The sequence below is a fragment of the Megachile rotundata genome, chromosome 11 (assembly GCF_050947335.1).
Source record: "Megachile rotundata isolate GNS110a chromosome 11, iyMegRotu1, whole genome shotgun sequence".
In the NCBI taxonomy this organism is placed as follows: domain Eukaryota; kingdom Metazoa; phylum Arthropoda; class Insecta; order Hymenoptera; family Megachilidae; genus Megachile; species Megachile rotundata.
The window spans coordinates 6,775,732-6,919,910 of NC_134993.1; the positions used below are offsets into that span (position 1 = coordinate 6,775,732).

At 31.4% G+C, this 144,179-nt stretch overlaps 1 protein-coding gene across 1 annotated transcript; it reads right to left on the reverse strand.

Moving 5' to 3' along the window:
• Positions 1-16,780: 16,780 nt before the first annotated feature.
• Positions 16,781-69,287, reverse strand: LOC143265438 (uncharacterized). The gene is made up of 2 exons (XM_076537571.1): positions 69,222-69,287; positions 16,781-26,205 (listed from the first exon to the last, which is right to left on the reverse strand). The coding sequence occupies exon 2, from the start codon at positions 26,159-26,161 to the stop codon at positions 25,481-25,483; it is 681 nt and encodes a 226-aa protein (XP_076393686.1). The 5' UTR covers positions 26,162-26,205; positions 69,222-69,287; the 3' UTR covers positions 16,781-25,480.
• Between the last annotated feature and the right edge of the window lie 74,892 nt (positions 69,288-144,179).

The following is a 144,179-nucleotide window of genomic DNA, read 5'->3' on the forward strand; positions in this document are numbered from 1 at the left end:
AAAGCGCACTAAAATCGAGAAAACTTTATTTCAAAAGTTGCCGGTTTTTTTGCAATAACAATACTTTGCAATTAAAAAATGAAAAATTTTTTGATAATGGTACCAATGGGGAGTCAGAACCTACCAGATGCAAAAGGTTTCGTTCCGATCGGTCCATCCAGCTAGGCGCAATCGGCGGGCACACATAGAAAAAAAAAAAAAAAAAAAAAATATACTGATCGAATTGAGTAACCTCCTCCTTTTTCGAAGTCGGTTAAAAAACGAGCTTCTTTTCTATGCTGCGCAAATTTTCTGATATTACACGAGGAAAGTCAAAAAGTAAAGGCACGTTTGAGAAAAAGGGCATTTACTCTAATGATAGAAATGTGAAACATACCTTATTTTTAACCGACTTCGAAAAAGGAGGAGGTTACTCAATTCGATCAGTATATTTTTTTTTTTTTTTTATTATTATTTTCTATGTGTGCCCGCCGATTACGCCTAACTGGATGGACCGATCGGAACGAAACCTTTTGCATCTGGTAGGTTCTGACTCCCCATTGGTACCATTATCAAAAAATTTTTCATTTTTTAATTGCAAAGTATTGTTATTGCAAAAAAACCGGCAACTTTTGAAGTAAACTTTTCTCGATTTTAGTGCGCTTTTAATATCTTATCACAGACATGATTCTGAACAATTTTGTTCATATACAAATTTCGCGGAAAGCTTTAGTTTTCGAGATATTAGCGAAAAATTGTTGAAAAGTTTTGAAATCAACTTTGGACGATTTTAATGTCCTTTTAATATGTTATCAGGGGCACGATTCTGAACAACTTTTTCCTTATCCGCAATTAAGGGGAAGCTTTAGTTTTCGAGTTATTAGCGAAAAACTATTGTTACTAATACAGTATTCACTCCGTAAATGTTACTTTTGCCGGTCTCGATTGTACATTTACGGTAGAGGTCCTACATTCTTTGTAGTGTGCCGAACGTAGAAAGAGACAGCCATACAAAAGACAAAGAGGGATAGAGTTTCGAGCGTTCTGCAAACATGAAAGACTCGTGCGTGTGTGTCTTTTAAATTTAAAAATTAAAATTCTTTATTTTTGGTTTTTCGTAAATGGAACTTTTACCATCGTATTTGTCTCGTTTTTGTGATTAAAATGACACCAAACACGATATGATTACGATCGTAATTACTTATGTAACAAGCCATAAAAGTTTGGGATGTAACATTTACGGTAGAGGTGCGAATTCCTTCTAAAGGCTTGCTATACAAGTGTTTGGTACCATTTTAATCAGAAAAACGAGACGAATACGATAATCAAAGCTTCATTGATGAAACCCCAAAAATAAAGAATTTTGATTTTTGAATTTAAAAGACAGAAGACGCACGAGTGTTTCATGTTTGCCGAACGCGTCAACCTTCTGCTTCTCTTTCTTTTCTATTCGCCGTCCTCTTTTATGTTAAAAACTTTAATCACTCGTTACACACACAATTGTTAACGTAATTATATCATGTTTGGTGTCATTTTAATCAGGAAATCTAGACAAATACAACAGTAAAAGTTTCATGAAAAAATAGTAAGAAATAAGAAAGTTACAATCTTTTCCTTTGCTTGCATTAGTTGTGTCTCACCGATATTCGACCTCGTCGTTTCAGCGACCGATCGTGTTTCATTCTTGACTGATTTCGAGGGGGATCCCCCAGTAGTGGGGATACAATTTTAACATTTACGGTAGAGATCTTTTTAACATTTACGGAGTGAATACTGTATATTGAATTCTACGTATGCCTCCGTGCCTCTGGTGGTGTATGAGTCAACATGCAATCGCCGATTTTATTTACCAATTTTACAACAATTAATAAAAAAAAAAAATTGAAAAACGAATATCCATGTTGTCTTTTACTTAATTATGTTCATGGCATTTACGCGCACAAAAAAAAAGCCCGGAAGAACTGTCTCACAGTATCCTATAAAATTCTCCCCATTCCACTAGAAAGCGTGAAATAAAATAATTTTAAGAAAAAAAATACACCGACTTCGAAATGCACTAAAAAGTATAAAATAATTTCTATTTCATTCAATCATACAATTACGTCACAGATATGAATGAAACCTATTTACTCGTTAGGTAGTGTATTAAATACATTTCAACCTTTTCGGAGGCGGCGCAAAATTAAAAATACCTCAGTAAACGTTGCTGCCAATAATCAGTTGATTGTGGTATGGCGTATTGGAAATTAATAAATCCTGAGAAAGAATACGAACCATTATAGATATATCTGGGACTATACGTAAATGTAACGACTGCATCTTCATTTCGCAACGTTTTTGATATAAATAAAATTGAATCGACTTCGTTCGCATGTGGAAGCCATGGATCTAAGAACCTATAAACGGAGCCCACGACGCGGGAATTACCAAATTTGCGGCAGATCGGCTCTATCTTTATAGAATATGCGGCGATCGAGTCTTTCCGTCGCATACTCTATGAATCTAGATAGACCATAGTTCCATTCTATACGCACTAACACCTACTTCGCGGCGTGCTGTCGAGTTACATGTATAGAAAAAAAAATAGCTATACAAGCTTTGCCTATGTTCGGCTGTCCAAAGGTTGACATGTTCAAGAAAATCTTTGAATTTTGCGCCGCCTCCGAAAAGGTTGAAATGTATTTAATACACTACCTAACGAGTAAATAGGTTTCATTCATATCTGTGACGTAATTGTATGATTGAATGAAATAGAAATTATTTTATACTTTTTAGTGCATTTCGAAGTCGGTGTATTTTTTTTCTTAAAATTATTTTATTCTACATAATCTCCCTGGACTTCAATGCATTTTTTACGTTTCACAAAAATTTTTTATTTCGCCGGAAAAAAGGTTTCCTGTTGCATCTACAATCAATTAAATCCCTTTACTTTTTGACTTCCCCTCATATTAAAACCATTGCTTTCCATAATTGTCATCTTGGGGTTGATTGCTACAATCATTCAAACGTAAGCAGCATTAAAAACATACATATCGATAAAAGAACACAGTTTTTCATTTCAAAGATATTAAACTTGATCATGTTACATCATTCAGTTCCCCTGATATTTGGGAAAGTAGCTTTTACAACCGCAACTTCAAGGGTTATTTTCACCACTTCAAAATGGATATTTGCCGATAAGAAGAAATACGTGACAAATGTTTATTCGAGTTCTATAACATATAAATATTTTTAAAATCGGTGTGTAGCAATTGGATGATGTCCCTTGTTAGATTTTTCAAACGCGGGTATATATATATATGTACATATACTTTACAAGAGCTTAATAAGGAATTAACAATTCTTGTTAATACCGTTTTTGTAATTGTTTATAACATAGTACTACAATTGCAAGATGTCATCTTACGTATGTTTAGGTATTAGTTTGGCTCCTACGCGATAAATTTTAGTGTTTGCTGTGTAATGTATAACGAGTAGTGATATTAGAAACATGAGTCGTATTAGGTATATTCACCCTATCTAAACGTTAGCTATTTTATACCATGTACGTTATCTGATTTGACTATTTGATACGATTATGTTCTTCTACCAGCAAAGGTTACTGTATGCAAACTAGTACTATATGTTTGCGTGAATATCGATTATCGATTCGCGTGATCGATTGACCATAATCTCAAAAATATTGTTCATTTTGTGTCTCTCATTTATTTAAATATACGTTTGCTGTTTATATTCGACGATCGGTGATATATATGGACCCACATGAACCATGTGTTTATTACAAAATTGTATCGGTTTTACTACAAACTTGATGATAATTGTATTAAGTATGATATGGGTTACGCACATCTCCATTTGCGTGCAGGAACGACCGTTGCCACCTGTGACTTTTTTCGCGAGACTCTTGAGAACTTAATGAAGATAAGTCATCACTTTCTCGATTACAAAGTCGAGGACAGATAACTACAGTCACAAAAAATGTACCGACGAAAGTTGTGTGATATAAAGGGCGACATTGTGCAATGTAAATAATTTTCGTATCGGTGGAGCTATGAGGGGAAGTTCAAAGCTTAATCTTTTTTAATGGATCCCAGTATTTTTCTATGCACAGCGTGAGAGCAGGTGATGATTTACTAGGGGCAAGTTTCCTATTATCACGATAATATAAAGTTTGTAAATTATTAACTACAGACATTTTTTAAAATGAAATGCCTAATATTATTTTTAGATGCAGATGAAGCATAAAATTTTGCACTCGAAAGTACTAGGAAAGATAGTGTCTAAAATTAATGCATGCTTTTGAGAGATGTTATCAAAAGAAGTTTTAGTTCAAGTGACGCTCGAACTATCATTTATTACTACCTGTGTATATACTATATACACTTTCTTAATTTGATTATTATTAAACAATGAACTACTTTAAGTATTTCTGCATATCTTTAACTGTCATCGATGGTTTGCGAGGAACCTTATTTCTTAGAATTCTCCAAAGGAAATAATTAAATAGTGTTAAATATAGCAAGTGGATTGACTAAGATATCTTACTGTCATGCTCGATATATTGATTGGAAAATATTCTGTTTAGCAGCTATCCTGATTATCAAGCATTGTGTGCGAAAAAGTCGATATGTTGATACTACATTCGTAAACTCTGTCTGATACTACAATCATATTATAGCCAGTAGATTTTCTAACAGACTTAGTAATGTTTCGAATGCGTGGAGTTTGTTTAGCACCTTACTGACGCATTAATAAAATGTGCTTCAATGATCTGTACATAAATTATGCTGTACTAAACATTGACATATCACCGGATTTGATGGTTGATTTCACAAAGGAAATACGGCTTTTTTCGGCCAATATCGCATATTTTATAAATTTGCTCTTTCGATATTTGTAAATATTGATTTATAAGACAGAATGGTACATTATCATTCAGGTATAAGCAACTTACAGAAAATGGTTGAAGTGTTACATACCGTTAGAAAGAGGACAAAGAAGTTTTTACACACATTTTAATTTGATAGGAACTAACACTTTTTGAAAAAGAAGCGATTAAAACTTACTTCAATTACAAGACACAGTATACAGGCAGTTTCATTGGCTTATCAAATATTGAGAATCATATTCAGAAAAATTTTATTGTGTGATTTAGATAAAATACGTTCTGAAGATAAGGAGATATACAAATTGGAGTTTATACTAATCATAATAAACTTTCTACAATTGTTTACTTCGGAAATGTATAGTAATATGCAAAATTAACAAAATGACTTTAGTATACAGGGTGGCTCACCACATTTTGCCATCTAGATTTGCGTCATTATTATTACACGTAGCAAACAATGTTTCAGATGAAGTTGAATTGTTTTGAGAGGGGCATATGCTGGTGGTATATTTTTTTTGTAGGTGTAAAGGACATATGAAGGTCATTAATGTTTTTTTAAATGGAATCATATATTTTTTATTGCATCAGCTGATACTCCATATTCTTTACAAAAAAGTATTAATCTATTTATGTGAAAAAATCATTAGTTCAGGAAGTATTTTAATTTTAATGTCTATTTACAGAAAAGGTTCAATGTGGCGACCATTTGCATCATAACACTTTCTGAATCGAGGAATTAATGACTTACTAACATTCCGCAGTGTGTAATCTTCCTGCACGTGTAGCACTTTTCCCAGCTTCAAAATAAACTGATAACATGTTTATAATTGGACAGCTAAACTCCACATAATTCTGTTACCAACTCGAACCAGACTGATTTTTTTACTGCTGATACACTTTTAATCAAATGTTCTTAATATGAATATGACGTCGCAGCATATTGTTGCAAATAATCAAGAATAATTAACACACAAACAAAATGTTTCTTACCGCTATTCGACTTACATTAATAGAAATTCATTAACAACTTTTTTACATTGTTTATTATTCAATACGTCCACAGTCAACAAGAATACATCTTTCGATACTTCATAATCTGCTTTTCATTATTCTTCTGCATACAGCTGTAATTCTTCATAAATAAAAGAAAAGCTAGTACTCGCAACCAATATTTTGAGAAATATCTTTTCTAGGCAACCCGCAAGAAAGAGTTATATTGTTCGTAGTCTATAGCCTAATCGGTCACATTCAATGCCATTTGACATGCAATCATGTAGGGTTCAGTTCACGGTTTGCTTTGAATTAACTTCTTAGTATATTACTAATTTATCACTTCCTATTACAGGGAACATATCATTCATTTCGTCTGTACTCCCGCTCTCACTATGAATAATACAGGGTGCGGCGCCAAAATCCGGACAAATGAAGGATTACTTTCAAACGATTTTTGTTGAGAAAATGGAAATATTTACAACTTCTTTTTTACTACATTGTTAATAACGGTATAAAGAACCCTTTTATTCAATATATCCTCCTTCCGCTTGAATGACTGCTTCCAATTTTGGTCTGAAGCGCTTGTAGGCCCGTTTTAGTGCCTCACGGTCCATATCGGCGAATATTGCCTTGATAACGGCTTTCAATGATTCTATGTTTGGATGTCTAGATTTGTTGGTGACCCCTTCAACAACGCTGCATACATAATAATCTAAAGGATTTAAATCTGGGCTATTAGAAGATCAGAATTCCTGAGCACGTTGAACGATGTCGGGTATACTGATAATACGCTTCTTTGAGTAAGTCTTCCTGGATGGTGTTGCAACACCTTCGTTTCATTTTTCCGACTCATATTTCTTGATCACATCGTATACAGTCGATTTCGGGTACCCGAAGTAATGAATGATTACTGTTGCTGTGCGGTCAGCGCGAATGCTTTCGACACCTGCGGCCCTTCGGTTATATTCTGCGCTTGATTTGGACATTGCGACTATTATGAGGGTTAGACTGTTTAATACATATTTCAAGTTATTTGGATGCCAATCGCGAACTTTGGAATAAGTATATGACGGCGAGAAATTTAAATTAAATTTTGTCCGGATTTTGGCGCCGCACCCTGTAGAATATAGGATTCCATTTGCAAAAATTAACTTCACTTTGAGATCTCTTCTACTGCCCTATTCATTTATAGCTCCAATTTCTCGTGAGATATTCCACTCTTTTATTTAACTCTTTGAAACATAGAGCACAAATTTTTTCAAGATTTTAATACGTTGGACTCGTTTTATCGGAAAATAACTAAAGAACATGTTTAACCCTTTTAGTACCAATCCAAAGCAGGAAAAATGAAAAGGTCAGTTTTCTTTTATAAACGGTATTTACAAATAAGATGAATCATCGTTTAAAAAACATAAAATTATTTCAATTATTTATGATAAAAATATTAATGTTGAAATATAAATTAAGTCGCCATCGAATATTGTCGATCAAAATAAAAAAGAATTAAAACATTAACCCTTTCGCTTCGGCAGTCCGGTCCGCCGAAGTGTCGTCACCGTACGGAAGCACGCGCCAGAAATGTGCAGAGTGCGCGTAGTTTTTGTATATACATTTTTTAAGTCTTAAATATAATTACTATGCTTAATAAAACAATTGTTGCTTTAATATAGCATGTATTCCTCACATTTTAATATGAAAACAGTTAAACAAAATTATATTAGTTACTTTAAAGACATTAGACTAATTACAGTTGATAAATTCTTAGCTATTTACATATTTACAAGACTTTAAAATTGAACGTTTAATATTATTAATAATATAACATAAATTAGTTAGTATACTAATATTTAGAAATTAGTAGTGTTCTGCCGATAACAAAGAATTTGTCATTGACCACAGATGGTACTTGTATACACATCATGTGGATGCCGGATATATCCGGCGCTCGTACGCACAGGTCGCCGTGTGGATGCCGGATATATCCGGCGCTCGTACGCACAAGTCGCCGCGCGGATGCCGGATATATCCGGTGCTCGAAGCGAAAGGGTTAAACGACACAAAGGACGATACCACTGTGGAATATTTCTGTATTCAGTTGATAATATATTTTTTTCTTGTAATCATGCTTTAAACATGTGAATACATCTTACACATTGTATATAAGAAGCAACAATAATAAGTATAATATAAAACAATAAAGTTACTCAGTGATCTGCTTAATAATCCGAAACAAAATTCTATTTAAATATTCCACAGATAAAAAATATTGACTGTTGAATTATACGTGCATACGCCTTCCTTTTGCGTATTCTATTCTAATACAATCCGATAAAACAGCTAGTACGAAAATTTGGTTGTGGATATTATAAAAGAATCCTTGCTATTGAATCGTGGATGACTCAGTATTATACGATATACGCTGTTCGTGCGACTAACGCACCATTCGCTATCCGAGGGTTATAAGGTATAAGGGAAATTCCATGAAGGGATATTTTCTCTTCATATAAGGTGGGGTAGGTGCATGCAATATGGAACAGTCTGTAATATGGAATGCCGCAAAACCTTGATAGATAAATAACTAACTCGGTTGGCAACCATAAATTACTTTCCTACAGACAAAAACAGGAAAGAGAAACATCATTGTTTCTGAAGATACATCAAAGCTTATAACATCCTATTCAAATGACTCATATTTTTATAAACACAGATTCAAAAATTGTTTATATTTATCAGAAAATAAGTATGGTTTTAGGTAAATATGCAGACTACACCACTATCTGGTACCACCTTTGTACCTCCTTCGGATATATCGATTTTGATATATGTTCCCAAAAGAATCATTCTACCTTACATTTTTGTATACAATACCGGTAGTTGATGTTAGTTTCAGATTTTTGTAAAAATATTTTTAGTGTAATTATTTTTAAAATGATACACTTCACTGATTTTTATGATGTTGAAAATGGGTCAATGTCTTTAATAATTTTACTCATATACGGCGTGTTTTACGTTATGTTATTATGTTATGGTATGCTATTGGTTATTTTTGTTATGAAAATAAAAAAAAAAACGAATAGGAGCTTGTATGGTTTTAGGACGTACATTTGGTAACGATAAAGAAATGCTGAAATCATATGAGTCTTCTCATTTATTTCTATCTACGTTAACTGATAGTAATTTAATGTTCAATTTAAGTAAGATATTTTGTATAATCCCCTCCTAGTTTGCAAGATATACAAATTAACCAGTTGACGGTGGAATTTACTTTCAAAAGGCCACCACAGGGCGCGGAATTAAAAACAAGGAACGACGTGTATACAAGTCGAACGCAGGGCAAATGGTACTATTATATATTTTACGAAAAACCAGGAAGGATTACATTTTTATTCGTCAAAAAAACTAACAATTCGTCTCTGAATATGTTATTCTTACTAACGGCTTGAAAATTGTCAAAAAACAATAAAATACATAAACAAGAAAAATTGAAAATAACAAGAATAAACAAGAAAAATAAGAAAATAGTTTACAAAATTTCAAGCTATGTATGTGCGATATGTTCCAAAGCACGATACCACACAAAGTGTGACTTGTTTCCAAAATCTTGTTTCCTTACGTTTTCCATTTTTTGAGCAAACGGCACATCTTCAGAGAGGATTTGGTTTTGATGGAGCCCCCCTCCATATGAAATACATAGCGGTCGTATTGGTAATATAAAGGGAACATACCATCAAATAATATTCTTATTACATTTTATTGAGATTTCGAGTTTTTATAGCGAATGGTAATTTTTTATTTTACACGATGAGTATACACGTCAAACGCACCGCAGTAGAGATTTGGTCCGACCTGTATACACGTCGAACGTACTCAACTGGTTAAGTATATTTAAGCATACATAGCTGCATATTAAACATTAGACTTACAGCGACAAATTACCCAAAACCGACGACAATAACATGATGTAGTAACTTGAAATGATTTGAAATTCACGAGACCGTAAGAAATCGCCGGGACAAAAGTATTCGTACATTATCATTTATGTTGATAAATACAACAATTGCGATGGCATTAGGACATTCTGATCAATGCAACCATTACATTAGATGATGTTCTGTTAGTATAATCAGTAGTAATCGTGGCAAGTATACTTTAGCACTAATATTTACAATATGAAGAGAGAACGCAATGAAACATTAGAAGAAAGAAAAATTGTTATACGGTTATATGAAGAAGGTAAATCATATAGAAATATATCAGAAATACTAAAAAGAAGTTAATTGACTGTACAAAGTATTATAAATAAGTATAAAAAAAGGAATATTGCGAAATAAAAAAAAACGGTAGACCCGTACAATTTGGTAAATTGTTGTTTTATAATCGATAATGAGTCTTGAACATCTGAGTCACAAGAACTGCTTGATACCCATAATTATTATCAAAATGTATTTAAAGAACAATGTAAATCAGATAATTATACCGCGTGTTTTCGATCTGGTGGCACAAACGAAAAGGAGGTGAAACCACGTAAAAAATAAGTCAAAAATATTTAATAAAATTTGTTCTTGTTCTGCTTCATTTTCGAGAAAATTGAATTTGGACATTTTTCCAGCACATTTGTTCTATGATTTTCAAGATACTTTACTTGCACAGTTTTGCATATACACAGCGTTTAAAATAACGAATTTAAAAAATCAAATGAGTGAAAGCGAATTTTTTCACATTATCAGTGCAAGGATACTTTTGTGATCAATGTAATGAAACTTTTACAAATGGATTTTTTACATTTTTCTGATTAAAATGAGATCAAACACAATTTAATTTTGACTATATTTACTGATTTAAGAAACAATAATTACGATTTACACGATTTTTGGAGAGTTTATCTTTAATGTTAATTAAGCAATAGGTATATTTGTACAAAAGTTTATTTACATTGTAGAAAATGATGAAATTAACAAATTGTTTGTGAATTCTACAGTCAGTACATAAATTGGTAAATGTAATTTTAATATAAAGGAAAAATGCTTACCTTCATTATAGTACATGTGTAGCGTCCCTGGGGAAACCTTTTTCCTTTCTACCGGCATCATCACGGCAATCTTCTATCCATCGGTTAGAATAATCAATTATCGACCGTAGTTGCCAATTATCAACAGTACATTAGGTATCTACTACCATATCTATCAAATTCGACAGTCGGTAATCAATATATATATATATATATATATTTTCATTTATATTAATTAACTTATGATTTTGATTTAGAGTAGGTAATATCTTCCATAAAAGTAATTGAATATTGAGTTAGAATAATTAAAACAAGATAATATATTATTTTATTTTATTTTTCTAATAAATAGTTTTGTATACGAAATTTCCGTTACGCTATGATGTGCCTACGTGCCGCGATACTCGCCCGAAATCCTTGAGATCAGCGCTAATTCTAGAAAAGGATAGAGTTACTATTTCTATTTACGGCATTTTCAGACATTAATTTAATTAATTAACTAAATCAATTTATATACGTAAAATCAGTCAGTACTAAACTATTCATGGCCGGAACTACAATTATTTTCTTCAATTAAAAAACTGTAAATCGGAATAGATTCGGCTCTCGTAGAATTCGTGCGCAATTAATTAGAAAAGGATAGAAAATATATTTTTCGCTAAAACATCGTTACACTATTATTTTAATACCGAACTGTTAGTCAGAAATTAAAGAGCGACATTTAAAATATAATTAAACCGTTCGATTTTATAATTAATGTATAATAACGAAATTATATAAAAATTTAAATATTCTGACGTCACAGAAATTCCAGGAATTCGGCGAACCTGCGAGTATAAAAGGGCGAGCGAAACCCATCTAAGCAGCAGAACAATTTTCGAAGTCGAGCTATTCACAAGTCTCATTAATAAGTATACTCGGAACAATTTTCGCTGTACGAACCAAATAGATTCTAAGTTCTCGATTGGCAAGCGGGCATATGCCATTTGGATACTTGATCGCTGAGTTGTTTTAGCAGCTAGCGAACAGCGGGCTCCCCGTTCAAGCGGTCTTGTATCCGAAACTCCGTCAGGAGAGTGCTATGCTTAGCCCCAAGAAAGGCTAAGACATCTGAGTGTTCTCAGTTACTCATACTTAATTTTCTGTCGAATTACTAACTTGCCTTCAGATTCTCGGAGCTCGCTCTGGGTAGTATCGTAGCTAGCTAACGCAGGCTCCCCATTTGAGCGGTTTGGTCTCTGAAGCCCGTGTTTTTTGGGTGGCAGTTAAGTAATCACGACTTACAAGTAGAGTCATTTTGATTTGCTACCCTGTTGGACGTATATTGTTATCTGACTCTGGATCGTTGGGTTGTTTAGCAGCTAGTGAACAACGGGCTCCCCAATTAAGCGATCTGGTTTTGGGTGTCAGTGTGCGCTCTGACAAAAAAGGTCATGAACAATTAGTTGTCGAGTCAAATCATAAAAGTAATTGTTCCGAAGAAGTAATTCATTAGATACAAATAAATTTTGGTGAATGATTGGTCATTCGCGAATGATTGGTCATTCGAGTTAATAAAGAATACTGTTCTTGCTTTAGCGTAATTTACGTAGTCGACTACACCGCGTTAGATAGTAGAATAAATCTGTCTAATTTTTGCGAAAGCGTATTTAGGTGCGTTTAGAGAATCTCACTTAGGTCGAATTCCTCGCGGCGGTAGATTACAAAGCGCTAACATTATAAATTTTGTAAAATCTCATTTATATAAATCTAGAAATCGAATTACACTTAGGTAGGATTCATTATAACTTATAAATGTGTTAATCAAGTAAAATCTTGTCATTGCGATAGCGTCGAACCCAAAAATCGAATATCAAATTTAGTTATTATTACGAATGCAAAGTTTGCTTTATCAGAGACCCGATTCAGATACGGTCCAATATAAAGTATTAAATAGCGAGTTTCATATCGTTAAAGTCACAATTATCAATCACATATTGTTTAATTTATCAAATTCTATTATTATCATTATATCAAGATCTATTTAGTTTCTCTATTCTAATTAATCATTTATAATCTATATACCTTTCTTTATTTTGTTGTTACTGTTTGTTAGTTTCATTTTTATCGTTTTGTTGAATAAATCTAATTGTTGAAAGATATTGACCTGTGGATTTCACTCCTTAACCACACACCACACGAATCCCACAATCTCTACTTGCGAAATCGAGTCGTTTAGGGGTAAAAGCCGCTCTTTACCTTTTAGCGCTTGTAACCATCTGAACTTAGGTTCCAGGGACGTTACACATGTTTTTACTTATATGTGTTTTCAATATTTCATTATTAGTACTTACATCAATAATGTTATGAAACATGACTGATAACAGACTATAGTGATATTAATGTCTAAATTTATTTATTTAATTTCATTACTTCTTAAAATTAATGAAAACATTTTTACATTTGCCATTTTTTGTACTATGTGCAAATTTTATTATAAACTTTGAAAAACTATGAAAATTCAGTCAGTTTTTCGAAAGTGAAGATGGATATGAAAAAACTATATCGTATATTTTCGGCTTATTCTTTCCTATAGAGACACCCCTTCTTCGATTGTATTACAACATCGGAAACACCTTGTATACAAACTACAGTGCGCAATGTACACGCAACTAACTAAATATAATGAATATTTCATTTAATAAAAGCTTATGATTTATGATTTATGAATTTAGTAAATATTCAAATTTATTTTACATTTTGTTAATATACTGCCGTGTTATATACATTTTGTTAATGTAACCTTGGCGTTAAACAAATGTATAGGTAATTTCAAGGATATAAAAATTTTATTACAAATTTTAAAACTGATAATGTGTTAATCGGTGTAAAATTTATTAAATAATAAGCATCTACCTGGATTTATTATTATGACAAATGAAGAAATGCAAATGGATATCCGGCTACCCAAATATTGACGTTAGCATGAAAGCAGGACATAATTATTAATTGCTAATCAATGGAAAAAGAATAAAGTAGAAAGCAATATTTTGATTAATATGTGTAGATTCAACATTGGGTACAATAAGGTAAGGTGAAGTAGAGTAAGTGCAGACTGGTTTTTGTAAAGTTGGTATTTAACGTATTTTCAGTCTGCTATGTAAATACTTGACGCTGTCCATATCGAACGCTTTGCCCAATTACTACTATTTAATTAATATTAACTAGGACCTTAATTTTCCTTGTACATTTTGATTTTGATAGGAAATTGTTTAAAATGTCAACTACTCTGCACTTTTCCCGAAAATGGGGTAAGAGCGTAACTTGAAGTTAAATACTTTGAAACTTTATTTCATGTGCAATGGGGCAAGAGCAAAGTTATTAATAAATCTGCTATAAAATACTTTTCACTGCATTATGCAAGTACTCCGTACTACAAACAAGTACTCTTAGCTGAAATAGAAAAGGGGATATAGTGAAACAAAACAAGGAAACAAACATACTAAATGGAGAAATTCCGCTCATATTGTAATAAAAATAGCCTGTATATGCACCCTTTACGAACTTACCCCACTTCACCTTATTAAAGAATTGTCATTGTCCATAATAATATTAACAATACAGATACAATAAGTTTAATTTACTATAAAAATGCCGAAAATAATAATAAGGTAGATGATATTGTAACTGATGTAATGTACTCATTGTTAATGTCAAATACCAAATTATTTTCATACCAAAAAATACTTTATTAAGAAATGAATGAAAGATATAAAAAAGAGTAATTCAGAGTATTGTTTATTTGCAGATAAATAGCTTATATTCTATGATAACAAAATTATTAAGCAGAACAATAAAGACCAGTGAAATTGATGATATTATTATTTTCAAGAAAGTGAGGGTTATATCATCTCATTTTTTAGAGTTGCAGACAAGTAAAGCAATTATTATAAAAAAATTAGTTATTGCAAGCTTTTATCAGGCTTTTAAAAATGATCATAAAATTTCATAAACTTCGTACATGTTTACGCATTAGCACCGGATTTTATAAGCTGGCATACACATCGCTGTGTACGAATGAATATTAATTATTTATTCCAATAAATACTTAGAATAATGACAATCTTTTATCGGCAACATGTCTGTGGTTAATTAATGAGATTTTATTATATCTGTAAGATGGAGAAAATTGGCAAAAAAAATTGTATTCAATGGTCAGTTGTTTTTGTATAAAGCGAAATGTTAATTATAGATATGGTAACAATCGTTAATAATATTATAATAATCCGCAAGCGTATAAAATATACCACCTGTAAATCATGGACGTGTGAGCAACATTTTCATATAAGCTGTTATTAATACGCATGCCGCAGGTTTGCAAACATTCATGTAAAACAAAAAATAAAAAAAATAAAAATTTAAATGTTTATATGAAGTTTTCTTCATTGTACAATTTTTATGTGTATTTTTATTATTATTTTTTTTTTTAATAATTTTAGTTTTCGACATAAGATCCGTAAATGGATAATATTTAAAATTATTTTCTTTATTTGCATTAAATTTTCAGCGTGTTAATATGTTTATGGATTACTGTAGTTCATTTAATATTCGAAAAATGTGGATACTTCAGCTGGTTTATTTAAATGTCCAATATATTTAAAACAAAGAAAATGTGAGTTAAAAAAAAATGAAAGATAAATGATTTTTTCGTTTTATTTGAATATATATTTCCTTTACTTGCCTTATTTTCATTAACAAGAGAAAAATAATTTTTATCAAAGCGAATTTATAAAAAAAAGTAAGTATATTTTAAATTATAAGAATAATATATTTTAATAATCTATTTGGTAATTCCTTTCAAATTACTACTACTTATTATAATAAACAAAAATTTTGACTTACCTTATCTGTATCATGACGACGCAGCTCACACGTATTTATGTATCGTTTCGAAGATGATAAATAACTAATAGCGAATATTACGTGTGAAAATAGAAACACGTTTTTAAAAGAAATTTCAAAAAATATAACGAAGATACGAAACTTTCCAATAACCTATCATTTATTGACTAGGATTTAGAACGCATCAAATGGAGATATAGTTAAATGTCTCTTGTTGATACCTTATAGGACTGTATTAAACGATGTTTAAATTTATCAAAAAAATTGAAGTATACAATAGAAACAGAAATTAGAAATAAGATGGAAAATTGAAAAAATTTTACAAAACCATTTTAAAATTTGGTAAACAACTTTTATCTGATTTTAGTACAAAATGAAAAATAAAAATGAAATTCATAATTACTAAGCAATAACTATAAGCGCTATAAATAGTTGTGTCTATTATTTAGAATTAATTGCTATGTCTTTAGTACCTTTTAACTGAAAGTGTCCGACATTAAGTATCTTTATGTTAACATTTACATTTGATGACATAACTATATCTGACTAATTCATGTTTCACCATTCTATACAAACAAATAAATTATTACTGAATTTTAAAAATTGCAAGATTTCATGGTTCAAAAATTAAACAACATTGGCATAATAATGACGCAATTTTATAGGTATTTATATATATATATATATATATATATATATATATATATATATATATTTAACAGTCAATGCAAAACCAATTACGAAATATAGAAAGGACTTACTAGAGTATGTTTATTTTCCTACAAGAACTTTAACAAAATTCTAAACGATTTTTCTAAAAATATATTCAGATGTAGATAAACATTTACAAGAAACATTGGTTATAATTTTATTTTAATTTTTACATATTGCTTAGTAGATTTTTTCCATTAAATAAATAAAAAACGTATTCAGTAAAAATAAATAAAAAATGTTAAGAAAACCATTTAATTAAAAAAAAATAGTAACAAGTCTATAAAGAATTGAATTCAAAATAATTTGTATCAACATAAATTTTAAGTTAAAAATTGAACATCTTATGCAAAATGTAGAAAATATATTTGATCTTTTTAACAACTGTGCCTATTTCGTTCTCTTTTTAAATTTTAATATTGTATACCTTTAATGATTAATTAAATAATGATTGAAGTTTTGATCTAAAAAATTGTAGATCAATTTTTCTGACACATTTCGTATAGATCGATTCAGTCACAAGATCGTCAAACTTTTTGTACAGAAAAAAGTTCATGATAACGAAATTGAATCACGAAGTAGAATATGTCTTCAAAGAATAAGTGATAAATTATTTTTCTTACCGAAGGAAAGTTTTATTTGTTCTCAAACATTTTCCATACCGTGTTTAGTAAAAATTCCTTATCAAAGTCACTGTTGTCTTAAAAGTAGAAGAAACTGGATTAAAGTAACTCGCAGGTAGGACGAATGTTCACCGACGTAAAAAGGCATCGAACGCGTTCATCGAACTCCTTCGAGAAGCGTATTTCACCAATCAAAGGGGAGAATCGTAATTGAAATGTCGATAGATTGCCGCGCAAACCTTGGAAAAATAAAACGGCAGGTAAAACAGATTAAAGTGAAAAAAGAGAACTATACTCTCTGTTCTTCAGCTTCTATTTTTTTTTGGCAGAATTCTCTAGAGCAACGTGAACACAGTAACATTAACAGGCATCATCCTTGGACGATGCATTAGGAACCTAACATTTTTCTCTTTTTAGTCTCATTTTTCCCTTATTTCTTATTTTTCCTAGATTTCTTACTTTTTCTTCTCCCCTTTTCGCCTTATCACGTCGTCCCACTTTTTAAGCTTTGCTCTTTTCCAATCGTTATGATTTTTTTGACGAAGAACGAAAGATTAACGCATGCTTCGGCGGTTTACAACATCGACAGCTTAGTAAAACACCAGAAGCTTGAGCCTCGTTTTCAATTAATACGTCCCGTGAAAAGAAGATATCCTGAATATCAAATAGAAATCCTGAAAATTGTACGAGCTGCTACAAAGCACGATGCAACGCAGATTCAGCTCATAAAAATATGCCGATCAAGACAATTCACGTGTGAATTTTTGTTCGTGAGCGCGCAAGCTTCTCAGAATGTATTTACGCGAGAGCAAAAGATCGATGTGTATGGGAAAATATGTTGCATTTTTATCTCTTTGAGGAAGGAATCGGAGGAAAGGGAATTTTTTTCAATTTCATAGACTAAATCTATATAATCGTATCGTATGTATGTATGTATATATGTATATATGTATACATATATATTTATATATACATATACATATATTCAATAATATATATATATAATATCATTATATCCTTCTTCATCATTTATATTTAATAGTATAATTAGTTACTCGCTTAGATATGAAACCTAATAGGAACATGATTGCACCGCACCCGTTTAGCCGTACGATATTGGTGCCCAATCGCAGCTCCCTCGCCATTCTTACATTCCTATTTCCACTTTTTTTTCATTATTCTTTATAGGAATAGCGCACGTAAATATGTGCATCACTGTTGTGTTTGCGTATATTTATATACGTATACAGGTACAGCCATCTTGCATGGCACATGTGTGTATGTATATGTATGTACGTATGCTTTGTAAGTATTGTTACAATTACATGTGTGTATGTGTATCGATAGGTTCTTCACGTTTCCACGTTGTTTCTCTCGCTCTCTTTCGACTTTTGTGTTTCTCTTTTTTTTGTTTCTATTATAAAATCTAGATGCGAGCGTGAACACGAAAACCTGTTCACGCGTACATACTAATACATATGGCACCATAAATATATATTTGTACACAAGGGCGAGCGTAAGTGGACAAGATGGTAAAGAAAACACGTACGCGGTGTACCTCAAATTTTACTTTTCATTTCTTTGTTCTTTCTGACTTAATGTGTGTACTTGATAAAAACATCGGTATCGAAGAAATCAAGTAGCAGAGAAATGCGATTCATGGGCTCGTAAATAAATAAAAAATTAAACGCGACACGTCTTTCTTATCCATCTTTCTGGGTGAATACAATATACGCCGTTCGGCACACGTGGTCGCGCGCCCTTTCTTTTTTTTCTGTTCGGTGTTTTCCTTTTGTTTATTAATTTATCAGAGCCGTCTGTATCGTTTCGTTTCTCGTCGAAGTCTCCCCGAGCCTCCGCGTTTTACAAAAAAGGGCGAAGCGTGAGACACGAGGAGATGCAAACGTAATGTATCGAGTACCTACGACACGACGATCCTCCAATTGCTCTTGCATGCGGGTCAATATGCGGCACCAACATCGTCGGAGTTCTTGAGCCGGCATTTTGGGTACCACGTGTCACGGCGGCTTTTTAATCCTACCGATGGATCACGGGATCCCGTTAGTGAGTACATATAAGATATACACATGGCAATCTCTCACAAGAATTATTCACTATCGTTATCAATTAGTATCCATTATTAATTAATAATTAATGACAAGTATCTGGAACGAATTTACAATTCAAATGGCAATAATGTGAACCATATCGACAATAATAATAATGACGATGATAATGACAATAATAATGATTAGGATGATGATAAAATAGCAGTATGTATTAGGAATGGTAATGATCGATTATAACGAAGGTGATGATAATAATAATATTAATAATGTAATAATAATAATAATGATGATGACGACTATGGTGATGATTACAATAATAGCAATGATAATATAAAAAAACAATGGGATTAATAATAAATAGTTGCGATCACTACATTTCGTACAAACTTAACGAGATTAGAAAATTGAAAAACTTCCTGGCCGCTCGTCGCTTTTTCTCTCTTTGAATGTCAATTAAAACTTCCTTTTATTATCTAACGAACAGAAAAGTATCGTTCTTTCATAGTTCACGATGTACTTTGCTATTATTGTGAGGACCTATTGTCCCTTGAACGTTCACATTTTCAACGTCAATTTCTTTCCGCTATCAGCATCATTTATTCCCTTATAACACCCTGCAAAAATCTGCTTCCTCGATCCCCTCATTTTCCCTTCTCGTTTCATTTCTTATACACAAAAACTTCTTTTAGTTCATTAGCGTGACACTTAGCGATGGAAAGTAAAAGACATCGATGTGTCGTCGTAAATTTCTGGTGTGTTCTCGGCAAAATTAATAACGCAATTGACGTTTGAAAAAATCGAGAGAAATATAGCGCCGAGTCGGCGCCAGACGCTCAAGTCCCGTAACGCAATAATAGTTTCACATATTCATTGCATTTATCTCCTTAGTCACTCCTTAAATTATTCGCGCACGCTTATCACTCATTCATTATTGATTTTAGGAACAGCTAGTAGCGAGGTTTGGTTACTCTATCACGCAATCTCCCGTACTCGAAATTCAAAATGCCAAAACCGACCCAGTTTTGCGTACACGCGCACGTACGTTACCTCGTTTTTCAGAATCGCTCGCGTATGCGATATACCGTACATATCGACTCGAGATTATTCCCGGAATTCAGTTCGTGATATAATCATGTGCATGTGTATGTGTACAGGTTTACATGCATGTATCGTGTACATGGTGTTGCGCGTATGTTAACTTTTCACGTATATCTTCCTGTAGCAACATTATTGCAAATCGATTAGGAATATTAAATATTTCACGTATATACGCGCGCATATTCGTATATACCTGTGATGTTTATTTTTTGTGCGCGTAATACATATCTTTTCTTAAAATGTACATGCAATGAAAAACGCGCTACGATTAACACTTTACTTACCGAAAGCATAATCGGCTTTTTTTAACAACGCGCATATGCCCCAGTATATTAATTTCCTGGCAGAAATAAAACCATCCGTTTGTAGTTAGGCATATGGCTTTTTATCTAGCAACAACAGTTTGTAATAGATGACATTTTGCTAAAAATTATTGAAACGTTCTCGAATTACTTTTTGGTCAAATTCAGTACCGTAAAATAAATCTTGATATTATAAGCAAACAATTTCTTTTTTGATTATTCATCAGAATGTTATAGATGTAGTAATAAAAATAACAGTGTACAAGAATTGTGATTCTGTATTGCAATGAAGTATAGCAATTCAGAAAATGATGCTGACATTATTACTATAAAATACGTGTAATCATTAGAATACGCATATTTAATAGTTCTTATTTTACTTAGACTGTCAATATCCTCAAATTGCTGCTTCGTGTTTCTATTTTTAGAAGTTCTGGAGTTTTTATTTGTGACAGTAATGCACGAAGCAGGTATTCATCAATAATGTAAGGGGCACTGATGAGCATAATGAACTTGTCAGTAATAAAGGGTTAGACATCTACTGGTATTTTTATTTTTAAATTACAAATTTATTTTTAGATTTGAAAAATTGTGAATTGTAAATCTGGGCTTCCTGGAATTTTTAAGGAAAGTTGGGAATTTAAAAATTGGTAAATATGGAATTTTGAAAGTTTAGAAATATCACGCTTTAAAAACTTAATATTTCAGGATTTTGAGTATTTGTAAATACAGCATTTGAGAATTTGGGAAATTAAGAAATTGAAAAATTGGAAATTTGAAGATTTAGAAATTTAGATATTTGAAGATTTGAAAGCTTACATTTGGATGATTGGAAATTTGAAAATGGAATTAGGGGATTTGAGAATACAGAAAATGATTTTTGAAAATTTGACAATTTGACAATTCGGAAATTTAGGTTACAAGAAATTTACGAATTTGGAAAGTTGATAATTTTAAATTATGAAAATTTGGAAATTTGCTAATTCAGAATTTAAAAATTTTTATTCGCAAACTTACTGGTTTAAAAGTTTAGAAGTTTAAGAAATAACATGATTAAATATGCCCTTAAGTTCAATGAAGTTTGCGATAGGTGATTCGAATTTAAGGACTTGGAAATTAAAAAATTTAAGAATTTGAAAGAATTTATAAATTTAACAATTTATAAACCTTAATATGAGTGTTTTGAAATTTAGAGTATTCAAAATTTGGGAATCTTGGACAATTAAATTATTTGAAAATTTTTTAATATGGAAACTTGGGTATTCTGAAATTTGGACATTTGATAAATTTTGACGTTAAAAGTACAGATATTTCAAATTTTCAAATTGAGAAACTCGCTATGCATCAGTGTTGGTGAGAGCGCGCCACTTGCACGTTCTATGCGTTGTCTTCATGCGCATAATTATTCAATCATGGTTGAGAGCTTGAAATATTATTAGTACAAATCAATACACTATTACTTGCACGAGCCTATATGTATGTTCATCCTGTATATTTTACCAGAACGGTAAGTAAAGTGTTAAAAAGTGAAGTACCGTGCTAAACTTAATAACATCGTTCGATTACGTCTTTAATTCAGTTCCGACGAATAAGTATAATTAACAGTTTTAAAAGGATAAGGGGGATCACTACTATCTATAATTCAATTAGTCTACATAATTTATTTAACTTGTGATCGTCGGATAGCAACAATTGTCCTATTTTGCGAGGTATCGTTTATACGTTTAATTCGATGTCGATTCAGAAACAGATTGTTAGAGTAATGGTGGTGAATTGTAAACTCCGATCTGTATATTATGAAATCGAATGTTAATACGTAATATGTTCGTAAAATATACGTATTAACACGTGCCGATGCATTCGTGTACTTCAGCAGCTCAAAACTATAACATTATAACGAACATGTATATGTAAACATAATATTGTAAAGTATAATAATAACAATGACGATGATAGCGATAATGATGGTGATGATAATATTAATACTAATAGTAATAATAATAATAATAATATTAATAATGATAATGATAGTAATAAGAACAACAATAATAATAATAATAATAATCAAATATAATATTAGTACTCGCCATTATTAACATTATATTTTAAAAAGCATCTTTTACAGACAGGAACCTCAAGTTACTTTGTTATCTTACAAATAGTTACTACGTTGTTTCTCGTTCGACGTAAATGATTAATTTATATTTGCGCCCGTTTTTTACCTACCCCTAGTCTCATGCCCCCCTGACCCCCACTTTCTTTCAATCTAACTTCTACGACTGAGTATACTCAATTTGTTTGCTGCTCGTAGCCCTTGTTGGTTTTACTTTTATCAAACCTTCTGGCTGTTTTGTTAATTGTGTAGATGATTCTTAGTGTCTCGCGTACACGATGATTCAAATATTTACTTTTACACATAATTCCCTTGTTTTTTACGCTATTCTTTGTTTAGGTATGCGTGTATATTGTGTGTTGGTGTCCGTGTAAAATCTCACCGCCGGCGTACGTACGCGTGTATACATGTCACCGTCCCGGATAGTTCCCGCGAAAATTCTAGTACGTTACATCATATACATATACACATATATATGTATATATATTCACATATACATATACATATAAATATGCATGTATGTATTTATCTACTTAAATATATATATATTTTTTTTGTTCATTTTATTCGTCATGTATGTATGTGTGTATACATATATGTATATGTATATATACACACACGAGCGCATGAGTACATTTGTACATCTACCGATGCACGTCTTTCCCTTCCCTCAAATCTACATCTAGATGTAATTAACCGATAACTTACGAGCTAATAGTGAAGTTTTGTCGTCCTCGAGCAGACCTTTACAAAATTCCCGTATCTATTGATCGAGATGTGACTTTCCACCATCTTCGCGATATTAGTTCAGTTCGTCTTCTCGTTTACGAGCATCATTTTGCGCGTACATGAATTACCGCACTTGTTTCTTTTTTTGTCTTTTTCGAAAGAACCATTCGCATCACGTAATTCTATCACTTTCGAAAACAAGAACAAAAGGTTCTCGCCTGTTCGATTTTATCATTGCGCTCGATCGTGTAATTACATCTGATTGATTGATTAATTGTCGATCGTTAGTTAACGATAATATAGTTACAGCTATCGATAGCTATATCTAATTACTTTATTACTATCATTATTATTACTATGCGTGTTATTATCATTAATGTTATTATTAATAATTTTTTTTCTTACTTCGCGTTATTAAATATAATTTATTAAGTATAGGAACCATGTTGCTGGGTCTTGCCTGTCATGAATGCGAATTGTGTCGCGATGGACAACTTGCCCCTTCGCATTTCTTCTCGTTCATCTTTTCTCTCTCGTCGCTGTTATTTTCGATAATTGCTGTTCAGTGTCGTTTCATTACGTCGTTACGTCGTTTTCGCGGCCAAAACAGAACGGAATATGTTAAAATTCACACGTCAATAACGATATATCGTACCTAAACCCCTCCCAGCCGCGGGGTTTATGCCCTGTATGTGTTTAAAAGTATGTATGCATATATATAATATGTTTGTATATATGTACATATCGATATATGCGCATATGTATATGTGTGTACGTGTTGAGTGATTTGGGTGTTGATGTGAACGCGTACGCGTGAACTCTCTCGTTCTGCCACCCATTTTCAAAAGTCGTAGGTCGGTTTCCTTACTTGTAATAGGCTTTTATCGTTTTTTCGCGCGTTTCTTTCACTTTTTTTCTTGCAAATTAAAAAGAGGAACATAGTGACGTGACTTCGATTCTGTGTTTTTTTTCTTCTAGCAAAGGCGCTCTGTGGTCATCGTCAGTAACGACACGTTTTTTTGCATTCTTCTAATACACACTTCCCAGTATCACTCATACACACGCACGCAACAAGAGAAAGAAAGAGATAGGAAGATAGAGAGCGAACATTTTTTTAGATGAACAAGTACGTACGTATCCGTAACAAATGCTTCCACTTAGCTTCGTGAACGTTGCACCATGTATCCTACTTCGTCGCGCTTTAATGTCTGTTCGCTTTTAGTAATCCATTAGTTTCATTTTCTTCTTCTTCTTCGTTAAATCTTTATTATTACTTTACATAGGAACGTTTAAATTAGCCCACCTCAACGCGTATTCAACGTCGTCGACTACTAATCTTCTCCTCCCACTTTCCGTCCATAGCGCTTTGCTATTACGCGTTTTGAGCTTCTTTTCTCATCTAACGGTAAGAATGGCATAAGCTCACGGATAGGTACGGTATCGATATATTGGTAATTCGGCAAAGAAATCCACTTGGTACCAAGCTACGCCTTTGCGAATAGTATCGACCATTTTGTTCGTTCGTTCGTTAATCTAACGCGTTATCATTCCGAACCTCTTCGTTCTTTCTAATGAAGGAACTTTAGTGAGCGTGCTTCGTACCGGCACGCTTGTATATTCGTCGTAACAAAAATATTAGTTAAATCGGTGAATACACGACGGTAGCCGTGAACAACTAAAATAGAATGAGATAAGAGAGAGATCCATATGCGCTTTTAGTCGTGATTGGTCCATCGTCTACACGCAAGTACCTGGAATCGGTGCTGGATTGCCTGGTGCCCGCAGCAGAAGAAAAAGTCCCCCACGAATAACTCCAGCCTGGATTTAGAACCTCCTCCCCTTTATCTAGTCTGTTAGGAACGTTGTTTGCTTTCGTTATCGAGTACCTCTCTCGAAGAACATATATCCAACACTTTTCCGATCCCTTTTCTTTTTCCTTACTCTCCTTTTCTGGTCCGAAGAAGTCGCATTAGAAGGTGATTAAATACCTACACCAACTATCGCGTATCCCTAAAGTTTGTTACATTTTTAAAGTTCTTCGAGCACAATTCTGTCTTATTCACCTTCGCGGCATATCGCTCGTTATTTAACGTGCTCCAGCCAAAGCAGCAACCTCTTGGACTAATTTCTGTCTCTTTACATCAGGACCATTGTTGTTGTCTTGGTTCCCTCTCTCGTTACCTTGCGATTGGCCGGTCGTGCTTTCGGCGGCAGCACGAGCTGCCAGTAACGTGATTTGGTTAACGACATCCTCCATTTCATCCGTGAGTGGATGCACTTCCTCGCCGCAGTGCGCACCAGATTCCCCGCCGATGTTGCAAAACTGTTGCTGCTGTTGTTGCTGTTGGCGTTCTTGGTTGGCTTCGAGACGAGTTCGATGTTGCGGTGTTTCAGCGTGACGCCGCCATTCGCTCACGGTTGTGTATGTTCGTGCAGGGTTGTTTCCATCGCACAGGGAACAGGCATAACGAGATTGAACAAGACGTAGCGCGCCGCGACGTTGTTGATTGCCTAGATAGCAGGATCTTTGGTGCGCGAGAAGCGTTGATTCTTGCGGATAAGCTCGACCGCATCGGCGGCACACAAGACACAATTCGATTTCCACTTCGCGACAGTGTTGCGGCGGTCCGTTTTCATCGGAACCGCACGGAGGCGTTGGCAATCGTACCGTCTCCAATCCCGGATGATTCGGATCTTGCTGCAAAAAGGCCTGCATCAAAGAGCGCGGCACTTGGACTTGCGTACCTCCTTCCACGTGCAAAGACATCAGACCACTCCCGTGCGTGCTGCCGCTTAAACCTGAAGCCGCTACTGAAAACAAACGATAAATCGATGTTGTTAACAAACGATTTATTAGAAGTTCTTCACTTAAATCAACAAATTCGCTACCTGTACTCAGTTAGAAATACGTCGTGAATCATTTCCTTTGTTATAAAAGAACATAACTTTTTACCGTTATAAAATTTGATTATCATGTTTTCTTGCCAAGGAATTTAATCTTAAGGGAGTGCTGCACTAGGTAGTTAGTTATTGTGTGAGGAGTACTTAAGTTAGGAAGAAAATCATTCTCGTTAGAACGAACACGTGCATAGAATTAATAAAAGTAAAATTATTGAAATTCATAAAAACTACTCTTGTATTTAAATTGATTAGTGTGCTATAATATGTTGTTATTATTTTATATTTAATATTTTTTTTAAGATATAAAATCGTCGTACCATCCGATTATCCGAATAATTTTAATAGTATACAATAAATGGTCTGTAGATGTTTATGCATCCATATTTATACATTATCGAATATATTTATACATTCTACCTATAGAATGTCTCTCTTTATTCGACTATTTGTTACTGACATATTGTATAATATAAAATTGAGTTCCATAAAGTTAAACAATAAACATAAATTTATTACGAAGTTGTAAATAAAAGAATGTAATACGTCACAAAGAGATATATTGAAATTGTATATAAAAAATAGATAGTTTTTTAATAATTCCACAAATATGTTCCAGACGGTATAATTTTCTTTTATACAAAATAAAACATTCAGGAGCGATTACTGAAAAAATCAGTAAACCCATATATAAACTGGAAACATTGCAAGTAATTCTTTTACTTCTTACCAGCCAATAAATTCTTATCAACTATATCATATGCTGTCGTCATCTAAAAAGCATATAATGTAAATCATACAGTCTGCGGACGAAGTCACGGTACAGCTAGTTTATGATGTATTGAAGTCTGTGAAGCAAACATAAATCATGTAATCCATAGACTGTAGATTGTAGAGATTATATGATTTATTTATGCTTTGAAGATCTTGATATATCATGACTGTATTAACATTGGCAATGTAAGTTTCAGAAATGAAACAAAATTCTGTAAGTGGATAACTGCACTGATTTAAAATGTTTGGTTCATTAAAAATGGAGTTGGCCGAAAATTCGCCTAAAACTTTTCGTATTCTTAAATTTCAATCCGATGGAAAGTATTCTTGCATGAAATATTTAGGGAGAGTACCATGCAATATTGGAAGTAGAGAGTAACATAGATCACTGAATTTCAAATATGATGCCATGAGATTATACTACTATTAATAAATTTGGAATTCTATGAAATATTTAAAATTATTATATCGGGTATAATTGAGAAGTAGAAGTGGACTCTTCGATATTCATCTTGTCGAGGCACACGATATAAATAAGTTTATAAAAGTGAAATTTATATAAAATATTTGACGATTAAATATTAGATGCTGTTAATTATTTCAATAATTCGTATCGTTACATATTTGCATTCTTCACAATACATTTTGTTAAACAAAGGACGATAAGATTCATACTAATGAGAAGATGATCAAAAATAGAGTAAATACACTTTGATATGCACGTTCTCTAAATAATGTGCAGGAAAGCCTCTTTTCCGCTCTCCAAATTTTTGTCGGCTTAAAAAGTAAACTGAATTTAGATTATTAAGTTCAGACTAACTATTCATGCGTACAATATATTTTACAAGTAAAAATAAAATAGAGAATTAAGCAAACGAACGATGAAACATAACTGAATATACTCATTATACATACATCCATAAAAATTAAAGTAGATTTCAAGAAAAGCGTCTTAACAAATTTTGTAATTTAAAATAAGAAATGTGTAAATCGATCATTTAACTAATAGTATACCATATTATAGTTAACAAATCATGTTTATAAATCAATTGGTAAATTCAATTTAATATTAAATGCATATAATATCATACGAGTAATATACATATTTTATTAAAATGCAAAATATTCAAGTTATAAATTAAATTTTTTAATTTTTTGATATGAATTAGGATCCGGTAAATATACCAGATAAATTCATTAGGAATGATACTTTTTACTTTGAATAGTTTCTAAGTTTCTATAATATGATTATAAATAAGGTGAAGTGGAGTAAATGCAGACTGGTTTTTGTAAAGTTAGTATTTAAACGTAAGTATTTTCAGTCTGCTATGTAAATACTTAACGCTGTCGATATCGAACGCTTTGCACAATTACTATTATTTAATTAATATTAGCTAGGACCTTAATTTTCCTTGTACATTGTGATTTTGATAGGAAATTGTTTAAAATCTCAACTACTCTGCACTTTCTCCGAAAATGGGGTAAGAGCGTAACTTGAAGTTAAATACTTTGAAACTTTATTTCATGTGCAATGGGGCAAGAGCAGAATTATTAACAAATCTGCTATAAAATGCTTTTTACTGCATAATGCAAGTACTCTATACTGCAAACAAGTACTCTTAGCTGAAATATAAAAGGGATATAGTGAAACAAAACAAGGAAACAAACATACTAAATGGAGAAATTTCGCTCATATTGTAATAAAAATTGCGTGTATACGCACTTGCCTCGTATACGAACTTACCTCACTTTATCTTAAGTATAATAAACACTATTTATGCTTTCTTTTCAGATATCAACATGAAAAACTATATCCCAAATCAATAGCAAATAGCATTATACGAATTTCAAATTCTTCTTTCTGTCTACTTTCTTTCTTTCTTCCTTTTTGGGTAGAATGTTTTATTTTAATACCGAAGTCTTTAATAATGACAAATATTTTTCAACGGAGCATACAGAAATGATTCGTGTGGGTAATAATTCATATTCATACTGTTGTGTTTTTCCTATAAATATTAATAAGATGAATATGTACAGATAAGATATTTTGCATAAATCAACGTGAATGATAATACAGAAACATATGTAATATGCTAAAATTATAGGATCACAGTATATTATTACATCTTCATTAGTCTAATTGACGCCAATACTACAATACCTTATTAATTCCGTGAAACAAAGAAACAGGATAATTAGTCTAATTAGAGGATAACGTGCGCTGTTGAGTTAATTTTAGGGTAAAATATCATATACCCGCAATTAATTTCAATTCAAAAGTGTGCAGTGTTTATTAATATTTCGAAGTTATTTTTATATCAATGTAGACAAGAACAATAACATTGTTTGCAAAGAAATATTGCATATGTTATGTAATGTTGTATAAACGTTCTCATTGTATCAATTAAAATTCTGTAAGGTTTGTCGATAAGTTCGATAAAAAAGAAAACATGTTAATTTCTGTCAAATTAATAGTTAAATGGGATTATGTAGTGTAAGTATCTATTGTATAGCAGATAAGCAACTTTTGATGAATATAATGGTTTCTAGTTATATTGCCAGGAACGGAACTTTAGGAGTAAAAAAATCTTTGGAATTGACAAAATTCACTTTTATAGCGTTCAAAAGTTTGCTGATTTAAAAATTCCTAAACTCATTTCAAAAATTTGAAAATTATAGAATTTGAGAATTTGAGAATTTGGGAATTTGAGAATTTGAAAATATGAATTGTTGTAACTATGAAAATTTATATGGAATCATATGGAAACTTATAAATCTCGTACAATGAAAAAGACAGAAATATTATAGATAAATTAGTTGAATGACAGGCCTTCCTGTCCTCCACAATAAATCTGCAAGTATATCATTTAATTCGTAGTTTGTCAAATAGTTAGATAAAATGAAATCCTATTACAAATCAGAAAAATTCAAAAACGATTATCAATTATTAGTTAATAAATTACACCTGAAGAAATGCTATTCTATTATTTTTATTCCTACAAATTGACATTTATATCATATCATTTATATTTGTGCAAATTTTTACAAGAAGCTGTTACTCGTATTAGCGAAAGCAGGTTTACTCGTAAGTTCATTAAAAGTACTTAAAAATTGACAGCAAAATCAGAACATTAATAGACTCAGTTTATAGAAAGTGATATTGTGAACCCAAAGGGTTTTTTTACCATTCCTGGCACTAAAAATGTTAACAACAATTTTCTGTAACAGTTGTACTTCAAACTGATTACTATGGTTGAAATTTATTTGTTAAAGTAAACCTTATAAAAAAAGGATTTTGAATCGTGTAAGGTTCGTCTGACATTCATACGTTTGTAGGGATGTTAGAACATCAGGCTTCTTTTTTACCACCAAGGTCAGCAGCGGAGCCCGACGCTACCCCGAATCAAATAATATAATAAAGAAGATCGTTAAGTAACACGCAGTAGATCGCAGCTGTCCTGTGCGACACCCTTGAAACAATCCCGGCTGAGAGAGCAGAGGGTTTTATTACTCTTAATGAGCACTGGTTATTTCTTTGAATGGCTTTGATTTGCCCTCCCCTTCTGCGCTCCTCAACCTTTTACTCATCCACGCGTGTACATATGTGAACGATCAACTTCGTGATACACGTATTGGTACATGCGTGTTTAATTTACATCCACCAAACGTGCGTATTCACATGTGTCCACGCGGAGGCACTTTACACGCGCATCGCTCTTGCTTCGTCTCCTTAGAGGGCAGGGAAGCTCATTTGCGTACGGATTGAGATAGTAGTACTTCGGCACCACCACCTAAATGTGTGTTTTTGTTTACATGTGTGACTACATACGAGATTCTGATTGCCGGCCGCTCCCAAGTCCCGGCGGTTCTCAAACCCGTTATGCCGCATCGAAGTGCTAAATATAATATTTGTGTCCGAATTAAATTATATATTTAGAAAAATGATACATGTTAAACTACTTCGGATAATTATTTTTTCGGTACCTATATTATGGTTTTGTTTTAGCGCACGTAAATTTTATTTGTAGAGGGTAGTATATCTTTTTGGACGTTCATAACGAAACTAAAGGTACATAGATATTATACAATTTTTGTAAAATAGCTTTTTACGGCGTATATATGTTATCAGGGAAATCAAAGGTGTGGTTGTTTCGGAATTAAAAAATGCTTTAATAAATTAGTAGCTGAGAATCACTGAACCTAAGATAGCCGCGACGCATGCTGGAAATTTGTTCGGCAGGAATTTACGAGCGAGTTTCCGTATCAAACACAGTACCGTCGATTCAAGTGAAATAAAATATCGAATAAAATAATCGGGAATGTCGTTAGTTAGCGCCTCCAGGAATTTTAATAGATATCCTGGAACGATGTAATAACAGGGTGCAAATTTGTCATGTTGAATCTTGTTCGTTCAACTACGCAAACAGCCTTACAATTGCGTGCTGATAAGAAATTTGTTAACTAATAAGTAAATGTAACTTGTTCCTAATGTTCATAAATATTCGCAAAACATGATCGTTGTAGAGGGACATTTTCTAAAATGACATAAAAGCAGAAATGAAGAACTCTGCTGAATAAAATAGAATGATCGGAATGGTAGTTCGATTCTTTATCAATACTGAATTGTTCAATAGAATTATTATTCGTTTGTTACTTTATAGAGATTAATATATATATTAAAAGAATGTTAGTATAGCATTGGTGAATATTTATCACTCGTTTTCTATTTTAAAATTTATATTAATTTAAAATTTAATTTATTTTGTAATTGATGCTAGTGATGACAATAAGTTAAGATGCTTCTTGTTACTTTATCTGCTTTTATCTACTTTTTTAATTACTTTTGATGTAGATGAAACAGGTATATATGATAAAAATAATATTAATAAATTTATTAGAGAATGTGTAGTGCAATTTGCTATTAAGAAAGAAGCAAATATCACGAAATTGCAAAATTATTATAAATAGAGAGAAGTATTGCTGGAAGTAATATTTTTGTGCATCCTCGGATATTGTTCACTGTATTTTAAAACCAGAACTGAAAATCCTGATAAAAGAAAAATAAATGTGAAAGAAGAATAGAGCTCCACCGACATGTTAATCACTATGAGGTCAGTAATGACCATCACATACTTAACATAATTGAACTGAAAGAAAAACAACTAGAGAAAATTTTAAATAATATTAATTCGGTAATGTGAAAAGTAATAACTTAAAAAATGAAACAGTCGTATTTAAAATACGTAATTATGGATCGAAAATCCATAAACGTCCATGAAAAATATATTCTTTTCTCAAGTTTTCAACCTACCAACTGTTAAAATTTTCAAATTCTCAAATTCTCAAATACTCAAATTCTCAAATTCTCAAATTCTCAAATTCTCAAATTCTCAAATGCTCCAATACTCAAATTCTCAAATTCTCAAATTCTCTAATTCTCTAATGCTCCAATACTCAAATTTTCAAATGCTCCAATACTCAAATTCTCAAATTCTCAAATGCTCCAATACTCAAATTCTAAAATGCTCAAATGCTCAAATACTCCAATACTCAAATTCTCACATACCTAAATTCCCAAATATCTATATCAAATTATATCCATACCCATATACAAATTTCCATTTTCTCAAACCTCAAGGTTTGTAAGCATACAAATTCTCGAACTTCCAAATCTTCAAAGTCTCAAATTTTCAAACATTCACAGATATTTTGAAATTCATACTATCAAAGTACCGAATCCAGGAGATTCCAATTTTCTGCCTGATTCGTTTTTTAAAAGCAAGTTTTACTTTTCGAAACTAGTTTCACTTATCTAAGAAAGTTCCCATATACCAACATACTTTTATCTGTTACCGAATATCATAAAGAGTATGTCTTCTCTGAAAGACTGCACCTTAGTATGTAAAGGGTCAATATAACCATATTCCCTTGACTTTCGTTGTAGTCAATCATTCATCGAGCATCTTGCGAAAGATGTCGATTCGAACAGAAGTGAATTGAGCGATCGGGATCAATGCATTCGCAGGTCCATAACTACGCTGCGCGAAGTATGCGACAATGGCGCATTCCACGTATTCTTGCTAGCGCGTTCTCGCATGGTGTGACCAGTACACCGACACACGAAAACACGTTGTGAACGTGGGCGTGCATTCCTGTCTTCGCATTCTCCTTTTCATTCCCTTTCGTTTTTTCTCTCATTTTGTCCCGCAGCCTCGGTAAGTGTTCTTCTTTCCTTCTTATTCACCTTCCTACGGCAAAAACCCCTCCTTTCTCTTTTTATTTCACATCGAGGCCCGCTCTCATGGATACCACGGTCCAGAACGGCTGTTTCACACCTCCGCTTGCGCGAGAATTAGGAAATAAATTAGCGGCCCGGCTAATTTCGTTATCTCGCCCGACGCGAGACCCTCCCGCTTGAGATGTCAAAGGACCGATGTCCCAGCCTTCGAACCGTTGCCCAGACACGATTTCAGTCGAGTCCCAATGCCAGGATCAATGACTGTTCCTTCTTTTTACGGCTGTCTCTTTTCTTCCATGGACCTTTCGTGCGATGTATCTCCGGATCGACAAATGGGACTTCGTTAGAAAACGGTTCGATTCCGATTGATTTGATAGCTTCATACAAATCCTATTTTACAAGAAAAATTAACGTACACTCTGATCATTTACTCGCAAGAATCTCTTATATATGACAATTTTTATGCGGACATCAATTTTCAGAATTGTAATTATAGATGCTAAATTGTTGTAAATTCAGATCAGTGTCATATGTCTTTTTATAATATCATTACTGTGCTGTATATCAACACATTAATTGTTTAATTCTTCGATACAGTATATTTGACATTAAAGAATAAAAGAGAATATACATATTCTCAATCATATTAATGAAAGAATATGAAATTAATTAATAACAAATAATTTACCATTTCAATTTATATTGTTTGATACAATTTATAATTATCTTTTTTGTTTTGCATAAACAAGTGATTTTTTGATAAAGAAATTAAATAGATTAGTTAATATTAGAAATCTTAATTAATGGATGTCTAAAAATTTGATCTAACTGAGCCTTTGTCTTTCAGAAAAGTTATAACATTCTGATAAAATTTGAAAAAATTAGAACAATTTAATTTAATTCTAAAATGTAACACAACTTCAACCACGGAAGGCCATTTTCTGCATGAACTAAGTCATTATGATTATGCGCTATAAGTAAAAATTACTAAAAAATTATTCACAGTGAAACACAGTTCTATAAATAAATAACAACGGGATAATTTAATTATCAATATTAAGCCATCTCAAAGAAATTTTAAAAAATTTGTGAAGACTAGGTGACATAGCAAAATAACTAGTTGATCCACTTACATTATAAGCAATGCAAGAATGAATAAATTTTTACAATTATTAGTACACTTATTAACTAAAAATTAACTTATGGAATGTTTAGCAATGAAAGAGTATTGTATATGTGCAGGGCTATCATTCAAAGTGAGAATAGTTTTTATACCGCTAAACACGTGACGTTCATATCGGAGGAATTAAATTTGGGTTGGACCATTCTGGAATCACCTGCCCACCCATTTAACGTCGATACGGGGGACGACATTCGTTGTAGAGGTTCTCTGTGCCTTCTTTAGGAAACGTTGGATGTCGAGGATCACGAGGAAGTCGTAATTTCTACGGAAACGAGACAGCCGAGTGAATTGACGACGGCTTATCTTCTTGTACGGCCACAAAATCGTTTCGTACGCGTATCGGACAAGATAACGGCAGTGACGTATCGATAAATTCTGTTAATTAATTATTGACGTATTTTGGAGCTGTTTCTGTATTCGCCACACGTGAAGGTAAGCGGATTCTTTTTCTGTTTACTTTCAAATTTCGTTTATCTCTGCGCTAAATAACTGAACTGTTTGTTAAATTTTATTTTCTATACTTTATTGTGAACTATAATTATACACGCTGTTTAGTGCGATTTATATATCTAATAATTTGTTTGATTAATTATTAATTAGATCTTGTTTAGAATTATATTACACATTCAAATAAAATTAGATATTAGAATTGTAATGCTAATTGCATAGTGCTTAATGCAATTTACGTCTGTAAAAACTAGTTTAATTTTTACTCATTGTTAGAAATGTATTTGTACATGTATATTTACATTTACAAATGTTTTGAATGTAAACTTATGGTTAACTATCTGTTATATGCAAAATTTATAAAATTTTATAAGAAATGATGCAGAATTTTTTCAACATATTATTGCACTGTGTTTTATTTACAAATGCAAGAAAATGTTAAAAATTAGTTCATTATTATTTAAAACGTAATGGAAATATATAACTATGACGGATTTATTCCTTTAAGCTATTCTCATTTAGGAATTGTTCAAAATTATTAATACATAATGTAATTATGTATGACACCATATAGATATCATAAGTTTAGAGTTCTTTTAACGACGTGACATTCGAGGCAATTATCGACTACAAAATACCAATATACATTTTGTTTATGTGCATATACTACATATTTATATTTTTCATATTATACTTATATATTTTGACATAATTCTGTATAAATATTTGCAGTTTAGTAATTAAACTCTTAAAGATAAATAGCTTAAATAAACGGAATTTTATTTCAAAAAATCGTAAAGCTCTAAACATTATTTTCATCTCTATTATTATTTAAACATATTTAGGTGCTTATAATCAAATAGTAACTTACATTATCCGTGGGTTTATAGAATATTTTTATTAAAAGTAATTAAACATCTGATTTTTAATTAAGCAGTTAAAAAACTTTACTTTAGAATAACAATTTTTCAAACATAGAACTGCAAATTATAACCAGGTTATAATTTCATATTCGGTATACAGAAAGCTACAAAAAATGACAATTGAATTTTAGCGATCGAAAAAAATAAAAATTTATCGAACATTATATTTACGTATTTATATTATCAGAATATTAACTTAAACATAATTAATTATTTTATGATCAGAATCGGGTTTAATCTACACAAGCTTTTCTGATGGAATGATGTCATGAAAACTAGATATTACTTTTTGATGTGATTAAATTCGTTGTAGTTGACAAATTGTAATTATATAGAAGCTCGCAAGATTGTTGATGAAATTCAAAAGAAAAAATATTAGAGAATGTACCGGAATTTTGAGAAAGCATATTTTATTCTTTATTTCGATAAATGTCATTTCCTTATTATACAATTGTTTATGTTTTTCTTCTATTTTATTTAACTATGTCAGTTAGTTCTTATCATTACAATCAGATATAGTAAAATTTGATATTAGATATGATATCAAAAATATTAAAAATTATTAATAATAAATATTTTATAATATTTTTAATATTATTTAATATTATATTTTATAATATGCATTATTGAAATTATGTTGTCAAAACTTTCACTACGTTTGTAATATTTGTTAATAATTTCTAATTGTTGTTTAATATTATTATATGGTTAGTTTCTAAAATTAGAGTAGGTATCGTACTTATATGAAGTTTCAGATATTCTTTACTTTTTATACTTTTTTTTAAGAGAACAATTGGTTTTTGTCTCCATTTTTAATGTGTACCTTTTTCCTTATCGTTTTGTATGTATTTTTATGTGCCGTGTTCATAAATATAAGTTGCACAAAAATTAACAATTAAACTCAAAAAGTTTATTAATAATTGCTCAAATGGCTTTATCGTTTATAAGAATTATTATTATAAACTTTGATTTTTATATTTAATGATTTACGTGTATTTGAGACAAATATCATTATGGCAAACATATTTAATTGTATACATATATCTAAATTACCTACAGTACGGTATCTCAATATTTTTTAAATCAAACTTCATGATCTTATTTATTAACTCTTATTACATGAGTTCGTCATTTCTAAAAATGAATGTAGTTTTGAACTATCACACATAACAAACAAATTTAAGGTAATAGCAGCAAATTGGATATTTTCTAAAATTTAAGAAAAATGGTACAATTCTGCGAATTTAGAGCATGTTGGAAAAACAAAGGACTATAATTATAATATAAGAAACGTTTTCAATAATTTAATTAATTATAGAATTTGATATGCATTAACATAACAAAATACGAGAATCTGATAATACATTATTTTGTGTGACACACATGCAATGGAATGCACGAAGGGTTAAGTCTGACCATACCACAAATACCGAAAAACAAATAGATGTCACATGCGCATAAGTAAGTAAATAATAATGAAGGAATGATTCAAACACGATATGCTAAATGAAATTGAATCTCGGATATCGCTGTATGTAAATTTTGGAGTCAAGAGCGATCTTACAAAGCAGGTGTTTTTTTAACACCTGTGCGAATGTCAGATCAAGTGACGGGGTGGGATTAAGCAAACACTTTTTACGAGCAACGAACGAGATACAAGTGTTCAACGCTTTATCATTGAATTACGATCCTTGAGTAGTACTGCTATAAAAAAAAACAAGCTGACAAGAGCACACCCTCATGGTTGAAAAATTTAAAGCCACCACACCACCTGTACTTCATTATTCATTATTGAATTTCCGGTTAACTACTGATTGATATCTATACAGTCGTCGGTGCCCGAGTGATTTAATTTGTCGTGAACCGGAAATAATGGATGTATAGTGAATAAACTGAGGAAATTATACTTATTAAATCAATAAGCTATTTTTTGTGCGTTGGATCTGGTTTAAGTAACTTACACAGTTTCAAATCACTAAGTATTTTTTTTATTCTTATGAAAGTATACTTTGAATGCAAAAGAAACTCTCCAAACAATAAAATCATAGAAATAAAGATAATCAAAATTTTAATTATTAGGGGTATCGAAAAGTATTCAAAATTTCTTCAATGACTTCAAAATTTTTCTATGAAAAATCAAAGGACATTTTTAAGAAGGGAATCGAAAAATTGTCTTTACGCTGTCAAAAAGCGGTAGAAAAAGATGGAAATTATTTTGTTAATTAACATTTAAGATGTCTTTAATAAATAAATATTTTTCGTCATCAAACAAAGTTTTTATTACTTTTCGATCCTTCTAATATAATTGTAAAACATGTTAATTTAATTAACAGTTTTCTGTTATTCTATAAATTACAATAACCGTAATAGAAAATAAAGGAAACGATGCATTAAAAGTTATAAGAATATTAACACTTTTTAAGAATATTCATATTAAATTTTTTATTAAAGTTTATGGAATAGATGTTTGCCATCAGTACCGAGAAATAGATTTGTCAATGACCCTCATTTACTGCTTATTATATAACTGCATATTATAACAATAGTTATTATTTATATTTTATGGAAATCTATTCGAGAATTTAAATAATTTAATTGTAACAATCAATTTTTGTGTACGTATTTTTTTAAAGTCGTGACACTGTTTAAGACTTATTGATACATGGTAGTAACAATAATAGTAATATTCGAATGATTTATTCTCCGGTATTTAAAAATTTATTACTGAATGATTTTGTTAATTTATTATAAACATTAATTTTTTCTTTCTGCTCACTCGTCTGAATGTTTATGTTGAAATTAAGAAATAAATTCAATACATTAAAGATATATGTATTCCATTCACTACTTTACCGATTGTACCCTTATCAACTGCTTTTTAATAAGTAAAAATATAAATTTTAATAAGATAATTGAATTCTCGTGATAGTTTGTTCAATTTAACAATATGAATGCGATTAACAATATGATAACAAGAAAATATTAATTTTCATTTATAAAATTATAAAATAGTATATTGATCAGTAGATCAAATGATCAAATTTTTAATTATTTTTTGGTAAATATTCAATAATGCATTTGTAAATTTGTTTAGAAATTTAAGAGGATTAACACTGAATAATCAATATTTTATGCAAAAATTTGTGTATGTTAGTGAAAAACGATTATTTTTAAACGGTAACTTCCTTATTTATCTTACTTCACAGTAACTCACACGTAGTTTATCAAAAACATGAAAACGAAACACCATAGAACAAATAACAGTCATATGATGACAATTTCAACAATTATATTCGTAAATATTTCAATTCGATTTTTATTGATGTAATTTTGTCTCGACTTTATATTATAACTTTTTGACCGCTTTATAAATTTCGAGTTTATTACGTCTAAATGTTAAAATGGTGTCAGTTTCTTCACTTGCGCCATCTAATAATTCTTAAGTTGAGCCGGCTCATATAATGTTTTTCTCTTTGAAGGATAAAAATATTGCGTGAAAAATACGAGAAATAAAACGAAGAAAGTGTAGGGAGGGCCATATACATATTAGAAGAAAAGAAATATATTCATTAAATAGTGCAATTTCATTACTCAAAAAGTGGATTTAACATTTTTTTTTAAACGAGATAGATCTGTTTGAGGTGTATTAAACGAATTATTAATTATTATGAATAAACTGTTAGTTTGACAGTGATTATTATGTTAAGTGCACATTTCTTTTCAGTATGCTACAAAATACTATTTTTCACTTTTTTGTAGTGTGTAAGTATACTTTCGAATAACAGTTCTTATTTAAAATAACGAGAAGTAGATATAATTTAATTTATTGATATTTTTAAAATATTTTTTTAATATAGTATTTCAATCTGTTTTATGAGATTTATGTATTAATTATAATACTAAAATTGCTCTCAAAACTGTAACTACGTCCCCGATTTATGACGGTGCTTTCTTAAATAGTTCAATATAGGCATTTTCACTATTTTATAAATCCTATGTGTTCGTTTTCAACGATTTTTCTTTATGTATCTTCATTGAAATTTATAACGTGAATTTTTTAAAAAAACTTCATGATTCATATTTCATCACTTTGACTGCCGCATCATCGACATACGGGTGACAATTAAATTCCCATACGAATCTATTACCTATATTACTAAAAATTTGTTTACTTATCTAACTGGAAATACTTGTTCATTACTTATAGTTACGAACAGTATCAAAATATTTGGAAAGATTTGCTGAAACTAAAAATACAACATAAACGTTAACATATTAAATAGAATCTATGAATTCTCGATCCCTTCGAAATCTCTCGTTACATTATCTTTAGCCTGATTCTTCACCGAAAGCTAGAGGCTGTACCGAGACTGGAAGCCAGAAGGAGCCGTCTACTGTCAGATACCTGATTCCTCGACCTATGACGAAGAGGTAAAGAGAGGTCTTCGACCGGTAGCCTAAGCCGCGAAGCAGTCCCTAAAGAGGCACCAGGGTCATTAGCGAACGGAACATTTATCCTTGTCCCTCGTTTCTTCTCTTTCACTTGGTTGGGTGTCCGTACTTGATTCGCCATTGGTATCAACGGGTGCCAGGCAGGAAGACCCGTATTATCGAGTCAATTGTCTCTCACCCTCCTTCCCCGGCCAGTTCAGCTGACTATAAAATCATTATCACTCGTCCACCACCACCGTCATCAACCACCAACCTTCCCCCTCCCCCACCCCTGGCCACTTCTTGTTCGATGTTGAACGCTCGATTATCCCATTAATACGGCCAGTCCGTGCGTCCATCCATCCCGTCGGATCTTTAATTATTTAAATGCAGAGCAACGCTGGAGATCCGACGTGAAGGGTACACGAAGCCTTCAAAGTCAACGGCGAATTTCATCCACTCGAATTCACCTTGTTATCTCACCTTTGATCTTCTTTTGCGTTCGTCATACGACGGATTAACATTTATCGTCATAATGGTGATGATACTTTGCAATTTTTGGTATTTTCGATTGGATACGATATGACGCGTTAAGAGCACAGCAGAATGTTTAAGGATAGTATATTTGTGGAACTGTATGTGGCTATTGACGTTTGTACATGTGCTGTTCTGATGATCATGAGTGAAATAGGATGAACATATCTAGTAACAATATTTGTCTCTATAACTACGCAGACGTCGACAACATTGACCCTGACACGATAGGAGCAATACCTCTTGAAGATTTGCCTTAATGATTCTTAAATTGTCCACACGAGAATCAAAGCGTTCTCATAGTCATCCATTCAAGAAACGACAAGCAATGTTTCGTACATTATTGTCGAGCAATTTGCAAACGCAATCGTGAATGATCGCGGAGATTCACGACTGGTTCTTGAAAAATATAATATGTCTATTTCTATTTCGTTTATCTTTTTCGTTAATATTTCTTTTATTTATAACGCTGGGTTATATTGAAAAAGTAAGTATTCTATTGTAATTTATGTTACGATAAATTATGAGTTTTCAATTATAACGAAACAGTTACTAGATTTATAAATAATAAAAGTCCTGTGGGCAGAAGATATATAATTTCAGAATTAAATTATTATTAACATCAGACTGATAACAAAATTCATAGTTAATGAGAGTAAGCAGTCAGTGGATAGTACATGAAATGTACTAATTGATACAATTATTATAATTACACGTCTTGAATATATTTATATTATGCATAGCACAATAAATTGCAGATATAAAACACATGATATAACGAGAAAAGTAGACAGGAACGCATATCTTCCAGGGGAAGTTGTTTATCGTGTGGTGTCATGTTATACTTGAGATTAAAGATAGAAGACATCCTCGGATACTTCTAATTTAGCTACTTTCTTCTTCCTTTAGTTGGCAGAGACACAATTCTTCTACGCATTTTTGGCAATGTCTAACTTCGTTTAAAATTGTCATGAGTAATTACGCGGGAGCACAGAATACGGTCTGCTATAATGGGTTGTCAAATGCTTTTCACTGAAAATTTGAAGCTTTTAAATTTTCCAGTTTTCAAATTATTGAATTTTTAAACTTATTAATAATCAAATTTTCAAATTTACTTATTATTAAAATTTCAAATTTCTAGTTTTATACATTTTTAAATTTTCAAATTATTACTATTTTCCAAATTTTCGAATTATTACTATATTTCCAAATTTTCAAATTTCTAACCGTATAAATTTAAAAATTTTTTAATTCTCAAACACAAATTTCCAGACGACCATATTCTCATCTGTACAAATTTCTAAATTTCCAAATTCGGAATATCTTGAAATATTTGAATCCCCAAACATACACATTGAAAAATTTCAAAATTTTTTAATTGCAAATTCCAAATTCTGCGTAACTATGATAGTTTCAAATTTAAAAAATTGCCACGTTCTCGAATTTCTCAAACTTCCAAAGTTTGAAATATCTAAACACAATTCCCTACTTGTGTAGGAAAAAAAATTTTCACATTCCATATTTCAAAATTTGTTGAACGTAAACAAATGTGAGTTTCATCACAATATGGCGACACATAATGTTGCCATAAAAATATGTACATCCATTTATTAAACTTGAGAAGACATAAAAGATGTACAAAATTTAAGAAAGCGAAAGGGATATGTAAAATATAAAGAGACAAGAGTAGTATATAGAATTAAAAAAAACTAAAAAAGCATGTAATATGTAAAAGAACAAAAATATTTTTGAAGTGACTGAATGTAAAACATGGGTAGTCGTTAACGATAAATAATAATTATGGGCAATAAGGTTATTGCAATGCATTTTAGTGTGCTTGTTGTAACTTTAATACGCATGTTTATTACTCTCTGTTATCGACCGCGCATGTGTTTAATATCCAAGGTTACATTCGAGATCATTAATAAATTCTTATACTTCAAGAAATACTTCACTAACCTAAAGAGTTATTATGAATAATTTTTGAACAAATTATAATATTTTATAACATGGTATGCAGTTTAAGGTCGCTAACTAAAATTTTAATTTGCCTCATGTGTATAGAACGCAGTTTTTAATTATTATAAATGTTACAATTAACGAAATTAATAAGATTTAAGTAAAAATTATAAGTATCGTTATTCTCTGTACTCAATTATATTCAATCTGAAAAGAATAGATAATGAGAAGAAATAAAGCAAGAACGATAAGACTCTTTCTTCGAAGAGCCACGGTAAGGGAGCACTCTTCGGCGACATCCAACTTACTATTCCATCAAGGCCTTTCCTTTAACAAACGTCACGTCAGCAGATTCGATCTCGTTAGGATATCGCAGAGTCGTTAAAAATAATTGACAGCTGGATAATTAAGGGGTGGAAGCTACCCCTTCAAAAACGGAACAAGCAATACCTTTCTCGCTGAAGACGAACGATTTCCATGATCTGTTTCTTAAGACCTAACCTTCTCAACCTCTTATATTTGTTTTCTCTGCTTTTTCTTCTTTCCATTATGCCTTGGCATATAGTAGCATCTTCGTCAATCTGCTTACGTCCCTCCTCGAGTAACTCTTTATCTGCGGCCCAGGTTTTATTAGCACATCGTTAGGAAGCACAGAAAGGGGTGCATGATTCCTTTGGACGAGAGGGTGAATACAGATTCTCGAGGCTTGACTAACAGGCATCCACCGCTTGTTACGAAGATCGATCGAAATTAAATTTTTTAATAAAGGAAGGGTTTGATTATTTATAATTTACGTATACGAAGATAAATCGGAAAAAGCACCACTCACTGGGCGAAACTTTGACTATTCATAATTTTTTACTTTTCGATGTTTTTTGGACTATTAATAATTTGCATATTATTATCCCAATTTAATATTTTATTATTCTATTTCCTACTATTTGTTTAAATTTTTATTTTAAGTTTCTTCTGTTATGTTTTTATTATTTTTGACATTTGCATTGTTCTTACTATTTGACTATAGTATTATACTGTTTTACTTTATTATTTCTGATGTAGATACTGATATTATGTTAGTTTACTATAACATTATTTTATTATTCTCTTGTACTGCTGTAGTATTTCAATAGCATTTTTTTTTATTTATTATTGAATACCTTGCTAGCCCTCAAATTTACTATTCTATCCAAGCTAATGGGTCTTTATGTAACATATATAACACACCAATATATTATGCATGTCTGCACAGAATAAAATGTTTAAAATTGTGAGTGTCCCCAATTTTTGAACCGAAAATTATAATATAACCTTTATCCTTCATTATCTTTCACCAATTTTGCATAAGTTTGAATCTGTTTAAGGTGAAGTGGGGTAAGTTCGTAAACGGGGCAAGTGTGTATACAGGCTATTTTTATTACAATATGAGTGAAACTTCTCCATTTAGTATGTTTGTTTCCTTGTCTTGTTTCACTATATCCCTTTTATATTTCAGCTAAGAGTACTTTTTTGCAGTATAGAGTACTTGCATTATGCAGTAAAAAGCATTTTATAGCAGATTTGTTAATAATTCTGCTCTTGCCCCATTGCACATGAAATAAAGTTTCAAAGTATTTAACTTCAAGTTACGCTCTTACCCCATTTTCGGAGAAAGTGCAGAGTAGTTGAGATTTTAAACAATTTCCTATCAAAATCACAATGTACAAGGAAAATTAAGGTCCTAGCTAATATTAATTAAATAATAGTAATTGTGCAAAGCGTTCGATATCGACAGCGTTAAGTATTTACATAGCAGACTGAAAATACTTACGTTTAAATACTAACTTTACAAAAACCAATCTGCATTTACTCCACTTCATCTTAATTGTATTTAATCTTTCATTGCATTATGTTTCAAATACGCTATATAAAACTATAATTCTTTTACTTGGGTAATCATAAATAAGCTACGATTTTCTAATTAATGAAATTACATGAAATTTCTCAGGACGTTGTGAAGTAATAATATACTTTTTTTTGAATACATTTTTTAATCCGAAATCTATGATATATTATATTATTGTTGTTACTTGAAAGCGTTTAAACTTGTATTTCTATTTCTGAACAAATCATGCGATAAAGGGTTACTTGAGTAAATTAACCAGGAATGTTAATAATATTAAAATTCGGATTTAAAAAAATGTTTGGTCTACAAAAATGCTTAAAGAAACAGTAAACATTAAATTAAACTTTTTCAGTCCACATTCATCTTCTGGAAGTCGAATTATTCGAATGAGTAATAATGCAAAAGAATGTTTATGTATCATACCTGCAACACAAAGCAACGAGAAGTTAATGATAATACTTCTACTTAAATTTCATAAAGTACAATAATTTCTTTATAACTTGTATAAAATACCATAATTTTGCTGTTGCATTATAAATAAACAATACTTAATTTACTGAAAAGATAATTTGTCGTTCATAATTTTATCAAAAGTTCTAAAAATAATTGAAGTATTTGAAATGATAAAAAAACTGTACGTAATTTCTATATCTTGGTTGTTGGTGTAAAATTCGTGTAAGGCAAATGAGCGGAAGGTACCGTAAATATTACGGCAGCTGGGTTCGAATAAAGAAAAATACTTGAATAATAATTATCGAAGCCCCCTTAACTCTTATTACGTGGTTGTATAATGAGAAGATTCAGCAGAAGGAGAAAAACACTGGCAAAGACGAGAATTTTCTAATTAGGAGGATTCGAATGAAGCCCCCAATTGCAAGCAATTCTAAAAGTACCACTTTCACGAGGAAACACTTGAAGCTCGCCGGAAAGAAAGATTTTAATATCGAAGACTACCAGTTATTTATTATCACTCCCTTATTACAGTTACAAAGAATATCGCAAAACTTTAGTCTTGCTAAAGTTTCTCTCCGTAATTTACAGTTAAATTGGAATAAGAAAACGATCTTCAATTAAGGATACTTCAAGATTCCTCTTGGTTGGTTTATCATTTGTGATCGATGAGATGCGTTGCAATTTATGTGCTAATAAAGAAGTCCTCGCGAAACTTGCTAAACAGGTAATTGATACCAGAACTTTCATCAATGATATTCGCGTAAAATAAAAGAAGTTTTTGTGAACGTCATTAAGAATTTTATTCAGTCGCAATTAAATTTATCTAACGTTCAATAATGAGTCACTATCGAGATATCGAGGTACTCCAAAAATTCGATAATTTTTGTGTTTGGAATAAAAAAATAATTCAGCAGTCTTCTTTCTCTTTCTTTTTTTAATTCGTACTGACATAATTTAAATTTCACCATTGTATATTTACTGTTAAATACATTTACAACTATCTATTTTAAAATTTTTACTTATTATCGAAAGCACTATAATTTTAGTCAACTTCACTCTTCGGTATCAGAAATAAAGAATTACTTCTAAACAATTTATTATACGAGAACTGATAGTTCTTTACACAATATTAAATCATTTCGATATAACCTCGTTAAAAATATAACCTTCTTAGTTTTATCAATGAACAGAAAGACTGTAATTAAAATGTTTTGTCGTTGAATAAATAGTTTTATTATTAAATTGTTTTATACTTATTGCTTTCTTAATTTTTAAATTGTAAACTAAGGTATAAATAAACATGTTTATCAATTGATTGATTCTCGTCATACGGCATTGACACATGGTTACAGTAAATAAGCCGGCGCTATACAGCGAGTGTAAAGTAGAGCATTTCTGTTTACCAGTGAATAATAAGAAACCCTATCGACTAGTTCCCGTATAATTTAAATTCGTACATGTCTAGCGTGTTCTCAGCGATAAAAATAAGTTTGCGAGTGTGTTCATGATTTTCACAGATATTGCAATTAGATTAACATAACTGATTCAATTATTCTCCGACTCATATTTAAGATCCTCATCAATTAAATTGGTAAATATATTCCACATTAAATCGTGTTTAATCAGAAAAATATTACGGAAAAAATCTGTTAATAAAAGCTTTTTATTATTTTAATCGGAAAAATATGAACAATCTATCGGTAAAACTTCACAGCAACAAAATTATTAATATAAAAATTATTCTAGCATTAGTATTGTCAAACTGTTCATTTTTGCTAATTTGTGATTTTGAAAAGTGTGTAAGAGCAAAATCATGTTAATCATGTAAATTTTAATTCACATATTTAACTAACTTTTAGAATAACTTTGCATCGACAAAATGTAAGATATTAATACATTTCTTATTTGCGTTGCGCGTATCCCTTATTAATTGTACAAGTACAATTTTAATATATACATTATATCATAATATACAACCTTGACAAATACCTAGTACCTGAGTAAATAAAGAGATAAAAAACTGCTAACATTTAAAAATTAATATAGAGCACGTTATGTATTGTACATTACATTTCTGAGCCACAGTAATTAAGAGTTAATATCAGTAGGCAAACAAAAATATTAGAATAGTAGACGTTAAAGTAATAATTCATTTAACTAATTTTAAAGGACAATCGTAACTAACGTAAATCAAAATTACAAATAATCGACTATTCTAAATTTCTTGAGTTTGACGTACTACAGAACAATAAAGCGTAGAAGACGTATGGTAAGAAACTAGGACGTCAGATTTGTCTTGAAAGATTAAGAAGCCCTATCGTGATCAAGGCTTGGACATGTAACTATTAGATAGCTTGAAGCCGTAATGAGAAATGAAGATTTCTAGGGTAAAGTGTAGAGTAGAGCGTTGTTCGGTCGATTATACGATGTTGCTTTAATGGCTATTTAATTGGAAATACCAAATGAGAATCAGAAGAATGAGGATACCGTAACCGTATCGGCAAAGAAGAAACGCCGCGAAGATCGAAATGAGAAGTCCACAGAATATGTAAACGTTGTTAGCGAGTTCAAAGGCGCTACTCGGAATAAATCAAGCAAGAGGGTTCACGGTACGTGGTTTCCTTCTTTCCAGCTGCTTTCCTGACAGTCATTAGGATAATCAACGAATTAGCGTTTCCACGCTAAGGAGTGGATAAGGTATAAGGAATTAGGGGGACAAAGTGCGTCTCAACACGCGATATACCAACATCGTACAACATCCACACTCGTTCCAATGAGACTCGATTGCATTGATTTCGTATCGATACATTTCAACTTCAAGATATTCTATAAAATTTTTAACATTAAATATCTGTTTACTTCAACTTTATTATTCGAAATTCATAATATTAATTTTAAATATACATATATACAAATTTTACTTACAAGAGTAAACTACTATTCAATATTATGAATTTCAAATATAATATATTTTAATATTAAATAGACGTACATGTATATGTAAATTATAAATATTTTTTGTTGAAATACCGTTTCAAAATATCAATTTAAAATTAATAATTTCAATAATAAATATTAATAATAAATAAATTCTAGTAATGAATATTCACAGCTTAACAGAAAATGAGGCACTTAATAAATAATCTTCGCACTTAAAATAGTATGTAACAGTTCATGGTAAAGAGTTTAATTGAAGCATCTAATATAAGAGAATTATTTATTCAATTTTATTTTAAATTTGTTATTAAAGAATTGTTTTTGAAAACTAATTGGAATACGTTTTTAATATTTGATATAATCGAGTATCCATGTTTTCAAATAGCTTTCAGAAAGTGTCGAAATTCTGCGATAAAATATGTCTAAAATAATAGTACTTTGTATTGTATTAATATTTTTTATTGCTGCTTTGCAACTCTTTCTACCGTATTAAATGGTTTGTCGAATCGCGCAAAATATATTTATGATGTGACTGAATGTATTTATAAATGTAATAAATTAATATATTCAAATAAACGAAACTTTAGGAGAGTATTAAGGGGTAACACCACTCTAGAAGTCAGAAGAAAATGCGATTTTCGGGAATTTTTAAAGTAACAACCGTACAAGTTATAAGGTCAGAATAAAAAAGGCTTTATTACATGTGTTTTGAAGATGGTTGGTAAATTTTTATAAACAATTTGCACTAAAAATGGCGGCCGTAGGTGCTAGCAAGCGACAACACTATTTCTTTGAAAAGGCTTCATGGTCGGACTGTTTTTTCATTAACGCATGGTCCTAAGTCAAAAAATCAAAAAGTTTCTCATATTATATACCAAAATCTATGGAACATCGTACGGAAATTAAAAAATATTAATAATTGTTAATTTAGTGTAGATATGAACAAAAAGTTTCGAAAAACGGCAGAAAATTCAGCATTAAATTGTTAATAAAAAATTAAGTAGTTAATTAATCAAAAAATCCGTACGATGTTCACTGCGTTATATTATTTTGCACCTCTCCACGAAATTTCAAGTCGATTAGTTAAAAACTTTTCGAGTTATTTGTCCGGCCAGTTCAAATAAAGTGATTTCGAGAAAAACGCGTTTAAAGTTTTTATTGCCATTCAGCGTAAGAAATTTGTTATATAACTTTAATCAGCGATGCCTGCACCATACATTTGGCCTTCTATTTTAACATCCTCCACGTCCTTTTCTTTCTTATTGGATCTAAGATTCAATCTCGATATTTTTGAAGCTTCATTCAAAGATCGTTCTGAAAACTCTATGCACCGGGCGTCGACTTGTAGGCAAAAATTGTAACAATTTTCTCCGACAGACATATCCAAGGTTTTTATTAGTTTCATTATAGTGAATAGTCCATCTTTGAATATGCAAACAGATATTTTTTCGGCGGATTCATAGAATCTTTGAGAAACTTTGTCTATTTTTTCACATTGGGGGTCATTGTTTATTAACCTAGCTGAATCAGGCCTTTTGCCTTTACCCAGGTACCGTTCTCTACGCTGATTATTGTGCGTGTATCCGCAAATTACGCTGAGCCAACCAAAGAGTGGTTGCTTTCCACTTAAAAAAATTCATGTTTCTGACCTGCCCCCCACTTAAAACTTTTTTTCTCATATTCTATACATATTAAAGCATCATTTAAGCAAAAAAAAAAATCGATTTTTTTCAAAATTCTAAAGTGGCGTTACCCCTTAAGAGACACAACTTGTCTGATAAATTCATATGAGTGCACATATTTTGTTCTTATCACCGTTTAATATTAATAATATTAATGTATTGATGTTATTAATAGTGATTACGCTTATTATTTATTAATAATAATAATGTTCTGCTTATATTGTTCCTACTGTATTAATTAGCAAATTCCAATATAACAGTGTTGGAAGAAAGTAAATAAGAATTGACACCCAGCCACAATATGTGACTTTATTTATAAGGTGAAGTGGGGTAAGTGCAGACAAATTTTTGTAAAGTTGGTATTTAAACGTAAGTATTTCCAGTCTGCTATGTAAATACTTAGCGCTGTCGATATCAAACGCTTTGCATAATTACTAGTATTTAATTGATATTAATTAGGACCTTAATTTTCCCTGTACATTTTAATTTTGATAGGAAATTGTTTAAAATGTCAACTATTCTGCACTTACCCTGAAAATGGAGTATTAGCGTAACTTGAAGTTAAATACTTTGACACTTTATTTCATGTGCAATGGGGCAAGAGCAGAATTATTAACAAATCTGCTATAAAATGCTTTCTACTGCATTATGCAAGTGCTCTATACTGCAAACAAGTACTCTTAGCTGAAATATAAAAGGGGATATAGTGAAACAAAACAAGGGAACAAACATACTAAATGGAGAAATTTCGCTCATATTGTAATAAAAATAGCCTATATACGCACTTGCCCCACTTACGAACTTACCCCACTTCACCTTATGTATTTCTATTAATGTTATAATTATTGATATAATTATTAACTGCGTAATACTCTTTCACGTCTTCTTCTAGCCATTACCATTTTGTACTATCAAAAACTTGCCTTGTTATCGAACAAATATAATGAAGTTGTTATTAACATACTTGTTTCTGTTTTGCTGATATTAAGTCCCTGGCCATCGAATTAGTTCCACGTATAAAAATTCCACTTTTATGTTTATAACATTATCCCATATATGGAAAATTGACTTAGACTATGTAAAATTATTATTAAATACGTTGATAACAATATATATATAGCAGTTTGTTACTATCGTGATAATAAATTGTGTGGGCGATGAGCGATTAAGGGCCATGCGAGCTATCAGTATCGATAGCGCGTAAGGTGAAATTTGAATGAAACAGAAAATGTCTGCCTATTCAAGAGACTAGATTACAACTTTCCAATCGCATTATCTGAGTTGAAAAGACTTACGGATACTTGAGAAAGTAATGAAGATATAAAGCGTATAATCAATATATACGGAGCATACAAGCTGTGACCAAATCAAAGGGTAGAAATACAAGATATTAACATGTATTAATATTATATACAGTAGTATTGTATTATGGTAGCTTATAAATTATATAATTACAATTTAAATACGGTTTTTAATTATACGGAAAACGTAAAAAATGTTGGAAATTTGTAGTGGTAATTCGGTGCCCAGGGACTGTACCTAATAGGCAGTGAAAAGAGGTTATGTTAAAGAATATATAATTTAAAATGGCTGCCCTCAAACATTGATATTGACTAGTATTTTTGCTATTATTTATGTGTATGATATTAATATGTGTTAATAATGTTATGTACAGTAGTAATGTATTATGTTAGCAACTAAGAAATTATATTATTTCAATCAGAACAGGCCTTTTAATTTTATGTAAAACGTGAATATGTTGAAAGTTTATAGTGACCCGAATTCGATTCGACTCTATATTAGAAATTTCTCAGTTGTCAATTAGTCTTAATATCAGCGTCAACTGAAACGACTACAGTACTAATATTAATATTTTCTATTCAGGTAATATACAACAGAAAGTCGAAAATTTAGAAATATAAATATTTAACAATATTATGGAATATATAAATGTGGGGAATAAAACGGCACAAAAACATTGCCCGAAATAATTAATACTTTGATTAATAATGAACGTAGCATGTTTTAAAAGTAAAATATCCAGAAGACAATATAATATATGATTCTGATACATACATATGGTCTTAAATTACGAGCTGTACTGCTAAATAGTATGAGACAAAAATATTATAAATTTTTAAAACATACGTAAATATATTGTATTATATACGTAAATAACATATTGAAAACTGTATCACAGTTAATCATTATAAAATTAACCATAAAATTAAGTATAATGGTATATATTAGTTTGTAACCACACTATAACATATTTTATGTATTTTGTTAAATGCATGATTTACAAACATTTAATTTTTGCTGAAATATTTTGTAAAAATTGATACATCAAATTTATCATGTTTATAAACATCGAGGTGACTTTTACCGGATTCTTTTCCTCCGTTTAAGAACCCTCGAAGGAAGAAAGTCAAGCTATGTTCAGAGATCTTCATCGAAGATAAAACCAACCCATGTGGTCAAAGAGCTGAACTATCTCATCGTGTTTTTCACGCCCCAAGACAGAATCGTTCGTTTCGCGCCCTTAAGGGGTACATAAATGTTAGCGTGTGAAATTGAGCAGGACAAGAGGCAACTGTGTTAACCTGCACTAATTAAATGCTTTTTAACTTCAACAGGAAATGGTTTTATTGTACCTATGTCCCCCTCTGCAAATACACCTTGGGTGTTTATGTACACGAATAAATTACTCGAAACGTTAATCTTATTTCTCACACCATAAACGAATAAATTCTTTTTTAATTAATTTACCTACAAAATGCTTGGTCCCTGATTTCAAGGAGTTAACATGATTATAAGAATTAACGAGTTGATTACCGTCAAATGTGTAATTGATACCATGAATTATATTCGAATAACTAAAAGAAAATTTTATCAGTTATATCTAGTAGAGTTGAAACAACGAAACAAATTAATTACAAATAACAGAAGTTGAATGATTTCAAGAATATAATACTTTGACAGAAGTAGTTTTCCGTTCGTGTACATGTGAAGAACGTAATGAAGGTAACTACTTTTTTAAATAAAATCATTGCTTTTATTATTTTAATACATTTTCTTCGTAGCTTTGCATAAAAAGTGTTAACTTATTCATACTAAAAAAGTTACGAATTTAGGACATATTTTAACTCTAATTATTACAAATAACATAACTGGAGCGCCTACATAATTTTCAAATTAACTAGGATAACAGTATAGACGAAATCTACATAGTTTGGACAAAACTTTCCCAATTTGTTATTACATTTATATTTTGAAAAATTGCAAGCTTATCTTCAATCTTTCAAATTGTTTTCATAGAAAAAAAAGCTTATAAATAATTAAATAATCAAACTTACTAATAATAAATAAAATGCAATGACCTTCATATATCCTTTACACGTCCACCTAAAAAAAAAATATACCACCAGCATATGCCCCTCTCAAAATCATTCAACTTTATCTAAAACATTGTTTGCTATAAATAATAATATACATTACTGAAGAATGTTGGCAATATCATAAAAAAATATCGTCGCTCTATAAATGTACTTTATTCTAGATTTCAAACCAGTGCTAAAATTATATCAATAATTTCATATTTTATATTTAATAATAAAAAATTTATGTTCACAAGATTGTCCTTGTAGTATAGTTAAACTTGTAAAACACCAATTTTGATTTAATTTTAATATTAACGTATTTAATTTGGTGCTTGAATCGTTCATTCTTTTGATTTTTACAACTTGACCATTCCCTTTTTGAACTCTTTTCCTGTTCAAAATACCATCCCCCGCCACAAAGAATTGCCTTTTAATATTTTTTAGTATATACGTAATTATTTATATAAGTAATGCACGAAGAAAGCATTTTATTAGAGCTTCATTTGTAATTGGTATAATTTATGGTATTCTATCCCGACCAATTGGCTTTAAGTATTCGTTCGCTTTAATCCTTTAAGCATTTGACCATAAAGTGACTGTAATTATCCTGGTAAATCCGAGCGGCTCACCCTCATCAACAGGCATGCAAATAACTCGGGGTTAGTTAGCTAAGGGGTTGTCGTGGGTCGGTGTCCGTGAACAGAGTTTATTCATTAAGGGTTGATGGCTTAATTGCCAGCTCGCAGCATCACTGCCACCCCCATCAGTCACCACAGCCATCATCCTACCCCATCCTTCTGCTCTTCTTCTTCCGTTGCTATACAGCCACGTTAGAGAGCAACAGGTTGCAACAGGAGACGTTTTGTACAGAGTGCTCTCGGCTAAGTTGGGATCCAACTCATTTACACCCCAAATGAAACGGTTGAACCACCATTAATTAATTGCCTTGGACCGTTCGTCTCGATTTCAAGACCTGCTTAACTTGTCGGCAGGGAACAGTGTTAAGTATATTATCAATGGAATCTTCACAGATTTTTCAGGTGTCCAAGAAAATATATACACAGCGAATAATATGCGACAAATGGTATTGTTATAAGAAATCTTTTTGAGAATTATTTATTTTTTATTTTTTTTTTTATTTTTTACTGCTTATGCACTTTATTTTATGGAGTACAACTTTATTCTGATTAAATCAATATGGTAAACTATATTAATCTTGGCACCGCACTAGTTATTGGCATCTCCAATTTTAGTAGAAAATAGGAATAATGTATTTATGTATGTATGCTGTTTTACTCGGTATACATATCACGTAAAATATTTAGTTAATCCTTTTCAAGTGACAAAACTAACGAAAATTATTTACGGATTTTAATTACTAAACCTTAATGGTTTATACATAAGAATAAAATTTGTTAAAAATATATAAAAACCTATGGTATGTAAAAAAAAAAACAAAATAAATCGTAAAATTAAAATACAGAATATGCGAAATATATGATTTGAGATAACGTTTTAAATCACGTAGAAAGAGGAGATATAAATATATTAAATTCTGCATAAACACTCAAAGTTTAATTACTTTTTAAAATTAATACAATTTTCCTATCTTTACTGTTGTAATAATTAAATGTCGATCCAGAATATATTGCCTTGCTATTATATTGTCCTTACTACCTGAAAACTAGTTTTCAATACACGAATTGTGTAAAAGAATAGTTACATCGAAAATGTTACCATTAACTGAAAAGTTAACAGTCAACGAACTTGAAAACTGAATTTCATTCATTTCTCTTTTCCCTAATTTGATTTTTATTGTGTTTCTCACATAAGCCTTCCTTTATTTTACGCAGAGGTAATAGTCGTAGGAATTGGAGCCATTTGTATGTGATGCGGCAATATGGTAAACATGTGCTGACGTGAATTACCGCGAATGTCAAGCCTTCCAACCCATTCGTACATATGAACGGTTCAATTTAAGGTCGTTGGTTTAATTTCTTGTAGAAAGTGTGCTTTCGAACAATAACTGGAATACATTGAACGAGATAAATGGAAAGAATGTTTTTCATTCGAATGTTTCGTCACTTTCTTCTCATTCATTTGCTATGCACGTATCATTTTATTACACTTTATCACAATACTGTCTGACTGGAAAATCACTAAGCAAATAGCGGAGTTATACTCTCTTTCATTAATGCAAATTGTTCGTGGAATAAGCAGCTAATAGTTTCCTTATAATTAGAAAGTAAACGAGAAAAATGAAGTATTTTTAATGTACTTCTATTGTTGACACGTAACAAAATCTTTAACACTAAACCTATCGACATATAATGTGTACTAATTTGAAATTGAGAATGAAGATAAAAAATAAATAAACAAACGACAAAACTTAAATTGGTACATACCTACATTTATTCTTTATCTTGATGAAAATCAATGCTGATTTCAAGGAATGTACTTTAACAAAATGGGTACCTTATAATAAGAAACTTGTGGAGCGGTCATTTGACTGGTTTTGTAGTTTTAGTTAAAGTTGAAAAATTCGATGAATTTTTTCAAAGTTGTTTTTTTAATATTAATTGCCATTATTGGCCGTTTTATCGTATTTATAAATCACACATATAATATTACAAATTTAATTAAAAAATATCTACTATTTGAAATCGTATCAAACAGAATGATAAATGTGAGTTACTTTTCAAATGCAATGCGCTAAACTTGTGTAACATGTGTATGTAATTTGGTTATAGTACTATTCTTTGAAAAGGTAAGGCTGCTTTTTTCAATTGTTCTAATGTTCTAATTTCTATTTTTGTTTTTATACTGTTAATAAAATAATTTTCAGAAAAAAAATACACCGACTTCGAAATGCACTAAAAAGTATAAAATAATTTCTATTTCCTAATGAAGTAATTTCTATTTCATTCAATCATCCAATTACGTAACAGATATGAATGAAACCTATTTACTCGTTAGGTAGTATATTAAATACATTCCAACCTTTTCGGTGGCGGCGCAAAATTAAAAGATTTTCTTGAACATGTCAACCTTTAGACAGCCGAACATAGGCAAAGCTTGTATAGCTATTTTTTTTTTATACATATAACTCAACAGCACGCCGCGAAGTAGGTGTTAGTGCGTATAGAATGTAACTATGGTCTACTTAGCCCTTTGCGAACGGGACGGTTCGAAGTGAACCGTGGGGCCGAGCTCCTGCCGCGATAGTCATTAAAAATTGCCGGCGTATATTTCTGCCTAAACGCGGTTTTCGTTCATAGCGTTCCAAGTCAAATTCTGGACATATTATATGTACATGCACAGATGTACGTGCATGCACACATGTACGCGTTTCTCGGCTCTATAAGTTGTTTTCGCGGAAGGCATAGTTAAGTTTCTCGGCCATAGCCACGCATTTACGTGGGACACATTATATGCGTTTCTCGGCTCGATCAACTGTTTTTGCCAAACGCATATATGAGTTCTTCGGCCAATTTGATGATTTACGCTGAACGCATATATGCGGCGGTAGTCCGCAAAGGGCTAGATTCATAGAGTATGCGACGGAAAGACTCGATCGCCGCATATACTATAAAGATAGAGCCCATCTGCCGCAAATTTGGTAATTCCCGCGTCGTGGGCTCCGTTTATAGGTTCTTAGATCCATGGCTTCCACATGCGAACGAAGTCGACTCAATTCCATTTATATCAAAAATGAAGATGCAGTCGTTACATTTACGTATATTACCAGATATATCTATAATGGTTCGTATTCTTTCTCAGGATTTATATAATATTATATAATTTCCAATACGCCAAACCACAATCAACTAGTTAATTATTGGCAGCAACGTTTACTGAGGTATTTTTAATTTTGCGCCGCCTCCGAAAAGGTTGAAATGTATTTAATATACTACCTAACGAGTAAATAGGTTTCATTCATATCAGTTACGTAATTGTATGATTGAATGAAATAGAAATTACTTCATTAGGAAATAGAAATTATTTTATACTTTTTAGAGTATTTCGAAGTCGGCGTACTTTTTTTCTTAAAATTATTTTATTTCACGCTTTTTAGTGGAATGGGGAGAATTGTATAGGGTACTGTGAGACAGTTCTTCCGGGCTTTTTTTTGTCTACGTAAATGCCATGAACATAATTAAGTAAAAGACAACATGGATATTCGTTTTTCAATTTTTGCAACAATAATCCTTTGCAACTAAAAAATGAAAAAATTTGTGGTAATGGTACCAATGGGGAGTCAGACTCTACAAGATGCGAAAGGCTTTGTTCCGATCGGACCATCCACCTAGGAAAAAACCGGTGAACATGCATAGAAAAAAAAATAAGGGACACTCTTTCAGGGACAAGTACAAACTAATTACATCATGATTGAGGGTGCTTCATCCATTTGTTCTTTTGTTAACTTTCTTTGCAAAAATTTAATGCGCATGTGTATCTCTTACAGTTTAGAACTGCGCAAGGGTCAAAGTATCCGTAAAATAATAGCAGATCCTGCGCAACAAATTTTCTAACAAATCAAATTGATGCATTTTTAGAACGATACGGAGACTGTACCAAGCAATGGGAATAATACACCAACGTCAACGGGAATTCATCTTGCTACATAAGTCACGTGTCAGAGCGGTGAAGCTTAGTTAGTGTTTTGGTACAGCGCATTGTAATTGCCCTTTCTTGTCTTTCCCGTGCATAGCACGGGGCGTTCCACTAATATTAATAATAGTTTTTCGCTAATATCACGAAAACTAAAGTTTTCCGTTAGTTATGCATAAGGAAAAACTCGTTCAGAATCATGTCACTAATAATGTATTGGAAGGACATAAAAATCGTTCGAAGTTGGTTTCAAAAGTTAACAACAATTTTCGCTAATATCTCGAAAGCAAAAGCTTTCCGTCAATTATGCAAGAGGAAAAAGTTGTCCAGAACCACGCCCCTAACAACATATTTGAAGGACATTAAAATCGTTCGAAGTTGATTTAAAAAGTTAACAACAATTTTTCGCTAATATTTCGAAAACTAAAGCTTTCCGTCAATTATGCAAGAGGAAAAAGTTGTCCAGAACCACGCCCCTAACAACATATTCGAAGGACATTAAAATTGTTCGAAGTTGATTTCAAAAGTTAATAACAATTTTTCGCTAATATCTCGAAAACAAAAGCTTTCCACGAAATTTGTATATGAACAAAAATGTTCATAATCATGTCCGTGATAAGATATTAAAAGCGCACTAAAATCGAGAAAAGTTTATTTCAAAAGTTGCCTGTTTTTTGCAATAACAACACTTTGCAATTAAAAAATGAGAATTTTTTGATAATGGTACCAATGGGGAGTCAGAACCTACCAGATGCAAAAGGTTTCGTTCCGATCGGTCAACCCAGTTAGGCGTAATCGGCGAACATATATAGAAAAAGAAAAAAGTTGCCGGTTGTTTTGCAATAACAACACTTCGCAATTAAAAAATGAAAAATTTTTTGATAATGGTACCAATGGGAAGTCAGCACCTACCATATGCAAAAGGTTTCATTCCGATCGGTCCATCCAGCTAGGCGTAATGCGCGAACATACATAGAAAAAGAAAAATGTATACTGATCGAATTGAGTAACCTCCTCCTTTTTCGAAGTCGGTTAAAAAGAATACGATTTTCCGCCAATGGAAATAGCTAATCGTATAAAGAACAGATGTGCCGAGGATGAAAATGGTCTTACTTAGGGTAGAAATTCCCATCCATGTGATCGTCTATCTGAACTTCTGTCCAAGAAAATGCGAACACCACCGAGGGCGGGTATGATTTAGTAATGAAGATATTAACGGACCAAAAGCATACCACAGAATACAGAGATTCAACTATCTAACAGCTAACATAACTCACATTTATGACTCCGTGGCGGCCATTTCTTTCTACAGCCCTCGTCGAACTTCTTTTCCTTTTGTTACACCCGTTACATCCTGGCAATTAATGCCTCAATCTCTAGGGAAATATTCAGGAAACATGTCCGCAATTTCTACGTAATAAGGAACTTTGTCTTTGGTAGTTTATGTTAATTAGGTTAATTAATTTCATAGTCGAAGTCATAAAATCGGGCAGGTTGAAGATTTTGTGGTACATTACATAAACAATTTAACAGAGAAATAATATTAAATTTTAACATTAAACTTTATAAACTTATTGTTAGTTTAATTTTTCTCTGAATCTTATAAATTCAAAGTTATTTAAGATGCTAATCGTTATTACTCCACTCTGTATAATATACTAATATTAACTACAATTGGAGGATACTATACCTAATTCAGAACAGTAAACTTAAAGAATGAAGTGAAGAAGAAAGAGTATTAGTGGAACATTATTTCGCCATCAGAGCTTCAAATCTTTAGTATTCACATCTCAATAAACGTGCATAAATCTTAATCTAGAAGTCTGATTTTCTCTTTTATTAGCGACGTGCTTTTAGATAAATAGCGAAGTAGCCAAGGGTAGAAGACCGAAGCTTGGAATAAATTACAATGAGATTCATTAACGCAGTTATGATCCAGCCAGCATTATGATCTATACAGTGTATCCTAATTAACTTTTATATGTACACCTTAGTATATGAAAAGAATTATTTTTTCATTATTTAACCGTATCTTACACTGACCATAAAAATAGATTATTTCGCTGAAATAAAATCTGATTAAAACATTTTATTGTACAAACAATTTTCGAATAACTGGTAGAACCATAATATAATTTATCTATTATTAGCAAATGAAAAATACAAGTTCTTTTGTAATTATAATTTTACTTTTGTGGGAGTATGTCTTTTGCAAAAACTTTTTGTTTCTTTTTATCCCCACCATACATTAAAATTTTGCCTCATAGAGACATTAAGTAAATTGTTCAAACGATTTGAGTGTGTGTTTGCAAAAACTAGATTGATCGGTTGATAGTTGTAATGTTAATCAAACATTTAGATTTGTTATATACATGAATATTATAGTTATATGTCATTTAATGGCTTTAGTGTGCTATACACCGTAATATATAATAAAAATGAGAATAAAAAAAAGTCTATTGAAACAAGAAATTATAAAAAATGCAAATCATTTTTTCTTTACTTGATGTCATGCATGACATGACATTATACATATATGACAATTTAAGCCTGTTAGATGTAATGACCAAGTGAAACAAGGGAGAACTATCGTACTGATAAAGTTGGGTCGATGATATACCATGTATTCCTAAGGAAGGGACGCAAAATGATAGTAGGGGAAGTTTCATCATATCTCTCTCCTCGAATTTTACTTTCAACTTACTTGAAAAATGAGACCCTTTACAGAAACCAAAAATGAAGGCTAAAAGCAATGGATTACATGTCACATATTCTTTGTATTAAATAATTTTAGCAACTTTATAATGAAAAACTACTATGATTTAAAATTCATAAGTTTGAAAAGTATTAATTGCTACTTATCGTTATTAACAGTCATAGCAATTCATTATATTACTAATAATGAGTTCTATGAAAACATATTTATAAAACAGTTATGCATATAATTATATTTTAAATTATGTTAAAAAGTAAAATGTTATTAAAAATATGATTGAAACGTGAAAATAGTAATGGTAATAAATTTATATAAAATACAACGCTATATTATGGTAAACTGATTCCGTTTCTTTTAAAGATATATCATTCCTATTAATCCTCCAATGCCCGTTTACTGGATTACACAGTGGTGAATTACTTCTCCCTATTTCCTGCAGATACCTTTTATTATCGGAAATATAACGTACGGATAAGTACTGATCATAGTGATTTTTGTAAATGTATCCTGATTATACGTAGTTCCTCCGTATACTGTTACATCATGAGGGGCAATTGTCGCAGGTGCTTGTGATAGCAAGTGTCGAAAAAAATAGCTTTATGTCACGAACGATTATTATAGAGTTTTTCAAAGGGAATGGCACGTGACAACGACAACGGCAGGGTCAGGGATAACCCCCGACCTTGTACAAGGCAAGGACACGGTTATTGACCCTGAATGTACCTTGGTATACAAGGGCGTTGAGGAAATTCGTAACGTGAACGATAGCTATCGATATTACAAACTTTAGCTATAATCATTTGTTTTAAAAGTAACTTAGATATAAAGATTTTGTAATGTGCAATTCCAAAAATTTTAATTATGCTTATGCAAACATGTTTTGAAAATGAATGTGCACATTATATTTTTCATATTGATGCTACATTATTAGCAAAACAGTCATATACGTCAAAAACATATTTACTATATAATTTACTGAAGTGATATAATGATGGTACTGTTTTTTTGCTATCCAACTTCATATGTGCATAACATCCTAAGAGCTACGAGAGCCTACCAAAACATATACATATATACATATGTGATACAGTATAACACATTTTGATATTAGATAACTAAATATTAAATTATAAAATACATTAAATTATAAAAATTTACTTAAATAGTGACATCGAACGTGTTAACATTTATATTAAAGATTCCTAGTTGTCCATTTACAAAAATTTTTATATCTGCTTCTGACAATTGCGAAATGGCTGAATATTTTAATATTTATTAACATTAAAAATATTCGTTCAAACTAGACGAAATATTATTTATTTCATTAATAACTACATCTTACTTGAAAAGGAGAATAGAAAAGTTATTTTTACCCAACAACTGCTGTCATTTCCATTTAAAGGATTTTGATTAGGAACACGAGTTGGCGTGCCTAGCTGTGACATTTCATTGCACGCCGTTATCGTTCCCAGCCGACATGGTGGTGGTAGTCACGAGATAACTCCAGGAATGATTGCAAAAAGGCCAAAAAACAGGGAATAAAGAAAGATGGAAGCGTTCCGATTGAAACATCGTTCTCACCCTCTGTTTCGTTTTTTTCTCGAACGTGACACGCTGTTTAATCGATACGACAATATAATCGTGCAGCCAGAGACTGATATGTTTGATTTTTCTGAAAAACTGATTTTCCACATTTAATCAGGCCTTTATTTCAATCACTGCTGTCTTTGCTATGTTCCTTTTATTTCTACTTCACAGATTAAGCCCCGTTTCTTGTCGATCTAATGACAATCATTCTCTTCCAGTTCAAGGTGGGAGATTTTATTATTGGACTTTCTACTTTTTGATACTACGGTTTCTTTTTCTTTGATGAACAGATTCTCCCACATTCTATCAACGACTTATTGTTAGTTTTGCAATTCTAGCTCAATAGAGTACCGTAACTAGATAATAATTGGATACCATTTCGCTTTTCAATGCCATGTACGATATTTAACGAGATCGATATCCTTTAACGTCATTCGAAATTTGTGCTTTGACGAATCTCACTCATGACGCACTTACAGCTGAAATGTGACAAACCTTACTTAAATTTTGAATACTCTTCACCTTGAAATTTAGGTCCAGCTATAAGTTGCATTATCAAGGATCCCTGAATATAAAATAGTTACAACATTTTAAATTTCTTTGTTTGTTTTAATGTTATAGACCTGAATAGTTAGTCTTGACTGACGCATCTGATAAATAAATGGCACGGGAAGGGGTTAATATTATTGTAGTATTATTGTAGTCTTCTTGTAAGAATAAATATAAGAACGTGATGGAATGAGTGAATGTGGGACGACATGAATGAATTGAAATTGTTTTGAGATTGTATTAAGAGTTCAAAGAATAGTATAATTTAATAGCATATAATATAATTACTATTTAAAATAAAATATAGAATATAATTGTGTTAGTTTTGTTTTCTTTTACACTGCTACACTATGCATTTAAAGATTCGTAGCTGTCAACTAACAACGCAATTCTATGTCGTGTAACAACTATGTTTATTTGTTAAATAAATATGTAAATGCTTTATACAAAAGTGCGCAACAATATCATCGTCATTTGAACAGTAATAATGAACACTAATCACCATATTAAAAATTTATATTCTTTCATAATAATATACAAAAAATTATACAAAAATGATATATCAAAAATTTATGTATCATTAATTAATATTCTTAAATATTAAATTCTGTTGCTATATTTAAAATTTTACGTTAATTTAGTTACACACTTAATATTTTAAATTATGATTAAATGTCAAAATAGTATTGATATATTGTGTATTATTAAATATCAATATGCAAATTGGTTATGTGAACTTAAAAATATCTCTGAGATGTATCTAAAGGATTATTCAAAAATTATTAAATACTAGTAATATTAAACATACGTTTTAATAATTCTAATAATTTATTATTAACTTTGTCAGCTGGCGTTTGTTCATTTTTTATCTTCAAAAATCAAATAACTGTAAGTGTAATACAATTTCACAGTGTTTATTGTATTTGTATCTAATTATAATAGAAATCTGTGACCTTTACTTATAGACGTTTGAAAATGATATTCTATAACCAGATTGAGTAAATAGGAGAGATATACATATACATAAATGCGGTACAAAACAAATTAACTTCTATGAAATCCCAAATTTACAAATTATTCTTGTAACACAGGAAAATAATGCATTTCACGGAATATGTAAGTGACGATAAAATTATTGTATTTGTAGGATAATCTTTAATTTCATTGTATTTAAGAAAGTATTATTTTAATGTTAGGGTATAATCTGTAAGAGAAATCGATTTTCGTCGTAAGTATAGCTATGAATCATTGAGCAGTTGAACTATGGAGCATTACTGCTGCATACATACTAAAGCTTCGCATTTAGATATCGATTAGGTAATTCATCTCCTTAGTACAATAAAATAATCGCTTGTATCATTTACCTCTATCGTCTTTTGTATCAACTTTAGCATATTTTCTTGAAAAATTTCTATAAATAATATACATATATAATTGCGGAGATATTAAGATTCGTGCTAAAGTACCAATTTTCCGAATTTATGTATTTATGTTTGCGAGTTTACGAATTTAGGAATTTACGATTTCACAAGTTTACGAATTTACGAAATCATGAGTTTACGAATTCACGAATTTACGAATTTACGAAATCATGAGTTTACGAATTTACGAGTTTTCAAATTTACGAATTTATGAATTTACGAATTTACGAATTTACCAATTTATTAATTTACGTATACCTAAATTCCCACATTCTCAAATTTTTAAATTTATAAAAGTGCAACTCACTAAATTTATAACCTCTGAAATTTCGTAAAACCAAAATCTTCAAATTTCTAATTTCTAAAATCTCCAAGTTCAAAATTTATAAATTTCCAAATTCAGAAAATTCTGAACTTCTCACTCGAATAATAAGTATTATAATATTTGTAACATTATGTAACGTTTTGTAATTATATTCAGTTTCCAGTTAATGCATTATTGACAATTATTTCACGTTCCAAAAGGAAATTTAATCAGAAATTTCAGTTTGTTACGTAGCAGTTAATTATTGTAATATACGAACGCCGTTGATGATTCAGATGTTCTTTGTAAACAGTTTCTTTGTATCGAAGTATTCTTGTCGATCGTGACCAAAGGTTTCATAATAGACTGAACAAAGTGAATGCTGACATGACTTTAATAAGTATTCATACTATTCTCAGGGTTCAATGCCTGCATTATTTGGTATAATGCGGAAGATTACGCATCTACATGATAACGGGCAGAGTTTGACGGTTTTTGGATCGTGTTAAGGGTCGAGGTAACGTCTGATATATCGAACGTTAAGTTTATTCTTGTACCCTTAATGGTTTCATTATTTCTATCATATTGTTGCTCCAAGTAAATCCTATTCTTGGAGGAAAATTCTAATTTTTTTATTTTATAACAATTAATATTTCTCTAGAATGTATTACTAATTTTATGCAAGTACGTATTCTTTCTTTTATTTTCAAGGGACACCACCAAAGACTTACACGGTTTTTTGATGAAATTTGTGGTAGAAAATTCTTTGACACGTATTTTTTCATATTTTCTGACGTTCATATTGAGGGGATGAATAGTTGGAGGTTGAAAATCCATTTTCCTAAATATCTCGGAAACTAGAAAGTGCTTTTTTTAAATTCTTTACTTCTGAGTAAGGAATTTAGTTGATCACGAAAATTTCGGAAGAAGTTATTTAAGGTGAAGTGGGGTAAGTTTGTAAACGATGCAAGCGCGTATACAGGTTATTTCTATTACAATATGAGCGAAATTTCTTCATTTAATATGTTTGTTTCACTATATCTCCTTTTATATTTCATTATAAAAGTATTTTTTTGCAGTATAAAGAACTTGCATAATGCAGTGAAAAGCATTTTATAGCAGATTTGTTAATAATTCTGCTCTTGCCCCATTGCACATGAAATAAAGTGTCAAAGTATTTAACTTCAAGTTACGCTAATACTCCATTTTCAGGGTAAGTGCAGAATAGTTGACATTTTAAACAATTTCCTATCAAAATTAAAATGTACAGGGAAAATTAAGGTCCTAATTAATATCAATTAAATACTAGTAATTATGCAAAGCGTTTGATATCGACAGCGCTAAGTATTTACATAGCAGACTGGAAATACCTACGTTTAAATACCAACTTTACAAAAACCAGTTTGCATTTACCCTACTTCACCTTACGTCACATCGAATAGCGAATGAGACTCGTTTTTCGAGCGCAAAGGGTTGAAATTTAGAGTACCTGCTGATAAACATACAAGTAGAACAAGGATAAAATATAGGGATTTTAAAATTGTTTCAGATAATTAAATATGGAAAACGGTATCAGACGCGATTATTATTGATTTCATGTCAACGAAGTGCTGTCGTCAGCAATGAGTTATAGAACTTTGAACGTATTTCTGTGTAAAAAAAATTATCAAACGCAATACCAAAATATAGTTTTTTTATCGATTCGAAGATGATCAATGTCGATAATGACAGGGTTCCTATCGTCAGATTTACGCCAAGATCTGTACAGTAAATTTTGGGTATCTCACGAGTCTAACTTCAAAAAAGTCAAAATACTCAAAGTTGCGGCCTGTAGCGTGGTACAGGTAAACAAGCGAGTAAGTGTAGATCGAGAACCCAGAAACCTCACTACGTTCGACAGTTAGAAGTAATATTGGAAATATCAGAAACAACTAGAAGTTTGTTAACTGACTACTTATCTTCATTCCTGCAGATCTTCATCAATGACAAACATGTTTAATCGTTTTTTTATTATTTCAGAATGATTTATAATACAATGTATTTCCTGATACTCGACAATCAAAATTAAATTAATTAATAATTTTTTAAAACCACTTATGTCCAACTTCTATTTAAAATTATTTTCGTAAAATAACTGCACCAGTGTGCCTGCAATTAAAAAGCCGACTAAACTCCAATTTTATATGCATTTTTTTCAGAAATTATGTAGTGTCAAAAATATACTTTTCTCTCCATAAGAGGAATCTGCCATTGTATTTTTTATGCGCGATTGATTTTTTGCTCCTCATAACCCTTTCAACATAGAATACGTGGGGCAAACCTGCGGAGTATCGATTTCTGGCTTTTTTCTAGCAAATTAGTGTTACTTAGATTCCTGGAAATTTGTTGCAACATTCTGTGCGCACCCTTACAATGAATACAACATAGACTGCAATCAATACGTACAGCATCAGTACACGCAACTATAATTTTTTGTGAAATATGCAATTCTATTTTTAATTCTTTAAATTTTATTTTTGCAATTCTAATTCTATTTTATTTTTAGTATTTTTACTTCAATAATAGAGATATTCATTTCGAGTTTGAAAACGCAAAAGTTTATTGAACGATGTAAAATATTAGAAAGTTAAGAAAATTACTTTAGTAATTATGTTACCAATTTTAAAAATTTCTGTATTGAAAAATTTGAGATCTTTGTCATTATACGATATTTCAATATTGCACGTACTCATAATGGTACTCGTGAACTCGTCTGCGCGCATTTGGTATGTTCATCACTATATTATGCTACATTAAATTTAATGTAAGGAAAACATTCCCTGGTAACAGCTATTAATCGATTAATAATTTTTCTAATAAAAAAAGAACATAAAATTCTTATATCTTTTAACGAACCTTAATCGAAAAACTAATTAAACTGCTATCAAAGCGAAACTTTCTACATAAATTTTTCCTAATCAATTACTTCATATTAATGTTCAAATATTGCTCAGTCATATTTCTAATCTTCATAATAATTATATTTCCCATTTTGAATCATTATAATAAACTTACTCTGAAACAAGTCTTTTTATGGTTTCAATGCTTTTTACTTATATTTTGCTATTAATTATTATCTAATAATTGCAAGGTAATAATTATTTTACAGAACGATATAGTACGATGGAAATACGATATGTAACATATTGGAAATAGCTCTCCAACGTGTTCTCCAACTTTCTCTTTTACGGACGATTAAGTAAATAATTGCTCCCTAAGGTTTTCTGTCGCACTTATCAAGTATGTATATCAAGAACAGGTACATTGCTATGCAATACAAGATCGCAAATCGTATTAAATTTAACACATTATGCATAACATTTAAATTTTTAAACACACTCTAACTATAATACATGCATTATTTATGATAAAATTTACAAAAAACGAAAAATGTTTTTGTAAATATATTCAATAGGTACATTGTTAATAAATATACTCGAGAAACTAGAATTTCTTTTAATACGGTAATTCTTTTATAGCTCAAATAATAGGAAACTAAGTAAAGCACATAAATAAAATTATTGTATCGAAATTGCGACAAGAAAATCTTTAACGAAATTATTTTTTAAATTGAGAAATATAATGATTTTCTATTAAAGAAATAATTTAGCATATTGCTATTCGATATAATTTTATATTACAATTTTCATAGATAACTAATTTCAATTTTTATTTTTACGAACAATTCCAAAACGTATTAAAATTGGCAAAATTAATGTGATGTAAACTGAATGAATAATTCAAAATAAATAGTATGAGATCGACGATGAAACACGGTGGTAGAGGTTTGATGGTATGGGGCTGCATTTTTACTGCTGGAGTAGGTTTTTATTGAAGTTATTATGGACAAGAACAAATATTTAGACATATTAAAGCAAAATTTATTAAAAAGTGCAACGAATGTGGGTATTCCCGACTGTTTTAAGTTCTACCAGGATAACGATCCGAAACACAAATCGAGAATAGTTCAGGAATATTTATTATATGCTTGTCCGAAAGTGTTCCATCCTCCACCACAATCACCGGAATTTAATCCAATTGAAAATCTATGGGATTTATGATTTATTGCATCGTAATGTTAAGACCGCCCCTATAAAAACAAAAGACGAATTAAAAATACGACTGACGGAAGAGTGGAAACGCATTACTCAAAATTATTTAAATAAAATAATTTCAAACATCCCAACACGTTTGCAACACGTCATCAGACAAAAGGGATATCCGATAAAATATTAAATTAATATTAAAATTATAACTTTGTTGTTACATACACTTAAATAAGAAAAAACTTTATGTAATATTAAGTGTCCGAATATTTTTTCGACACCAATATCGGGTCTAATTTCGTTTATGATTTATTATGTGGGAAACAATAAAAGATAAAGTATTTAATTTTACATATTTATAAGCTAGAATAACTCATTACGGATCAGAAAATTCGATAATCACATTGCAAGTAAGTACATAAAGCTTTAATTTCGCAAATACCATAGTGTCCGAATATTAAATCGAGTAACTGCATGTCGAAATTATTCTTTTGAATAGTATTCCCCAAAAATACCTGCACCTGTTTAAGATTAAAAAACAGAGGTTACTTGCATTTGATACGATCAAGCGTTCATATTGATACAGAGACGATAATATCTACATATCATTGAAACATGTACGAATACGTGACATATAATTTGCATATCATTATCTACGCTATCACGCTCGCTATTACGCATACTGACACTATCAGCGGTTTTCATAATGCGAATCATAATGTGTAAACACCACACTAATATGCATTTACACAAAAACGAGTAACGGTGTGTTTTAACACAGCTCTATTATATTCCACGTAGAAATTTGAATAATATTTATCATTTTTACTGACCTGTTGATGGCCAGAACGCGACTGAGGTTGGGAGAGAACCTGGCCTGCATGGTCTACTTGCACCGCTGAAACTATCACAAGCATTTGGTGTTTTATTTGGTCGTGATGGAAATTTGGTATTTTTGTTTTCACATACGATATAATTTTGAAAGAAGTGGGATTTTGCATTTTTTTAATTTTTTTAACTTGGCTTTTATGTTACACTGTAATCAATGTTAATTGGACTAGAATTAAATTTTAATTAATTACATTGCATTGCATTGTAACTGTGATTAATTACAATCCATTGCATTGTAATTAATTATACTGAAATTGACATTGTAACTTTTGAGTGGATTCGAAGAAAGTACAGAGCGGGCCAGACTCTCTCTCTTGTATTTCGAAACTAACATCTCTGTTACTAATATGAACAATTTTGTTAAGTTTTTACTTTTTGTTCATTAGTGAATAAATTTTGGTGACTTGAACATTATGACACCTACAACTATTAAATGCTTACTATCGAAGTAATTACTGAGCTGTACAACTTTATTAATTCTTTCATTCCTAACAGATAACAGTTGTTTGCTGAGCAACTTAATTTTAATGTAAAATTAATAAACACATTGATAAATATCCAAATATATTTTTGTATACCATAGTTCTTCAGTGAAACATACTCACTGTTTAAGCTAGTAATTGCTTTCATATAATTACTTTCATAATAATATGAAGCCTGTCTCGTCATGATATAAATATTTGTTCGATAGTCCTACATTTTAATAATTTTAATAATACATATTTCATAAAAAAAGGTTTTAAATTAATAAAAATGAAGAATGTTAGAGAATATTAATTTAATAAAAAACGAAAAATTTTAGAGAATATTAAATTAATAGTACATTAAATATATTAATTAATTTTTAACATTAAATGCTAAGAGTATTGCATAAATTACATACTACATTTCAAACTTCTCTAACTGTTGGTTTCGTATTTTAGCTATTTCATATGCGTAAAATGATGAAATATTGATTTTGTTTAATTTTAGTTGTTTTCTTCAATTGTTATTTTATAACCAAAACGGTTATACATGCAAGTCGTTTTACACTTTAAACAATCGCAGTGGAATTTTTCTTTGATATTTTGGTAAAACTCATCTTGTGGCGAGTAAAATACGTACTGATATTAACAGCTGCGATTCGACCATTTTAGTTCTTATGGAAAAAGATAAATATTTATGTTGACTTCTGACTCTGTCGGAAGATACTATATAAAACTTTATGTTCTGCATTAGTTTGACTTTTTATTATAATAAATCGTATTTAAAGAAAAAGTAATATGTCCTGCTTTTTTATTTCCGTGCTCCACATTATGATGAGATGTTTCTAAATCATGACTTCTTATGGGCTAGCTTGGTACGTCTTCACTGAGACATAGGAAAACAGTGCATTGATTTACATCAGCAATTGCATTCTTTACTTTCATTTTTAATGGTTTGAAATTGTATTAAGAAAAGAAATTGGAATATTGCACAATTTTTTGAAGAAGCGTGTGACACAATAAAAAAATATTTCCACTAAAAATATTAGGCAAAATGCAAATATATATAACATAGGTAACCGATTTTCTTAAGGTCTGTTAGTAAGGATCTGATATAAAAATAAATTGTTCAAAATATCAGAAAATTTTGAACGAAAATTGAGAATGTAACTCTGCTTTCAAAGATGTAGAAATAGAAATAAATATTAAAAATTACATGTCATCCAGAGCAGTATCAACTTACCCCACAGTGGGATAAATTAATAGATTTTGTTTTCGTTAAATAATCTCAAATATATTATATGTGTACTTTCTTCACATTTTCATTTACAATATACAGAAAAAAGTACAAAATATATTTCAATATAGATTTTATTAAATGGTTAATTCAAACAAAAAATATAAAAATTAATAACGTGCAAAATGTATTAATTTGTCGAATCAATTTTATGAAATAAAATTACATGTTAATAACTGAATTACTGTATGTTACCCATGCTTTTCACATTTTCATATAAATTTATTTTATGGAAAATAATTTCAAGTAATATATGTATATTTTTAAAGAGTGCATTATAAAGTGTGAGTTTGTATAAAATATTAATAATTCGAAACTTTACCTCAGTTGAATTATAAAGTCGTAGACGAAATTGTTTCTATCAGTCATTTTATTATTATTAAAGATTAATAATTGATATACCTCAATTATTGATATACCTTGATCTCACATAACCTTATCAGAGCAGCGACTACATTCTTGAAGTTTGAAGTTCCGTAATTCGAAAATAAGTTCGAAAGACATTTTATCAACGTCATTTCCGTAAATCATTGGGGACATCCTTTCATTTTTATTCTTCGGTAGTACAGAAGAGAAAAAAATTCGAAAGAAAGCATGGGCAAAAGAACGAGGCGAACGAGTTGCAATGGAGGAGCAAGAGGTAAGAAAAAAGTGAGTAGGGGTCTAGGGAGATCACGAAACAGCAGGGTGATCTCGCGATGGAATTTAGTTAAACAGTCGTTGGAGACGACAACGGGGACGAAAACGTCGGTCGGTCGGCCGGTTGGTTGGACTGTCTGGGTGCTTAATAAAAATCGGAGTCTTTCATTGCTACCCCCAACCCCTCTGACACGTTCTGCGGTAGAGAGAAGAGAAGCGAGCCTAACAGCCACGACATACCCTCGTTCGCGGTTGTGTTCCGCTTACACGGATTTCTCGAAGAAGCGTGTGTTTCTATCGGGCACGCGTGTGTCTTCCTCGTGGTGTTTTGCGGCGGTGTTTGTGCCCGTATCGAGTGTGTACGTATGAGTGCGTGCGTGTGTGCGAAGCGAGAGCGAGCGACGCGCGCGGGCGCGCCCTTTGGCTACGAGTACGGTAGCGATACGTTTCTCCGACAAATAAATAAAACGAAACCGTAAGCGAGGGAATAAAATGTGATTTACAACGGTGGAAAGACAATGGCCGAGGCTCCGCACAATAATGTATGCGGATGGCGCGGACTGGTACCCGGGGATACTGACTTCTGATTGGTCGTGCCCCGACGCCAGCGCTACAACGGAAAGCGATAAATAACTGCGAACAGATAAAACCTTTCTTTCTGCCTGGGCTTAGCTTGGCCACTCTCTTGCATTGGACTTAGCACTCGAGTTCTCCTTTTCCTTTCTCTCTTTTTCTCCCTGTGCCTCTATCTCCTTTCTTGTCTTCTTTCCTTCGCTCTCCTTTCGTACTTTTCTCACTCCTCTCCTCTTCTCCTTTCCTTATTCTCTTGTTTTTCGTAGTCCCTCTCGTTGTCTCTTGCCGCCGCTTCTCCAGAGCAATTTCGAATCGCAGAGGCCGATTCGCACAAACCACGACAGCCACCACCACACCACGACGAACCGCCCTCATCCTTCTTTACTTTCTCGCTACTAGCTCGTAATATCGTGTTCTTGCTGGCCGTTTGACGGCACCCTTGCTATACAAGAATTGCGGAAGGATTCATTTTTGCAGACGCTAAACGGGCTTTTCCGTTTCTTGCTCTCTATCAACTAGATATTTCAATATAAGTCCAATACAATTCAAAACCGCATCCCAATTCGAGGCCATTCGCGAGTAACTTTAAAATGCGTGTCTGTCCTTAAAGAACAATGAGGCATTTAATAACATCACACTCTTCAATAAGTATATCATATGCGTAAGATGTGACGGGTCCAAGGTATTTTAAGCGTTGACATCACTTTAATCACATATTATTTTTAGTTCCAAAGAACGAGGGAAAAATCGAAAATCAAACATGCACTATCATACTGATTGGAAACTTTATTATTATATATTTTGAATATAGAACTGATTCATATACTGGTTAAAAGAAATTGTAAAGAACTCAATGAAAACGTATTTAGTGCGCGTCTACCTGTAGGAATAAAGTTCGTAATAGTGGGATGCATATTACATATCCCGTATTACAGTAATGATATGGTACCTAGAATATGCAAAATATCCGAACGTACACCCATTAAACCATCTTCTGAATAGGCAGAAATTTTTATTGTTTGACAGCCCTAATCATGAATGATTATCAACAATTACTGATTTGTAGCGCTTATCTCTTAGCATATACAGTATTCCGTGTTCATGCTTATATCTTATTAGTGTATTAAGCAAAAACTGTAAATCGATTACATAAATCTTTGTTATGTGATCTAGGACATTTTTCGATTTTAAATTCTTATAACTGTGTTTTAGTTAATTTTCAGAACTAAAAATAACAGTGAAATCAAGTAGTTAAACTTTTGCGTTAATTTACTGATAACATATGTATGTTGGATTGAATCATTTCATTTGACTGTGGTGTCAGTCAAGTATGTTAATTGCTAGATGAAGTGAAATAATGTAAACCTTCAAAATGAAATAATATTAAAGTACATTATATCTTTTTTATGCAAATTACTATAAAATGAAACTGTACCTTAATAAAATCATTTCCCTGCGAAGATCACGTAATCGCTTTATTAAATATTGTTTTGATATTGAAAGCTATTTAAAAAAATATGGAAGTCGACAATTAATCGCATGTAATGTTGAAGGAGAAAATTGTGTATTATTATTCCGTATATTTTTCGTAATCTTTCAATAAAACATTTAAGAGTTTATGTTTACATAACATTTGTTTATCAGTATTATTTATGAAACATGTTGGCAAACTTTCACGTCCAAAAATTGGAACACACTGTATGTGGTATTAAAAACTGCAGACCCAAGTAATTTTGTACTTTCGTTATAATAAAATGTTACAAACTCTATGTTAATATAACATTTTTTTTATTTTCTCGTAGGAAATATACTGGTAAAATTCCACGGTAAAAATTGGCGCACCTTGTATATTTGCTTTACCACTTAATTATTCAAACTAATGATTGATTTTTCAAAGAAAGCGTATATAACTATACCTTCATTCGTGTTACTTTATTAGCAATTAATAATTACATTGCTCAGAATAATATGTGCTGTAAAATAGAACATAGACTAGGAATACTAAAATGACCTTTATTGTAATATTTTTTCTGTAACAGGAAAATTAAATTTCTAAACATCTAAATCTTTAAATTCCTAAATCTCTAAATCTCTAAATTCCTATATCTCTAAATTCCTATATCTTTAAATTCCTATATCTTTAAGTTTCTAAATTTCTAAATTTCTAAATTTCTAAATTTCTAAATTTCTAAATTTCTAAATTTCTAAATTTCTAAATTTCTAAATTTCTAAATTCTTGAAATTCAAAACTTGAAAATTTAAAAATTCTTAAATTGGAACATTAAAAACCTAAAATTTTGTAATCCTTAAAACTGAACATTTGGAAGTTTGTATGTTTGTAAATTTGATAATTCATTTCATTCGGTCGATAAGTGTACACAGTTCACAGTAGTAAGTTTTTTCCCCTATACCGCCATTCTCCTTAGAAATAAGTCTACCATGCTCTTCAATGTACCTATCATTCTTTTCACAGTAGTTTATGAAATTAATACAACACTTAGCACAATCTCTCTTAATTCGTTAATGCTCCCAAATATTGTTTTAATTTAACCCCTTCCCGCGCCATTTATTTATCAGGTGCGTCAAGCAAGACTTACTATCATTATAAATTAACTAATGTTATTTAACATTTATAACATTAAAACGATAAAAAAAAATTAAAATATTATAAGTATTTTATATTCAAAGATCCTTGATAATGCAACTTATAATTGGACCAAAATTTCAAGTTGAAGAGTATTCAAAATTTGAGTAAGGTTTGTCACATTTGAGCTGTAAGTGCGTCACGAGTGAGACTCGTCAAAGCACGGGATGATGTTAACTTTAATCCTTAATTTTAATTTAATCTTTGAATATCATAACCCTCCTTTAAAGATCTACTTTCGAATCAATGAGTACTTTAGAAAGATGCAAGAACTTATATTTTAATTCTGCAAATGACTTTTTCCCGGATTTGTATAAATACGCCAAACCAATAGCCAATTTTATAGAATCATGTTTGGCAACGTGTCACGCAACGCGACCGGATGCCAATATGTTCCTTCCACCGATACGTATGTTAGCGGTATTTAATTAAAAATCGCGATTTACAGAGGCTATCTGGATCCGATGAAAAACATCGAAACGGCTTCACAGAGGGTGAATAGGAAATGGAAGAGGCGTGGTCGATTTCAAATATTTTGCACAAACGAATCGAGAAGAGGAAACGGTGGTGACGGGATGTCGGTACAGAGATGCAATTATTTAAAACAGTAATCACGGAAATGAAAGAGTGGATTGAATAGATCCACCCTTCCAACTGCAGGACGTAGAATATTTGAACGGCTTTCCCACGTGGAAAAAGTCTCTAAAGGCTTTTCTTCCGGGCCGGCAAACAGCAATGCGAACCAAAAATCAAACGTAACTGTAAAGTTAGCCTCTTTTTTCGCTGTCCGTTTTACTCCGTGCACAGGGAACCATGCTCATACATCTCCATCTTTGATACTTGTTTCATTTGCGCGTTGGCTAACTTCCTGACGCGTGTATTGATTTCATATTCAATTTATTGATGTACGTAAAAAAATATGTTTCTCTTGTTTTAATTTTTACGATATGCTATAAAACGATTAACCGCCGTTCTTTCATGTAGGACCTCCATTTTTCTATTAGCGTACTAATTTTGTAAGATGTTTCGGAAGCTTTGTCACAGTAAATATAGTCATAATTGTAAAGAAATATACAAAATGTATATAACACAATACTACAAATAAGAAATGCGTTTATTTATCCAACGTATGTAATTATTAACTATTAGAAAAAATTGGAAAAAATATATAGAACATTTAATCCTAATTCCCTGATTTCAAGAATTCAAAAATTTAATTAAAAAAAGTAATCGACCGTATTATTGAAAAATTAGGCAGAGTGTATTCGTTAAACAAACAAATATACAATGAACAATGCAAGTATTGTTACTGCAAGTATTAATTGTATTGTTGCAATTTACAATAGAAGTATTCTTTATATTTGTCAAATTTCTTTCGATGACATACTTTACTATACTCGCATGCTTCGATGAAATTATGTATGCGACAGAAGATCATGTTCACCGCGTTCGTTTATATAAGAAGCTTCACGCAAAAGTGTATTAAATTTATTGTTGAAAGGTGATCGATGAACGATTATACTGTTTACGATAGGTACCACTAACCGAGTTTGGGAATGACCTACCACCATTTTGCCTCCCCCTGAATTTGCCCTCGGAGACTTCTACTAGCTTTACCGGACCCTCCTGGAAACTGTGAACCGCCTTTTGTGTTTGCCATATCGATGAGAATACCACTTTCCCCGTGTATTCGTTATTGACTCTAATGATTGATCATTTTGATTTTATAATAGAATCCCATCTAATCGATAAACATCGCGTGGGAAAACCTAATAAACTGATGATAATACTGCGATGGTTTTGAGAAAAATTTATGTTATATACTTTTTATAGTTTGACTTGTTAGGATATTAATGATAAATATAGGGCTCTTACTTCCTTGTAAAATTATATGTAACTTTTAGTGTACAGTCAAGAGTATACAGGGTGGCTCACCACATTTTACCATCTAGATTTGCGTCATTATTATTACTCATAGCAAACAATGTTTCAGATGAAGTTGAATGGTTTTGAGAGAGGCATTTGCTGGTGGTATATTTTTTTGTATATGTTTTTCTGGTGGTATATGTTTTTCTAAATGGGATCATATATTTTTTATTGCATCAGCTGACACTCCTTCATATTCTTTACAAAAAAGTATCAATTTATTTATGTGAAAAAATCATTAGTTTAGGAGATATTTTAATTCTATCTTGTTAGGAAATCGTAACTTTCTAGTCAATATTATGAATTGCCCTAACTGAACAGCAAATGTTTTTCTACATGCTTTAAGAGATCACGGGTCACCAAACGAATTGTGAATTTTGTTTTTGTTTTTTTTTTGTTACGCAGTAACAGTAAAATTTACTGTCTGTTACGTCTCTAATACGGTGAATACGACGATACGGTGAATTATCACTTTATAATGAAGTATTCTAAAGAAGAAAAGAGACATGTTATCAATTTATTTTGAAGGTGGGAAAAGTGCTACACATGCAGAAAGATTATACACTACGGAATGTTAGTAAGTCATTAATTTTTTGATTCAGAAAGCGCTCTGATGCAAATGATCGCCGCATTGAACCTTTTCTGCAAATAGACATTAAAATTAAAATATCTCCTAAACTAATGATTTTTTCACATAAATAAATTAATACTTTTTTGTAAAGAATATGAAGGAGTATCAGCTAATGCAATAAAAAATATGTGATTCCATTTAGAAAAACATTAATGACCTTGATATGTCCTTTACACGTCCACCTACAAAAAAAAATATACCACCAGCATATGCCCCTCTCAAAATCATTCTACTTCATCTGAAACATTTTTTGCTATGAGTAATAATAATTTCGCAAATCTAGATAGCAAAATCTGGCGAGCCACCCTGATACTTTCACATTTAAGCTTTTCACTAGGCAATTTTGAAAGATTTTGGGGAATTTGAAAATTTTGAGACTTAACAACTTAAGGACCTTGTTTGGAGACTTTCAGATATGGCCATTTAGGAATTTGGCGATTTAGGGATGTAATAATTTTGGAATTTAGCATGTAACTTGCAAAGGCGTAGGAATTTAACGAAATAGATCATGGCGACTGTAAATATTTCTGAATCTTGAAATTTGGAAATCTAGGGGTTTGAATACCCTTAGAGTGATTAAAATTTATATAAATTTGGAGATTTAAGGATTTGGAAATGTAACTGTTTGAAGTCTTTGGAATTTGAGGATCGAATATGGAAATCTAGAAATTTGAGGTTCTAAAAATACAGAAATTTGAAGATATAGGAACATGAAAATTGACTAATTTGTGGATTTATGAATATAGAAATTTAGGGATTTAGCGGTCTAGAAGGTTGGGAACACAGGGATTTATGATTATAAATATTTGCGAGACTTGGAATTTGAGATTATATGAATATGGAAATTTAGGAATTTGGCAATGTGGTATATGGAAACTTTGGAAGTTGGAAAACAAGTAGCAATCTAGGGATCTAGTAGTTCAGAAATTTGATGACATAGGAATTTGGAAATAAATGTATTTGAAGGGGTTGAAAGGGAATCTAGAAATAATGAAATTTATAAATTTGGAAATTTAGAAACTTACGTATCTCGGGAACCAGGAATATGGGAATTTGGAAAATTGGAACCAAGAAAGTTTGAAACTGTAGAACTTTAATAATCAATACAAGGATTAGAAGAAGTAGAATTGCAAAAATTTGTGAATCTTAAAATTAAAAAATTTGGAATTGGAGAATGTAAAGATATGAAAACTTAGATATTCGCGAATTACAGAACTTGGGAATTCGGAAATTTATAAATTTATAGTGTGAATAATTTTTTAATTTTTAAATAAAAACTTGACAATTTAAAAATTGTCAGGTTTAAATATGTATTCGTTTCTAACAACAAAGAAATTCTAATTTCTCCTCGTTTGTATATCAGAAGTGTCTAACATCGAAACAAAATATCAAATATAATTTTCTTAATATAACTCTTTATACGTTATTCTTTTTAACCGACTTCGAAAAAGGAGGAGGTTACTCAATTCGATCAGTATTCATTTTTCTTTTTCTATGTATGTTCGCGCATTACGCCTAGCTGGATGGACCGATCGGAATGAAACCTTTTGCATATGGTAGGTGCTGACTTCCCATTGGTACCATTATCAAAAAATTTTTCATTTTTTAATTGCGAAGTGTTGTTATTGCAAAACAACCGGCAACTTTTTTCTTTTTCTATGTATGTTCGCCGATTACGCCTAACTGGGTTGACCGATCGGAACGAAACCTTTTGCATCTGGTGGGTTCTGACTCCCCATTGGTACCATTATCAAAAAATTCTCATTTTTTAATTGCAAAGTGTTGTTATTGCAAAAAACCGGCAACCTTTGAAATAAACTTTTCTCGATTTTAGTGCGCTTTTAATATCTTATCACGGACATGGTTCTGAACAATTTTGTTCATATACAAATTTCGCGGAAAGCTTTAGCTTGAAAGCGGTTTCGAGATATTAGCGAAAAATTGTTGAAAAGTTTTGAAAACTTTGCCTATGTTCGGCTGTCCAAAGGTTGACATGTTCAAGAAAATCTTTTAATTTTGCGCCGCCTCCGAAAAGGTTGAAATGTATTTAATATACTACCTAACGAGTAAATAGGTTTCATTCATATCAGTTACGTAATTGTATGATTGAATGAAATAGAAATTACTTCATTAGGAAATAGAAATTATTTTATACTTTTCAGTGCATTTCGAAGATGGCGTATTTTTTTCCTTAAAATTATTTTATTTTGCTACATGTAAATTATAATTTTAACTGTAAAATAATAAGTAGTTCAAACGTGACAGCTGTTTCATGTCGTTATATGTCGTTACACACATCATATGCATTATATGAAATTTTTATGTGATATGCTCGATAAATATTAATATATATTTTCTGTTCTTTAGATGAAGCAGTGAATTACAACTTTATATAAAAAATGAAAAAATAATATTATTGTTTCAAGTATATAAATAGTATTATTGAGTACGTACAAGACATATTATACAAGAAAAAAAATTCACTACATTAATAATGTTACCGGCATTAAAATATCTGAACATGGTTTTAAAACATAGATAAACGCATTGAAAAAATGTATACACTTTCTATCTTACAATTAGTACAGAATTGTAAAATATAAAAAGAAACAAAATATTACTTTCACATTTCATAGAGTACCTACTTAATACTTTCAATATCATTTACAATTTGTATTTGTAATTATATTAGCACGTTATATGTAAATAATAATAACTGTTTATTATTATACTTTAATTTCACTTTCTTATCATATTTACTCATCAACCTAATTTGTATACATTTTATATAAGAGTAAGCTTTTATACATTTTATAGATAAATTATTATATGTACTACATAAGTAAATACTTTCTTAAAGCACTCAATTCGTTTAAAAACTAAATATTAATATTTATTAAACAATATAAGTTCCATTGTTACTTATTAGTAACAATCGTAAAATCATTACGTTTTTCCAGCATGATACTAATGTGTAGATTTCATTTTTGTGGAATGACTCATCTTTTGACACGAAAAACTCGAGCAATAACATCATCGGTCAGAATTTTTCAGTAGACTTCCAACATAGTTAGTACCAGACTATATTTTTATTCAACTTATCAATAAACATTAATAAATTTTAATGAATGTCCCATTCGATTTTTTCTCTATTCATTTCCCCCCTCATGCTAAAAACCTTATGGAAATAGCAATATTCCTTCCGTGACTAACAAACCGCGTAAGAAAGTGGGTGAATAAAGTTTACAAAGAAGCTGTCATTCTTTTTAGGGAGAACGTCAGGGGATATTGCGACTTTAATATTCTTCGACAGACGTATCACCCCTCTTTCCAACGGAAAGTCCTTTCGTTTCTAACCGCGTGTCCCCATCCATCGTTCGCGGATCTCCTCGAATTTTAATAACTCTGTGAATGCCCAGAATCCAATAATGTCCCTAGACACCTTTGTTTGTAGAGGGTGTGAAAATGAAACATATGGCATGTACGTGTACATTTTACAAATTTGCAAACTAATGTTTATGGCGATGTATTTTACTGAATGATTAAAAATAGATTTGAGGAAAATTTACACGCTGTATAAAAAGAGAGAATTAAAGTTTTGACAGTGTTGAATGTATTAAATAAAATTTGAAAATGTTCGTACGATTCGGTAATGAAATTCATAACATGTCTAGTCATTCCTGTCCCAACTATTAAATATGCATTAATTTAATTATTTTGACAATTTAACAAAAATAAATGTAGATGATAATATTTTATGGACTAAAAATTATTTATAATAATTTCACTTAAACAATCGGCATATATTTTTTCGTGAAGAGCACAGTATTTAATTTTAATACTTAAATAAAATTGGTAGGAAATTTGATTAACTTCTATTCTCCATTATTTAATGAAATTAAAATAGCTTTACTATTTAAGAAACTATTAGGTGTACAAATGAATAATCCAAATTATTTTAAGCTGTTATAAAATTAATGCATTTGGTGGGATATCAAGGGCGTGCTTTACTATGAGTTGTTAGAACCAGGTGAAACAGTTACTGCAGATTGCTACCAGCGACAATTAATCTGCTTGAGTCAAGCATTGGAAAGAAAACGACCGTATACTGGCAAAGGAGAACGACCAGTGAAACTGTTGCACGACAACGCGAGGCCACACATTGCTTCCAATACAAAAGATGTCATAATGAGTCTTGGATGGGATGTTTTGCAGCACCCAGCATATTCACCGGACACTGCTCCGTCAGATTATCACCTATTCCGGTCGATGCAACACGCCTTATCTGATATGCACTTCCAATCAGTGGACGAGATCCGAAAATGCCTTGACGACTTCATCGCGTCTAAAGACGTAACATTCTTCCGAGATGGAATTCATCAGCTACCAGAAAGATGGCTTAAAGCTATAGAAAGAAATGGCGATTACTTTGATTGAACAATTCAATTTAGTAACTTTTAAAATAAACCTTGAATGAAGCAGAAAAATTGGATTATTCATTTGTATACCTAATATATAACATTGACTAATTATAACTTTAACAAAAGTATTTGCTTGAGTTATGAAAAATGTTAAATCTCAGAGTATTTACAATAATATTTTCGCGTGATATAAATATTAAACCTATGAAATAAGTAGATATGTTATTATTATTAGTATTACTATTAATAAAGTTCTCATTCAATTGTTGATTACCGTAACTTTGTGCACTAAAACAAGGTAAATACAAATTAAATACAAGGTAAACGCCTTGAAATTAGAAAGAATCTTTTAAGTGCAAAGAAATGTTGAATTTTTAAATAAACTCCTCTGGTCAATCCTATCCTCTCAGACATGTAAATTTATTTGTGAAAGCCATGTCATATTCTTTTTACACCCTATACCCAGCGTATGCAAGACTTTCTCTCGTGCGAGTCGTTACACCCACCTCTGAATTCCTAACCTTCTCGTCTGTGTTTTCAACCCTCTTGGTAGCGTTGCAGAAAATCTCATATTCTAGAATGACGAGGCGATTTCAACCCCCAGATCTCTTTTCTTTCCTGTCTTACGACAGATATTCTCTTTTTTAGCGCTGAAATGTCTTGCGCCCGGGATATCGCAGTTCGTAATTCGATTATAAGTAAATTTGAACCTTTCTTTACGAAAAACGAAGTCTATGAACGTAGAAATTTCATTTTAATTTAATAAAAGCACTGGTTCGTATATTTCGCAGACTATACTCTCCTGCCTCGGTTTAAGTATGGTCGTTTCGAAAAGGAAAGTAGGCTTATTTGCGCTATAAATACTTTGTACAACGTGCTTATTTAACACGTTAAAATTATTTTTACGTTACTGTTAAAAAATGAGAAAGAATTTATTTCTATACCAAATATTTATAAAGTTCTAAGAACGATAGAGAAATTCATAAAGTTACGAAATTAAGAATGTATCTCTGCATAGGACTAAAAATCAATTTTACGAAAAATTTTCAGTTGGAATGAAAAACAAAATGGATACCTTTTATAGTTAGCTTCGCTATTAAATTATTTTCTCGATCTGTTCGATCTTCCGCTAGGTGTCTCCAACCGAGGTATATGAACATGCACATGTCAGAGTTACGAACAGTTTTAACTTCTAGTTTCAGTAGAATGAAAGAAACAAACTTGTCCCCTGCAAGGATTTCCGTAAGATATCCATTGTGAGCGAGTAGAGAACGGTGAAGCATCGCGACGCGAAGTCGCGACCGATAAAGTCGCTCGTCGATGTCCCGAATCGAGAATAGAGAATCGAGGATCGAAGAAAAGAAAGAAGTCTGTCGGGTCAGAGTGGTTGATGGAGGTTAGTTCGTAGCTGGAAGGGAGTTGGGCGTCGAGCTTCAAGCAATAAGATAAGGATAATCGAAGCAATCGAACGACGCTCCTGACTGGAGACGAGGGCGTTGGATCGCGAAATGAATTCTACCCTTCCCCCAGGGCTGGAAGAAAGAAGCACCCTCGCGCTATCGCACACGCATGCACAGACACATCGTCGTTCCTGGAACTGCCTGAAGAATGATAATGTCGCGCTGAAACGAAGATTTGTGAATACATTAAAGAAAATGCGCGGGGGTAGCACGGAAGAAGGAGGGTGACAGGAAGAACTCTGGGGGATAGTGGAAACGATTTCCTCGGGGAAGCGTTTCGAAATTCTTTTCTGCCTGAGTATTTATCTTCTAAGAATCATGGGATTTACCACCGTAGAAGGACAACGAACTTTGATATGCGTGTCTCTCTCTAAAGCGAGGGCTGAAATAGCCGAGGGTATCTTATATCCTTCATTTTAAACTTCACATTCTGAACATGTATGTTACGTTTATAGCTGCAATTACGATTTTTTTTCGTTAAATTTTAAATAAAGTTTATATGATTCACGTTCTTATCAAAGGGAGGAAATGAAATATATTATTATGAGTTATTTGTTGCAGAAAAATATGAAAATGATCGATTTTAAATTCAATCTTTAGGATAATTAATTTTGTTCAATCATTGTATTAAATATATTTATTTCTTTTTATTTTTAATAATATTTGTTACACAGAAAATAATAATACATTTGTAATGTTTCGAAAAATGTAAGGTGTTTTATAATGAAAATAAGTTGTATCAAACGTTAAAGAATGAAGGAAAGTATAGAACAAAATTAAATGGTACTAAAATTTGATGTCACTTTTTAAGAAAATTTAATTTGCTACTTTTTGGTGTCAACCATCGAACACCCCCTAGTTTTGCGACGTGATTGTACTTTCTTTCACAAAATCTTCGTCGTTCATTAACCCCTTGCTCTACAATATCGTGTCACCCTCGTGACGCACACTAGAGTTGGAATATTAGAAACCAGACTCGTATTTTCACTGCAATAGAATTTTTAATTCAATTCTAATTATAATCTGTATAATCCAGGATCGCAGAAGGTAAAATTTGCTAAGCGTTTTAACTTTCTTTAACTGCCTTAAAGTTGTAGTAATAATTAGCTAGCTGTGAATGATACAACTGTCTAGAAAATTTTAGGTTAAAGAGATAAGAAAATGTAAAAATATGAATTAATTTCTGAATCATTCATGTGACTAAATATTTAGCCTAACCAATATTATTCGTATTTTTCTATACTTGAGTGATATAGCTGAACGATTAAAAAACCATCCCCTAGATTTCTTGTATCGAATACTATTTGTGTTCCAATGAAAAAAAGCTTAGCTCCATATTTGTTTCATTTTCTAAAACATCATATCTTAGTCCCAAAGCGTAGGAAGATCGGTGCAATTAAAATTGCTTGGTTGGTGACAATGATTGAATAACGATTAAAGAACCATCCCCTAAGACTTCTTCTAATAGATTCCTTATATCGAATTTGTGCTCTAATGAAAAAAAGCTTAGCTCCATATTTGTATGATTTTCTAAAATATCATATCTTAGTCCCAAAGCGTAGGAAGATCGGAGCAGTTAAAATTGCTTGGTTGGTGACTAAATTCCAATAATATATTGGAAATCCGATTTACACTCGCTTAAGAGGCTTGTTAACGCCTGCACGAGTCTTCTCTATCCCATTTCTTTACTTCACAAGGACACCTAATTCTCAACTCAACAAAGCAATCGGCCCGATCTAAATTGTCCTCCGTTACTCTCACTTCCCGGGCACTCGTGCTCGGAACGTTCAAAGGGCACCGTGTTTCGCGACAGTGATAAAAAGAGCCGTCGGTATTATGAAGGTGGAGACATCGTTTCAGACCTGGATCCCTGTTGTTACCCCTCTCTCTCGTTTCCCTGGAACTGGCTTACGCTTCTCGTTTGCTCTCTCACTCTCCTGGCGAGAGACTAATGGCGGTTTATATTACGCGGATTCATATTACTACCAATTAAACTCCTATACCACCTCAAGCTTGTGGTGTTCATACGTTATACTGAAGGATAGGGGACGCTGGAACCTGGTGCACGATTCTTCTATACATTCGTGTTTTACATTTTCTAACGGGTGTTCTGTTTTTCTACATTTTTCACGCTTGCATATTTTATAACCATAATGTGTGTTATTTAAGATTACTGTGTTCTTTCGTTATTTCACGTATCAACCTTCTACAGCACATATGTACGTAGTTTTAATTAATTAATTGTCTCGCAATTAATACTACTACTATTAGGGTAGAATGTGTGTTTGGTTTTAACACGTTGATCAATCTGACGAGTAATTAAAATGACGTTTTATGTTTCATTATTTTTACATGCTTTGAGTGTTTAAATAATTAGTTAGTAACCATGGCTTTTAATTATGAAGACTTATTATGTTTTACACTTGTCTTACTCTTGTTAAAATACAACTACTTACACGGAATGTTAGGTAGAACCTAAATGTAATACCACGCAATATTTTTACTGGAAAACTTAATAACGTAAGTAGTTGAAAGTTTGAAAATAATATAAGTATGTTAAACTGTGATAAATTACAATAATCAAACTGTGACAAAATTTAAAATTATTAAACTTCATAATTGTTATGGATTTTACTCTAGTGTACGTAATGCAGAATTTTCTTTTGTATTCTGACAAAAATCAGTACACATTTAAAAAATAGCATTTTTAAGCAAGCAAACCTAAATAATATTTTTTTAAAAACAATTTTCTACTTTTGACTTATTTCGTCACATTGACTCTTTTATTTCAGTTGTACAGTCTGATTAGTAACATCCGGTAAACTATAATGTAATGTTCCTTGTAACAAAAACATTATTCTAAGCCTGTAAATTCATTATACTTAACCAGTTAATTGCATTCGACGTGTTCGTACGTTAGTTCAAAATTCAATTACGATGTTGACGTGTGTATACGTGCAATAAATAATTACTATTTACTATAAAAATTCGAAACTTTAGTAAATGGTAATAAAAATGTCATCTGTTGATATATTTCCTTATATTAGAAATAAAATTAATATGTATTTTACAAAAAATATTTGATTATTCTTTGGTATACTGGATATTCTTCGTACAATTATGTTTATACATGCTGAGCTGATTGTTTTCACCAATACATTGGATGATTTGCGGATTGTTTTACGTGCTTTACTGTGTATATCGTGTATCGTTTTGTATGTTTTACTGTGCATATATATAATATTCATTAATAATGTAAGTAAGATGTAAACTATGAATATTTTTAGTTATTTCTGGTTCATTACAAGAAAGTAATATTTACAAGATTAAATTTAGACAAATTTGAAGTTTTTAATGACAGTAATCTTTGCAATAATGAATCGTCCATTTTTTATGACATAAAAGTTTTTTCTTGTTTCATAACATTCATAATAGTAATTAATAATAATTCATAGCAGTAATTTGTAATAAAATTCATAATTTTAATCGTATGTCGAGCAGGAATTTTAAACTAAATTTCATAATTAATTAGTTAAAAATTTCGAAATTTGTAAGTTTGGAAAATTGAAATCTTGGGAATCCTGAAATATAGAAATTAAGAAGTACAAATTTAGAAACTGAAACCTTGAAAATTAAGAAATTTAGAGATTTATAACAAATGCATCAAGTTTTTATACATTTATAAAATTATCAAAAAGCTTTTGCCAAGATACATGTTCATCCTCATCGTGGTAATGAATTATTGTATTAGATAATTTACGTATTATCTATCATTCAATTATTTATATTATTTAGTTTCAATTGAAATACAAGTGGTCATCAAATGTCCGTACATTTAAGGTTAATTGATATCTGTTGGATTATATATTTAACACTACACCTACCGACATATAATGTGTACTTAATTTGAAATGAAAAATGATGTTAAAAAATAAATAAACAAAAGACGAAACATAAATTAGTACACACATTTATTCTTTACCTTGATGAAAATCAATGCTGATTTCAAGGAATGTACTTTAACAAAATGTGTACCTTGTAATAAAAAACTTGTGGAGCGGTCATTTGACCAATTTGGTAGTTTTAGTGTTAACAAAAACAAATCGACATTTGGTAAGAGAATAACCAAGCAAAGAAACAGAGATATTTCTATAGATTTTTTCTTGAACCCAATTTCTTTCCTTATACCAGTTCAATGTCAATTTTCAAATGTTCCTCGTGTAGTAAGAAATAAAAGAAACGTTTTATAAAATTCAATTCACTGCGTAATGACTTATTTCATACACCTATTTCCAATAATATCAATTAATTCGGTGTAAAATAGCTCATCAACCTAAGTATTATTAAGCGTGGTGAAATGTTTTTAACTTTTTCAGGCGCCATTCGATTTAATACAATAATTTGAAATAAGAATTATTTAATTAATTCTATAATAGTGCTCATGTGATGTATAAACATAGTGAAATAGACAATAGTGGAAATTATTAGCAGAGAAATAATAACCTCAAAAGAACTCATTTAACATTTTAATTAATATTTTAAGGTTGCTGTTTGCAAACAATAAAATTATCTTCGAGTGCAAAGGGTTAAAATTTGTTATATGTTTTTCAGGGCTACCCGGTATGCAAAGATGCAAGGATACCACCGCGCGAGAGGAGACATTAATATCAAGCGACCCCACCCGAGAAGCACGAAGATCACCGATAAGATTTTTATAGTGTGACCGCGTGGTGGCGAACTCGTGCATTGTCAAATCGCCCTAAGGTTCTGCATTTCGGGTTTAGCATTAGAAAGCTACACCTAGAGTCTTTGCACATCTATTTCTCTTGGAAGATGTTCGCGATAAATGCATTTTGATACACTTGTGCATAAAGACATATACCCACCAAAATTTTGATGCTACTATTTGTTTTTGTTTTACGAAATCAAACGTAGTTCTTAATTTTCAATCGGGGTCACAGTAGCTACTAATTTAATTAAAATCATTCTAATAATTTGGAAGATTGTATTACATCCTTTGTCGCATTGTGTTAAAAGTATGTGGTAGTATAATATTACGTGTTGTAAATGTGCTCGGTAAAATAGTACGCTAGGGAGAATAATATGTTACAAATACGCCAAGTAAAAGAACAAATGAAATATGTCGGGAAAAATAATACATTGTAAAATATTGCATTTTGTCGATTATAAATGAACGACATAATCAACGAAATTATCAAAAATATTTGATTGATACATTATTTAGGGTGCATATTTTTATATGAGGACAGTGTATTTTGTGATTAAAAATAAAAAGCAATGTGATATAAATATAGAGTCGTAAATATTTAATAACAAAGTTATAATTGGATGTCTTTTAGATAGTCATATTTATTAAACTATGTTAAATAGAATAGATTAGTCATATTTACCAATGTTCTTCAAATTATCAATGCAGAATACTAAATATAAAAATCCCATTGTTGATAAATTGAATCTATTGCTATAATCGATTACTTCAAATCAGAGAATCTACAATTAGTTACGATGTTCATAAAACAGAAGATAACATTTATTAGAAATATTAATAAACAAGAACAATAAATTTATGAATTTTACGAATTTATTAGTGTTCACCAAAATTTTAATAAACCCTCCTATGGATACTTTCAAATAAAAAAATAGAATAAGGAAATAAATAAACGACAAATCATAAACCAATATACACAATAATCCTCATCTCATAAATCAGTTCAGACGTCAAGAAAAGTATCATCATAGCTTTCGTAATTTAAAATAAGAAACTCATGAACCGATCATATGACCGGTTTGGTAGTTTCAGTGTTGTAATAATTAGTATAGTAACAATCTAAGTTTAGTACCATGGAGTTAAATTTAATAAGGATCATAATTAAAAAGATGAGGTACTCATCATTTGATATTTCAGAAAAATCGTAATCGATACCATCCGGTATCCGCTTGTCTCTTGTTAAAAGGTATAACTAAAAAAAGGACCTATCGATTGAGACGCGAGAATTCAGCGTAGGTTAGTCTGAAGCTTCTTCGGGATTGAAAGTTCACTGGCATTGAGATTATCGTGAGGGCAACGATACGTGCAAATCACGTCGCGAGTCACGGCCCCTTTCGTGACCGGCGCTCGTGAATGCCGATGGGCGTATTCGTGTATACGTCCGAAAGCAAGAATCGATCTGAAAAGATCGAACGGACTGTCAGTACGGAGGCAGCGGTAGTCAACTCTCTTATTGATTAACAGCACGTTACGCCTCATCTTGAACGCTTGAACATCGATCAGGGTTAAATCAAATGATGATTGTGCAAGATGTAGTGTAATTCAAATTAACAATAACATCCGAAGTGCAAAGTAATTGTAAAAGCTTTGGAAAGACCTGCGTGAACATCAATTTGACCTCACTTTTCATTAACAAATTAGTTGCAATTTTGTACAGTAATGTATAAGATGAAATTGCAATAAAGTGGAATTCAAACTTATAATTTCGATTCGCGTGATACGCTTTCCTTTTATATCCTTGCACGCTGTAATCCTTCGTTGTAATAACTCGCTTGTATTTTTGTTAATTACTGACATCTTTCGTAATGATTCTTTATGTATAATAGTTCATGTGTAATGGTTTATGCATTTTAGATATATTTATCTGCGAGATTAATACGAATCACATAATCTGTAGAAGATGGATCTCATAGATCATATAGTTTAATACTTTGTACATCGTGATATAAATTAAACGTCCCTAGTTCGGTTAGAACTCACAAAGCTTATAAAAAAATTCCGATTTGTATGAATCTTAATATTTGAAATTTTTTTATAACTCCTCCTGCTGTTACCAGAAAAAAATTTAATACTCAGTCAATTTTTTGTTCTGTATCGTTCAAGCTCAAACTGTAATATTCCAGATTAGTATTTCGTTTTGCATTGTATAGCAAGCAAACTATTATTACTGACCTTTTTATGTACATAATATAAATAAAAAATTAAGTTTATAATGACAGTAGCAACTAAATGAAAATAACTTTAAAAAAATTAACTTCAGACATTAACATAACAAGTTTTCAAACTATCTCAAAAATCGTATGCAATTTACTGGTTCTTTGCATAATAAACACAATTGTTGTCCACGAAACTATTTCAATTTTTTTCATTAACATAGAAGAGCAGATAAAATCGTTTTATATTTTCAAAGATTTGATTACCTTTGATTCGTAATATTCTAGCAAAAACCATCGTCCAAGAAATAGTAAGTACGAGTACTTTAATTTTATCCGTCAGAAAAATGAAAAGATTTGAAGGACTTGTAACGAGTACATCATTACCGATAACGAGACCCTCTGTAATCGTTCACACCTCTTTTAATCATGTTCAAGGCAATCAAGAAATGTTGAGAAGGTCGGATAATCAGACAAGGAAGTGTAACATGATTCAGGTGAACCTTTGCGGAATCCTGTTTGAATACAACACACGAGTTCATGCGCCCACGGTTTAAAACACAACTATAACAGGTATTGGAGAAGGCGGTACTATAACATTGTAATCATCTTTGAGTGAGCGGATGTTATGGTTTGACATGTACTTCAAAGTTTTTGTTCGCATGATAATCATTGGCATAACTAGAATTTTTGTTTTAAGAGACTCAGAATAGCTATGGATTTTATGGTCACGTTCGTTCATTAGTGCACCTTTTAGTAAGAAAATGGTACATTTTATATTTTTTAATATTCTATAAAGTAACGCAATTACGATTTGCAAGTGTGATTGTAAATTCATAAATTTCTAAAAATATCCTGAAGAAAGAACTGTTCTCGATAAAGTTCAAAATTTCGACAAAAACGTGCAATTATACGAACAGTTTCATATTGGAGTTTAACTGCGAATATTGCAGAAAATATTACATTATTAATTAATGTTAAGAATGTTCGACATGTCTTAAAAGAACGAACATATAAATATTTTAGTTAAAAAGACGTGGAAGGAAGAAATACAAAAAAAAAATTTATAAACACAACTCAAATTACATATGAAAAGATTACTGTTATAGCAAGAAAAGTTCAATGTAAAACATAAACAAGACCTAAATTTTTAAAAAATTATCTATTCTGAAATTAGAGATTTAGGTCTGTTTTACTTGGTCCATTCTATACATTAACTTTTAGAATTTTCCATGAAAAGTTTCTGAAATTTCTGATTTAATTTACGTTTACGTAAATATTTAAAATAGACATTGTGACCATCGTGTCGAGTAACTTTTAATTCATTGGTTAAGTTTCGTTGCTAACTTGACTACATCGCATTTAGCTTTCGGAGAACTCTACGGAGATAAATAAGGAGAAGTCAGGATAGCAAAAGAGAAAAAAATATAAGAAGGAAAGAAAAAGTAAATACAAGCAGGAAAGGGCGAATGAGTGGAAGAACGAGAAAAAAAGTAAGCGTGAAGCAAGCAAGTGACCCTTTTGTAGTTGTTGGGTGATAATTTTTAATCAGTGCGTCGTAGGTTCGCCGTGAACTTGTTACTTTCTGTTCTTTTCGTATTCTCTGAACGAGAAAAAGTATTGACTTAAATCAAGGACTGAAGGACAGAAATTTCACAAACAGTTACTCGATTTAATATTCGGACACTATGATATTTGCGAAATTAAAGCTTCCTGTACTTACTTGCAATGTGATTATCGAAATTTCTGGTCCATAATGAGTTAAAGCGTATATTCGCATATTACAAATATGTAAAATAAAATACTTTATTTTTTATTATTTTCCACATAATAAATCATAAACGAAATTAGACCCGATATTGGTGTCGAAAAAATATTCGGACACTTAATATTACATAAAGTTTTTTCTTATTTAAGTGTATGTAACAACAAAATTATAATTTTAATATTAATTTAATATTTTGTGGCATATCCTTTTTGTCTGATGACGTGTTGCAAACGTGTTGGGATGTTTGAAATTATTTTATTTAAATAATTTTGAATAATGCGTTTCCACTCTTCCGTCAGTCGTATTTGTAATTCGTCTTTTGTTTTTATAGGGGCGGTTTTAACATTACGATGCAATAAGTCCCATAGATTTTCAATTGGATTTAAATCCGGTGATTGTGGTGGAGAATGGAGCACTTTCGGATAAGTATATAATAAATTTTCCCGAACTATTCTCGATTTGTGTTTCGGATCGTTATCCTGGTTGAACTTAAAACAATCGGGAATACCCACATTCGTTGCACTTTTTGATAAATTTTGCTTTAATATGTCTAAATATTTGTTCTCGTCCATAATACCTTCAATAAAAATCAGCTCTCTTACTCCAGCAGTAATAATGCAGCCCCATACCATCAAGCCTCTACCACCTTGTTTCATCGTAGGTCTCATATTACTTATTTTGAATTGTTCATTCCGTTTACGCCACACTAATTTTCGTCTGTTACACCCAGTAACATGAAATTGACTTTCATCAATTTTATATATTTGAAAGAAGCCAAACAGAATTTGTCTCGATGTTAATTTTTAATAGAATTTGATATCAATTTTAAAAGTACAATTATAACGTTGGCAAATTGTTCTATTAAGTGGAGTCAAAAATTTAGAACTATTACTAATCATGATGAGTAACGTATGTAAAGAGTGATTTGAGTACGTTTTCTTTTCTGAAGTTAATTTTGCAGTTATTAGATTTATGTTAGTTTAAATAGCATTGGTATAAAATTATGAAGAATATTTATATTTTAATATTACCTTTGCATTGTCCTAAAACTGCTTTAATACGTTTACAACATCAACTTAATACTAACTACTCTGATGTTGATTATTAAATTGAGTTCAAAGCTAATGTGCGGACGCAACACATTTATAAAGTAAAATAGTATTCTTATGACCATAAAAAATTTTGTAACAGAGATATTTAGGATGGTTTTTATATTAGACAATTTTACCCTAAGTGTTCTAAAGCTACGTACAAAATCTACTAAAATAAATGTACTTACTACCAACCATGTTCGAACTAGTGACCTTATATTTCTCATATCTTTTAATAATTCATTCAAGAGTCATATAAACATTTTGTCTTATTTTTATTTATAGAATAAGTTAGCAAAGTTATACTGAAAAATTGAACACTCTATATGTACTATCAGATAGCAAAGTAATTCATTTCGTATTTTTGTTATGACTTTTAAATAATGTGTTTGAAACCCTATATTAATATGTATTACATTCTTTTCTACTTTTGCAAATAGAGTATGTTAACAAAGTTTAGCGGTAAAAAGTAGGCCTATAATCCTCTATTTTCAACAAAAATATTCCTACATTTTCCATAATAGAATCATTTACCTTACATTTTTAGAAAATATCGAATATCGTTTTTAAGAATACTTGTTTACATAAACTTGTTTGTCAATTATTGATAGGAAGTTAAAATGATTAATATCAATGTACAATGTCAATGAATGTGGTTGGCTGTTAATAAAAAGACGCATAGAGAACGTGGATGAGCAGTTAGACATATACGTGTTTGCGTATAAAAGGAATACACTAGTAGTGTCAGTGGCCACATTCCAAGGTCCATTCAGATAGCCATACTCAACGTTGTCAGACATGACCACGAACAGACAGGCGGACGCCTGAATAAACCGTTTCTCAATCAAGTCAATGCGTTTCAACTTAACTGTTCGGTAATTTAATGTGCACTCGTAATTCCGAGTTTTGATTTTATTAAAACGTATTTCACAATTGAAAACAGTTTACATGTTTTTCTTGCTATAGAACACAATTCTATTACGAGAAAAATAAAATGATGTACATATAAAGATCTAAGCACAAAAATTGCAATAATTTATGCTTTTACTTTTCTATTATTTTTTGTGACTGTTTGTTACTTTACACATATTTTATTTATTACCAAACTATGGGTATTTATGGATTTATATTATGATAATGCTTCTGATGAACCATGTAATCCATGCACTATGGATCTCCTAAATCTTATTAATAATTAAGAATTTCTCTACTTTTCTATTTTATTTTTTCTGTAGTGCAATACGTGTCTACTCTTCCTGCAGATATAAATTTGAGAAGTTGAGTAAAATATTTCATAGATGTTGATTTATTTTGAATTTATTGGCTATATGCACTACTGACAAGTATTGTATTTCCAACTTTTGTTGATTCTATTATGTTATTGTATAAGCTTCCATTGTTATTAAATTTTCATCGAATGCAAATATCACATAAATATCGCAAAATTGTCCATTTTCTCAGTGAATGGTCTTTCAACAAGAATCCTCACAAATTGAAGTATTCGACCCTATCGATCTATGAATCTCCTGTAAATTAAAAGAAAAATTTTCCAACAAAAGGAAATTCCCTAATTTTAAAGATCGAGATCACTGTGATGTTTTAATGTATCGAAAGGACTGCATCTGTTCAGAAACCAACGGATCAAGATTGTTTTGCGGAATTAGGATCATTCGAATAGCCTGATGAGAGATAGAGGATCAAGAAAGAAGACGAAGAAGGAAAGATACGATGAATACGAAGAGATGCACCCTCTTTTATCCGCATACCTTTAATATCTCCACACGCAGTTCTTAGTAGCTACTGGACAGCCACGACGATGACGTGACACTACTGGAGTTAAGTGGCGAAACGCGCGGACAAAAAGCCGCATGAAAAACCAAGCCGAAACCGAAGCGAAGCGGCTAAAACAAAGGAGGTGTGGAAGTGTGACGAAACGCTGAAGAGGAAACAGAGGAAGAACCCATTGGAACCATCCACCTTCTTTTGCTCTCTTTGCTTCTTCCGTTCAACGCGGAACGCGCACCTTCGAAAATTTCTTCTCTTTCTTTTCATTTTAGTTTTTGTTCGTCTCCGTTTTTTCCACACGGTTTTTGGGTTCCTTGTTTCGTGCGATGTCACAGTTTTGCGGAGTTTCTCAGCCGAATATAATGCGACTAATTAACACCAGTCAAAACGACTGCTTTCCAGTTTCATATTTTATATTACAAAGTTACCGTGCTTTTGTCGGAAATATATTTTGAGATAGAGAATGGTTGAATCTTTAGTATTTACATATTTATTTTAAATTTAAAAGTATGTGTATTTAACATTAATAATTTTAGAATCAAGGAAGTTACAGTAGGTGAAAGATATAAACTTAATAGTAATTAATACGTGCAAACTATGAAAAAATTACATGCCTAATAGACTTAAAGGTGCAGGTTATCACTTTTTATTGTCATTTGAGAAATAGTGCATTATAAACAAATTAGTTTAGTTTAAATTTATTTGTAAGAAATATTGTATCTTTTCCTAATTAATCAATAGATTCAATTTAGAAAACAAATATTGGAATATCAAATTATAGTAAATTATTTTTCATTACTTTAACTTATATTTTGGGGAGAATTCATTATATCATTTTATAATCATCAGTTCAATTTCTACGTATTGAAAATGTTTCACTATCCTAAATAAGAGATATTTAGTTCGTTGAAGTCCTCCCCTATACCTACGTAAACATTAAACAGATTTCAAAATAATAAAGATTTATGAATACAAATTAGATTTTGTTCAATGTACAAATTATTTAAAATTATTTGTATTTAAAATTATACAAAATATCTAGTAACGTCTACAAAAAATTCCAATTTTTAAGCAATGATTAAAATTCTACATTATTACGATAGCCTGTCTCTTCAACTTATTTTAAATTAAAGTGTTTGTACGTTATGAGCTTCAAATTAGTAAATGAACAAATTTTTAAGAACTTTTAGACAACGTTTGTAGATGGAAAAGTAAGAAAAGAATGTTCCCTGTATACAAGCTTTACGTAACTCGAAACGAAACTCAATCAAATCCACGAAACATTACTACGCTACCTACGTAGATCAGGATCAAAATTATTTTTCGCCTTGATTGTGATCTCTTGGGAGTACAACCCTGAGTGAGTAGTATATATGTGTGGGCCGTGTTTCAGATCCAACCCTATGAAATATCAATGGCTTATTACTAATGTAATTTTTCGTTCAATGCCCGATGATTACCAGACGGGGAGACATGCACCGTACACTTTACCAGGGATGTACGATGAAAAAACTTCTTTTTGTATTTATGCAAGTACTGCAAAAACAGTTCTTTCAATTTTTTACAGATTTAGAAAACCGGAAAAACTGGTTTTTCAATTTAAAGGTTTATAGAAAGATGATTTCAGGATTAAATTTACTTTAGACAATATTTTTCCAATAACAAGTTTTTAGCAAATCTCTGGCTTGAAACGTTGGCAAATCACTCGGTTAAGATTTTAAATATCTAATTCCATTATGCAATTCGCTTTAGAAGTCTAAATGATAAATGACCTTATTCTGTCGTTCAAAAGTTAGTAAACAATTTTTCTAACGTCTTAATAAATCCAGTTGAGATGACGTCAAAAATAAATTTATCTTTTAAGTATTTTATTTAAATTGAAAAATTAGGTACTCAGTTACCTTTAATGTTATTGATAGCGTGTCGGTAAAAGTATAAGTGTGACTAATTTTTCTAATTGATTTCATTAAATTTATATTTGTATAAAAGTTCATGAATATTATTTACAGACATTATAATTTTATTAATTCATAAGCAAAATAAATAGTCAATATTTCAAAAATATATTCATACTAAATAATCAAATATTTTGAAAAAATTAGAAATAAAAAATTTAGTATGTTTTTGTCTAAGAATCAGTGCTTATCAATATTTTTTAATTTATTAAAATGCAAAGTTTTAAATCTCGCAATAACAAAAAATTCAGATGCCCTACTTTCAAAATAAGCGGCTCACATATTTACATAAACAAGAAATGAACATTTTATTCGAATAGTTTGGTCAAAATGTCACTGTATCTGAATCGAAGAAGCTATAACGTTGTAAGTTTGAATTATAGGAAGATCAGAGAATAATTTATTATTCTGAATCGAGTATGCAGCAAGGGCGAAGTGATAGGGGTTAGGAAAACTAAGCGAAATAAATCCAAGAGAGCAGGATGAGCAAGGGCTTGCATGCCACACAGTCATTTTTAAAACTCCACCGGGAAAATAAGAAAAACTCATCAAGTAGGGATGATTGCTGTTCCCTCCACACTGACAACGAACCACCTTCACCCACGGGAGTCACCAAGATCTATACACTACTCCCTGTCTGTAATCTAGGCCCTTCTCTTCTCTGGGTCCTCAGGAATTCGCCTACGGGTTATTGTCCAAGTATGTCCGCTATGTTGACCTTCAATAATGAAAGACTTTCACAAGTGTATCTACGGGGACGTGAACAACGCCTTGCGAATGCTGAAAATTAGTCTTGGACCAGGGAAATATTTAATAAGTTACAGTGAAATTTGGGGATATAACTTTCATGGAATTCTAATTTAACATTCGTTGCTGATAAAACAATTCTAATGGTATTTAATATCGCTCTGAATGGCTTTGCAAATATGTTGATTCATTTAAATGTGATTTGTATCGTATTATACTATTTCATATGAAGGTGAACTAACAGGTATATCATGAAACGTAACGTAAAATTTTTAATGGAATAAGTACAAAATAATTTATATAGTGTGGCTCACCACATTGTGCCATCTAGATTTGCGTCATTATTATTACTCATAGCAAACAATGTTTCAAAAGAAGTTGAATGGTTTTGAGGGGGGCATATGCTGATGGTATATTTTTTTTGTAGATGGACGTGTAAAGGACATATGAAGGTCATGAATGTTTATTTAAAAAGAATCATATATTTTTTATTGCATCAGCTGATACTCCTTTATATTCTTTACAAAAAAGTATTAATCTACTTATGTGAAAAAATCATTAGTTTAGAAGATATTTTAATTCTAACTTGTTAGAAAATCTTGACTTTCTGGTCAGTATTATGAATTGCCCTAACTGAGCAGCAAATGTTTTTCTACATGCTTGGAGAGGTCACATGTCACCAAACGAATTGTGAGTTTTTGTTATTTTATTTGTTACGCAGTAACAGTGAAATTTAGTCTCTGTTACGTCTCTAATACGGTGAATACGACGATACGGTGAATTAAAACTTTATAATGAAGTATTCTAAAGAAGATAAAACAATTTTAAGGAAAAAAATACGCCGACTTCGAAATGCACTAAAAAGTATAAAATAATTTCTATTTCCTAATGAAGTAATTTCTATTTCATTCAATCATACAATTACGTAACAGATATGAATGAAACCTATTTACTCGTTAGGTAGTATATTAAATACATTTCAACCTTTTCGGAGGCGGCACACAATTAAAAATACCTCAGTAATCCTTGCTGCTAATAACCAGTTGATTGTGGTATGGTGTATTGGAAATTAATAAATTCTGAGAAAGATATAGATATATCTCGCAATATACGTAAATGTAACGACTGCATCTTCATTTCGCAACGTTTCTGATATAAATGAAGTTGAATCGACTTAGTTCGCATGTGGAAGCCATGGATCATGTCCGAAGGTTGACATATTCAAGAAAATCTTTTAATTTTGCGCCGCCTCCGAAAAAGTTGAAATGTATTTAATATACTACCTAACGAGTAAATAGGTTTCATTCATATCTGTTACATAATTGTATGATTGAATGAAATAGAAATTACTTCATTAGGAAATAAAAATTATTTTATACTTTTTAGTGCATTTCGAAGTCAGCGCATTTTGTTTCTTAAAATTATTTTATTTCACGCTTTTTGGTGGAATGGAGAGAATTGTATAGGATACTGTGAGACAGTTATTCCGGGCTTTTTTTTTGTCTGCGTAAATGCGATGAACATAATTAAGTAAAAGATATCATGGATATTCGTTTTTTTCTTTGTTAACTTTCTTTGCAAAAATTTACTGCGCATGTGTATCTCTTACGGTTTAGGACTGCGCAAGGGTCAAAATATCCGTAATATAATAGCAGATCCTACGCAACAAATTTTCTAACAAATCAAATTGATGCATCTTTAGAACGATACGGAGACTGTACCAAGCAATGGGAATAATACACCAACGTCAACGTGAACTCATCTTGCTGCATAAGTTGCGTGTCAAAGCGGCAAAGCTTAGTTAGTGTTTTAGTACAGTGCATTGTAATTGCCCTTTCTTGTCTTTCCCGTGCATAGCACGGGGCGTTCCACTAATATTAATAACAATAGTTTTTCGCTAATATCACGAAAACTAAAGTTTTCCGTCAATTATGTATAAGAAAAAACTCGTTCAGAAGCATGCCACTAATAACGTATTAGAAGGACATAAAAATCGTTCGAAGTTGGTTTCAAAAGTTAACAACAATTTTCGCTAATATCTCGAAAACAAAAGCTTTCCGTCAATTATGCAAGGAGAAAAAGTTGTTCAAAACCACGTCCCTGACAACATATTCGAAGGACATTAAAATCGTTCGAAGTTGATTTCAAAAATTAATAACAATTTTTCGCTAATATCTCGAAAACAAAAGAAATAATGACATATGAAAAAGAGACCTAGGGTCCTAAACTTTAATTTACTTTAGAGAAAATGGCGGTATATGAAAAGCAAATTCTACCAGTTATAAACTGGCGAATATTGTGGAATACTATTCTCATTAAAAGTATCCGTTTCACTTTCTTTTAAAGTAATTCAGCGTTACACAATTCAAACTAATTTTACATTCGTTATCAAATCCACGCCTCGAGGCTCGTTTTATTGTTGGAGAAAAATCTCATTTTCCGCGCCTTAGGGACTCCCATAATAATCGCTGCTTTCTACGTCCCTGTGTGCTAGCAGAACCAATATTTGCTTAAGGAAATTCAGAGAAGTTTACGCAAGAGTACCGAAATTGACTGCCTTCGAAGCCAGGTTTTTCTCCAGTTTTTCTTTCTTCGTTTCTTTGCTTCTTGTGACTTCTCGCATAATACGGACATATATCAAGAAAAGTTTTTTACGAAACAGTAAATGGAAATATTTAAATTGCGTTGAAATATTAGCTAATATTTCTGTTAATATTAGTTAATATAACTTTATAATTGATGTCATTTGAATCACCGACAGCGTATGAAACAACATAGTCTGTAAAGAACGTGAACAAAAGAACTTCATTATTTCATACGGCCATAAACGATAGGGTATTTCGTTTAACGAAAAAAGGGCGAGTTTAATGATGCTGCTTGTAATTGACGATATAATTATTATGACTATCGATTCAGCTGCTTCTCAGATTGCTGAAAGTATTATATTCAGCAAATAATAGTCTGAGATGTAGTGGTTGTAAATTGGTTGTATTACCGGTAATAATGTTTAATTTCCTTTCCTTCTTTTTTCCGGTCATAAATTTAAATAATTGTTCATCCTAAAATCAACATATCCGCTTTTTATTAGGATCATAACACTTCATTTCGGGTATAATAAGAAATGTACAGTTCGCAACAAAAAGATAGGCTTTGCTTTATTTATACCGCATTTCTTATAATCTTAAAGATTTTTTAGCTTAGTAGTAGATAATATTTAAAACCATAATTGTAATATTAATTGATAGAAATAATTTATGTGCAGATTGTATAGTTTGAAAGAGCATTTAATAATAACTGTCATTTAATGTGACAAAAAAGGAGGTTTACTTGAAGTAATTAAAAGTATATTGAAAAGATATGTATTACCACGGTTAAATTAAAGAAATTGGGTCATATAAACATAAAATGCTTTATTGAAAAGACAATTCATAGATTTAGGGCTAAAATTCGTGTTAGAATTCGTTGCTTAAAATCATGTATTATTCATGATTAACACTGCATATATGCAGTATTATTCTCGATGATAATTATTGGATAACAATAAATTTGGGAATGTATTCAAAGAGCATTTATTTCTAATACAGTAGAAATATATGAAAGAATTCAACGAATGAAACCCTGCATTCCTGCAAAGTGCGAAATTTTCAAACAGTTTTTATAACTGTAACAATAAATCATAAATTTTTCTATACTTTACAGAATTCAGTTAATTCTTTGAAAACTAATATTATCATTTTCTTCATTGCAACAACTTTTCTACTATAACAGATTCATTATCAACACCCCTTTTTGATTAAATTAAATTATGTTAATGATATCAATTATTGCATAATTTTCTTACTAGTGATATTGATAAAAAAGTAGCAAACAAATATTTATTTAAAAAAAAATAATTTAATATTGTAAGCTTGAAACGTTTTATAGAAGCACAATAAGAAGCTACTGTTACAAAAAATAAGACATATATTCAATGATTTCGTACATCATGAAATTTCCTATTTATTTATGTTTGACAAAAGATGCACAATATATTATTTTATATAGCACATTTACAACAGAATACAACAATGATTAAATTCCTTGTTAAGAGTGTATTGTAAATAAAAACGAATGAATTTATGTTTGTCACGGACTGTACATAAAAATTTTATGACATGATTGCACCATTTTACTCATTTTTTCATGCTGATGGATGGTGGGAGCAATTAAATCAAAGCTTAAAGAATATAATTTAAAATGCATCTTGACTTTCGCAGAAAAGAAAAGAAATTGAAGATACATATACAGGGTGTCTCACAATTATTGTAGGTTCCGGAAATGGGCGGCAGCTGACGCGATTCTGAATAAGATTTCCCTTTGCAAAAATGGGGTTTGAAGCTTCGTTTTTGAATTATTAAAGAAAAACACGGACCAATCAGAACGCGAGGATTGGGCATGCGCAGACGCGAGAGCGGCAGCTTCGGATAACGCGTTATAATCCAACGCGTAATAATGCAACGCGTGGTAATTCCAAGCGTAGGAATCTAATGCGTGGTAATCTAACGCGTAGTAATTCAGCGTGCGGATATCCAACGCGTAGTAATCCAGCGCGTGGATATTCAACGGGTAGTAGTCCAAGGCGTAGTAATCCAGCGCGTGGATATTCAACGGGTAGTAGTCCAAGGCGTAGTAATGCAACGCGTAGTAATACAACGCGTGGTAATTCTAAACGTAGGAATCAAACGCGTGGTAATCTAACGCGTAGTTAACCAACGCGTAATATTCCTCGCGCTCTGATTGGTCCGTGTTTTTCCTTAATAATTCAAAAACGAAGCTTCAAACCCTATTTTTGCAAAGGGAAACCTTATTCAGAATCACGTTAACTACTCCCCATTTCAGGGACTTACACTAATTATAAGACACCCTGTATATCAACTCATTTTTATATAATCAAGTAATAAAAATGTGTGATATGCAGATACTCTTAACGATTAGATTATGTATTATGAATATTATACTGAGAATTTTTACATACGCACATACCTAATAGAGTTTAGAACAGTGTAATAATGTTAAAAATAATTAAGAACTACTAGTTAGTCTTCATAAATCAATTGCAAGTGAAGCTGCTGCAAACAAAATGAAACACTTTGTAAACAGACTTTATTTCTACAACATAAAATAGTCGGGAATTATTCTAACAAGAACTGTTTAATGTTTTAAAGCAACTATTTTATTTTTCTTAATATTACAAAAGTTATCTTAAGCGTTTATCCCATTTTATGATAATAGATAAAAAATAATAATATACAACAATGTTAAAATATCTGATGTTTGATAATTGTTAACAATGGTAGAAATAGAGATTTTTATGTCATACTATGAATTATGTAATATGTATAATTCATTATAAATAAATTATATTTAAAATGAAATTATTTTATAAATTTATTATTTATTACTTATTTACGTAAGAAACACTATTCTTTTTACATTAATTGCGAGAGTATTCTAATAAGTTTTGACGGAGATAATTGCATATCTTAAATTTAAAACTTTTCAAAATTATTCATTAATATAAAACTACAGGTATATTAATTATAAACAGGTCGTACACAATCCATTTAATATAGACTTTTAAAAATAGAACAATATCCTGCGAACTTATGTTAATTTAATTATATGTTATTCCGAGTACTGCATACTTTAAAAATCTTCATCAGTTTTCTGGTGAAACCGGAGAATAGTTATCTGATTTTAGCTCTCATCTTTATTAAAATGAAAATAAAAATGCGACGAAGCGAAAGTAATACATGAAGAGAATGTCATAAAACTAAATGTTCTTTAACTTAAAAGTCGTTTCGAGATAACCTTTCTTCTTTTATTTCCATAGTAAGGAACTGAACAACTTAATTAAAACAATCTTGATGTTAAAACAAGATATGTAGGAATGTTGATTTACTTTTCGATGATTCATTAATTAAAACAGTCATGGTTAATATCAGAGCTGTCAGTCTCGTATGAGCAAGCATTCAACTGAATGGAATTGATTCTTCACAATTAAACGAAAAAAATTATGACAACATAACATAAACGTTATGATTTATGTGACAAGAAAATTTAAATGATTTGCAGAATTTCGCGATGGCGATATTTTAAAAAATTTTTAAATGCAGGAATTTATAAATTTTGTTATAAAAAATTTTCTAACTTGAAAATCTAGGATGAAGGTTGAAAATTTTTTAGTTTAGAAATTCGAAAATTTTTTAATTTTAAAGTTTGAAATTCAGAAGATGTGGAAATTTAGAAATATGAAGACTTGGAAATTTTTTAATATCAAAATCAAGAAATTTAGGAATGTGGAATTTTTTAATGATTTAGAGATTTGATAATTTAAAAGTTTATTAGTTTGGATACTTAAAATATCTGTCACTTATTTAAACTTATGCATCTAAAAAAACTTGTACTTTTGAAAATTTTTAAATCAATAATTTCTAATTTGCATAAGTAATCGTCCCTTTTTCTTATACCGTCATTTTCATCTAATTAAGTCTGGTATTATCAGAAATTCCCTAAATTGTTCCCTACATCATTTGTCTTAAAAGAACCTATTCTGTTTGATACTATATCACGCATTCAGAAAATAAAATTTCATTATTACATAAAAAAAATGTAAATATAGAATGAATTTTCCTGCCTGGTACTAATTTTTTACATTTAATATCATTTTGTTTCAATGAAGATGACAAATCATTCAAAAATGCTTTAACAGATTTAAAAGTGTAGATTTGATTTTAAGAAATGGAGAGCGAAATAGGAGGCCAACTAAGATTAATGATGATGAGATATTCACATAATTAAAAAGGATTCACGATACACGACACTACACGTTGCAAACATATATTAAATATTTCACACAAACCGGTTTCTTTCATCTGAAAAAACCTGGAATGCCAAAGAAGTACAGCGTTTGGGTTCTCCACGAATTGTATAAAAGAATGAAAGTAAATTTTTTTATTTCTGTCTTATCGTTGTAACACAGATTTTCATAAATTCGTAAGATTTTTCCAATAATTCTAATTTTTAAATGAAATTTTATGTAACGTCTTTTGTTTTAGTTATATTTCATTCTACAATAAATTTATTATGTATACCTAATAATTTTTAAGCGGTATTTTAAGAAAATGGTCATGAGCTGCAAATTTTTTTTACTTTGTCAACCTCACGTACTTTCATAATGTGTTTTAAATTGTAAAATGTATAACCTTAAATTAAAGTATGTATATAATAGTAAAGGGATTATAACTATGTAATATTACAAAGAACATTAGAACTACATCTTGCTTGTATTATATTTTTGAACTGCTATTACATCGGATAGATGCTATTTTTGATATCTCTGTTTATGGGAATTTCAACGAATTTTCAAGCACTTAAATTTCATTTTATTGTAAAAGCATATATCCACAGTGATTCCCGGTCAAACACCCCTAATCAAAATTGTATCACATGTATGTTATCTTTAATTCTTCTAAAAAATGATTAAACGTTATCAAATTGTGGCCAAAGAAAGACTACCACTTTACAGTAGACACAATAAAAATATTATTGTTAATAAATTGTTCTATTTTGTCAAATGACATTATATGTTTATAAAATGCCTGTATAAATTATTATGATCAGTATTACAGTAAGGTGAAGTGGGGTAAGTTCGTAAACGGGGCAAGTGCGTATACAGGCTATTTTTATTACAATATGAGCGAAATTTTATCCATTTAGTATGTTTGTTTCCTTGTTTTGGTTCACTATATCCCCTTTTATATTTCAGCTAAGAGTACTTGTTTGCAATATATAGTACTTGCATAATGCAGTAAAAAGCATTTTATAGCAGATTTGTTAATAATTCTGCTCTTGCCCCATTGCACATGAAATAAAGTTTCAAAGTATTTAACTTCAAGTTACGCTCTTCACCTATTTTCGGGGAAACTGCATAGTAGTTGACACTTTAAACAATTTCCTATCAAAATCAAAATGTACAAGGAGAATTAAGGTCCTAACTAATATTAATTAAATAGTAGTCATTGTGCAAAGCGTTCGATATCGACAGCGTTAAGTATTTACATAGCAGACTGGAAATACTTGCGTTTAAATACCAACTTTACAAAAACCAGTCTGCACTTACCCCAATTTACCTTATTTACCTTGTAATATAATACATTTGTCTGAGAGAGCATGTAACATTGTAAAATATATATGTACTCTGTTACAAAATATACTTCAATAATTTCTGCTTTACAAGTGCCGTCAGAAATAGATCTATTTATAGTAACAGTTCTACATGATTTAAGTACAATTCGTTATTCTCTCTTTTCTTTGAATGAATTTTATTTCCGTTTACCATTTTGATCAATTTCAATTCAATACATCAAGTCATCCCCATGTATTTATCCTGGAACTTCCTAATAGCAGTTAATTAAGTCTATACAAGGTCGTAATTAAGTTCCTTCCCATCATTCCCTAGATTCTTCTTTTTTTTCAATACATTTGTTGCTTTGCTAACATTGTGATCACTATTCTTCACTTCATTTTGTTAGAGGAAAATTTTTGTTTTTCCCAACCAGATACGCTATTCCTTTAATACAATGGACATAACAGAATATATCTAAATTAAATAAAAGAAAGAATTATAAATATACAGAACGAATTACCAGGCACAGATTCATTTTTCACAGCGATTATTGATAAGAAATTATTCAAATTTATTATTTATAGAGCACATATCCATTTTGCAATATTCTGAAACAATAGACGCTTCTGAGATATAAATATAATATAACAGACATCCAATTGTTAGACAAATTTATCACAGTGGAATAAAATAATTTGTTGCAAAATATGACCCAATATATATTTAAATTATCAAAGTGGGTAATCGAAGTAATTATAAACAAAAATACTATTTATTGTAACTGTACGTTAATTAATATTTATGAGTCCCTTCAAAATTAAATATATGCACATATTTTGTAAATCTGAAATAACTTTGGCCTCAGCGTTTGTTTATTTGGTCTGTCTACTCTGCAAGAATAGTTTAATTTAATATTAGATTTCCTCCTTCGTGTATTATTTGTCACAATTTGAAAAATTCGAACTATTCTTAGAGAAGCTAAAAGTAGTAGAAACATACTATTATTTTGACCAGAAGTGTATACTATATTTGAACATTTCTGTACGTTTTCAATTTTCATTATAGACTCAGATAAAAAAATGTTAACAAGGGACTTTTGTCGTTTTCATTCGATAATCCTCAGACTTGTTTCACAAAATAATAGATGCATGTTACTTAGAAAACTGATCCTTGTAAGTGACATAAGAAGCCCACGTGGATTTTTCAAAAAGATACATTGTATCTAAATATTTGTAAACAATAGTATACGTAACATTTATTTGCTCAGTCTCGTACTACATGTTTACGTCTTATGTATGTTTACATACACACACTACAAAAGTTTCTTTGTAAAAAACTCATTGAGTAAATGGAACACCTGCTCGCTCCTCTCAGAAATTGAAGATGATTCTCAATTATACAGCCGGTGGAAGAACAGATAGTGTCAAAAATTATTCTTCATGGGAAAATAAATTAAAATTTTTATATAACGGTATTGCATCTAAAGCTCTCAAGAAAAAGTTTGTACATGTTTCACGGTTCTGTTTGTCCTGCGTTTGACAACATTTTAAACTAAAATTTTAGTCAAATTTACAGTAACAAGTAAAAATTGTTTGATAAAAGAAAATTTGTGGAATAAGATTTCATAACAAAGTACTTATAGAGAGTTTGTTGATAAGTATAAGACATGATGAAACTAACAAGCAGACATCACAGTCGCTAGGTCGCTCATTTTGAGCAAACATTATATGAATCAAGAATAAAAATGATGTGACTAATACTTCTTCGTTTTCATTACTACTCATTATTTAGAAAGATATTTAGAGAGATATGTCATTATCTAGAAAGAATTTAGAAGTTTGAGCATTTAAAAATGTAACCAACTTCTTCTTCACTAATATTTTAGTAAACTCATCAATTTCAACCGATCGTATTATAAAATACTGTATCTGTGTTAAATAATGTCGTTAGCCAGTATTCCTGGTGACAAAATTAAAAATTCGGAGCTGTTTAAAAAATGTTTAGATGCAATTTTTTAGGAAGCGTTCCTAAAAAATCTATGGTGAGAAATTTTATACCATCCAATTTATATTTATTTTTTTATCATCCATTGTTCAATTCCAATTATGCGCCACATTTCACCCTATGTAGACAACTTGAAACAAGGTTACAGATGTACTTTGTTACATTTCCGTACTTCCGTTAAGACTGAAATAAAGTAGAAGGAATATATCAAACCATATCAAACCGTATCAGATTTTATTCGTGGCACACCAAGCCTGAAGAGAAATCAGTCAGCAACTGTTCCACAAGTAACAAGAAGTATCTACAATATTCATCATCCATCATCATCACTTATCATCGTCGAAGTGGAATTACAAATCTCTTCTGCAAACTCATACGTTCTCGCCTTTGTTAATCTAATGAAACGAGTCAAGCATCTTCTTACGATCGAATTAATTCGACGTTCCGTCACCTGCATCCCTCGGCCGGCAGGAAAACAAAATGTAAAGGTAGGGCCGTACGAATTCCGGTACGATCAAAACAAGGAGTAATGAGAAAAAGATGATAAAAAAAAGAAAAGGAAAGTAAAAAAAGAAGAAAGAGAAAAGAAGAACAATCGAATACCTAACTGGTAAGAATTCGCATCGCAAATCCGTCCCACGTCAGCGGCGCGGCGGACCGAAATCACGAATTCTCGAACTGTTGCGTGATCCGGCGTTGATTTATGACAAATAAGAGAATTCGGGCTGGCTACGCACGTTTTGAGCGGTATAACCAGGCGCGTACCAATAATGAATACGTATAAGGAAGGGAAGGAATACCCTGGTTGGAGGGGGGAAACCCAGAGAGGACGAGCATCGACTTATTTGAAATGTAAAGACACGCTTCCCTTTTCTCCTCGTCTTTGCTTCGCTGGCCACGAATATTCCATTATAGACGATGCGTGTAGGGTACTGCGCGTGGCATACATTTATAATTGTATATCATATTATTTATACAATGCGTGTCATCAATACACTAACCTCCTTTAATTTTAATCTTTTGACCTTCGAATAAACTCTGTTGCCTTTTTATTGTGTACTGCTGTTGCGTTAAGAAAGATGAGTTCCTGAAAATTTATGATAATTTAGGATAAGACTTTAAAGCTGAAAGATTTTAGCACATGATATACGTCGTTTTGACATACTGAATACGAATACCATTTCTGGCGGAAGTTACGTCCGAAATATTTATGACATTTTTTTGATAACCGTGTAATAACATGTTGACGCGCGTTGGTATAACGTTTTAGTTAAATCAACTCTTCTTGTTTTTAAAGCAGGGTATGTCTTATAAACAAAACATTTCTGTATCAATAGTCGAAAAGATCACTTTTTGTATTTTCTGTTATGCAGTGGTTGGTTAAATTATTATACTCGAACAAAAAATTCCGCATTTTTAACAATATTTAGAAAGGACTTCACACTGATTTTGTAAATTTCATTGAAATATTGTGCAATTATAGAGGACAATAAAAGTAATAATGCAACCACATTGCACAACTCTGCAAAATAACTGAAAATTTACTTTTTAAATAAATTACGTTCACGTTACATTTACGAATAGTACAAAGTAAGATTTCATCGTAGGGTGGAAAAGATGTAAAATGATTAAACTAAGACTTGCGAGTTTAAATTTAGCGGAAATTAATATGAACTTTTTTACGTTTCCTTTATGTCCTATAATTGGTTTCAACAAACTAATTGAAAAACAAATAATTGTAAACTCTAGCAGAAAAAATTTATTTAAAAAAAATACTAAGTAGTCACTTAAATTTTGTATTAAATAAAAGGTGCAGAAATTAATAAAATATCAATGTTATTAATATAATATTCATTTTTTATTTTTAAATATAGGAAATTAAAAAATGTGAATTTCGAACTGGTAACTGTCGGTTTAGTAAACCTAATATATTTCCATTAGGCTACAATACATGTTTAGTTGTATACCGTTTTCAAAAATTTTGATGTTTTTATATTATAACACTTTTGATGGTATTATATTATGTATCTCAGTTCGTTGAAGTTATAAAAAAGTATTATTTGATTGTTATACTTGATGAGTCTCGTTTCCATTAAACACTTCTTATGAAACTATTAATTATATTTATGCCTATACGTATCATTACATTAATCACTTCAATAATATGATATTGTATTACTAAAAATGAAACTAATACATATACATTATTTAGTAAATTTATTTATCTTGTACAACCTTCAAAATATCTATTCCATATTTTTAATGGAATAGATATTAAAATTACAAGTTGTTATATTTCTTCCATAATAACTTTGTGCAGATATTTCCTTAAATGAAACATATAAGAATTAAAAACGAATTAATTTCTACCCTTGCTTTTCATGAGTATATTCTGAACAAAGTTTACTCAGTTTGTCTCAATTGTTATATACGTTGCAATCCACATTGAATAATTTGTAAGATTAGTATTGATCTTCTTATTATTAGAAATTCCATTTTGTCCACATTATCAGCATTAATGAAACATTTATTATTAATAATTAGACTACCAACATTTATTTATTATGTATCGAAGTCTACGAAACAAGCATAAACTATGTAGCCTACAGATTGTAAATGTGGCAAACTACATAATTTATTTATACTTTTCAGACTGCGATACATCATAAATGCATAAATATCAGCAATCTAATAATAACATATCAATTGAAATTAAGAATTAACGTTTTTGAACCCTAACCTTTCGTATATTGAAACGTTCTTCGGCTTTAGTGGTAGCATGATTTGACAGTATGGACTTTGTAATATTTCAATGAACAGTATATTTAGGAACTTTTTTTTATATTAAAAAAATGTTATATCGAACTGAATTTGTAGAAAGTGGTTCGTTCTGACTTTTAAAAAATTCCAAGAAAGTCGTGAAATAGTTGTTTTAAAATATAAGAAAAATTGAAGAGAGCAAGTAGCTATATTTACAGTTAACAAATGAATTCGCAAAAAATATTGGAATTACATTCACCTCCGAAAATGGCTCAAATTTGACTGATGACCTAATAAGACATACGTTCATAATGCGTATATACATAAACGAACCATGACGTTATCGATAAATGTTTATGAATCCTATGATTCTCCGTTCATTTAACACTTTGCTAAATTTATTCCATGAGTAATGTCAATTTCGACACTTTAAATTGTCACAAGAACTTAAATCACTTTCAAGATATAGCGTAGGTTTGGTAATCAGATCTTGCTAAACTACCAAATGTTTGTGTATGAGATTAACTGTTTTATTGGAATTAAGCAGTTGTACATGTTTATCGTTACGCTAATGGAATTATTTTGCAAAAAAGGTGATGACGGAAATCTAGTTATTTGTAACTTCTTTAGCAGCAATGGTTAATAACAAAAATATTATCGCTGAGTTAAATATGGAAATGAAAAACATATTTACTAGAATGTTTAATTTAATCGAAAATTAAATTGAAGCAAGTTTTGATTATATTTATTTAATTACAATAGGTATTTCTTGTGTATTATTAATTTAAAAAGCAGATATTTTTAAATTTTAATTTAACTGAAGTAGGTGTTTTCTTATAAATTATTAATTTACTTGAAGCAAGTATTTTGAAGCCTAATCTAATTGAAGTTGTCACTTACGTAAATAATACTGATTTAATTGAAATGGATATGTTTTAATTATAGAAATAGTAATTATTATATGTGCAGATTTTTAAGTTTTTTAGACTTTCAAGTTTTATGAATTTGTAAATTTTTAGTCTTCTAAAAGTGAGAGCTTTTGATTTTAAAAATTTATGAATTTGTAAATTTTTTATTTTGAGAATTTGTTTCTGTAAACATTTCTAAATTAAAAATAGTTCTTAAAACTAGTTTGAAGACTTTTAACTATTCAAATGTCTCGATTACTTGTATCTATATCATGAAAGTGAAAAGTTAAAAAATTAAAACATTTAAATTCAGTAAATTTTTTAAATAAAAAATTGAATACAAATAAGCTTAATTGATATAACAAAACATGTGTATTACTTCTCACAATTCTCCAGTAAATGATAATATTATATTCTGCTCTCAAAAGTAAATAAAATTCCCTGAAATTTCGATTATGACAAAATAATTTACTTGCAAAATTGAAAATGTCCCTCACTAACTCATCGCTTAACGATTTTGTTCGGCTTATTCCTGAACGCCTTGCATCGCTCAGATCAAATAAAAATTGCGGAGAAAAAGAAAGCAGACAAAATGAAGATCATCCGAATAAAACTATTGCTTCATACCACTGCGTCCAGCTGCATAAGTATATATGCATGTTATCTCGTACACTTCGTAATTGCATCTTCAGGCTATTCGGTATACATGTATATGTATTTATACCTGAATTGATACATCCTTCGTAGATACGTGTACGGATTATCCGCAAAACGTCTCCCATTATGATTATGTTACTCTACGATCCAGATGTTCGTGGCACGTTCGATCGAGCTCAGCTTTTGTACGTGATCCGCAAGAGGGTACCACTCTTCCTTTCGATATTCTTATTTTCTTTATACTGTAATACCACAGCGTTACCGATCGATTACCAGGACTTAATATTCTACCACGCGAAATTTTGCTAAATGTGTTATTAATGTTTTGTTATTTCTTAAAAGGTTTTCATACTACCAAAGGAACAAATTACATAATGATCGCAACAAATTGTTGCACTACACAGGGTATTCGTTCTTGTATTCAAACGTAACATTTTCTTAATATTACGTTTCTATATACGGGGTGTTCAATATACGATACCATTAATATTTACATTTTTCCAATAGCTTAAGGAAGTAATATAGAAATAGATATTGCAACTTTCATTTTCAGTGGAAGACTGAAATTGCTTTTTACTATTTTAAGTGGCGCCATATATTTTATATGATGCGGTAACATACAAATTATGTGTATAAATAAATACTGTAGAATAAATATACACATAGATGTCTACATAAAAATGTGACGGTATAAATCGTAAATGAAGTACATGATACATAAATAAATTTTTATTCATTTTTTATTTCTTATGCATTTCTATCATTTTAATAGCTTTATCGATTTATGATAAATATTGTCAATTATTGTCAATGTATTGTCAATTTTAAAATTAAGAAACACTAGTTAAAATTAAAATATTTTATAAAAAGATCAGAATAGAATTAAATCTTGAGAAATAGTACTGAAACATAATTTGTTGTTCAAGTAGATGCATTCAAAAAACAATTCAATATTATTTGAATGTAGTAATTTATTTAACAATTCCAAAATATGGATTATTCACATTTCCAATTTCCTAAATTATTTAACAAGATTTTAATAGATGAGAAAGGCTTAAAATCCATCTTCGAACGAGAAAATAACATACGAAATTGGATGAGGTCTAACAATCATACAGTTAATCTCGATTTTTCATTCGACATGGTTCCTGCTTCCTTGATTTCTCAAAAGCTCTTGATTGATTGGTAGCTCGAAGCGTTGGCTAGTGGGAAAAATGACAAAGGATGGATTTTACGTGAAAACCAGACGAAAGGGAAGATACATACACACGTACAGGCCTACGTGATCAGCATTAACCCTCATCAGTCTTCGCTCTTTTTTTGCTAAAGAGTGCTTTAAATTTTCTCGGGTATTTCGAAGGTGGTTCCCTTTGATCGGAGGAAATGTCATTAAGGTTTCTACTCTGGCAACCCCGATTGCGATAACCAAATTTCAAACTTCGGATCGATTTTAAATTTCTTTTACCTAGCTCACGGCAAAGCCGATTTCACTCTATCCACTTAACATTTGAAATGCGTCAAACTTACTTTATAACGAGAATATTTGAAAGTAAGTTAATGCGAAATCTTTTCTTACTATTTATGCCAAAGTATACATTATAATTTACTTATAGTTTTGTCGCGAAGTAATTTTTACTTCAGGGCAATAAAACAAAATCTTTAAGATTTTGTATGTCGTTGACAAAATGTAATATGATTCGTAATGTATCCATAGATGACAATAAGATATTTAATGGCATGCTAGTAGATTATAATAAAATATTTAACTATCTATCAACTATGACAAAGTTTGAATCACCTAGCCATAAATTATGATAAAATATTTAACCTATCTATGAGTGATATTAAGAATGATCTACCAATTACGATCAATATTTAATTTGTCAGGTATAAATATGTTTATTCTGTTTTTTAAGCAATTGATGTCCAATTTCGGAATCAGTTGTAATGACACCTTCTTTACTACTTTTCTATTCTAGTTGCTTCGTTCATTACCATTCCGTGGCAAATCGAATTTAAAATTACGTAGATATAAAGAACGTGATCATTCATCCGTTTCCATAGCGCGAAGGCAACACATTAGCACGTGGTACCGTCAACCACGCCGAAGTGCCAAGGGAGGCTATTGCTCGAAATATTGATTGCCGATCGTGTCGTGCACCCCTGACGTGAATTATCATTGACGATACTAAAAAAAGCCCTGAGTCATCGGTCGTTCGATAGTTACCCTTCATCAGGCAACACGGAACATTTGTTCGTTGGTTTCGTATTCCGTAAACGATCGGCTTCTCCTCTTTACATTCTTCCCTTCCAAGGGAAAACTTCAATATCATTTATCACAATTCATTGACATGCCGAGATATAATAACGATTTAACTCGTAGCATCGTTTAATCATACGAACATTAACAACCAAAGAAAACATAGATTTGCGTGATTGGGAGCTACAATTGTAAATTAACAAACTATGCTATCTTTGTTCGTCTAGATTTTTATCAAACTTTAAATATGGGGTATAGGTTAGAAAAGATATACAGTGTAGCTCTCAGAACTGCTGGAACTTGCAAATATTTTGGTACCCCTGTATGTATTTAGTGAAATGCATAAATCGCCAACTGTAATTTCATTTTCTGCAATTTGGGATTTTAACAGGAATTTTTCTGAGATTTTGCTGTTTTGGAATATTTGAACATTAGCTTCAGTAACATCAGAATATCACAAATATCAGCACTTTACGTGTTTGAAAATTTATGACATTGTCTTCATTTTTTATCTTTTAAACTTATAATACTTATAACTCATTTTTTTATCTTTTAAAAGAATTTGGAATTTTGGAATATGAGACTAAGACTTTGGAGTATTGAAATTTTTTAATTTTTGAAAGTCTCTTTTACGACATTGGAATTTCGTAATTTCGAAATTCTTTAACTATGGACTTCAAATGTTTTGGATTTTAGACCTTGATATTTTAAGATTGGAAATTAAAAAATTTTGGAACCTTGAAATTTGTAGATTTCGAAGTTTTGAAATATAAGGCTTTAGAGCACTGGAACATAAATAACTCATAATAGCTCTGCCAATGGAAAATTTCTGTGGTGCGCCCCTTCCTTTGATGGTACCCTAAGCACGGACTTATTCTACCTAATGGTCAATTCAACCCTGCATTTACTATTAACTGAAGTTCTTTTTAAACTGGTAGAAGTTAAAAAAAGGCGTACGATATTTTACAAAAAAGTTTGTAGCAAAATATAATTTCAGATTAGTAAACTGCAGGGTAAACTCTGATGTCTTTTATATTTGTGAATATTGGAATTATGTGCTTCCGTAAAAATCAAGTTTTTAAACTAATATATTTCTACATATTTATTTAGAAAGAAAAGAAAACATAAAATTTTATATAAAAAAATACAGATAAAATATATTTTTTTCTATTGGTTCTCGCAATTAATATTACATTACAATTTAATAGAATTAATACTAATTAGAAACATTGAAAATATTACAAAAATTTTGAACACTTCTTCAGTCTACCTTTGTGTATGTCAAAAGATATATTTCTTAATAAAATTTTGTTTAAACGTAATATTATGTTCCAACTTGAATTGCAATTTAACGCATTGATTTTTCTAAATGTTAGTCTCTTAACAATATATAAAAATCCCCAAATAAAAAAAGAAAAATAAGTGCAAAATTATGCGAGTTGAAAATAATCGACCTTTTCAAATCATTTTTAAATATTAATTTTTCTTCGCGCTTCCTCGATAACATAAATTGCAGAAAAGAGACAACGTGTCGTATTTTCTGTTCGAAACGTGATTAGGCGTTTCCATGAAAGCGTTACGAACATGTTCCGTCATGGATATAAGGGAAATCTTTATATAAGCTGGCATGGTATAGTTATTTACGTTTTGATTTGCAATTCGATTACCTAGTTGACCTAGTTCATTGGCACTTTTATTCTTCTGTTCTCTTTCCGTTTCTTTGCCCACAGATCTCTTTTAGAAAAAAATTACTTGTTTCTAATAGTCACATGAGTTCAAATTATTTAAAAGAAATACAGAATATGTAAGTATGTGTCTTAAATACATATTCTTAACACTTTGACGGCCAAAGTCACGTATACGTGACTTTACGAGCCAGCGGTTATCGCGCTATTGCCAGTTACCGACTGGGTTCATGTATTCAAATATTTGCAAAGCGTCAGTTGCTTATTGTTCCTGCATTGTTTGTCTATTGTTTATCAATTGTTTGTCTATTGAGTATCGGTAGTTACTATATCTACTATAATATATCTATCTGTTTATCTATCTATCTATCTATTTATTCATATTCATATAAATATCCAATACTCAAAAATGAGTAAAAGTGACGATGAGATATACGCTGATAACCTGTCAAATGTTAGTGCGCCAGAGTCAAATGACAGTGAAGATTCGGACAGTGAAAGCGAAATTATTGTTAGTAGACTGAAAAATTTGTTGAAGTTAGCAATAGATTCCGATGAGGAGGATAGCAGTACTTCCGATGAAGGGAAAATGGAATGGACCCGTACAGAAGGCACCGGTAATACGCAAGACTGTAAGGAACAAGCAGGAGTGCAAATATCACTTGATGAATGGAGCATAAAATCAGTTGTAGACCTTTTTTTTAGCGAGGATTTATTTAAATTATTCGTTACTGAAACGAATCGATATCATGAATGGCAACAAATTGATAAAAAACGTAAAGATAGGAAGTGGACGGATACAGACGCTCAGGAGATGCAAAAATTTCTCGCTTTAATAATTCTGATGGGATTGGTGAAAAAGGCAGAAAAAGATGAATACTGGTCAAGAAATCCATTAATCTGCACACCAATTTTTGGAAGAGTCATGCCAAGAAATAGATTTCGCCAAATTTGGAGATACTAAGACCGATTGGACAAAATTAAACCCATCACAAACCATTTTCAACATAAATTTCAAGCCGTCTATAAACCAAAAAAGAATTATCATTAGACGCAGCCGTTATACCATGGCGCGGAAGGCTTTGCTTCCGCGCTTATAATCCTGATAAGATTGTCAAGTATGGAATATTAGTACACATGTTGTGCGAAGCACGATCTGGTTACATTTGTAACTTTGATATATATTGTGCCCGGGGAATAAAGGGCACAAGGCTACTCAAAAGCCTGCCAATTTGTCGCAAAGCTGACAAAATGTGCCGGCGACACGCGCAAGTCTTTTCCCGAAACGTGCGGCCGTCAAAGTGTTAAATCATTCAATCTTAAATATATGTATATTCTTATATTTCAATAAAAATTAGAATCTGTTAAAAATGAATGAAAATACAAATATGTTAAATTAAATGAAGGATACAACTTAATTTGTACAGTTAAATTAATTAGAAAATTCCAATTTTACCATAGTAAATTAGACAGAAAAAAATGATAGAGGTACATTTTTAAACATGTCAAATATATTCTTTGTACTCAAAGGATTAATTGAAATCAAAGTACATTAAATCTAAGTGAAAATGTAATGTCTTAATTTGCTCAATTAATTTATCTATACAGAAAATGATTTGTTCTCAATCATCTGCTATTTCAGTAAAAATAAATTTCATTTCAACGGAAATAAAAGTTGATTGTCATTCAGTAGAAAGTTTATTCTCATTCGGTAGGAGTGAAATGTAATTCGGCAGAAGTAGAATTTAAATAGAATTTGTTATCCAAAAATAGAGTTTCATTATAAATAAAAATCTAAAAGCTTTGCATAGTTTAATACATTCTACTCACATATGATACAATTATTTTGATTGGTTTTGTAATACTGATTTTGAGTGATTTTATTTCATGTTTCTACATAAATTGAAACTAAGATTTGTCACTGCGATTAATAATAATAACATGTATACAATATAAAATGTATAAAAATAATCATTTTATTAATTATGAATAATACCAACATCTGTAGAACAATATTTACCCAATGAAACCAATGACTTGCGCAAGATCCGAAGAGGAGGCACACATGATCAGTGAAACCATCTGCACGCTCTCATCACGTCAGATTATCCATTTAAACTAAACCTTACACGAACCATTAAGAAAGGCTAAGGCGTTGTAAATAATTCAAAAGTTTGTGGACGTAGGAACGTAAGAAAATGGTCGAAGGTGCTGCGACGATACCTTAGTATATACGTGGTTTTTCCTTTCATTGCAGCAGCTTACGGCACCCCAGAGGCGCAAAAGGCCCGACGGCGAGAATACCGAACAGACATTACTTGATTGTCTCACTAGAAACCAACCAGCGGTCTCTTAGTCCTAATTTAACCTTTCCTTCTCCCTCTTGGGCCCGATATCCTATACGTGGGCCAAAAGTACAAATCGATCTCGAAAATGACGACATACTAAAACTTGTATGAAATTTGCTTTTTCATGTACATGTGTTTGGGAATTCTGAAGCCAAGCAAATATGTATATTTACTGCGAGAAAGCGTATATCTGTTGTTGTGCAATTAATTTTTGTGTAAATGATGATGTAATTGATATTGTTGTATGAGGTGCAAAAAGTAAATAAATTTTCAACAGAAATGTAACCTCAAAGCTACACTAATATATACAATAAATTGGATTAACTATTAAGCAAAATAAATGCTTAGAGTATTATGAGAAGGTATACCACATTTTTCACCGACTTCGAAAAAGGAGGAGGTTACTCAATTCGATCAGTATATATACTTTTTTTTTTCTATGTATGTTCGCCGATTACGCCTTGCTGGGTGGACCGATCGGAACGAAACCTTTTGCATCTAGTAGGTTCTGACTCCCCATTGGTACCCTAATAAAAAAATTTTTCATTTTTTAATTGCAAAGTATTGTTATTGCAAAATAACCGGCAATTTTTGAAATAAACTTTTCTCGATTTTAGTGCGCTTTTAATATCTTATCACGGACATGATTCTGAACAATTTTGTTCATATACAAATTTCGCGGAAAGCTTTAGTTTTCCAGATATTAGCAAAAAATTGTTGTTAACTTTTGAAATCAACTTCGAACGATTTTTATGTCCTTCTAATACGCTATTAGTGGCATGATTCTGAACGAGTTTTTCCTTATGCATAACTGACGGAAAGCTTTAGGTTTCGAGATATTATCGAAAAATTGTTATTAACTTTTACTTAATTATGTTCATGGCATTTACGCAGACAAAAAAAAAGCCCGGAAGAACTGTCTCACAGTATCCTATACAATTCCCCCCATTCCACTAAAAAGCGTGAAATAAAATAATTTTAAGACAAAAAATACGCCGACTTCGAAATGCACTAAAAAGTATAAAATAATTTCTATTTCATTCAATCATACAATTACGTAACAGATATGAATGAAACCTATTTGCTCGTTAGGTAGTATATTAAATACATTTCAACCTTTTCGGAGACGGCGCATAATTAAATATACCTCAGTTGCTGCCAATAACCAGTTGATTGTGGTATGACGTATTGGAAATTAATAAATCCTGAGAAGGAATACGAACCATTATAGATATATCTGGTAATATACGTAAATGTAACGACTACATCTTCATTTGGTAACGTTTCTGATGTAAATGAAATTGAATCGACTTCGTTCGCATGTGGAAGCCATGGATGTAAGAACCTATAAATGGAACCCATGACGCGGGAATTACCAAATTTGCGGAAGATAGGCTCTATCTTTATAGAATATGCGGCGATCGAGTCTTTCCGTCGCATACTCTATGAATCTAGATAGATCATAGTTACATTCTATACGCACTAACACCTACTTCGCGGCGTGCTGTTGAGTTATTTGTATAGAAAAAAAATAGCTATACAAGCTTTGTCTATGTTCGGCTGTCCAAAGGTTGACATGTTCAAGAAAATCTTTTAATTTTGCGCCGCCTCCGAAAAGGTTGAAATGTATTTAATATACTACCTAACGAGTAAATAGGTTTCATTCATATCTGTTACGTAATTGTATGATTGAATGAAATAGAAATTACTTCCTTAGGAAATAGAAATTATTTTATACTTTTTAGTGCATTTCGAAGTCGGCGTATTTTTTTTCTTAAAATTATTTTATTCAATACCGGATTTACCATGGACCATATTTGAAATCACGAATTTCCAAAACTTCCTTTTGAGATCCAAATTGTTTGAATATTTCAAAATTACAAAGTCCCAAAGTTCTAAACTGCAACATCCCAAAATTTCAAAATTCAGACCCTAAATTCCTAAAATTTCAAAGTTCTAAAGTCAGAATTTTACAAAAAAGAAACGTCAGTCGTATTGTTTCAAAATTTTGTAGGCACGAAGTCTCAAGGTTTTAAGATTAAAAAATTTTTAAATTTCGAAGTTTCAGAGTTCCATCGTGCAAAAATTTTAGAATTCAAGAGAATGAATATTATGAAGCAGTACTATTACAAAGTTCCAGTATCTCAAAATCTCTAGATTACAAAAATTCCGAAGCTTACATCACAAAGTGCCAAAATCTCAAAATCGCAATATTGCAAATTCATAAAATCCCAAAATTAAAAAATTTCAGCATATCAATATTTTTGAAGCCCTATGTTGACATAACAGTTTTAATTTTTATATGTTAAAAATGTTTGACGGTAAAAAACCAGAAATCCGATTTACATAAAATAACATTATGAATGTATATTTTATTTAATACAATTAATATAATGCATATATTGTTATATGTACATTAATAAGTTTGCAATTGTAAGTAAATTAATTAATTGATTCGAAATTATACGCATGTTACATAAGTTAGTATTTCTCTTTCAGAAAAAACAGAAAAAAACATTTCTGAAACTAATACATTATCTGAATATTTTCGAAACCTGAGCATATAGCCAATATTTAAAAATACATTTTAAATTATATTTCAATAAGAAACAGAAACTGGTTACACGTCTTAGTAATGTAACTGAAAAAAAGGAATTCAAACTTTTTTGCTTCTTTCGTCTCCTTTCTCAGAGATGTTATCCGAAATAATTCACAAGGTATCACGTATTCGTGAAACTTCTTTACATATGCACTGAATTATACAACTGGGAACAACACAGAATTCCAAATAAAATTGTTCTGCGTCACGTGAATAGATCCGAGAACAGAATCAGAGGTCCAAACTCTGAATACGAGAATAGTACATCACATTTTATTATCAGTAGACTGTGCGTGTTTGTGCGTTTACCATTATATCGAAGTTCGCAATAAATCGCGCAATCTATGCAGATCTGCAGCCTATAAGTTATGTGATTTATGCACATTTCGCAGACTTTGATAAATCATAAATGCATAAACATGCTCGATCAAGTTCAAGTAAGTGCATTTAACATGGAGCACCTGCTTTGAAAAATTTGCTATAAAAACATGTTTTCTTTCTAACGAACGTTGATAACGTAATGAGACAATGTTGACAGATATTCATATGTTCTCGATTAAGTATTTCAAGTTTTTTGAAGTTACGATAAACGTAAAATAGATAATGAGAAAATATATTTTATGTTTGTCAATAAAAAAATAATAGTAATTCTAAGAAGAAAATGGATTTATTAGTTGCTTTGAAACACTAAGCACGTTTAATAATAAATCTTCAACTTACTTTCACTAACAATTTAACTTTTTATCTTGTTTTGTAAAGTTTTTAAGCACTGTATAACAATACTTTACAATCAACAATTTTAGACTAGAGCTCAAATGATCTTTTGTTTGTAATGAAATATTTAACATGGCTGATAGATTTTGGTATTCACTGAGCCTGTAGTGTTTCGTATTAGGTTCCATACGAAGTAGTTACCAATGATACATATAAATAGCGGTAAGTAACGTTTTTAAATGGGTAAAGTCACCTAAAAATAGCTAAAAAGGTTAATTTGTGACTAAAAAGACAACGTGTGCAGTCGTTTATCTCTTTTCACCTTACACGATCAATTAGAATCAGCTGCTTGCGTCGCGCCGTGACAATTAGCACGATTCAGTCACGAAGTGTTTCCAGTCGGATAAGCGAACAAATGTGATTAGCCCCTGGTGACTTCCGATCACAAGCAGGCTGTGTAATTAAATAATTAACGCTCTATTCTGATCAGTTAAACAAATTAAGCGATCGGTGACGCAAGAAACGTTAAATGGGAGTCCGGGCTGGCCCGAATGCGGCTACCAACGACACAGTATCAGCCACTCGCTCCTTCTACGTTTTCATCTTCGTCCTCTAGCTAGTTCCTCAGAGGATGGTAATTAGAGGCGTGCATAATTAAGTTCCACTGATTGTTGACACCGAGTGTTAGCAAGCCCGACGACTGTTCTTCAAGGGAGCGTCTCAATTAGTATGAACCGTGAACGAGAGTTAAAGTGTTTGCGTTGGCATTTCACGCATACAGGTAATTTCATCGGCTGACGGTTGCTTTGTTAATTACTGTTCGCAAATTTCGAAAACTAAAACGACAAATTACTGGATCCGAGAAACCGTGTTCCAGAAAAGTCGACAGTAGAACACTTAAGCCTAATTGCTGGACAAATATGGATACGTGACAACAAATCAAACACTAACAGAACCAAATTAGAAGATTAGAATGTTCATCGATAATGGTAATTTTATTCTCGAAATTTTTCGAATGCTTGTTAAACTTGTTAGTTTTTATTTTCGCGAATAATTTTGTAGCGAACTATAATTACTATTAGCGCATTTAAAAAATTCGGAATATTAAAGGTTAAAAATAAACGGAAAGATGTTTTAAATTCGAGTTTAGATTAAAGTTATAATTTGAAGATAGTTGATTGCAATTTGTAAGGAAGACTTTTAAAAAATAATTAATACCTCTTTCAAAATGACAATCACAATTTTGCATCTTTTACTTTCATTGAATTTCATCGCTTGCGTGTTTATTGTGAAATCTTAAGAAAAAATTAGAAACGAAATTTTCGGAACAAAAGTAGATACATTTCTCATAAGTAGCAAAACTGTTCCCCGATTCTCATTCAAGGATATGCGTAAGTATAGGGTACACAGAGTACGTGATTTGAATGACGGTTCGATCAAAATCTTTATCTGAGTGTGGTGATTTCACGATGAACGTGAGATAATTAAGTCTTTTTTAGGAAGCAAAGGGTCGTGAGTAGAGTTTTAAAGGAATTCGACATAGGAATTCCTTGGGACTTGTTTGAGAATTACTCAGAAGGCCGTTAAGAATGTCTCAGTGCCCATGCTTGAGGTTCTTGACGTTTTTAGGAAACGTTTTGTGAGTTTATTTATAAATGTCTTATGAGAACTGTTTGTCCTTGGTAATTAAATTTTAATGACCACCTAAATATTCATAATATCTTTATTATTCGAATTTAAAAAGAGTAATCAAACATTTCTGATTTTTCAACCAATAAGTTTAATTCTACTACGCTACCCAATATGTCAGACATTGTCAACAATTCTCTATAAGCCCAATATTCATAAAAATTTTGTATTTAAATTGATAACCTAAGGATGTCGATAAAATATTGTATTTTAAATATACTACCGTTTCAGATTTGTTATCGATTTATTATATTACTTTACAAATATAATATTGAACAACTTAAGTAATATGTAACAATTTAAGTAATTGACGCAATAATTATAATGATAGTTAGTTGAAAAATTTAAGGACACTTATTTTTGATTGAAATTGAATATTTTTATACATTTAAGTGAATTTCAGACATTTAGCTTTTGTCCAACGTTGTTTCAGCCAACTCAAACTCTCAATTATAATTTTGTTTTGTTATAATTGTCTAATATAGACATATATACAGTATAATTGAAAAAATGTTTGACTGAAATCTATTGTACTGGAAAAAATGGCTGTTTCCGTACCTTAACCCTTTTAATGTTAAACAACAATACATCGTTATCAGCAGCAAAATACAATTGGCATTTATGATCCTATTATTTTATGTTTCCTTTCGAATTTTATAAATATTCTTGCAATTTGTCATTATTTTGTTTCAAACCTTTCTAAATCACATCAAATTCGGTATACTTCGTTCAAATATAAGTTTGCTGCTAACAGCAATATATCGTTCCATTCTAAAACGGTTAAGTGCTGGATTAACCTTACTTTCTTCTGCATTAACACTAGAACTACCAACTAGTCAAAATGACTGGTTTCAGATTTCTCATTTTATATTACAAAAGTTTATTGTTGTGATTTTATGGAAATGTCTGTCATATTTTTTTGAGATAAAAACTAGTTCTATATATTACTTGACGCTTTAGTATTTATTTATTTCCCTTTTCATTTTATTTTTCAGTCTTCGATAAACAAGCATTTAATGTCGGTAGTTCTAGTGTTAAAATTAATCCAATTTTCCAGTAATTTCCCATTTTCACTGAGGGAAGCAATGGCCATAACAGTCAACATACTTAAAACACTAACTATGTGTACCAAAAATCACAAGGCAAAGGTGACTGGACCATCTTTTCCATTGCTATTCGTTATTGTCCTTGTCCTCGGCAATTCTGGTGTCTATTTCTGTCGAGCCGGTCGTTTACTATCGGTAATCTGCATAAGCGTTTAACCGAAACGAGGCTGAATCATACGCGCGAGAAGAATAGGAAGGTGGCCGAGGTGTTTGTGCGTAGGGGAACGTTCCTCGAGCGGGCCGTAGTTGAGAGTCAGAGCGAAGAAACAGACGAAGAAGCGGAACATGAAGAAAAAGGGTGCAAAAGAAGGAGGAAGGTGGACCAAGGAAGGCGCGAAGCCGCTCGCCGATGGAGGCGAAAGTTTACGACGCGTCGCTTGGCAGAGTTACCGACGCTACCACGGAGGCTCTCCGGCTCTTTTCACTCCTCCTCCACCTCCTCTCTTGCTCGCTGACTCTCTTTTTCTTCTTCTTGCTCACGTACACCTATGTAACAACGTCTCGTACACAACGACCCGCTCCAGTGTATCCCGGTAACACTATACACTGTTCGGTATAACAATGTGCCGGTCCGCTAGTAGCAGATCATTGGCCAGCCTCATCACTCATTCTGCTGTATGTGTGCATGACACGGTGTGTGGCGTTCTATGCACCATTCTCTGGAGGTAACGAAATTTTGTTTGTTTTCCAACCTTGGTGATGCTACGGTTATGGGGTGTTGTATATCCGCAATTTTTATCTTCCCTCTGTACTTGCACTGGAACGAATCAGCATCTTAGGTAGTACAAAAATGAAACATTTTGTTCGGCTCGTTTTCTTGAATGTGATTTGCAGATAGGTTCTTTACATCAGACAATTTGAATTGTATCGTTACAAACTTAAGAAACTAATCACTGATCATGGGAGAAATCGGTTTTTAGTCTTATGGAAATAAGTGACATTTAAACGAATTTGTTTAAGTTTTGTTGAAATGAATGTTAGTTACGGAAATAAACATCAAATTAAAATTAGACTTACGGGAATAAATGACAAATCTACTGGTTTGGTTAGGAATGCAATATTACTACACACAAAGTAGTTTAGCTCTGGTTCTAAACCTTATAAAATCGATAATTTCAAAATTTTGTTCCTTAATATCGTATGAGTTCTAATTTTATCATTTCTTATCGTTTCCGAACATCGCATGAGTAATCATTTTTATGACGCAATCGATTAATTTCAAGTATCTCTTGGAATCTGATAATTAACCTATTTCGCAGAGAAATACAAAGGTCGGTATTTCTACAACCGTCAAGTATCAATAATAGTAATTAATTCGATTAGAACCAATACGTGCGCTCAAGGTATTTCTTTAGTTACGAATAGCTGTCACTTTGAAATGTCTATATACACTGTTTCATTCCATTCCAGGAAAATTAGTTTTGCAAAAGGTAAAAACAACGTGTATGGTATACGGTGATCGTCAGTCCACGTAAAGATTCTTACCCGACAACCGAGATACGTATATAGTAACGAAATGGCAAGTGGTTGACTGTGGATCATCGATCCACTTTGTCGATGAGAGTACCCCTTGGCATTCAGCGAGTCTATCATGTATCTTACTCCCAACCAGAGTATTTGTGGCTTCTTGAAAAGTCCACTGATACACAACGTTTTTGCTGCACTATCTGATCCATTTTTATTGCATCATTTACGGTATTTTAATCATAAGTATAGCATAACATATCGTAAATAATTGAAACTTTGTTAATAGCGACATCAGAAGAAAAGAGTATAGAATGAATTTGAGAATGGAAGAAATAATAAGGCAATAATAGAAAATTTAGATCATTTATCGACATTAATAATTTATATTAATAACTCCAATTAAGAATGTACAGATTTTATAGTGATTAATTTATAATATTTTATAGCGATTTGATATATCTTTGATATTTATTCACTAAATTAATAATATCGCTGTAAAATTACTGTTCTAATTTGTGGTACATTCGTCATTTTGCAAAACAAATTTCAACTTATCAGATGTTTTTATATTTGTTTTGTATGAACATGTATAACACATCTACAAATATGTACTGAGCATAGTAAAGTACAAGAAAGTCATGAAAAGGTAGAAAAAATGTAAAGTTCGTATAATAATATGTTTTTCAGCACATTCTGAGAATTCTAAAGAAACTCTTATATGTAAAGTAATTGTCACAAGAATAATTACTAAAATTTTTTTGAAAAAGAAATATTTAAAAAAAAAGTTGAAATTGCATTATACTAAATAGTAAATAGTTTACAATCTGAAAAAAATGCGGCAAATAAGACACGTGGGAACGTCAAACACAAACGAATAACTTACACATATTCTTTATCGGAAAAAACCGAGTGAGGATCAGATAGATAGAAAAATAGACGTACAGACGCTATTAAGCCTTGGCTGGCTTAACTCTAGCGGTTGCAAACACGTCGAAGCAATCTTCCTCCAGAGTACGTGTGAAAAGTGAGAAGGGGTGGGGGTGAAAGAGCAAGAGGGCCAAAGCAAAGGGCTGTAAATTATAACTCCACCGCGAGGAGTCGAACCTTGAGTCTAACCTCAGCCAGGCTTGTAAAAGTATCTCTCTCGTTCGTAGTCAACAGCCGAGTACAGATCTCGATCCTCCTGTGAAATCGGAACTTCTGATCCGCACTGCCTTTATCTTGTTGGCTTAGTCAATTTCCTATTTTTCGTTCTCTTACGTTTAAATACGATATTACGTAAATTTAGCATCAGCTAATGGTACATTAAGTATATTTATTCAGCATTTTCATTGTCGCCATGTGTGTGGGTGATGCAGGATTTCAAAATAACTGGATTAATATTAATTTCACATTATTTAAAATTTTACACCGTGTAATAGTTATACATATCCTCAACTACCTTCTTTCACTTATTCATAAATAGCGCAGAACTTTTGAATTTCCGTTTATTTACAGAAAATATTTAGTTCATATTTTAGAACGCATATCGATATTTTTAACATACCTCTTCAAACTTTCTTTCAAGCAAATATAAAAACGAAATACAATTAGTACTCTTGTTTTATATTTAGGTCTTCGCTTGTAAAAGTATAGATACATTGGATCTTTAGTATTGAAACCATAGAACTTCTATTCGATATACTCCCATTAAGTTTAGTGGTCAGTTTTAAGTATCGTGTCTCGCAGTTTCAAATACTCCAATGACATCTGCAGCTTTAAATACTTCAATGTCCCCGGTAACTACGACCTGTACTGTAGCTTAAGTTGAGCACAATAATTTAAACTGGTTTGTCCGTGGTATCGAAAGGACGTCGAAAGGTGTATGACTGCTGCATAGGTAGTTTTTATCAACGCCGCGTAAATCAAAATTACTTTCATCCCGATGAGCTCTGCACAGATTCCTCGGAGTGTGTCCCTCTGGTTGTCCCGTCGGTGTCCGGTTTAAGCAATAATTTCGAATTAAACGTTCGAAGTAATGTAATAAAGTCGTTCAGGGGGATAAATTTAGTACGGTCCGCGTGGCGGTGGCGGTGGCAGCGATCGCGGTGTGTGGACCAGGTCAACGGAGCTTGGAACGGATACAGTTGTGCCGCGGCCATGTAGGTAGGTGTTGGACACCCAGCAGGGTATATACCGGGAGTGGGCGGCCCGTTGCACGCGTTGCAGAAGGACCCTGACAGAGCGCAAGAGAAAAGAACAAACGGTCCACGGAAAAGGACAGGGAACCGGGGACAGAAGAAAAAAGACAGAAGAGAGGGCCCGGAGAAGGAGGTATCTGTATTTCTAGATACCAAAGTTCCACGGCGAGCTCGAGAGTAACAGTAAGGGAAAGAAAGAGTTCGGTTGAAGCGGCGGCCCCCAAACCCTCCCGACACCCACACACAACGACGTTGAGCAACCGGCCATAACAATAAATAACTCTATCCTTCCATGTGTTACCACAGGATTCCTCCTCGCGGTAGAACCGCGCCCTCTCCTTCCTTCGAGGAAGTCGCGCACCACCGTATTGCCACCTCTTTCATTGCTCGCGAGAAGGTTCCCCTTGGTCTAACCCAGTCTCCTCCTCTTATTCCTCCTCCGCCTCTCTCACTCTTCTCCACCGTCCCCACTGTTTCACTTTAATCGAGTTACCTTTTACGCGGACCGCGGCTTATGACCGAATGCATTCCCGATTCAGACATTGCGTGGTTCCTACCTCAACACGCCTTGATAAAACCACGTGTAGACTGATCGTGTCGTGAGCTCGCGACAATGCCGTCGCGAAGATTCGGTAACACGCTCGACGTGTCACGCGATAAATTCTAAACGGGCACAGCATGGGCTCCGTGGATATCTCGCGTATTTATGCGAGCCATTTTAACGTTGAAGGACGAAACTCAAGTAAATGATGCTGTATAGAATCAAACATTTAATTCTTTTCGTTTGAGGCAGAGTTGCCAAATGTGACATCGTGAAATTCTTTAGCTGGGTTAAATTCCATAATTTAAAGCTCTACCTATATTATTTTTAATCGATAATATGATTCTCCTTTGATTGATCGCTGTGTTATAAATATATTGAATCTACAAGTATGCGATGTGCAGAAACATTGTATTTTTTGTAACTAATTTTTGAGTTGCCATATGACAGCGTTGAGATGAGAAGAATTGAACTGGATTTGAAAGGAATGTTGCTAATGGTAGCATTGAGCTGGAAAGGGTTAAACCGATCAAGATTGGTGACGTGTGACGTCATCCCAATTAAAATAGACCGTTTAATGATACTCTGTGTGATGTGACGTCATATGGACTTTATCCCTGGCAATCCTACATACAGACATCAGAAGTATTGTTCTAAGAGACAAGCAATTCATACATTATTGATTGGCTATGTTACGTGACAGGTGTCACTTATTATTTCTATAAATGATAAATGTTACACCTAAATAACTATTAATGTCATAGTAAGTCATTATAGTGGACATTATTCAAATAATCTTCAAATGCAAATTTAAAATGTAGAAACGTAATGTCAAAATATATTAACAAGAAAGATACTAAAATATTTCAAAATAACAAAAATGTTACTAATATCAACGATATCATTTAAATTGTTATTTTGAACATCATGAAAATATTTGTTTATGCATTATTTTTTATTATTTTTCAACTGGTATTTCAGATTTTTTTAATGGTACCACTTCAAATTTTGATAAATTTTTGAATTTAAAATTAATATAAAGCATGACAACATTTTACTTTTTCAATTTACATTATTGCGAATATCTACAGGTAAGTTATTAAACGTCATATCGAATCTAAAATTTCTGAATGTTGCAAGAGTATTCAGGATATTTTATTATAATAAATTTAATTCTTTTTTAGAAAATTAAAAGTTTTATTAAGTAAATGGTGAATTACAATTAGATGTAACAAATTATTAGGTCATGTATCCATCTCAATTTCATGAACAGAAGAACCATACTTTTCCCAAATTTTTTAACTGGCATGTTGTTTTTAGAATCGTTTACAGGCTGACGATGTACCTAATTTACAAGTAATTTGGTTGAAAATTACTTGATGTCAAATTACACAATTTCGAAGTTAATTAACATCGTTTTTTAGTGAGATGAACTTTCTTTTATACTTTAATTCTGATAAATCGATTATTTCTGCTACAGGTGGCATGTCAATCTTATGATGTAGTAATCACACATTTCAAATTATAATTCAAAAAAAGAGTGAAATAATTAACTAAAATTTCAAGATAAATTCTATATTTCAACTTAATTATTATTGTTACTATTACTTATTAGATCTTAATAATTTATATAAATAATAATAATATATTTACAAAATTTCAACAAATTTTTTTATAAAAGTTGGCATTTTCCGATTTACAGACATACGTGTATAATATATATAAAAAATAAAAAAAACAAGTATACGTTCTAAAAATTAAAATATGTTATAGATATATTACTTAAGCAATGAGAATATCTACTTATGAATATAAATAAACATATTTTACTTAAACAGAAAGAATAAAAAGTATATACTCTTTTTTATAAATTCAAATTTACTTTCTGTTATGATTTGAAATTTTTATATTCTGATTTAATACTAAAATTATTCGATTGATTTTTAATTCCAATAATTGAATTTTATATATTATTTTAGTTAATAAAAATATAGAATTAATTAGTGGTTTAAGAGAATTAACTCTAAAAGAAATTATATATTACACATAAATAAATCATTAAAAAAATGCAATAGACATATTATGTATTTAAAGATGTATCTAATCCTTTATTTGCTTAACAATGAAAATACTGTCAATGTGTCTTTTTACCAACAGTTATTAGCTATACAAATTATTATCGAGTTCACTGTGTCATTATATCACATTCACGATCCAGCTAATTCACATAACAATCAAGTCCTCTACGAAAAATGGCTCATCGTTTGAAAACACAATTCAACCACCAGGAGCATCTTGCGTTACAATTTACAGAATGCATTCCACCATATCGCGCGCGCGCATAACGTTTATTATAAATACGATTATCTCGAATCTCGATCGCGGCAATATAGCAATTTACGTAGCTCACAAGGGAAAAGACAAGCGAAGTCGGCTTGTCTGATGGCTTTAACTAGATCGAACGCCAGCTTGGCGAGAACTAGGTAGTTGAAAGTTTTTGCACGGCTAGTTTCAGCTGTTCCCCCTTTCTCTCGTTCTTCTCGCTTCTAACCATGCCGATGCCGCCGATGCCTGCCGGCAAGTCTGACGACCAGGCTAAAGCACCGTCCAACAGCGGAACAGAAAGAAAGGAACAGAGAAAACGAGAGAGAAAGAACGAATCGGGGGGAGAGGGTGGGAGCGAGCGAGAAAGAGAAGAATCAAACGGCAATAAACCGAGAGAAGATAGGCGATCCAAGGATTCGCCATGGATCCCAGACAGCTTGGAGTCTGGTGGTATGCTGACCGCAACTTGGTTCCAATTTCTTTGGGGATTCGATAAGTCTGCTTCTAATCAAAATTCCTATTACGAGTGCGTCTACAAAAATGGAATCCAGTGGATGATGAGTGAGAATGTATTGACGGAGAGAAATGTATTGATACGAAAAACGAAATTGTTGGATATAATCTGTACTGGTTTCTTCGTATCTCGCAAAAGGAATTTTAATTTGAACAACGTGATAATGATTTTTTAAGTAGATTTCTGTGTAAAATATTTGATAAATAAACTTGAATATTGAACAATACATTGTTCGATTAATATTGTCAAACTCTAAGATTTTTAAATGTATAAATTTATAAATCCACAAATTTACAAATTGTCAAATGCAAAAATGAAAAAGTTTCTGGATTTTCAAAATTTTAAATGTCATCTCTTATAAAAAAGTACATCCTCAAAATGCTTCACAATTCTAATCAGATTGATTAAATTTAACTAGGATTACTAAATTCTTCAATAAACAGATATACTAATTAATATATTCCTGTTCAGAACAGCAGCAACAAAATGTAAATTTTAAAGGAGAGACATATCAAAATTTACATCCTCGAAAATGCTAATATAAACAAAACAAGCAATAATTATTACTGGATAAATAATGTAATCCTGCATTCGGTAAAAGCAAACTTGAAATTTGTAGAGTCAAGTCATAATCAATACCAAGCAGCGATATTACCACCATGTCCCTGTCACAAAAATGTTGATAACCATACTGAAGTTAAACGAAAAAGAACATGATTTAAGTATTTCAGCGTGCCTAGTACATGCCAGAATATACCAGCAAATCGCGTACAATACCACGAGACGTTCACGACGGTGGTACACGTTTCTTTTTCTTTTTTCGTCGTCGTTCGTCTTGTTTCTTTTTCAAGAAGGGCGAACGAGGTGTCGGAGGGCCAACGTTTATACACGAACCGATACACACCGAGCCTTCACGGCACTTGTTGTATTTATTTTAACGGCATGCACGCCTACGTCTATATGCATTTAAAATATAGCACAGTTGGGTCCTAGTTTATGAAGGGTCAGGTCATGGAGCGCGGTCAGCGCTGCGAGGAAGGAAGTGAAAGATGGAAAGAGAGAAACGAGGAGGAAAGGCGATAAAGGGAGAAAAGGGCGACTTGAAGAGAGGTGCTCGAAGAGAGAATATCGGTCCTGGAGACCGCAGAACCGTCGAACCTCCGTTGTCCCTGAGGCCCCGTTTAACAAGACTCGGTTAATGCAACTCATAGATCATCTCGGTATGCACTAAACGTTTAAAGTATAAATAAGTATAAACACCGTGTAAATCAACGCGATTGGCTAGAGATTCACACCGTGTTATAACGATTTCCTAACGGTCACGCAAACAATTTACAGGCTGCCCCTAATTTAACATTTTGACTCCCATATATGTACACAATGTTTCATGCGTGCCTATCATCTATATTGTAAAGAATTTGTCCACTAATTGGAAATACTTGTAACGACTATTTGAAACTATGAATAATAACTATAACGAAATATTGTGAAAATATTTGGCAAGGTTTGTTAGAAATAAAAATGGCGTTATGAGAATTTTCAACTACTTCAGCAGTCAACGTGATAATTTCATACCGCTAATCGGTCAAACTTCCAAAATATAAAGGAATTTAAATTATTTTCCCTATACATTGCTTACAAGATAAAACTAGATTGTAATAATTGTCTTCATTTTCTTAAAAAATGGACATGCACCACTTTCAAAATAAACAGCTCAAATAAGAAAAATAGTTTAAACGATAAAATAAGAAAAATTATTATCTTTTACTCTAGTATTTCGATGAAAATTGCAGAAGTTGTAAATATCGCAGGAATTACTCTACATATATGTATTTGATGTACTGCAATTACGATTTAATCTCTGAGTTGTTGCCTTGAATTGGATGTGGAGAAATAGTACTTCGGCTACCCATTATAAGACCTATAAATTTATTCGTGTGGTAACTTCGAAAGAGAAAATGTATTCGGTGCCAATCAATTCGAAAGAGCAACTAAGAGACCGATCATAGCTGCAGTGCACCAAATATCAATGGAACAATCCAACTACCGCTAGAACAACTAATCTTACAATTAGATGTAATGGTTGTATTACTGTAAAAGGTCAGTGTTTTAAACAATATCCTCCTTATATTGGCAATACAAGCAAATAAGTGTATTTTTTTGTTTGCTAATTTTTAATATTCTCCTAAAAAGCAAAATGATTGAAGATTCAAAAGGCATTTTTCTTAGTTTATTGGTAGCATACAAGCTTCTGAATTTAATATATAGTATATGTATAGTATTGTTTTAATCCTAACAAGTTAGAATTAAAATATCTCCGAAACTAATGATATTTTCACATAAATAGATTAATACTTCTTTGTAAAGAATATGAAGAAGTATCAGCTGATGCAATAAAAAATATATGATTCTTTTTAAAAAAACATTAATGACCTTCATATGTCCTTTACACGTCCACCTACAAAAAGAATATACCACCAGCATATGGCCCCCTCAAAACCATACAACTTCATCTAAAACATTGTTTGCTATGAGTAATAATAATGACGCAAATCTAGATGGCAAAATGTGGTGAGCCACCCTGTATAGTATATAGTATTTACATAGTATTTAATGTACTACAAGAGAATTTACTAAGCCCTTCGTGATTATTGGTTATTATAAAACAACAACGAAAACGTAACGATGTAAATCATATTGATATCGTTTTTATGAAATATACTTCTAACTATCATTAAAGTTCAATAAATAAAAGATATGAGTTGATGATTTAAAAGTGGTTTGTTACCATAATTAAACTATTTTTTAGGACGGGCTAATGACCATGGCAGTCGGCGCCCTCAATAATAAACAACAACTATTTTTTAGGATCTATTTTTTAAATGAGTATGTAACGTTATACTTGAACTATATTTTCTATTATTTTCAATGTTGGAGCTACAAATATTTTGGTCTCCATATTTATCTATCTACATCGTGTTATATTTATTAATATCTACTTTCTTTTTAACATTGTTTTTATTCTGTACCCTATAAATACATTGCAGATGTTTATATAAATGAATATTTTTATTTTTTGTTTTGAACTAGTCTAAAATATTATTTTATTTTTTATGCTTTACCTATTTTACATATTCTAAACCAGTAGTGGGAAACTAGACATTAGGTGTTATATTACCACGGACGAACCTGTTCCATTTAGCAAAATACACAGAAAGAAGCTTGTAAATTTTTTATTTTATGATTTCGCAAATATTTAAATTTGAATATTTCTAATTTGAAATTGTAAACTCGTACATTTCTAAATTTTGTAATTCATGTATTTACAATTTATAATTTTAGGATTTTGAAATTTGACTTTGTATCTATGAAAATGAAAAAATTCGTAAATTTGAAAATTTACATGTACGCCAGCGCATTCGACGGACACTCGATGTGCCCCATAGCTATTCTAAACATATTGATTCCTTACACGTGTTACAAGGTGCACGTGTGATTTATATGCATTCCGGTTATGAACACGAAATATGTAGAATCTACTAATAATAAATCGACATGTAATTCATGTAACAACTCAATTTAGTACCCATTATTTAACGAAACTGTTTGCAAAATTAAAACTTTCGTTCCATTTCATTTGTTCGAATTATTCATTTTTTTCACTAAAATTGAATAACTATAAATTAATAAAAATACAATATTATACACAATTATTAATTTTTTGTAATAGATTTTTTACTATATACAAATAATTTTGGTTGCACAGTATAGGTTATATTCACAAAATCCAGAATTAGGCATTCAAAACTGAATATACAAAGTGTTTCATTACAATTTATCTGCACAATTTTATTCAAAATTATTCTTTTTTTTGTCATTCCTTCAAAATAGATAATTCAGAATGAAGAAATTTGTGCATAATGTAAAACTATTCTCAAGTACAATATCACACTGAAAAATCATCGTAATCGGTATTTACTACCTAACATTTCTGGCTGCTATTAGTCCGAACTCGTATAGCTCATAACTTAATCATTTATACAGCGAAAAGTCCTTAGTCTTGATATTTTTACGTCTCCAATTAAATAAAACATAAATAAGTTAACAAATCAAGTCTAAACCTTCCATCTAGCTGATTGTATGCCAACACAAAATTATTACTATTTCGTATTTACCATAAAAAGTAAATTCACCGAAGATTGATCTTTACATCAAATACAAATACAGTATTTTCACCTTAGTAAAAATATACGTCTACACATTGTTTCATAAACAAGTTGAAAGTTGATCAATCTAAATTGATTTTTGATAGATAAAAGTTGATCGTTGTAACTCATGGCCGGTTGAGAGATTTAAAGAATATGTATTACTTTTTTCCAAGTTTTCTAAAGCCCGTGATTTCCCATACTGGTTCCTAGAAATTACGATTCTAATCGATTAGAATCGAAGCTCGGTATAGAAGATACTTGAATTCGCGAAACATTAAATTCACCCTCCCTTGTCAAGCGTCATTATGTCATCGTTTTGTAAAACCGGTTCCGCAACGACGCGGGCGACGATTTTTGCGGTCGCACTTTAACAAAGTACTAAGTCCCGAATCGATTTCGCGTCCCCTCTGGGCAGGGCTTCGTCAAAATTCAAAAAGCACAACAGAGAGAAGAAAGAGCGCCCCGTAATCGTTTACATCCGCCGGTATTATCAATTTTACTCGCATAATATTCTGTCTCTTTTCGTTCCGTCTCGATCGGTCACTTTTCGCTTTCCGATCTCATCCCGACCAGCCACTTTTCGCTTTCTGCACCAGCCCGGCGCACAGATGGCATCCTATTAAACATCACCGAAGATTCATAAGTCATTTTTCATCTCGTTGAAATTGGTAGCCAGCCTTCTATCGCTTTCCGCCTTCCGAAGACAATTCAAGGGTCATTAATTCTTCCGTGATTGTCGTCGGTAATCAACTCACCTGACTGAAAACACTGTCGCTTTCTCCAAACTATTATATCGTCCCCCTTATGCCAGATTCATGAATGTGCATTTTTTTTCATCTCGTGATCAGGTGTTCAGTATATACGATGATTCTACGAAGTTTCACAACTGAACACAAAATTCTATTTAGAAAATACTTTTAATCTGCAATATACTCTTGTTCCAAGTCAATGCACTAATATGCTAATATCATGTCTCTACGATAGTGATGTATTCGAAAGAAAAGGACATTTTAGGTGAAACTTTGTTTACAAAAATAAAAATTACCTATGCTAAATCTAGCTATTTAAGAAGACGAAATAAACCTAAACACCCTGAAGGAATGATTAAATAAACGATCTAACTGCTTATTTTGCTAGTTTTTTGAGAAATGTCGTTATGAAGAATCAGCATTGAAACTACCAAAACAATCAAATGACCATGTTACACATTTCTAAGACATTACAACATTTGTTAAGGTACTTTTCCTGAAATCTATGTATATTTTCAAGACAAACAATTAATATTTTAACATTTTATTTCTTTTCTTCATTTTTAATTTCAAAGTAAATGTGGATTATCCGCCGGTAAATTTAACAAGAATTAATCACCGAATTTTGTAATTTCAAAAATAATTCGCGGAAATCTTCAAAAAATCATTTCATGACCTGATACAAATTCTCAATATTACTATCATTTTAAGATCCCGAAGAACGGTCATTTATTCTAACGTCGTCAACGTCTTTTTACAAAATTACGAAAATATCCACACTAAGAATTGTCCCATTAGGAAATTGTCCACACTGATAAATAATGTTAGATCAGGTCCATGCTCTATTTATGCTATATATGTATTACAAGTTTTTGTAGCAGCTTTCTCGTTTTAAAACAAAATTCGATAACCACTCATTGACACAGGAACTATTACAGCGTTATACTTGTTGAAGATTTACGTCGAATCACATGCGCTTTCACAAACGAAATTATGCATAAATCAAATTTAGACATGTTACTAATTAACTGCTACAATAGTGGATTGATAGCTAAAATGGTATCTCTCAGAGAAATAGTAGTCCTTTTTGATAGCAGCGTATATTTCGCCAGTGCACATTTTAGAGTTTTCAATATTTATCGACGATATTAAAATATTGTTAAAACTGCAAATACAATATTATCGATACAATGCTGTCAACATTGACAATCAGTTATTAAAGTATTTGCATACATGTAAATTTCCTTTTATACATATGTAACTATGTGAGATACTATAATTGATTTGCATTTAAAACATTACATGAACACTAAACACATTTCTCTACACTAATATTGTGACACGCTTTTAACATTCTGAAAATCAATTTGTCCGTAGCGGTTCTATTCATAGAATTCAAATAGCATCTTCTAAAGGTTCGACTGAAGTAGTCATAATGGTAAAAAGCATTTACAGTGGGTGGTCAAATTATTCAAACAAAAAATTCCATATTTTATAACTTTAACTAATGAAATAAAATAGATATTTTATAATGTTAAAATATATTATTTTTGCAATATGAAATATATGAAATTATTTTTAACAATATGCATATAATTAAAAGTAAAATTCGATCACTTGAATCAAACACCATACTGTAGAAGAAAATACAAAAATTTAATATTACACTCCATGTTTTTTATTTACAATCCTAAATATATTAAAATCCTATCTACTGAAAATCTACCTATTGAATATAAACTTGCTTAAATTATAACAAATGTTTTTCAACTTCTAACAGAGATCCGAAACATGGAATAGCTAACATATAAACACTCGCCTTTTATTTTAAAATAAATCGGGTAATTAAAGTCGTTTCCGTCGCGTATTATAAAAAGAAATCTCTCCAGTATAACTTGACCACCCACAGTCCGTCTTTCATGATAGCAGGAAGTATCAAAGTTCTTCGATTACAGGAAGTATTAAGGTATTTGACCCATGAAAAGTGAAACGATTCGCTCGAAATTGATGACCTTAGTCTTGACCTGAATCATCTGGAGCTTGGTAAATGAGTACAGTGGACAGAGTACAAGAAGACCAGTGGGTCTGGGCCTTCCTGGGAGGATTCCAAGGAGCTGGACTCGTAATGCGATATAAATGGAGGCAGAACCGACCCAATGAAAAGCCAACGGACAACTTCGGGTAGGAGATACATCAAGATTGGGCTGACGGTTGACTCCGTACACGATAGAGAAGGGGTTGGGAGAGGAGGACTGCCAAGCGGTAAAAACTGGATCCCTCTTGCCACTCGGTTCGGTCGTTTCGAACCTCCACCCTGGCCAAGCATAATAAGGACAAACCTTTAATCTTAGACTCAATTATAATTTCCTCTCTGGATGTCGCGGTTCCCCCAATCCGCGTGTAGAATCCTGGATTTAAAATGGACCACCAGTTTGCTGCTTTTTGTAATCGGAGCTTCTTGACCTGAATGCGTTCCTTATCTTTTCTCGAACCTCGTAAATTCGGATACTAAATGACCGCGGTCTGCTTACGACGGGTCACTGAGATATTTTTGCAAGTTTTACTTTTCGATTGTCTTCTTAACACTTATGGGTGATGCTTCTTCAAATTTACCATGCTTAAACTTCTACCATAATCTAGCATTTAATCTACCATAATATAATTTGTTCAATTGAGTTGGAAATATATTTATCTGCAGTACCAAGTAGTTAAGTATAATAAAAATAATTGGTAAGAATTATTAAAAGTGAAAATGCAGTCTAATCAAATTTTCGACTACAGTATAGCAGTCAAACATGTACTGTGGATTCAATTTGAGTAATTTCGTGACTTTTACTCCTAATTTTGTTATATCATGTTTCTGTATATTACGTCTTAATTTATTTAAATTAGTAGTTAATTACTATCGTAGTGAATTAAGCTTGGTGTAATCTCTTCACTCCGAGTACTTTGCAATAATGTATAGTAGAATAATTTTATAATAACAGTAACAAGGTACCGAAGAAAGAAATTTTTAATATTATTCGTTGCTATCGGGTCTAATTTTATGTCCATTGTGCTGCAGGCAGGTAATCTGGAGAATCGAGGACTCTTTGTCCTTCCTGGGCAAGAAAACGCTTTGTCATCTGCGCTTCCGTCGTCGGGGGTGTGCGAACAGCCCTTTCAAAAGGCCAGGCCTCGATACATTATGTTCATTCCATGCGGGCGAGCAAACCTCGAAAAAGCAATGCCACCCAACCAGGTGTTCCTGTACGATCCGAGTCGTTACAGCATTTAAAAAATGTTCGATTCTTTAGAATTCTGCTAACAATAGTGTCGTTGGTCCTTTCCAGCCTAACAACGTCCTCGCGTCGCTTCAAAGTGGAGCAACGTATTTTATTGCCGAGCACGGACGAAATGTAAGTACGATCTTTGGTGTTTTGTTGGAAAAGGACGTTTAAAACTTACTGATACTCATGAGGAGGTATATTTAACATAAGAGTATTTTTAACATATAGAAGTTTATTTAACCACACATAAGGTTAAATTTTCGTATTATCGAGAATTTGTTCAGTTACCTAAATAAAAATATTAATATTAACTACTTGGAAATATGAGTGGTAAATATAACAAGAAGTTGTGAAAATATTGGTAAGATTTGTTAACAATTAAAATACTCCTTAATAAAATTTTCGACTGCTTTAGTATGGCAGGTATTAACACATTGCAGTACCTGATGTATTACGTGCAAGTTGTATAAGAGTTGTATCCTTAAGAATGTGCTGCTGAGATGTTGAAGATTTATTTATTGTTTCAACATTAATGTATGAGGTACCAATTTGATAACCCGTTCCTGTTACTGGTAAAAACTTATTACAATAATAATGTATTAACATAGTGTAATAGTAGTCAATTGTAATAGACGAGAACTATTTTGGATGTAAATTAAAATGGTAAAATAAAACAGCGCAGTTAATGAAAATATGATATGGGACAACTCTAACATTAAGGTGGTTGTTAATTTCATGAGAATTTGACGATTTCCCGTTTTATTTATTCCTAAGAGAAAAAGGCTCTAAAGTCTTTAAACTTAGAATCCATTAAATTTAAACATTTAAACTTATAATTCTGGTAATTTGTATATTTTAAAAAGTTTGGAAATAAGAAAATTAGTTTCAGAATTTGAGAATTTTGGAAGTTTGAAAATTTTGAATGCTACTTAAAAATTTTAAAAAAATATAGAAGACTTTGTCCTTTATAAAAATGTTGGATTTTAGAAATTTATAAATTAAATTATTTATCAGTATGAAATTAAATTGGAAAATTTCCAAGTACATCCGAGTGTATTTTGTGTTCACCTCAATTTACGTCACGTAATCTAAAACCAATTAGTACTTAAATCCTGGGTACGTCTGCATTGTATGTATTCTTAAAACGTATTCCAATGCCAAGATTTAAGTTTGCATGTTGTACACTAAAAACCTAATAATGTGAACGTTGGATAATATATTCGAAGATTCATAAATACTTCCTGCCTCCACGAAAAAGACAAAAAGATAGGTATCAGCGAAGATCTCTACAATTCTATCGCAAAACAACTACGTTGATCAAAAAGTGTAACCAAGTAACAAATGTCCATTTTAAAAGATTACGATCTGTTAGCGCCGTGGAGATAACGACTGATACATCAGGTGGACGTTATTGGTAATCGTTGAAGTTAGATTCACGATTCCATTGAGCCGATAGCATTTCCTGCAAGACAATTCTCTAACGTAGTTCGAGCATAAATATGCAAAAGCAATAACGTCGGCATCCTATCAATATATTACCACGGATCCTCGTTGCAGGCTTAGAAGACGTCTACCGCAGCATCGAAGCAAATACAGGTTGAAGATGGAAAGACAGAGGAAAAGAGTAAGATAGAACAGGAGGAAGATCCTATCAACACCTTCGAGGCTCTCCCGCAACCGCCATTTTCTCTTCATGTATGTGCATGAGAACTCACCAATGTATCGATAATGCATCGAGCACTGCTTGTGGACGAACACTATGCAGACTAATCGATTTCCTTTGAATGTCCATGGCTCCGGGATTGCGTTTCTGCCCGGTATTTCGCACTGAATCGGTTTCATCTTACTGTTGATGCCTGACCTGATGGAGTACAGCGAACCCCGAAAAAACCGGGTGTCTCTCACGAGGATGGTCATTTGGCATTTTATGTTCGTACGGCACGCTTGTTTCGACGAATACCTGTTTATTATTGCCGCAATTTCTGCTTCAGGTGCTTCTGGGAACCGCTACATTGTGCGCACTTTAGATGTTTAGGTACACGTGGATGACTTTTTCTGCGCCCCTAGCGTTTCGATCACTCAGATAACAAATTAGATTTGTGAAACATTTGATATCTTGATTCGTTTCAGGACATAGGAATTTAGACCGATTTTATACAATTTTGTTCTTAAAGAAGTCATTAAAATTATTAGATAAATAAGTTTCTTGTTTCAAATAGTAAAATTTGTCAAGATGTTTCCCTTCAAATCCATATTGATTTTTATAAGGATTAACGGGTATATTAATTTATATTTTAATGTTTATTTATTTATTTTTCTACTTTTTTTAATTTCAAATGGATGTATTATATGTATAAAGGAAGGTTTAGTGCTAATAGTGCAGCAATTTTTAAGTGTAGTACGTCATATTAATAACTATATATAGGATACGATTATTTCATTGTGTAATTCAAGCTTTCAATTATATGCATAAACGATATAACCTTTTGAATTTTCGTCTAAGTATTCTATTTAATTCTTGTCACTTGCTAAATAGTTCTCCAAGACTCCTGATCATGACCATAATTTGGTTTTTTATTAAATTTTTATTATTAATAAAAAGAATTATGTATTACATATTTTACGCAATGTAACAAATTGCGCTCGTTTTATAACAAACTTCACTTTTGAAAGATTGTCAAATTAAGAGCATTATTTGTAATAAGTAATTTTGCACGTGTAAGCTTTAACTATTTATCAATCAATGCTTTTCATGATTACGCAAGTTGATTTTGATCAATTGTGCGCAAGAAATCGAGTCTCGGCTCACCGTGCGCTGTTGGCCCCTGCAGCGTTCAACGATTTAACGACACATCCATTAAAAAAGATCGTATAAAAAGCATCCCTACTTTCGACAAAAAATGGCATTCTCCATATGCTCTAAACGACATATTTTTAATACTTTGTTGAAAATTCCAAGAAATTAAAAATTTTTATTTAAAAATGTCCGGAAGAACTGTGATCTAAACATGCGAGACAATGCAAAATTATCAATAACTAAAATTTTAGAAACAAATCATATTTATATTTTTTAAAATTTTTTGTTTTGTATGCACAGTATGTACGCGTTTGGTAAGTTGACAGCTGGGAGCAATCTGCATTGTATTAGTTCGTATGCTAACCAACAACCAACCTGACCTGACAGTGTTTTATGAAACATTTCTGACTCCAAGAATGGTCTAAAAACATTTGCATCAAGTTTAACCCCTTAGTGTACTTTGACAAGTCTCACTCGTGACACACTCACAGCTCAAACGTGACAAAACCTTGCTCAAATTTTTAATACTCTTCAAATCGAAATTTAGATCCAACTGTAATTTGCATAGTCAAGGATCGCTGAATATAAAATGCTCATAACATTTTAATTTTCTTTATTTGTTTTAATATTATAACTATTAATAGTTAATTTTGACTGACTGAACTTTGAATTGTACGGCAAGGCGGTAATAAATCTTTAACCCCTTGGAATATGATGTTTTTGTCAAGTGCGTCAGTCAGAACTGACTAATTTCAGCCATAACATGAAAACAGACACAGAAACTTGAAATGTTATGTAAATTTGGTATCATGCAGTCGTTGTTTATGCAAATTATAGTTGGACTTGAACTCCAAATTGAAATTTATTCAAATTTCGAGTAAAATTGGTCATAGCCGAAGTATGAGTGCGTCACCAGTCAGACTAGTCAAAATAGTGTAAAGGGTTAACACAAAAAACACTCACTTCCTTTGTCAAGTCTCTTGAACAAAATGCGACAACAACGTTAAAATTTTTTTAAATAATATACGTTTTAACAATAAGCAATTATTGTAACACACGGTACTTCCCTAACAAAGAGCGTCGAATTGATCGTAATCTTAAAATCGTAGTGCTGGCACTATGGTCCGAAATGTCCGCGATCGTTAACGCGCGATAAGCGATCAAATCGCATAAAATAAATCAAAGGCTAATGGTGTATGGTTCGCGTAATGAGGTTGACACGTGAAAATTACGAGGTGAACGTTCTTATTTCGAAGATACTTACGAAGACAAGGGGGATTCCCCGTTCCACGAAACGGAGTCCTTGAACCCGCGAGAGGAGCAAGCGAAGGAACGATATAAGTGGACAGAAATATATAGTGCATCGTACTTACGTAGTTCGTAGCGCATCAAGAGAGAATTTGTCCCCACCAGGAGAGGAGAAGGAGGACAAGGAAGCAGTGGTGGAGGACGAAGGTTGAGGAGGAGGATGGAGGTGGAGAAGGAGAAGGAGTCACATCGCGAGCACTCTCTGCGTACCGAGAGTTGATTCGAAGCTCTGTCTCGCGTACGCGAGAACCAATCCCAGTATTTGCGCTTCCTTCCTACCGTAGATGGCGACCACCTCTTTC

Excerpts from the sequence above, each read along its gene's own strand:
- LOC143265438 (XM_076537571.1), bottom strand. The coding sequence starts at position 26,161 with ATGTCTTTGCACGTGGAAGGAGGTACGCAAGTCCAAGTGCCGCGCTCT.